The following is a 144,179-nucleotide window of genomic DNA, read 5'->3' as shown; positions in this document are numbered from 1 at the left end:
TCATGGCATCCAGCCAGGAAGAGCAATATATATATCTGGAACCATCCTAGAAATGCCATTCACTGCCTGATTAGCAACAAGTTATAATTTTCCAGCTAGTGCTACCAAGGTGAGTTGATAGAATTCTCAGAGAAGGCTTAAAATTGATCGATTTGACGTTCTTTGTTGGGTAATTAGACCACGTATCCCACGTATCATCAAAGCAGGATTAACCAAAGGCACACTAGGCAAATGTCTAGGAGGGGGCCTTCTCAGATATATAGGTCAGGACTCTTTTCTAGGCTGCACCAGTAAATGGGCTTAGCGCATCCCAAGGTTGGGCTTTCCGCGTACTAAGCTCATTTCTAGTATGGTCATAAATAGGATTTCCTGAGATATGTCACCTTATAGAATTTCATTTAGTGCCAGTGCATGTTATAACTTTTAGGCCAGTGGTTCTTAACCTGGCTTCGACCGAACCCCAGGGGTTCGGTGAGTCAGTCTTGCGGGTTCGGCGGAGGTCAAAACACACCTCCGACTCATATAGCGCTTCGGTCACGTTCAATCATCTATCAGTTATTCAGTGATTTTGATCAAGACTGATCGTGTACTCGGTTTCTTGATCTATCAATCTGTAACTAACGCCTTATATACATCAATCAATTCCTGATCAAAATTTGTGATTTAACTGATAGATGATTGAACGTGACCGAAGCGCTTATGATTCCTGATGATACGCCCCGCTTGTCCATAATTGGCTGCAGGTGATCACGCAACATCGCTTGGCCTATCTGTGCTGCGGGGGATTTGATGCGCACAGTAGTCGAATTGTAACTGTTGTGATGGTACGTCGTGTGATACCTATCTTAATATTTTAATCCCTTACTAACTATGTCGAGCAAAATACGAAAGTGGTCGGACGAATATGTACAATATGGATTCACATGTATAACGGAACGTGATGGGAGTCAGCGTCCTAATTGCATGATTTGCAATGCCAAGTTGAGTAATTCTAGTCTAGCTCTGGCAAAACTAAGGGAATAAAGAAGGGTTCGGTGAACACGCATCTGAAACTGGTGGGGTTCAGTACCTCCAACAAGGTTAAGAACCACTGTTTTAGGCAGAACCATGTAGGCCAAGGAAAACCAGGCCTAAATACCTGGGCCGAAGTTGTGCGTGGATCGGGCATTAGGAGGCTGCTTTGAACTCCTAACCCCCATTGGCTTGTAAAGCACCCATCCCTGTGAAACTCCCGAACCCCCTAATTATCCCATTTATCTGTTTGATTAGATTGTAAGCTCTACTGAGTAGGGACCGTCTCTTGAATGTTTTCGTGTACAGCGCAAATGATAAGTAGTGGCAGTAGCAGGATATCACCGTGCGTGACTTGTTTGATCGTCCAAGATCTGCCCCCTGGCCACGCCCCTTTTCAAACGCCCAAACTAGAACGGATGCGCAGCAAGTTTATTAATACTTGAAAGACTGCATATCAATTCATTCTTCTGGGCAGTTTACAATTCAAAACTTTAGATGAAAGAGCAGGACAATCAACAGTATATGGGAAGGTCGAAAGTTGGACATAATGGCTCCTTTTTACAAAGCTGTGGGGCCAAGTGCCGCGCAGAAAACGCTCCGATGCCTCTCGCCTGGCCATTTAAATCATTTTGAATATCAGGCCCTGTATCAAATAAGCAATGCCCCTTGGGCGGTATATAAGAAATAAATTATTATTATTATTAAAATAAATGGTTAGTCCCAGTGAGCACTAGCGATGCCGAGAACAGCACTGGTTACGCAGATAACGTGACTTGAATCCAGAAGTGTTTAAAATAATGCTTGAAAAAGGTCTACAACAACAAGTGGGAAACCCCAGTGAAGGTGTGAAGCTGAAATGTTTTCGTGCTTTTAAGGTGTGCCTTGAATGGGTGCATGTGTGTTTCTGTGCGCGCGCGCTGTCATTCCAAAGCTGTGTCTCTGCCCGTCTGCAGTCACGGTGACAGTGAACTGCTGTCTGGTAGGCGTGCCTGGATTCCATTCCCCAGGGCTTTGATTTCAGGTGACCGCCAATCGATAGGAAATAATGGCCCGTCCAACTCCGTCTCTTGAGATAAAGCTCTCTGAATTAATCATGGCTCCTCCAGAAGTTTCTTGGCTGTGTGTTATTATGACTCATGCGATCCTGGAGATTATGCATTGCGCACAATTAAGCTCGCCTTGCTTGGAGCCATTTCTTTATAATGTCCATTGGGCAGTATTAAAAAAGGGAGGGTAACTTTAAAAATATGAAATAATTGTTTTCTTTTTCTATCCCCAGCCACTGATATATGTATATTTTTTTCATAATTATTATAGAGAACAGACTCTTTTCCCTATGGCCAGTCAGAAGGAAGCATTTAGCACATGCAAGATACGATTAGTCACTTACTGTGAAGCTTATCTACATGAACCATAGTATCTGACTTCTGATTGGCTGGAGCAGTTTATGGACCTCAGAGCTACTATAGCAACCTATCAGGGCAGAGCAGCCACAAAGGGCACAAGAGAGGCAGGTTGTCATAATTACACCTTGCCCATTGGTTCCCTTGTTTGGCTGCAACACAGTGGGCGGGGCAGAAGCACCTGGTTGCATTTCACACAGGGCACATTTCCAACTTCCGAAGCTCCTGATTGGCATTGTGCCATATCATGAATGAGGAAGACAAGCATTTTGTATAAAAGGGAGATTTTTTTTTTTTTTTAACTTAGGGATTCTTTTATTAAGGTGCACTAATGGACTTAGCACACAATGATTAGCATGCACTAAATCTGTTAGCACGTCTTAGTAAAAGGACTCCTTAATTTATAAAACTGGCTCAAAATCAGTCCGCCCAGTCCTCTGAGGACCGGTGTTGGCGTCAAGTACTTCTTCCCAGCAGCAGCAGCATTTGTAAATCAATGCTCATGCCGATGTCGGGCCTTCCTCTCTGCTAGGTCCCACCTACTTCTTGTTTCCGTGAAGGCAAGACTCGGAAGAGAGGAAGGTCTGATGCCACCAAGAGCAGCAAATTGTGAACGCTGCACTGACAACTGCAGGGTGACAAAGGGAGGAAAGGGGAGAGAAATGCTGCACTCAATTGGGGAGAGGGAGGGAGGAAGAAGGAAGACCAGGGAAGGAAGAGGAGACGAAAGAGAGATGCCAGACCATGGGCAGGGAAAGGAAATAAGGAAAAGATGCCAGACCATGGAGGGGGAGGAAAAGATGCCAAGGGATGGGGGTGGGAAGGGAAGGAGACAGATAAGTCAGACTAGGGAAAAAGGAGGAAGGGATGGAAAGGAAAGAGGGGAGATGCCTGAGTATGGATGGTGAGGGAGAGATGGAAGGGAAGGAGAGGAGAGAGATGCCAGGGCATGGGGGAGGGAAGGTAAAGAGACTGAGATGCTAGACCATCAGGAAGGAAGGGAGGGAGGGAAAAGAAGGAAAGGCGATGCCAGAGCATGGAGTTAGAGGGAGAGATGGAAGGAGAAGAGAGATCCCAAGGCATGGGGGAAGGGAAGCAGATGCCAGATCATGGAGGTGAGTTGAGGTGGGAAGGAGGGAAGGAAAGGAGAAGGGAGAGATGCCAGAGCATAGGAGAGTGAGTGGAGACAGAAAAAGAAAAATGGAAGGGACAGAGAAAGAGGGTGGACACTGGATGGAATAGAGAGTGAAGAGAAGATAAGGAAAGCAGAAACCAGAGATGACAAAAGGTAGAAAAAGTTTTGTTGTTGTTACTTTAGAATAAAGTAGTATTGTAGCTGTATTGATAAACATTTATAAATAGAAAATGGAAATAGGTTAATCTTTTTATTGGACTAATTTTTTACTAACTTTTGGAGACCAAAATCCCTGTCCTCAGGCAGGGGGGAAGGCAGTGTGGGGGGGGGGGGAGGACAGTCTGCTTCAGTTGCAGCTCCTTGGGGGTGCTCCTCCAATCCCTTTTTATATGGGGGTGTTAAAAATGATCATCTCCAGGTGTCACATACCCTAGGTATACCACTGCACCAAACTCTACATTCCTCAAATTCTTATAGTAGACAATGCAGACCACTTATTACAGTAAGTAAGAGGGGTGCCAGGGGGGTGCCCGCCCCAGGCGCAGGCTTCTTCAGGGCACCGGCACTACTCCACCTCTCTGCCCCCCCTTCCCACTCCTCCCCCTGCCGCTTGCACACGTACCTGCGCCCCTTCCCAGTACATTTTTTAACTTTGGCGTGAGTAGCGATAAACATGTTGCCCGCGTCGTCTTTGGTGTTTTCTGTGATGTCACTTCCAGGAGGGAGGTGGGAGGGAAAAAAGGGGGGTGCGCGTTGCAGGGATGGTGGGGAAGAGAGCGGGAGAGGGCCGCCACCATCCCGGGCACCGGTCACCCTCGCAACGCCACCGAATGTTACCATGAAGATGTGATTCATAATGCCATATACCCTCTGCCAATGTAAATAGATTCGTAGATATTTTCAACCCACCCCCCTTCCCCCAGCAGATTTGCACACTCAAAAACTGCTAAAAAGCAAATGTTCGCAGACACCTTACAAATTATGGCACAAATCTTTTGTGTCTGAATTAGGCCATGGCTTGAAAACTATTGGCAGGCAAAAGTCCCTCTGTCGTAATAATGAGCAACATCTCAATTAGCTCCTTATGAACCGGTTTTATCATCCTCGGAGTGATTAACATTCCATGAAAGATCACGGGGAGGGGGGGGGGGTGATGAGATGGAGAGAGAATGAGACAACAGAATTCTCCAGTTCCAGCATCTGACCAAACGAGCCCCAGAAAGAGGTCCCTCGGTAAAAGGATCTGACTGTTTTAAACAACTGGACTTGACAATTTCTGGGCTCCTGCTTCAATCAGATTCCCCAGTGCCAAAAGCCAACCACCTCCACAGGCACAGAAAGCCCAAAATGTGAGAAACGTTGATAAATATGGAACAATGGTATCTTGAATAATCTTGGCAAGCAAACAGCGTATCCGCTTCTTTTGTTGCTTTTCTCGAATTGAGCCGTGTCTTTTCTAGCAGTACAATGAACAGAAAGAGTTTGGCTGGTCAATTCACACACACACAGCATCCTCTCCCTACAAAGGCTTGTCGAGGGCTGTAGCAAAAAAAAGGACCGGAGAAGCGTGAGCACTGTGCAAGGTTGGCAGCCAGCACATAGCAGAAAACGTTGTACACTTCTCCCTCCGTTTTCGCGGTTTCAGCAATCGCGGTTTCGATTATTCGCCGTTTTTAGCTTGCTGGCTCCTCCCCCCCAAATTGCATCAGCTTGCAAAGAGAAATGGCCGATTCCCGGCCCTTTCTTCACCGTGTTTTGCCTCTCCTTCAGGAACAGGCCAGGTCTCCCACCGTGTTATTCGCGGTTTCTCTATATTCACGATGGTTTTTAATAGAAAACAGCGAATGACATATGAAAAAGTTATTCGCGGTTTTTCTGTATTCGCCGGTCTGTTAATCCCCTATCACAGCGAATACGGAGGGAGAAGTGTAGAAAAGACTCTGCATGTCTGTGATTCCCGAGCCTGTTCTGGTCAGGCTTTTCTGGATATCCACAGCAAATGTGCAAGAGGACATATTTGCATATAATATAAGCAACACTTGTAACCGTATCTCAAGGAGAGTCATAAAAGGCCAATGATCTGAGGATCCCTGAGAGCAGGTTTGGGAGTTGCAGTCTACTGTATATCCTGAACTGTTATATGGGGGTGGGGGGGGCTTTTTTCTTTTTTATGGGGCACATATTGTGCATGTGTAACATACACAGCATCTGTGCCCATTAATTTAAAAAAATAAATAAATAAAAGGTTTCCTGCCTAGAACATCTGAGTGGCAGGAGGCTGCTTTGCGGCCTTACCCTGTCTCTCAGCTGTTCGGGCTTCCCCTGCCGGCTCTGCACTTCTGTGAAAGTCGCTCTCACAGCGATCAATCGGACGGGAGAGGTGGGCCTTCCGACTAACCTCCGTGCAAATCGTTGTCATGCAGAATTTTTAGTATATCAATAGCTCTTTTAGAATCGGCCAAAAATCGGAGCGGAGCAGACCCACGCGGTCACACCAATCCTGTGTACAGTAAGGTTACCAGATGCCTGGATTTCCCCGCGGACATGCCATTTTGAGGACATGTCCGCGGGATCTGGACGGCTTTTCATACCCCAGCACTTTGTCCGGGTTTTGAAACTACAAATAAGTACGAGCCGTGAGAATAAAGCCAGGACAGGCCCCATTTCAAGTCTGTCTTGTCTTAAATTAGATGTTAATGAATTTTAATTTGTATCTCTATAATTGTATCTCTTTTTTACTTGTGTACATCGCTTTGTAAACAGATTCAGCGATACATCAAATATTAATAAACCTTGAACCTTGAACCTTGGACTGTCCCCTTTGAACTTACTTGAACCTCAAATCTGTCTGTAAGGTACCATGGGCGTTTCTGGAGAATTTGTTTTGCCCAGGAAAGGCAGTTGCTGCTTTTATAATTGTATTTTAAGTTTTATCATGTTTTTCTCTATTTTCTATCTTAATTAGAATTTATTCTGTCATTTATTCTTTTTTGTATTTTTACTTTCCTATTGATTATGGGGTTCTTTTCTTTTTTTTGTATAGCACTGTGAAAACCACTATGATGTATCTTTAAATACTAACACTTTCACACCCTGCATGTCTCTCTCCGCCTCCCCCAAACAGGGCACTTGGGCCTTTGCTTTCTCTTCAGATCCTGCTCACTTACATTCACCCTGATGCCAGCAGACTTCGCTGCTGCAATGGAATTGCAGCCACCCTCCATCCCCTACCCAAAACACGCCAAAGGGCTGCAAGAAAGCCTCAACTACTGGTTTCTAGAAATTGCCTGAAACGTGCTGGTTTATGTAAATGTGTCTTGTGGGTATTTCTCTGAGATTGCTTTGCTTTGTGATGGAAACAGTCTGCCCCCCCTGACGGCTGGGGAGGGGGAGACGGAGAAGGGGGGTGATCAGAGACTCTTAGAAGCTGCTGCAAATGGCACACAGTCTTTCCATCTACCGCATGCTTTGTCGCATGACACTAAAAGGATAACACAGTACTGCGCGTGCCCAAGAAGACTGCAGATTCGGTTGCTGTTCCATGTAGAGCTGAGAAAACTTTTATAGGCTGAACAGAAGTTATACTGTGACCTCTAGTGGTGTAACTTTTCACTTGACTCAGTACTACCCATCTTGTCCCCAACTATATACCTGCACTTGGTCTCTCAGTTACATAATAAGCTTGTATTGTAAGAAAATCACTAACAACATATCTATGTTATTTGAATGTTAACGCATGCTTATAACGCACAGGTATTTCATTGCATCAATCCTCCACTTTTTGAGCACTTTCTGGGTGTGAGTTCAGTGATAACTTGAGCGTAGGAATGATTTTTCTTCCCTTTTCTCATTCCTTTCTTCTTCTTTTCTTTTTGTACGGAAAGAGTTGGAATAGGATAGGAAGGAGAAGAGGGAGAGAATTGGAAATGAATTAGAAAATAAAACAGGGACCGAAAAATGAAAAGAAAGAAAGGGAGGAAAAGATAAGGAAAAGGGAGAGAAAAAAATATACATAATTTTCTCTTTTTTTTTTTTCCAGGGGTTGGTTAGCTTTGTGGGATTTGAATATGTTTTAATGTTGATTCTTAGGTTTGTTGTACTTTCTTGTATGTATTATTTTTATTATTATGTATGTTCCCTTTGTCCCTCACCTAGATTTGTGGATAGGAGGGTTATAAATACTTTTAAATAAATTATGCTGACATTGTATTATATCTTTGTTGATTGTTCTTCTATGTTGTCTATTATGTATTGTTTACATTGCACAGACGGTTATCATATTTTTGTTATATAGTTTTTCTGCAGTGCTATTAAATGTTATTCATATTAGCCCCATTACTAGGTTTCAGTTTGCTATTTCCAAGGAAGGTTTGGATAGGTTCCTAAAGGATAAGGGGATTGAGGGGTACGGATAGAACTAGAGGTAGGTTATAGAAATGGTCAGAAACCACTTCACAGGTCACAGACCTGATGGGCCGCCGCAGGAGCGGACTGCTGGGCGCGATGGATCTCTGGTCTGACCCAGTGGAGGCAACTTCTTATGTTCTTATGTTCTTATGATTGCATTTATACTTATGTTTGGTTATTTTGCTGTTATTCTGTTAGCAAAATTGTACGTTTTATTTAAATCTGTACCTGCTATACACCACCTTGGGTGAATCTCTTCATAAAAGAGTCAATAAATCCCAATAAATAAATAGCATCATATAACTTACCTTTCTTTGTTTGGCATTGTGGCGAACTACCGACTGTCCTGTTTGTGGAACCTGCACAAAGTGGCAGGTGTAGGCTGCAGCTCAGGCCATCCCAAAGGGCAAATTGAATGGACTGGGCAGATCTTTATCTGCTTTGGTTTACTATATTACTGTCTACATGCGATGGTGCGCCTGCATCTGGACATGGAGATACTTTAGAGGGTTCAGAGAAGAGTGACAAAAATGATAAAAGGTATGGAAAACCTTTCATACGCAGACAGGCTAAAAAGGCTGGGGCTCTTCACCCTGGAGAAGCGGAGACTCAGAGGAGACATGATAGAAACTTACAAGATCATGAAGGGCATAGAGAAGGTGGAAAGGGACAGGTTCTTCAGCCTATTGGGAACTACAAGAACAAGGGGGCACTCAGAGAAATTGAAAGGGGACAGGTTTAGAACCAATGCTAGGAAATTTTTCTTCACTCAGAGGGTGGTAGACACCTGGAATGCGCTTCCGGAGGATGTGATAGGTCAGAGTACATTAAGGGGATTCAAAGAGGGATTGGACAAGTTCCTGAATGATACGGGGATTGAGGGATATAGATAGAGGTAGAGATAGAGATAGGATTATGGAAGGGTATAGATAGAAGAAAAATGGGGATTGAAAGGTTTTAGACAAAGGATCACTTACAGGTCATGGACCTGATGGGCCGCTGCGGGAGCGGACTGCTGGGCGCGATGGACCCCTGGTCTGACCCAGCGGAGGCAACTTCTTATGTTCTTATGTACACCAGTATTTCTCAACTCAATCCTGGAGTACCTCCTTGCCAGTCAGGTTTTCAGGATATCCACAATGAATATTCATGAAAGAAATTTGCATATAATGGAGGCAGTGTATTCCGGGACCAGTGTCCTTTCTACAGCATTAATGAGGAAGAAACATGCTTTGAGAAAATGGATAAGAAATAACAGAGCACGATGTCTGAAAAAGGAGCCCCATCTATTGGTGAACTAGTATTTCCTACAAGCGGTGCTTTCACAATGGGGTGCTGAACACTTTAGGGGTCAACACACAGCCAACATACAGTCAGCCATTTTTATGCTTCTTCCAGCTTTATGCCAGACATTTCTGGAAATTGGCATTAAATATCCGTGTATGTGCAGATGGCTAGTACTTAAAATTCAGCCCTTTACTAGTTAAGTTCAACTGACCAAAGACAGGACTGCTATGTATATGGTCCTATTTGGCCAGTTAACTTAACCGGCATTTATCTGATTGTGTACTAACTCTGTGCCAGACCACCCACACAATAACAAGTGCTGCTAAATATCCCCAGATGGCAGTTGAGCACAATTTATCAAGTTTGGAGCCTCTTCTGCCTGGTTAAATGGTTTGAATATAAGCCCCTTTATTTTCTTTTCAAAACTGGATTGGAAAGGAACTCTGATGGCTCTACAGCAGTACAGGGTCTTAGCATTCACTCCTGGTCTTCGACGGTCAGGTTTTCAGGCTATCCCTAATGAATAAGCATGGAAGAGATTTGCATGCCTATTACTTCCATTGCATTCAAATCTCATTTGTGCATATTCATTAGGAATATCCAGAACATTTCACCTGACAGCCTATGAGGTCTGGGAGTGAATACTAAAGGGTTAATAGTCAACTGCTGGAGGTCAATAATTTTTTGGCCACCAATGGAAGTGTCCCCGGATATTCAATGCCAGGGCATGTCTTGGAATGGGCATTGAATATCCAGCTATACATAGCCGGATAATTCTTATCCAGTTAAGTGCAATATTCTGAAATTAACTGGATAAGTTAAAACCAGATAAAGATAAGACTATTTTATGTGGTCCTATTTAGCCGGTTAACTGCTCAATATCGGCACTTAACCAGATATGATATGAAATAAAAACAAAAATTTGGAACAACTTGTAAGTTTCATGGTTCCACATCATTCTCTTCTTGGTTGAGCTGAAAACGTTTTAGTGCTCCCTCATATTGTGATGTCATAATGCCTCATTCCACCAATCCCTAAGAGCCAGACTCATCAGTGATGTCACAATGGCTTGGTTTCCCTACACTTGTGCCCATTTGCTAGATGTGTTTGCCTCACTGAAACAAAAAGTGTGGAATAACTTGTAAGTTTCATGGCTCCATATTATTCTCTTCTCGGTTGGGCTGAGAATATTAAACCCCTAAAGATATAGGGTCTCCTTGAACCTGCTTAATGGTTTGCCTGCAGCTGCTGAAGTGCCGTGACATTCAGTGACCATCCGAAGCTCCACAGTTATTATTTTTGTATATCACAGCTACCGACATTTCGAAATTTCACCATGCCATAACACCACCAGCTTCCAGGATCCACACAACACAGACAGCAGCGTAAACATTGCAGGGGTCCAAACACAATACAAATGACCCCCCCCCTCCCTGCACCTACAGAGCTGGCTTGGACTCTGGCATCAAGAAAGGAAAGAGGGAGCAGAGTGGTGGCAAGCGGCCTGCTTTGATCAACAGACAGCTGTGTGACAGTTGGTGGTAGTTACCTCTGGGCCCAGGGTTACCTGATTTTCCTTTGGGAAAATCCAGCCCCATGGACACTCCCCCAGGACCACCCAGTTGTGCCTCTGGAACGCCCTCTTCCGCCACACCCCCACAACCCCACCTCCAGACGGTACCTGCGCATGCGCGGAAATGACACTATGATGTTATGCTATAGGGGTGTTTCCGTATTTGTACCTGAAGGTTAGGCCTCTCTGACATCATCAAGCCTGAACCATTGTCTGCAAGAAATCTTTCCAGCATGAACTTTGCAAGAAGAGAGAAAGAAGAACACATCTTTGCTGTTTCTGCCTGATGCATTCTGGTACATACCCAGAATGCATCAGGCAGAAACAGCAAAGATGTGTTCTTCTTTCTCTCTTCTTGCAAAGTTCATGCTGGAAAGATTTCTTGCAGACAATGGTTCAGGCTTGATGATGTCAGAGAGGCCTAACCTTCAGGTGCAAATACGGAAACACCCCTACAATGCGCACATGTGCAGATACCCCTTCTGGACATGATTATATCGGGAGGCTTTTCAAAACCCGTACAAAGTGCCAGGTTATGAAAAGCCGTCCGGACCCTTCAAAAGGAGAACTTGTCCGGGGAAATCCGGATGCCTGCTAACCCTATCTGGGCCCACACCATCTGTCCAAGCTGGTAGGGTTTCAAATCGAGAACTTGCTTCTTGACTGGGCTGAAAAGTAATCTGTCAAGAAAGCGAAACAACATCCCTACAAGTAGAACGAAATCTGGATACAGCGAATGAGAAGTATCCTGGTGAGCACAATCCAACATGTTTAAAGATCATGAAAGTTCAAAACAAGTCTTTGCAAGAAACCTCTCGTTTCTGGTCTCGGCTGTTTCTAAGTTTTCGTGCTCTCTGGCAGACACAACCCTTTCATCTGAAAATTAGCGCAAAATATTAGCTCAGAGAAGTGATCCAGGCCGGGACCTCAGGGCTAACAAGAATAATTTGGTTTTATGTAACACCTTTCTCCAAAACAGGCGCCCTGCATGTTTCACAACCACTGAGGCCACGTCATTAGGAGATTTCCATCTAGTCCTGGTTTCAATCTTCCATCCCTGTCGATCCTATGTAGAACAAGCCCAGAGAAGAAATCAAACAGAAATACGAAGCCTGAAATTTCAAAGGCGCTTTCAATTTCTAGTCATTATATACTGTACGTCTCTCTATCCTAACCAATATTGTATTTCTACCCCCTAACCTATTGTCTGGTAATGTCTGTCCATTATTGAAAATGTATGTCTATTATTGTAATCGGTGTATACAACCCAGATTTTATACGTTTCTTTTTGTATGCTGCTTAGAAGTCTGATAAGTGGGATAACAAATTTTAAATAAACGTGAAACGTGAAAGAGAAAGAAAAAGATCGACAAAGCACAGCTATTGTTAACGACACTTCCAACCCTTTTATACATCTGTAAGCCGTATCCTTCAGTTGAAGCATCTGTGCGGTTTTCCCAGCATGACAGCACAAGCACAGCACGGGAATGCAAAGCGCTGACCGACACCTTCGGGAGCTATGACATCATCAAACTCAGGAGACAGACCACACATCTTCCACCAGATTCCGCTCGCGCTTCTACATAGATTTTGTGGAGAATTACCATATGGCTCCAGAAAAAGGAGGATAGGGGAGACAAGGGGACAAATTTTTCTCCGTCCCCGCGGGATCTCATTTCCCTGTCCTGGCCCCGCGAGGTCTTTTCCTATCCCTACCCAATTCCTGCAAGCTCTATCCTTCTCTGCGCAAGCCTCAAACACTTTAAAATCATAAGTAGCAACATTCTAGAGCTCAAATTGTGATGTCTTAATGCCTCATTCCACCAATGCCTAAGCTCCGTCGTCATCTGCACAAGCCTCAAACACTTTAAAATCCTAAGTAGCAACATTCTAGAGCTCAGATTGTGATGTCATAATGCCTCATTCCACCAATGCCTAAGCTCCGTCCTCATCTGCGCAAGCCTCAAACACTTTAAAATCCTAAGTAGCAATATTCTAGAGCTCAGATTGTGATGTCATAATGCCTCATTCCACCAATGCCTAAGCTCCGTCCTCATCCGCACAAGTCTCAAACACTTTAAAATCCTAAGTAGCAACATTCTAGAGCTCAGATTGTGATGTCATAATGCCTCATTCCACCAATGCCTAAGCTCCGTCCTCATCCGCACAAGCCTCAAACACTTTAAAATCCTAAGTAGCAATATTCTAGAGCTCAGATTGTGATGTCATAATGCCGCATTCCACCAATGCCTAAGCTCCGTCCTCATCCGCACAAGCCTCAAACACTTTAAAATCCTAAGTAGCAACATTCTAGAGCTCAGATTGTGATGTCATAATGCCTCATTCCACCAATGCCTAAGCTCCGTCCTCATCCGCACAAGCCTCAAACACTTTAAAATCCTAAGTAGCAATATTCTAGAGCTCAGATTGTGATGTCATAATGCCTCATTCCACCAATGCCTAAACTCCGTCCTCATCCGCACAAGCCTCAAACACTTTAAAATCCTAAGTAGCAACATTCTAGAGCTCAGATTGTGATGTCATAATGCCTCATTCCACCAATGCCTAAGCTCCGTCCTCCTCTGCACAAGCCTCAAACACTTTGAAATCATAAGAAGCTGCTGCCCTAGATGACTTCCTAGTTACATAGAAACATGATGGCAGATAAAGGCCAAATGGCCCATCCAGTCTGCCCATGCGCAGTAACCATTATCTCTTTCTCTCTCCGAGAGATCCCACTGCCTATCCCAGGCCCTTTTGAATTCAGACACAGTCTCTGTCTCCACCACCTCCTCTTCCGGGAGACTGTTCCATGTATCTACCACTCTTTCTTTAAAAAAGCATTTCCTTAGATTATTCCTGAGCCTATCACCTCTTAACTTCATCCTATGCCCTCTCATTGTAGAGTTTCCTTTCAAATGAAAGAGACTCGACTCCTGCGCATTTACATTAAGTAGGTATTTAAACGTCTCTCAAGATAAAAAAGAGTAGTGACAGTAAAACCCAAATGATTCCAAAAAAATGTTTCTCCACCTGTTTTTGAATTTCAATATTGGATCTTAGAGAGGTCGCCCACTGCTGGTGAGTGACATTTTTTGGAATCATTTGGGTTTAAATGTCTCTATCATATCTCTCCTCTCCCGCCTTTCCTCCAAAGTATACAGATTGAGATCTTTAAGTCTGTCCCCATACGCCTTATCACGAAAAGACCACACACCATTTTAGAAGCCTTCCTCTGGACCGACTCCATCCTTTTTATATCTTTTTGGAGGTGCGGCCTCCAGAATTGTACACAATATTCTGCGTAATGGTTGGGCCAGCCTTGGGAATCTCAAGTTATTTAAGTTTATATCTTTCACATGTCTTCTTAGGAACATTCTACAAGACTTCATCTGTACATCATAGGCTGCTTAAGTACCATTGAGGAAGGGAGAGAGGAAAATGTGTCATTCAATATTTAAGTTCCTCCCAGATCTTTTGCCAAGTTATAATCCAGCCTAAACCTAGACCTTAGGCCTTGGATATTCTAGAGTCTGAGATTAATATTTGTTTTTCTGATGGCCTACCAGCCCTTTCATATTATATTTGGCTACTTGGGCCTTGTCCATATTTGCTCTGGGGTTTAGCCAGCTTTCATTCTGTAATGTACAGTGCTATTTGTCAGTTGCAAATTATTTCCAACAGTAGAAAGAGATCATTGTGTTTTATTAAATTAATGGTCCTTCAAAGCTTTCAAAACTAGCTCCTCATGGAAATCTGAATAATTATTCTTTCAGAGAAACAGCCAGCTCTTGTTCCAATGTATGCAAGTATTTCTGTAAGCCAGTGCTAGTCTGCCTCTTACCAGCCCCATGTCTACCTCAGTTGAGGGTATATACGATTTGGGGGAATTTCCTTTACACCAAAAAGTCATCACAATAGTCTTCTTCCTAATATAGCTTTCAAAAGTTACAAGAAGCTTCCAATGAATGCTAAGGCAGATAGACATTTCTTTAAAATTTATGTAGCAGGCTTTGGGAAATATTTTCCACAGAGGGAACGTGAGAACCATCATCAACTCATATTGAAGACCATGTGGATCGGTGGCAGTGCCAGCACATTAGCATGACAGGATCTGGGTTGAATTTCCACATCAGAACTTTTATCCCTCCCCTTGTCATCCAGCGCTGAAGAAACAGTGTTCATATTTCGAATCACCACATATTAGCAAGAGGTAGTCATCTGAGCTCTGGCCCATAACCACTGGTTCTGAAGTCTGAACTGAATTACGATTTGGTATTCCAAAAGAAACTGGAAGCCTGCTTTCCTAATCAGACCTCTTTTAGCTAAATTTTCTTTAACTTGCGTTTGCCATCTAGTGGGATTTGTCGTCTTGGGTATTGATGTGCTGAACCGGCATCATGTGTTTGATTTTCAGTGGGTGTAGCTGGGGTTAGCTTTTGGAAATATGAATAGGTTGCGTAGGAATTAAAAAATTAAGGGTCGTGTAGGTTGTATTTTTAAGAGGGGCCAGAGAATTCCAAGAGCAGGAGCAAATATAGGGATAACAGCATTATTCGACTGCTTTTCCAATAACAATCCAATTAGGTGGATCACATATATAGCAGTCCAGACTTTAAATGGATTCACACACACTTAAGTTTAGAACTGGATCTTCCAAAATGGATAGACACTGAAAATCTGCTTAAAGATATCTACATATCTTACACTAAATTTGTAAGTGGTGCAGAACTGCTAAATATTGATCCCAAAGTGCGTCATCTTTGTGTTGCTTGGCAGCTACATCTCTTAATGAGTTCTAGGTGTCCCATAGAAGGGGCACAGCACATGGCACTGTGGTTCTCGGGCTTCATTCCTTTCCATGAAGTCTCTCAGTGCCCTCTTCCTCAGCTTGCGTGCGTGCGGGGACATTGCAGGCACAATGCAAGCAGGACTGGTCCTCGTGCGCCAGACTCAACCAGCGGACGCACAGATCATGAAGATCCAGTGCATTCATCCTTCTCCTGCATCCCAGGCATTTTCTTTGATGATTCAGGCATGTTCAAGGTGATGAATAGAAAAGTTGTAATGGAGAGCTGTAGAAATTCTGACTGATGGGAACAGGCAGAGACTAAAGACTGGGGATTAGGGGGAAGCAGGAGGAAATGGGTAGTGCTCGGGCAAGCTCAGAGAAAAAAAAAAATCTCTCTGAGCTATTAGAGAGCTTATCCTCAAATGAGAGCTGATGGGACATCACCCATATGTGGCTGACTCATTCTGCTTGTCCTAGGAGAACTTAAGTTTATAGATCAGGTTATCTCCATAAAAATGGAGCTCGACTCGGTTAACAATCTTAAGGTAGAATGACAATAGTATTAATAATGAAAGAAAAGAAGAAAAAAATCAATCAGAAGACCTAAACTGACGATAAGGAAAATTAAGCAGAACAAGTTCTTAGATACTTAGAAAACAATGATGTTTTCAGGGTTCTACAGAATAGTATAAAAACAAAGAACAGCCTTAATGGGTCAGACCAATGGTCCATCTAGCCCAGTATCCCATCTTCACAGTGGCCAATACAAGTCTCAAGTACTTGGCAAAAACCCAAATAGTAGCAACATTCCATGCTACTGGTCCTAGGGCAATAGGGGCTTCTCCCATGTCTGTCTCAATAGCAGACTATGGACTTTTCCTTGTCCAAACCTATTTAAAAACCAGCTTTGTTAACCACTCTTACCAAACAAAACCTAACACTTTGCTTTCAATTTATTTACTTTTTTTAAGTTCAATATTCTTTATTTAGTTTTATAACTTACAAAGGTGCAACCAACGATTTACTTGTAGGGGGCCTGGTGTATATCTTATCTCTACAGTGCTACATCACAAGCACTGATGTTTTTCATTACACGTTGCTTATCAGATACAATATCCCATTTCTGCAGGGAAAATAGGGCACTTTAATTTGCTTGAGCTGCTTTGTGTTTTCAGGAATCTTCTTGAAATGATACAGCTCTAGTGCCCCCTAGTGTATATGTTTCATATGTCATATTTCGTAGCTTTGATTCAGTGATTCTCAAAGGGCTTAAACATCTCCCAAAATAGCTCACTTTTCCATTCAAAAATTAGACAAGCTTGAATGTGGCAGAATGACCAACTGATACCCAAGATTCAGGATTGCTCAACTTCAATATACTCGTGAGTGTAGGGAGTGGGGACAAGAAAAGGCATTATCCCCCCTCCCCCCACCATCCAGCTTTCTTAGTCTCTTGTAGCTCTCTATTACTGCTACTATTTCCTCCACTTGAGCATTCTAGAATGAAGTCTACTAAATCCTGATTGGAGTAGAACGGGTACAAGTAGATCGATTTTTCACTCCATCAAAAATTATAAAGTCTAGGGGACTCTCGATGAAGTTACAGGGAAATACTTTTAAAACCAATAGGAGGAAATATTTTTTCACTCGGAGAATAGTTAAGCTCTGGAACGCGTTGCCAGAGGATGTGGTAAGAGCGGATAGCGTAGCTGGTTTTAAGAAAGGTTTGGACAAGTTCCTGGAGGAAAAGTCCATAGTCTGTTATTGAGAAAGACATGGGGGAAGCCACTGCTTGCCCTGGATTGCTAGCATGGAATATTGCTACATCTTGGGTTTTGGCTAGGTACTAGTGACCTGGATTGGCCACCGTGAGAACGGGCTACTGGGCTTGATGGACCTTTGGTCTGACCCAGTATGGCTATTCTTAGATTCTTAGGTTCTATCCTACTTTATATATGTCAATTCTCATCGGCTTCACTCTCCCTGTTACTACTTGCTCCATAGCAAGCTCGGTTGGGTAATGTAAAAAATTACTTTGTCCCCACCCCCTTGGAGAAATTCCTCCCTATATCCATGAAATATTGGGAGAAAGGGATAAGAGGTGGAAGTTTGAAAGGCTCTGCGTTGTTTCACGGTCACTGCCTTCACTTGCCACCAAATGTTCTTATTTTAGGCAGATGATCTTTTTCAATATAGCAAAGCCATATGTGCTGTTTTCCTGTGTTTGGTTTATGCAAGTTAGCAACTGTTTTGTTTAGCAGTAGAAAAACTGCAAGCTTTAAGGCAGGGGTGTCCAACCTGGGGCCCGAGGGCCAAATGCGACAATGAAGCCGACGGCACAGTGCGCAGCGGCCGCTAAGAAGGCGAATAGAATGCTAGGCATAATCAAGAAGGGTATTACAACCAGAACAAAAGAAGTCATCCTGCCGTTGTATCGGGCGATGGTGCATCCTCATCTGGAGTACTGTGTCCAATATTGGTCGCCGTACCTTAAGAAAGATATGGCGTTACTCGAGAGGGTTCAGAGAAGAGCGACACGTCTAATAAAAGGGATAGAAAACCTTTCATACGCTGAGAGATTAGAAAAACTGGGACTCTTTTCCCTGGAGAAGAGGAGACTTAGAGGGGATATGATAGAGACTAACAAGATCATGAAGGGCATAGAGAGAGTAGAGAGGGACAGAAAGAGAGAGAGAAAGGGAGACAGAGAGATTGAAAGAAAGAGAGAGAGAAAGGGAGAGAGACAGAAATAGAGAGAGATAGAAAGAAAGAGAGAAAGGGAGAGAGACAGAAATAGAGAGAGATAGAAAGAAAGAGAGAAAGGGAGAGAGACAGAAATAGAGAGAGATAGATAGAGAAAGATTGGAGAAACTGGGACTCTTTTCCCTGGAGAAGAGGAGACTTAGAGGGGATATGATAGAGACTAACAAGATCATGAAGGGCATAGAGAGAGTAGAGAGGGACAGAAAGAGAGAGAGAAAGGGAGACAGAGAGATTGAAAGAAAGAGAGAGAGAAAGGGAGAGAGACAGAAATAGAGAGAGATAGAAAGAAAGAGAGAAAGGGAGAGAGACAGAAATAGAGAGAGATAGAAAGAAAGAGAGAAAGGGAGAGAGACAGAAATAGAGAGAGATAGATAGAGAAAGATTGGAGAAACTGGGACTCTTTTCCCTGGAGAAGAGGAGACTTAGAGGGGATATGATAGAGACTAACAAGATCATGAAGGGCATAGAGAGAGTAGAGAGGGACAGAAAGAGAGAGAGAAAGGGAGACAGAGAGATTGAAAGAAAGAGAGAGAGAAAGGGAGAGAGACAGAAATAGAGAGAGATAGAAAGAAAGAGAGAAAGGGAGAGAGACAGAAATAGAGAGAGATAGAAAGAAAGAGAGAAAGGGAGAGAGACAGAAATAGAGAGAGATAGATAGAGAAAGATTGGAGAAACTGGGACTCTTTTCCCTGGAGAAGAGGAGACTTAGAGGGGATATGATAGAGACTTACAAGATCATGAAGGGCATAGAGAGAGTAGAGAGGGACAGATTCTTCAAACTTTCGAAAAATAAAAGAACAAGAGGGCACTCGGAAAAGTTGAAAGGGGACAGATTCAGAACGAATGCTAGGAAGTTCTTCTTTACCCAACGTGTGGTGGACACCTGGAATGCGCTTCCAGAGGACGTAATAGGGCAGAGTATGGTACTGGGGTTCAAGAAAGGATTGGACAATTTCCTGTTGGAAAAGGGGATAGAGGGGTATAGATAGAGGATTACAGTTCAGGTCCTGGACCTGATGGGCCACCGCGTGTGCGGACTGCTGGGCACGATGGACCTCTGGTCTGACCCAGCGGAGGCACTGCTTATGTTCTTATGTTCTTATGTTCTTATGTGAAGTATTTTGTGCGGCCCCGGTCGAAGCCGATGCAGTGTTTTCCTCTGCTGCCCCCAGGTGTTTACCGTCTTGCCAGCTCCCTCCTGTGTCTTGCTGCAGTGTTTGCGCATTTGTGCGGCCCCAGAAACATTTTTTTTCGGCCAATGCGGCCCAGCGAAGCCAAAAGGTTGGACACCCCTGCTTTAAAGTAAACTGAGATCACTGACAGCACAGGGAAAACTCTTGCAATGTTGCAGTCTGGAGATGTGTGTGTGGGGGGGGGGGATTATTTTTGCCCTAGGGCAGGAAGAGAGAATCTCTGTCATCCACAGCTTCAGTTGCTCCTAGAAAGCTAGGATAAACTTCCTCGGATTCTATATTTAGTGCATGAAATTGTGCATGCATATAGATGGCACATGCCGAATTTACACAGAAGCATGATGACAGAAAAAGGCCAAATGGCGCATCCAGTCTGCAGCATCCACTATCTCCTCCTCTACCTAAGAGATCCCACATGCCTGTCCCAGGCTTTCTTGAATTCAGACACAGTCTCTTGGTAGAGGTGGTGGAGACAAAACTATTTTACTAGGGAAACTTGATGAAGCTACAGAGAAATACTTTTAAAACCAATAGGAGGAAATAATTTTCACTCGGAGAATAATTAAGCTCTGGAATGTATTGCCAGAGAATATGGTAAGAGTGGTTAACACAGCTGGTTTTTAAATAGGTTTGGACAAGTTCCTGGAGGAAAAGTCCATAGTCTACTATTAAGACAGACATAGGAGAACCCCTACTTTCCCTAGGACCAGTAGCATGGCTTGTTGCTACTATTTGGGGTTTTGCCAAGTATTTGAGACCAAGTATTGGCCACTCTGAAGATGGAATACTGGGCTGGATAGACTCTTGGTCTGACCCATACGGTTATTCTTAAGTTTTTATACCACCCTTTCTGTAAAAAAGTACTTTCTTAGATTACTCCTGAGCCTAACACCTCTTAACTTCATCCTAAACCCTCTCATTTCAAAGCTTCCTTTCAAATGAAAGAGATTTGCCTCATGCACATTTATGCCACATAGGTATTTAAACATCCCCTCTCCCCTCTTTCGTTTGAAAGGAAACTCTGCAATGAGAGGGCATAGGAGGAAGTTAAGAGGTGATAGGCTCTGGAGTTATCTGAGGAAATACTTATTTACGGTAACGGTGGTAGATGTGTGGAATAGTCTCCTGGAAGAGGTGGTGGAGACAGAGACTGTGTCTGAATTCAAGAGGGCCTGGGATAGGCACGTGGGATCTCTGAGAGAGACAAAGAGATAATGGTTACTGTGGATGGGCAGACTAGATGGGCCATCATGTTTCTATGTTTCCTGCCCTTCCTCCACACATGCTTTATGATGCAGACCACCAACCATTTTAGTAGCCTTCCTCTGGACTGACTCCATCCTGTGTAAAACACGTTCTCATTTTAGTACTTGGGATCTTGCTAGTGACCTGGATTGGTCACTGTTGGAAACAGGATACTGGTCTTGATGGAACTTCCGTTTGTCTCAATACGGCAATTCTTATGTTTGTTTGTTTTTTTAAAAATCATCTTTATTAAGGAGTCAACGGAGAACAGAAACAGCAATACAACAGAATGCTCTAACACAGGGGTAGGCAATTCCGGTCCGCGAGAGCCGGAGCCAGGTCAGGTTTTCAGGATATCCACAATGAATATGTATGAGATGATTTGCACGCACTGCCTCCTTGAGATGCAAATCTATCTCATGCATATTTATTGTGGATATCATGAAAACCTGACCTGGCTCTGGCTCTCAAGGACCGGAATTGCCTACCCTGCTCTAACACAACAGTTACAAAAATGCAAACAGCATATAACATAATATCATCATCCAGAGCTCCTGAATGAGAGCCATCTGACTAGCAAAAACACAGCCACACAAGTGAGAAAACAATTGCACAGGAGCGTAGTAGCTTATGTATAGAACAGGGGTAGGGAACTCCGGTCCTCGAGAGCCGTATTCCAGTCGGGTTTTCAGGATTTCCCCAATGAATATGCATGAGATCTATTTGCATGCACTGCTTTCAATGCATATTCATTGGGGAAATCCTGAAAACCCGACTGGAATGTGGCTCTCGAGGTCCGGAGTTCCCTACCCCTGGTATAGAAATTGGTGTGTAGTTACAGGATACGCCTGGTCTCACTTGGTGTACATCCTCATGCCTGAAAGTCATGCGCGGATCCCGACACTCTAAACGGCGCCCAACTCAGAGCACCATTTACAGAACAGCGCTTATTGCTCCATTTTGTTCCGTGCCGATTTTTTCGGCGCCTTATATAGAAGTTGGTCCTTACTAGGTGCGACGCCAGGGCTTTGGGAAGAGGGGACGGTTTGGTTGTTTTGCTTCGGTTCCATTTTATTGACAAAGCCATCACAAGACGGGCCAAATGGCACGGGAATGTTGGAAGGGAGTCAGAAGCCTCGCGAGACTGACTTGACAACCCATTATCCTGAAAACTCTAGGCACAGCCAAGCGCATCCTTCTGTGAAAGAAAAAAAAAACAAAAAACTAGTTACTCAATTCTGGTCACGCTATTTATCGCATGGCTTGCTTTGAACCCTTGGAATGATATTAGGTTACCAAAAAGTTGGCCTAGCTCCTTAGGGAAGAAGCTGAGCCACTCAGTGCTTTGACCCATTGCCTGTAGGGACCTGAGGTTCCCATTTCCCTAAAGAAGAGCAGAATTACAGGTCAACTATGCCATGGGACATGGGCTTATAACCAGAACTGCCTCCATCTCTCCCTGATAGCCTGGACTCCCAGGAGCCATCTAGTAGCCTCTCCGATTACACCAGTGGTTGCTGTACCCCACCTTTATTTAACAGCTGGAATCCTTTTAATAGGAGAAGAGAGTGGTTTAATTTCTATCGTACATATGGCTTTAATCTTTCAACAATGACATCATTTCCCATCCTGGCTCAATTTAAAAGGTGCTTGACAGTAAAGAGGACTTGGCAGGTTCTCATCATCAAAGGCGAAGGGAGATTTTTTTTTTTTCCCCCTACAGAGCAAGTACCAACCATGCTCAGAGCGAGAGCTCAATAAAAGAGTTAAATTTATTTAGCCTGTAAAAGTGGGGAGAGCTGAGGGCTACCTTGTTAGCAGCTTTCAGACACATATACTGGAATTATAAATCAATTACTGAGCAACTGTTACCCATCTCCGCTAAAGATAGACTTAAACTTGGATGCCTATAGAAAGACAAGACAGGGAGGTTCAAATCCCCCCCTATGAATTTTAATAAATAATTGGGTTTATAACTATTTCTATGATTTGCTTTTTTCAGCATATTTCTTTTTGTTGCATCACTACTGCCCCCTCTTGAAATTTTTTATGCTGGCACCTCTGGGATGGGAGAATTGGGTATGACAGTGGGTTGACCATGAGCTCAGAGCCTATCGTCATCGATCCCATACTTTGTTTCATTTGCTTCAATATATAATATATTCATATCTTCTCAAACTTCATTTTAATAGCTATAGGCTATAGTGAGTTAAGTTTTCACCTTGAGGTGAGGAGTGGCAGAGCTGCTGCCTCATGAGGTTGTGGGATCGAATCCCAGCACTGCTCCTTGTGACCCTGGACAAGTCACTTAATCCTCCATCGCCCCAGGTACATTAGATAGATTGTGAGCCCCCCCCCCCCCCCCCCCCGGGACAGATAGGGAAAATGCTTGAAGTACCTGATTGTAAACCACTTAGATCAGTGGTTCCCAACCCTGTCCTGGAGGACCACCAGGCCATTCGGGTTTTCAAGCTAGCCCTAATGAATATGCATGAGAGAGATTTGCCTATAATGGAAGTGACAGGCATGCAAATCTTCTCCACGCATATTCATTAGGGCTAGCCTGAAAACCCGATTGGCCTGTTGGGCCGCCAGGACAGGGTTGGCAACCACTGACTTAGATAACTTTGGTAGGTGGTCTAAAAAGAAATACATTAATATAAATATTCACAATATATACCATGTACAAATTTTGGGGTCTTTTTACTAAGGCGCTCTAGCCGTTTTAGTGCAAAACCCCTTTAGTCGTATTCATTGTGGGTATTCTGAAAACTTGGCTTCATGTGTACGTAGGACCGAGTTGGAAACCACCTTCTCCAATAGGATTATGGTGTCAGAAGCCACTGGCTAGACCAGGGGTGTCCAACCTTTTGGCTTCCCTGGACCGCATTGGCCGAAAAAAATGTTTCTGGGGGGCCACGCCAACGCTGCAGCAAGACAGAGGAGGAAGCCGGCAAGACGGTAAACACCCGGGGACAGCAGAGGAAAACACTGCATCGGCCTCGACCGGGGCCGCACAAAATACTTCACGGGGCCGCATGCAGCCCTCGGGCCACAGGTTGGACACCCCTGGGCTAGACTAAGGCACAGAGAAATCGGCTGTATATGATATAAATCTCTCTGGTTATTATCAAGGATTAGCCCTGCGACTCCCCAGGTAAGAGTAAAGCCAACCGACGGATTTGGTTACCTTGAGGTGAGGGGTGGTAGAGCTGCTGTCTCAGCACCCTAAACTAAACTAAACCTTAGGTTTGTATACCGCACCATCTCCGCAAACACAGAGCTCGGCATGGTTTACAGAGGTTGAGAGGAAAGGAACTACAAAGAAGGGATATAGGAGAGGGACTGAGAAGATAGAGAGAGGACAGGGTACTAGAGAACGGGAGGTGATTAGATTTTTGAAAAGAGCCAAGTTTTCAAGTGTTTGCGGAAGGATTGGAAGGAGCTAGAATTTCTGAGTGGGGATGAGAGGTTGTTCCAGAGTTCTGTGGTTCTAAAGGGGAGGGATGTTCCAAGTTTTCCTGCGCGGGATATGCCTTTTATAGAGGGGAAAGATAGTTTCAGTTTTTGGGAGGGTCCAGTGGAGAGTGGGTTTGAGGAATTCCAAAAGAGTGGGATAACGGGAGGGAGGACGCCATGTAGAACCCTGAGGTTGTGGGATCGAATCCCAGCACTGCTCCTTGTGACCCTGGGCAAGCCGCTGAGGGGCAAATTCTATAAGAAGCGTCTAAAAATTAGGCGCCGAAATAGGCGCCGCTCAGCGCGATTCAAGTAAAAACGTGGTGCTGTTTAGTGAATCGCGCTGAGCGGCGCCTATTCTGAAGGCGCCCGATAAACAGGCCAGCTCTAGGCACCACTAAAAGCTAGGCGGGCCAGGCGAATGCGTAAGCGCGCTCAAGGGCGGCGATTCTGTAATGAGGCGCCTAACACGAAGCCCCGCCCATGCCTAACCTGCACCGCGTCTATTTTCTCGAAGGCCGCCTACATTTTTAGAGGCGCCTCGTTGCAGAACCGCTCTTTCCTGATTGGCGCCTAAGTTTCAATTATTGCCAATTAAAAAGCTTAATTGAACTTGTTATTCAGTTTAGATAGGCGCTTATCTAATTGGGCGCCTCTGAAATAGGCGCCAGTTACAGAATTTGGGCCTTAAACCTCCATTGGCCTGGGTACAAAATAGGTACCTGTATATATGTAAACCACTTTGAATGTGTAATCGCAAAAGGGCATTATGCAAATCCCAGTCCCTTTCGCCCCCTAAAGGTGTTTGTGCTCATACATTTGCATTTTTAGATGCATGCCTGCGGTTTTACGCCAGATCAGTCGTCTGCAGAAACAGCAGTTGCAAAGCTGAGCTCATCTCTCTCCTGTATCTTGCAACACCGAGGACGGGTTCAAAATTGCCCTCGTGAAGAATACAGAGTGTCAGGCGTTTCCTTACTCTTGTTTGACAGACCCTGCTCAGGGCAAGCTAACTAGCGCCCCCTGACGAGAGGACTGGCCATTGCACCTCTCCGCCCCAGCGATATCTCTGCATGGAAGACGAACTGCCAGGGAGGGAAATGAACTGTGCACATGGCCTGAGAAGAAATCCCAAGAAAAATCAAAAGAGGTTGATGCAGGATATTAATCTTCTTCAAAAACAATAAACACAGGGTTCCAATTACATTTCGTCCAGAATGAAGGCATTTGGCTTATTAGAAGATGGATTTTTCGCAAAAAGGCTTGTGTGTTTTTTGTTATTCAGACGATTAAAGTTGGTCTCCAGCTGTACATGGAGGAAAGGAAAGATCAGAAACACATAACTAAAGCCATTAATAATCCACAATAAAATGACTTTGAAATGATTGTAAAGTTAATGCGACCTACATGTGCATTGCCGGGATGTCAGCTTTCTGGATTTTGAGTGCCGTGACATTCTCCAGTCTCACCCAGTATGTTTTAAAGTTACCTATATGCATGAATTGCAGATGCAGGGTCCAAAATCTGCTGCAATTTGGACTGTAAAACATCAGTAACAAGGAACCTCCTCTTACCCTTGTTTCAAATTAAGAGAAGGGTGATAGAAAATGGCAAAGGGTCCGAAAGAGCCCCCATAGAAAGAAAGGCTGAACCGATTAAGGATGTTCATTCGTTGGAAACAACGTTCACCATTTTGTGCCTGAATATTTTTTTAAGTTTTTCCTTGTATTGTAAATACTGTATGTACAATCTTCCGAAGGATTGCACACCATTTGTTTTCCAACTCTCCATGTCCACATCTCCCCATGCTTTCCTACTCCATCAGTGTCAAACATCTCCCCTGTCGTCCTATTCCCCCAATACATATCCAACATTTCTGCTGTCACTATCGTCACCCCCCCCATGTCTAGCATTTCCCTGTCACTCTACTCATGCCCCCTTACTTTCACTATCCCTGCTTAGTGCCCTTAGTCTTCCTTTCTCCATCCCCAAACTAGCATATTCCCTCTGTCACCCTACTCCTCCCAAGTGTCCAATTCTACCTAAAACCGCCATAATCCCCCTTCTTTATCCCTTCCCCAATCCAGTATCTCCTCATCCCCCCAATCTCCCCAGTCCAGCATTTCTAGGGTTCCCCCCTCCAGCATCTCCTGTGCTTCCATGCCTCCTCCTGGTCTAGCATCTCTTGATTTTTTTCCCATTTCCTTTCCTTCCATTGGGTCCAGCATCTCCTGATTTCCTTCTCCCAGTCCGGTATTTTCTGGCTCCCCTCCAAGATCCAGCATCTCCTAGCTTTCCCCATTGTCCCCAGGTCCAGCATCTCCTGGATTTCCCCACCCCTCGTTTCATTCAGCATCTCCTAGCTCCCATCTATGCCTTATGCCGTTTTCATAGCTATTGCTTCCCAAGATCCGTGGCAGTGGCAAAGACCAGAAAAGGCATGGGGGACACTGACCTTCTGCTCTATCTCCTGGTCCTGCCTCTCCAAAAGAGGAAGTCTTTTGGGGGTGTTTCTTTTGCCACTCCCACAAGTTACATAAAAACATAGTAGATGATGGCAGATAAAGACCTGCATGCATGTAAGGGGGGGGGGTGAGGGGGCGGTCTCTCATGGGCGCCACCCCCTGCCTCTTCCTGTTCCTCCCTTCCATGTGTGCGCCCCCTTCCTTTCCCCATACCTCTAACTGCACTTGTTGTTTGCAACCCCGTCGGCTCTCCCGCCGACGTCGCTTCCGGGCGTGGCGCATAGGAAGTGGCATCAGAGGGAGAGCCAGCGGAGTCATTGTTGATCTCCACTAGCGGTACGGAAGAAGGGAAGGGAAGGGGGGGCACGCATGGCAGGCGGGATCAGGGAAGGAGCGCCTCTCATCCTCGCTATGCCACTGCCTGCATGGTCCATCCAGTCTGCCCAGCAGTCACATTCATCGACTAAAAGTATTATTACAACATTTTGTTTGCTAAGTTCTACCATGCAATGCCACCCCCCCCTCCCACTGAGATATGCACAATTCGCACTCATGCAATATGAATGCGATATAAACAGGGCCGGATTTAGATGAAAAGAGGCCCTAGGCTATTCCACTTATGAGGCCCTTTCACCTCCCATTTTTAAGTTTGTAAATTACATGAGAGATAATAAAATACATCATTACTGTGATATATATCAATATGTTAAATGAAACATGTTGTTATTGGTACTAACCTTTATACAAAATGTGACACGGATAATAAATAAAAAAAAGTCGAGAACACTTATTTGGACATTTATTCTCAGCACCATATAAAGTACTTATAACAATAACTAATCAAACATAACACACAACATTGCCCCTTCCTATGTCCATAGTGCCCCCAGTGCGTCCTTCCTCACCTCACCCCCCCTCCGATGCCCGCCTGCCTCCCATCCCCCTTCCATTGAACACCCCCCAATGCCATCCTGCCTGCCTGCCTTCCATTAAACCCCCCCACCCCACCCCCCTCTGATGCCAGTCTGGGCCGCCCTGTCCTGACGGATCCACGTTTTGCCTCTCTCCCCGCGGGGCTGGGCTTTGCCCAGCTGTTTTCGGACTGACGTCTTTCCCTCCCCGATCTTCCTCCCAGGGCGAGAAAAAGAAAGGGAGAAGCCGAGTCGGCGCCCCATTGCAGCCAGAGCCGGTTCCGATCCCGAAGCGTAGAATTTCTCCTTATTTTTGGTTCAGTGTTTTAGTGTTCACTGTTTTTAGAATAGTGTAATTTTAATTTTGCTAATAATTTGAATGTAGGCCCCTCTTGATCTTGAGGCCCTAGGCTGAAGCCTAGTTAGTCTATAGGAAAATCCGGCCCTGGATATAAAATAAGCATTTCTGCTCTTGATCTGTCCTTGTAATTTTCAGGGTACAGACTGCAAAAAAACATTTGCCCTGCACCCGACCTACTTCCTAGCTACTGAGAGTTGCCCATCCTGATCTGTCATGCTAGATGTCCGGATTTCCCCGCACATGTCCTCCTGGGTGGACCTGGGGGGGCAGGTCTAGGGGGGGGTCCGGATTTTCCAAACGGAAAATCTGCTAACCCTACATACAGAGCATAGAAGTGAGTCCGGCGTCAGCCTCACTTTCTCATCGCTGGAGTCGCCGTCGAAGCCCACTCCAGCGCATCCACTAAAACTTAAGTGGGGAAGATTTCATGGTGACACCAGGAAATACTTCTTCACCGAACGGGTGATTGATTGATGGAATGACGCCAGGTCGTCGAGGCCAGGAGCGTTCTCGACTTCAAGAGTCAATGGGACAAACAGGTGGGAGTACTACAGAGTTATGCTCAATCGATAGATACTCCAGGGAGGGAGGGTTCTCAAGTGGGCAGACTTGTTGGGCCATCGGCCCTTTTCTGCCGTCACATTCTATGTTTCTATGACCTGACCACAAAAGTCCATCCAGCGTTGGCTTCACTTTCCCATCGCTAGAGCTGCCTTAAGCACGAATTTCTAAATGTGGATGTGCTTCGCTTCTTTCGATTTCGGGATCTCTTATGTCTATCCCACATGTGTTCGAATTCTGTCCCCATTTTTGTCTCCATTGCCAGCACCCCTCTTCCTCTCCACCCTCCGCCTCTTCCCATTCCTCCCCTCCATGCGTGCGCCCCCTTCCCTTCCTCCGTACCTCTAGTTGAAGGCATTACAGGCATCCACCACCGTCTTTCTGAAAAATGATTTCCTGACGTTCTTCCTAGGTCTACCACCTGCAGCCTCAAATTATGCCCTTTAGTTTTACTGCTTCTCCATCTCTGGAACAGATTTGTTTGTAGATTAATACCATTCAAGTATTTAAACATCTGTATAATATCTCCTCTATCCCTTTTTTTCTTTAGTTCCAGAAAGTGGCAGCAGCAAATGTGGCTGCAAGGGGGGGGGGGGGGAAGAAAACTGCTGCACTGTGGAGCTGGGGCACTTTTGCCTCGGCTCTGGATCAAAGTGTGGAGCGTGTGGTGAAGTGGTTAGAGCTATAGCCTCAGCGCCCTGAGGTTGTGGGCTCAAATCTCTCGCTGCCCTTGTGACCTGGGGCAGGTAATTTAATCCCCCCATTGCCCTAGGTACACTAGATAGAGTTGAGCCCACCGGGACAGACAGGAAAATATGATAAAGTACCTGAATGTAAAAGCACTTAGGATATAAGCGGTATATGAAATAAATAAATAAAGTGTCAGGCAGTATTGCCGCTTACTTTGGTTCTGCTGCTGGCCAGGTTGACTTGGAGTTGTGGTTGGGACTAGAGAATGACACGGGGACAAATTTTCCCGTCCCATCCTCACGAGTTTTGTCGCTGTCCCTGTTCCTGCCCCATTCCTGTAAGCTCTGTCTGAACCGCATACCTCGAACACTTAGGATTTTAAAGGGTTTGAGGCTTGTGCAGATGAGGACGGAGCTTAGGCATTGGTGGAATGAGGCATTATGACATCACAGTCTGAGCTCTAGAATGTTGCTACTTAGGATATGAACGTGTCTCAAGCTTGTGCAGATGAGTTTATAGTTTATAGTTTATAGTTTATTCAATTTTTGATTAAACGCTTTTTCGTTTCTTCAAAGCGTTGTACAGAATATAAAATAACTTTACAGTAAAAAAGAAAATAAAACATTTAGAACAAACTTTCTATGATCGACATAACTGACGACAGAACGTCCCACGTAATTATGGGCAGGCATGCAATAAACACAAATGGTAAAGGGGGTAAGAAATACAATTGATAAAGTAAATGTAAGAAACATTTAAGGTAAACACAAAAGGAATTAGGGAAATGGGTGTGAATTAAAAACAAATATTATTTATTTAATCTCTAAAATGAGCCTCTTTTTTTTTTTTTCAGTTAAAAGCGTCGTTAAAAAGGAAACATTTTAAGTTGCTTTTAAATTTTTTAAAGTTTTTTTCCATTTTTAAATATAGTGGAAGAGCGTTCCAGATTGTAGGGGCTGTAACTGAAAAAATTGAGGTACGGCGTGTGCCAATATTTTTTAGGGAAGGAATGTTGAGGTTAAATTGAGATATGGACCTTAGGGATCTTGGTGGGTCGTATGGAATCAGTAATCTATCTATGAAGGCTGGGGCATTTGACTGCAGAGGACGGAGCTTAGGCATTGGTGGAATGAGGCATTATGACATCGCAATCTGAGCTCTAGAACAGTGTTTTACAACCTTTTTACACCTATGGACTGGCAGAAATAAAAAAATTATTCTGTTGACGGGCATCAGTCTGTGGACTGGCGGTTGAAGAACACTGGGCTAAGTCATGGGCCAGACCCCGCCCATCTCTACCCAATCTCCACCCCAGACCCCGCCCACATAATAGTACTAATTGCACCTTGCACGTCCCGTGCCTCATCTGGAAGCCTTCCCTCTGTCATTGCAAAGTCAGAGATAGGCTTCCGATTCAGGCGCAGGATATCCGTAGGAGCCACTGCCCTTGGCTTTGTACACTGAATCAGTTAGGAAGAGGGAGCTGGCTCGAAGATAGCGCTGCATCGATCGCACCGTGGACCGGTAGTTGAAGAACACTGTTTTGGGCCTGATGCACGTGCTGGCCCTGTGGACCAGCAGGAAATTTCTGTGGACCGGCAATGGTCCATGGACCGGTGATTGAAGAACACTGCTCTAGAATGTTGCTACTTATGATATTGAAGTATTTGAGGCTTGTGCAGATGAGGATGGAGCTTAGGCATTGGTGGAATGAGGCATTATGACATCACAATCTGAGCTCTAGAATGTTGCTACTTAGGATTTTAAAGTGTCTGAGGCTTGTGCAGATGCGGACGGAGCTTAGGCATTGGTGGAATGAGGCATTATGACATCACAATCTGAGCTCTAGAATGTTGCTACTTAGGATTTTAAAGTGTTTGAGGCTTGTGCAGATGAGGACGGAGCTTAGGCATTGGTGGAATGAGGCATTATGACATCACAATCTGAGCTCTAGAATGTTACTACTTAGGATTTTCAAGTGTCTGAGGCTTGTGCAGACGAGGACGGAGCTTGCAGGAATGGGGCAGGGACAGGAAAATGAGTTCCCGCGGGGACGGGGAAAAATACCCCTGTCATTCTCTAGTTGGGCCTGGGATGGCTTAGCCTCTGCAAGTGTCTTGCACATTGTGCTTGCGACAGGGGCCTGAACTACTGGATTCTCTGAGCGTCGGGAGCAGTGCGCAGAATTCAGCGCTAAAAAACACTATCACAGTTTAGTAAAGTGGGGGATATTGCCTAACTTTCAGCGCCATTTATAGAATAGCACTTAGTGTTTTTTAGTCAATGCCAGTTTTGGGGCACTATTTATAGCATTCAGTCTATAAGGGCTGGTATTCGGAGCATTTACAGGGGCAGGTGGTGTGTAATTGCAAGCGTCCAGTTACCGAATTGCTCATCACGGGAACCATAGAGAGTGGAAGGGAGAAGAAAACGCAGCAGCGCTGGGCCTGCGAGACACACAGTCATAGCAACGTGAAAGAATGAAACGCTTATCCGCATTATTCTAGAATGCTGAGTGCATTTTTTTTATTTTATTTTATTTTGATTCAATTATACATATGTTACAAGTACAGTGGTGCCTCACACAACGAACTTAATTGGTTCCAGGAGCAAGTTTGTTATGCGAAAAGTTAACAATACATGTAAAAAAAAATAATTCGTTCTGTAGCATAAAATATGCTAAGATGACATAAAAAAAGATAAATTTTTTGTTATTATTTTTATTTAGATACATCTAAAAACATAATTGTTTTTTAAAACAACAGATTAAAAACCTTTTACCTCGGCAGCACTTTCAGCGTGTCACCAGCGTTTCAGATTTCCTCAGCACGTCACTTATTGGACCCCTGATGAAGATTATACGAAACACGGACCGTGTTGGGTCCCTTGCCTGGTAAAAGGTTTTTAATCTAATGTTTTATTCGTTATAAATAAAGTCTGCCTGCATCGTGTACAAAGTCTGCAGTTTTTTGTTTTGTTTGCTCTGGATTGTTTTTTACTGCAGACAGTTGGACCATTGTTTCTTTACTTCGGTTGGGCTTTTTAAAACAACACACATTTTTTAAATTTAAAGACAGACTAAGTAGAGTCTAATTTTACAGTGAGAGAGGGCAGAGTCTCAGCGGCAAAAACTGGGACTTAACTGTTCATTTTTTTTTTTTTTCTAGCATCGGGGAAGCGGCGAGAGTAGCTTCGCCCCCCCCAACGCATCAGCAGTAGGCGCCGGGCCCCTGCGAGCCGACGGTCCGCCACTGCACAGGGAGCCAGGCGGAGAGAGGGCAGTTAAGCGCAGTGCCTGCGCGGAAGGATGCAGCTCGGGCGACTTCGTTGTGTGAAACGAAGTTCGTTGTAGGAAGCAAGACATGAAGTTCGTTGTGCGCAGCGTTCGCTGTGCGAGGCGTTCGTTATGCGAGGCACCACTGTACAACTATTTGTTAACGCGACATAGAATCATATCTAACATGAAACATATTCAAAAAGAGAAGACAACAGTAATAGCTTAGATTCTTCCTTAGACCCCCAAAATATAGAGGGGTGGAGGGGCATAATCAAAAAGAAACGTCTAAGTCCGTTTTGGCCTAACTCACAAGTCGTCCAAAGTCAGACACGAGAAAAGGTGACGGCAAGAGCTAGAAGAATGCTAGGTTGCATAGGGAAAGGTATGGCCAGTAGGTAAAAGGAGGTATCGATGCCTCTGTATAAAACTCTGGTGAGACCTCATTTAGAATATTGTGTACAATTCTGGAGGCCACACCTTCAAAAAAGATATAAACAGAATGGAGTCAGTCCAGAGGAAGGCTACTAAAATGGTGTGTGGTCTTCGTGATAAGGCATATGGGGACAGACTTAAATAGCTCTATCTGTATGCTTTGGAGGAAAGGCGGGAGAGGGGAGATATGATAGAGACGTTTAAATACCTACGTGACGTAAATGCGCATGAGTCGAGTCTCTTTCATTTGAAAGGAAACTCTGCAATGAGAGGGCATAGGATGAAGTTAAGAGGTGATAGGCTCCGGAATAACCTAAGGAAATGCTTTTTTACAGAAAGGGTGGCAGATGCGTGGAACAGTCTCCCGGAAGAGGTGGTGGAGACAGAGACTGTGTCTGAATTCAAGAAAGCCTGGGATAGGCACGTGAGATCTTTTAGAGAGAGGAAGAGATAATGGTTACTGTGGATGGGCAGCTCTATGACCTCACAATGCAGGTGTAAAGGGCCTTAGCCTATAGGAAGAGCAGATGCAAATGTTAAGAGCTTTAGTCAATAGGGAGAGGAGGAGATAGTGGATGCTGCAGATAGGCAGACTGGATGGGCCATTTGGCCTTTATCTGTCATCATGTTTCTATGTGTCTCTGTGCCATCATGATTATAAATATTTCAGAGAAGATGCCAGTAATAGACTATTCAGCAATATTACTATGCTGTTAAATTAAATATTTCTAGAAATTCTGAGATGAATGTATCCTTAAATCAAATTTCATCATTTGCCCTCTAGTGCTACCACTTCCTTCACTCAGTCGTGACCATCTAGTAGACCTGTTGCATTTTTGTGTGTGATGATGTATGGTGGGCAGCAGAGGGAGCTAACAGCACACACAAGTCTGCACCGCTGACCTCCAAGACGAGAGTTTATTTCACCGATAACTCTAGTGGTCCTGGAAGGGGGGAACCAAGGCATACATGCTTGTGTGCTTCCCCATGTGTACAACTCCACATATATTCCATCAGAATCCTCTAACCACTACACCACACTTTCCTTCTGAAGTACCTACATAAAATAAATATAAACCTCTTTGGTTGTATCACGGAAAAGCAGCATAGGAAACTGGTCCTTGGTATCCCTGCAAAATCAATATTCCCATAATCTATGAATGATGCCAGTAAAGGGTGGATCAAAGAAAGGCACCCAACCTCCATGAAATGAAACATCCTCTTTGCACGGTTGCAGTCACCTGATTAACAGAAGTAGGATTGGAGTCGACAGTCACACCGATCCACTCTAGGAAACGAAACACCTAAAAATGTCAGGGGAAAGGTTGGGCACCCAGTAAACCAGCATTCATTGTCTTGGACATGTTCAGGACCAGGTTAGTTCACCAACAAAAAGAAGTAAGACCCAAGGAGAGTCCTGCGTTGCTGTCATCCGCATAAGCAAATCCACTAGCATCACACCCCTGGATCAATGTTGACAATGTGTTCAGGAGAGCATTAAAAAGAATAGAGAGATGTTGCCAGTCAGATGCTGAATTCTGTATCCAACAGACAACTTCCAATAAGATATTAGCCTTAGATTAGATAACAACATTAAGGGCTTGATTGAATGGGAGAATAGCCTTAGCCAATCAGGCCTTAAGATGAACTCTCTGATGTCACCATTTATTGAGTTGTCTCCCTCTCCCTTCCATATAAATCTTTATTGAGTCTCCTTGATTTCCTGGCAATGTGCACACAGAACCTCCAGCCTCACATTATTATGAACGTCTTCCTGAGAAATGGTAGTGACTGCCAAACCACTGCAATCTGAACACGGTCGACTGGTAGAAATTCTGAAAGGAATGAGAGAGAAATTAGTGCCGTGGTCTGCCAATCACGTACCAGTCTGCCTGTCAGGCCAGCCTAAGATCGCAGGGCACCAGAAGGAGCCTGGGACAGTACAGACCCCCACCTGAGACCATCTGAACATAAGAAGCCTCCTTCCCTTCTCCTGTTCTGAACAGGAGACCCTAACTTGGGACCATCTGAACATAAGAAGCCCCACTCCCTTCTCCCATACTGAACAGGAGACCCTAACTTGGGACCATCTGAATATAAGAAGCCCTACTCCCTTCTCCCATACTGAACAGGAGATCCTAACTTGGGACCATCTGAACATAAGAAGCCTCCTTCCCTTCTCCCGTTCTGAACAGGAGACCCTAACTTGGGACCATCAGAACATATGAAGCCCCACTCCCTTGGCCTTCTCCCATTCTGAACAGGAGACAACACACACACACACACCCTCGGGCCTACTACCACCAGTGGCATTCGCTCCTGCCCATGATGGGTCCAATCTCAAATGACTGCTGCAACCCCCACAACAGTCTCGCAAGATGCTCTGGAGGCTGCAGAAACCATTTTGACAGGTGTGATGGCCTTGGACAGGAGCAACTGGAGATCACTCCAGACGTCCAGATTTCCCCAGATGGCTTTTCAAAACCTGGAAGTTGAAAAGCTTCCCCCCAAATTGTGTCGGGCAGGAAGGCACAGATATCCTCTTGCCCGACCAGCGCAAGCAGCGGGGCTAGGGCGAGATTAGGGGCAGGACTGGGGTATAACAGGGCGGGGACAGGCAGGTCTAGGGGTCTGGATTTTACGAATGTAAAATCTGGCAACCCTACTCCTGCCTCAACTAGTCACTAGACCACCAGCGGTTGTATGGTAAGCCTGAGGGGGGAAGGGCTATAGGAATATCCCGCTGAATATCTGGCTTGACAGATTGGACGGTAACCAGCTGTGTCACACGACATGGCCAGTCACCACCAGTGTTCAGCAGCTGGCTGGCTGTGGCTGGTAGCTAGGTAGACCCACCTAAAAAGAAGGTTTTACTTTGGCCGTTGGCTTTGACCGGCCAACTGATGAGCATTAGCTTGGCCTGCTAAGTCCGCGGGAGTGAACTTTGACCTGGATGTTCAATGCTGGAGGCTGGATACAGCCCCAGCGTTGATCACCGCTGACCGTGGGACGTAGCTGGGCTGCCTTCCGTGGTCTCAATATTGGCCGCAGCCCACATGGATTTATCTCAGTGCTTCTCATGCACACAAGATCCCAAAGCACATGGAGGGCTCTATAATGGCATGCCTGTATTTAGATGCCTATTTCTTGTTTAGAGTATTAGTGTAACAGGTGAAATAGGTGCCTAGTTAGGTTTTCCAGACTCTGTTCCTTTCATCTAGCTGCCCCATATACCTGGAATGAACTACCTGAGCTTGTCTGCCATGCCCCTTCCCTTCCCCTTTAAAAGTAGACTTAAAAGCCACCTTTTAAAACACTACTGCCCACCAACCCAGCCAGCAGATTAACCGTTCCCCTTAACTGTATCCATGACATCCTGTTTGTTTAGATTGTAAGCTCAATTGAGCAGGGACTGGCTCCTTTGTGACTCTGTACAGCGTCCGGTAGCACTATAGAAATAAATAATAGTAGGAGGAGTGTGTGGCGCAGTGGTGGAGGAGTGTGTGGCGCAGTGGTTGGATCTACAGCCTCAGCTCCCTGTGGTTGTGGGTTCAAACCCCGTGCTGCTCCTTGTGTCCCTGGGCAAGTCACTCAGTCCTCCATAGCCCCAGGTACGTTAGATAGATTGTGAACCCACCGGGACAGATAGGGAAAATGCTTGAGTACCTGATTGTAAAAACCGCTTAGATAACCTTGATAAGCGGTATATCAAATCCTAATAAACTTGAAAAAAAGTAGTAGTAGTAAGATCCAGAAAGGAGCTATGTGTGGATTGCAAGAGTGTATTTGAAGTGTGATGTGGGCAGGGATTTTGCAGGACTAAAATTGACATGTGTAGTCCCTATTTCAGTAAGAGATACATGTGTAAGGGGGGGAATCAGCATATCAGGATTTACAACCTATTTTTTTATTTTTTACACAGGTATTTCAAAAGTGCTCATTGCAGCCAACTCTTTACAGGAGGGTTTAAAGGAGGTAACCTCCAGGGGGCAGTGTTTAGCTTGTGGCAGTCAATGAATTTAGTGCCAGCAGAAATATGCTCAGATATTCAGTGCTGGGCCATGTCTAAGTACTGGCATTGAATATCTGGGTATGTGCGGCCAGCCGGCATTTAATTGGTTAAGTGCTGATATTCAGCTCCTAACTGGTTTAGTTAAACTGGACAAAAATAGGACTACTGGCTTTGCCTTCCTGTTTGGCTAGTTTGCTTAACAAGTTAAGGACTGAATATGAGATCTAAATAGGAAAAGTGCCAGCTCCCTACCAGACCGCCCACAAAATAACCAGTTTCCATTTTCATGGCTAGAGGGAATATTAAGGTTTGCTAAATATCCCTGGATGGCTAGCTGAGCACCATGTAAACAGATATGAGCCTCTCCCGCCCAATTAAATGGCTTGAACGTCAGCCTCCCATTGTTTGTTTCTCCTCCAAATTACAATTAAATGATGATTGCAGAGTCTGTGTCTAATTACCATCAGGTTTGCAAGCTTGCGGACATATATGAGCTAGTTGGTATTTCACAGTTTGCATATGTATCATAAAAACATAAGAATAGCCTTACTGGGTCAGACATAGGGTCCATCAAGCCCAGAAGCCCATTCTCACGGTGGCCAATCCAGGTCCCTAGTACCTGGCCAAAATCCAAAGAGTAGCGACATTCCATTTAGAATCCTACAGAATAGCAAGATTCCAGAATCCCAGAGTAACAAGATTCTAGAACCCCAAAGAGTAGCAACATTCCGTGCTACTGATCCAGGGCAAGCAGTGGCTTCCCCCATGTCTTTCTCAATAACAGACTATGGACTTTTCGTCCAGGAACTTATCCAAACCTTCCTTAAAACCAGATACGCTATCCGCTCTTACCACAACCTCTGGCAATGTATTCCAGAGCTTAACTATTCTCCGAGTGAAAAAAAATATTTCCTCCTATTGGTTTTTAAAGTATTTCCCTGTAGCTTCATCAAGTGTTCCCCTAGTCTTTGTAATTTTTGACGGAGTGAAAAATGGATCCACTCAGGATTTTGTAGACTTCAGTCATATCTCCCCTCAGCCGTCTCTTTTCCAAGCTGAAGAGCCTTAACCATTTTAGTCTTTCCTCTACGAGAGGAGTTCCATCTCCTTTATCATCTTGGTCACTCTTCTGTTAACCTTTTCTAGCATATAAGTTGCTGAGTTTCTGTTGTTCATGTTTACATTTTCAATGGGGAAGCAGATTCTTAAGGTGATCCAGTGTGGTTATGCTCATTGCGGTTCTGTTAATCTCCTATCACAGCAAATACAGAGGGAGAAGTGTACTCCGATCTCAAAATCAACATCTTCTCGTTGTACTGTCACCACAACAGATAATACAGGACACCATGCGTTCATCCATATTCTCCACTATAGACCCTCCATTATGGAACTCAATGCCTAATCACCTTCGGGAAGAATCCAACCTCGGACGATTTAAATCAAATCTAAAGTCTTTTCTATTCAAAGATGAATTTGACCGGTTTCCATCCTCTACCACAGACGATAATTCCCCCTCCTACTTGTATTACCCTTCCACGTCTTCCTATCCTATTCAAAAATGTATTTCTCCTCTCCTACCTCCTGTAATTATTGTCGGTCCGTAATGTCCATGTAAATGCATACATTGTTTTGTTTAATGACAAATGTTTGTATATCCCCCTTTAAAAAAATTATTGTAAAACCGCTTAGAAATCTGATAAGCAGGATAACAAATTTTAAGGAAACTTGGAGTTGTTCGTTACCAGAGCGCTCCCTATCTCCTCTACAACCGACTTCTCCTCAGTCTGTTAAGAAACTTCTGGACAGGAAGGCATCTGCTTCTCAGGTGACTCTGATCTCTCCAGAGGTTATGAGTGAAAATGCTACTTTGGTTCTTGTGGAGGGCTAGTACCTCTCTTAGGGCCCCGATCCCCCCATCTTTGGCAGATCCATGACATTGGTCAACTCTACCTCTTTGTAAGCCCAAACTGCCAACCTCCTTTGTAAATCCTCTGTTAACCTCCTTTGCCAAGTTATGTTGGTCACTTTTATCTCTTTTGTAAACCGCATAGAACTGAAAGGCTTATGCAATATATAAATAAAAATGTATATTGTGTTATTAATATTCATACTTTCTCATAGAATAATTTTGATCCTTCCTCTCATGAAAGACAAGCTACTATATGCAGAATGTTAGGCAAGCTGTTTCTCATATATAGAGAATGTTACAAAGCACTACATTTGTACTTTATAAATTTATAGAATATTGCTGTAAAGTTGTCAGATCATGAGAAAAGTTTAATAAATTGAGTGGAGTGGGACACGTAGATGTGAATCACTTGTTTACTCTTTCCAAAAACTATAGGACTAGGGGGCATGCAATGAAGCTAAGTAGCAAATTTAAAACAAATCAGAGAAAATAGTTCTTCACTCGGTGTGCGATTAAGTTCTGGAGTTCATTGCCAGAGGATGTGGTGAAAGCAGTTAGCTTAGCAGGATTAAAAAAAAAAAAAGGTTTGGATAACTTCCTCAAAAGAAAAGTCTATTAGCCATTATCAAGACGGATTTGGGAAAACCCACTGCTTATTTCTAGTCAAGCAACATAAAATCTGATTTACTTTTTTGGGATCTTGTTGGGTACGTGTGACCTGGGTTGCCCACTTTTGGAAACAAGATACTGGACTTGATGGACCTTCCGTCTGTCCCAGTATGGTAATGCTTATATTCCTATAAACTTGATGCACCTGTAACTAAGGTTGAATCTTCGAGCACTAATTTGGAATTAGCAGTTGCATTTGGAGTAATCTCAGGCTATTGGATTTTTCACTTTTGCCCATTCTTTGGCTCCAATGGAACTTTTTAAATTGTACCTGAAGGATGTTCTTCAATATCCTCAAGGTGATACTTTTTCTTTGGCTAATGTTTTCTGCCTAAGGGGACTCAAATGGTTGGTGCAGAAGGATCAGATTTCTAACCTAGATAGGCTTGATATTAGAGAATGACACGGTGACAAAATTCATCACCGTTCCCGTCCCCGCGGATAACCACGGGAAATAATCCCATGTAATTTTCTAGTGTCTATTTCATCCTCGGTCCTTCTACACCAGCATTCTTCAAAGCAAAGCTTGCGGGTCAGTGGTTGTGGCCATTCATACTCTGATTCTTATGGGAGCCAAAGATAATGAAGCCATTGTGACATCACTGATGTGATTGGCTCTTAGGCACTGGTGGAATGAGGCATTATGACATCACCATCTCTGCTCTGGATACCAGAGACTGTCATTCTGTAGTGTCTGTTTCAACCTCGGTCCTTCTACACCAGCATTCTTCAAAGCAAAGCTTGTGGCCATTCATACTCTGATTCTTATGGGAGCCAAGGATAATGAAGCCATTGTGACATCACTGATGTGATTGGCTCTTAGGCACTGGTGGAATGAGGCATTATGACATCACAATATCTGCTCTGGATACCAGAGACTGTCATTCTGTAGTGTCTGTTTCAACCTCAGTCCTTCTACACCAGCATTCTTCAAAGCAAAGCTTGCGGGTCAGTGGTTGTGGCCATTCATACTCTGATTCTTCCCTCTCTCCTTAAAGAATGACATGAAGAGGGTTTCCCGCAGTTATCCGCGGGGACGGGAACGGTGATGAATTTTGTCACCGTGTCATTCTCTACTTGATATTTCTTCATAAATTTCTCTCTCTCTCTACGCAAGCTACTTTGTTAGTCAGAGGTGGGAAAGAAAAATATTTTGAAATTATATTTGTCTAAGAAACATTTTTCATTCTGTGGTTAACCTATAGCAATTTTTCCTGCTGTAACCAGGCAGACACAGCAAAGACACTTGGGAGCCAACTTTTCAAAACGATTGCGGGTGCTAAACCCAACAGAAATTACCCCTCCCTGGACATAGTCAAGGAGTTTGTTCAATATTGGGAGACTCAAGCACCCACAGAGCTAGCTCCCATGCAAAGATAGACGACGTCGGTTTCCTCTTGTTTTCTCAAATTTCCTTTCAAATGTTTGCTCACATGTGGAAATAATACGTTTGTGTTTTTGGACCATTGTCTTTGGAAAATTGCCATAAGGATAAATCTGTAATTTCCAGAAAATATTTAGCAAATTTTAATATTGAGGAATCTAGGAGTTACATATATCGACTTTCTTTTTGCTTTCTCTTTCCGGTCATATTAATTTTCGGAAGTGTCTGAGTTAAGATGTGGTCTACAAAAACATTCACTAGTGTAAACAGATAATTTTCAAGTTTCAAGTTTATTATTTCTCTTGATTAATCGCTTAATCAAAATTCTAAGCGATGAACATTTTAAAATACATTCAATGAGAGACAAACAATACAAACTTAAGTAATAACATCGGGTAATTAATTAATACATGTTCTCATTACATAAGGTAAGATAGGGTTTAGAAATACAATTGATTAGAGAAAAGCAAAACAAAGGAAAAACACAATAGGGAAACATATAACACTAAAACATAGAATAATAAAATCACTGGCCTTAAAATTATTGAATTAAATATTAAAAGCATCGTTAAAAAGAAATGTTTTTAGATTACTTTTGAATTTCTTCTTACAAGTATTGTTCTCTCTTTGACGAACGCACAGCATGGGTTTTAGCGCTGACAGTGGCAGTAACTGCACCGACGCTCATAGGAATGCGACGAGCGTCGGAGCAGTTACTGCCGCTGCCGGAGCTAAAACCCATGCTGTGCATTCGTAAAAGAGGGGTAAATTAATGTCTTACTGTAAAGTTCTTACAATTTGCAAAATAATTTATAAAATATATTTTAAAAACAGGACCTGAATGGATTGTTCTAGGACACAGACTAAAATGAATGACAAACTGTCAGCTCCTGTCCTCCCTCACTGCCAGTCCTTCACTTCACATGCCCCTGTTTTCTTGAGCATATAAAATCTACGAGTGACAGCCCCTGGTTTGGGCTGAATTACTTTACTGGGGATACTGGCAGACATTATAAAGCAGGGGTGTCAAAGTCCCTCCTCGAGGGCCGCAATCCTGTCAGGTTTTCAGGATTTCCCCATTGAATATGCATGAGATCTATTTGCATGCACTGCTTTCAGTGCATATTCATTGGGGAAATCCTGAAAACCCCACTGGATTATGGCTCTCGAGGACCGGAGTTCCCTACCCCTGCTCTAGATAATATGGAAGTCACTTTAGTGCAGGGATCTCAAAGTCCCTCCTCGAGGGCCGCAATCCGGTCGGGTTTTCAGGATTTCCCCAATGAATATGCATGAGATCTATTAGCATACAATGAAAGCAGTGCATGCAAATAGATCTCATGCATAGTCATTGGGGAAATCCTGAAAGCCCGACTGGATTGCGGCCCTCGAGGAGGGACTTTGACACCCCTGCTCTTGATAATTTGGAAGTCACTTTAGTGCAGGGATCTCAAAGTCCCTCCTCGAGGGCCACAATCCGGTCGGGTTTTCAGGATTTCCCCAATGAATATGCATGAGATCTATTAGCATACAATGAAAGCAGTGCATGCAAATAGATCTCATGCATATTCATTGGGGAAATCCTGAAAACCCAACTGGATTGGGGCCCTTGAGGAGGGATTTTGACACCCCTGCTCTAAAGCAAAAAAAAAAACCAGAAGATGGCTAGCCTCGGGATAAAACCGAATTACAGACAAAGAGGCACGAGAGATGTCTGAACCAGCCAGAAGTTACATATACATTTATTAATTCAATAATAGAAGTCCAACAAGTCCTTGATTAACACATAAAAGATGGCCATGTCCCGGATCCAAGTTTCGGCGCATTTGTTCGCAGAGACACCAACGCACTGCCTTTTAAAAGATTTGTTTGCATCACCAAGTCCTATATAGTCCCCTGAGGACGGCGACACAGTCGCCGAAACTTGGATCCTTGTCGGGACCACCTTTTATGTGGTAATCAAGGACTTAGGGCTCCTTTTACTGAGGGACGCTAGCGTTTTTAAGCGCACGCACGAAATTACCGTGCGCTATACCACGCGGTATGCTTCGTATTAAGGCCCTAACGCACCGTAGTAAAAGGAGCCCTTATTATAGAATGAATAAATGTATATGTACCTGCTGGCTGGTTCCGACATCTCTCGTGCCTCTTTGTCAGACATTGTAAAACAGCAATAACCACCCAGACCACAGAAAGGGTCAGGCAGTCTGTGCAGAACTGGAAAAACCCTTTCAGGCTACCACCTGAAACACAGAGGCAATAAAAACACCCCCCGTTTCGTATCCCCCTGCTCCACCTTGTGTTCCCTGGCTGCATCCCACAAGGCCTCCACATTCTGTAGACTCGGTCTATGGCGCCCCAGTGAGCTCCCTCGGGGCTCCTTGTTGACAAGCGGAGCTTGAGCTGAGCCTGCTTCTTCAAATGGAACAGCTGGGATGCTCTGTTGAAGGGAGTAGCCACCGGGTATCAGTAACAGAGCTCCTTCACCTGCCACCCAGTGCCTCTGAATGAACACTCTGATGCCCTCCCCCTCTTTGGCTAGGCTTCCACTCAGCTGCCAAGAAGCACAGTAAATGGAAGATGATATTTTCTTTCTCAAGGAACCCTCGGCCACAAGAGGGCACCCGCTCAAACTCAGGGGCGGAAAATTTCATGGCGACACCAGAAAGTATTTCTTCACAGAGAGAGTGGTTGATCATTGGAACAAGCTTCCAGTGCAGGTGATCGAGGCAGACAGCGTGCCAGACTTTAAGAATAAATGGGATACCCATGTGGGATCCCTACGAGGGTCAAGATAAGGAAATTGGGTCATTAGGGCATAGACAGGGGGTGGGTAAGCAGAGTGGGCAGACTTGATGGGCTGTAGCCCTTTTCTGCCGTCATCTTCTATGTTTCTAAATGTGCGCGGACACTTCTTTCTAATTTGGGTTTATTTCTGAGGCTTGAAATGAAAACTATATCTATTTATTTATTCAAAAAAAATTGCTTATATACCAAAGATCTGGGTTTCTTTTCTCATTAGTTGCCAAGTATCTGATTAGTTTAACTTTCAACATTTTACATTCCTGGTTTGGTTATCTGATCATAAGGTCGTTGATACAATGGCCCTGGCACCGAGAAATGCCACAGAAGTGTCACCTTGGTTGGCTTTGTTGGGGGCCTTTTTTCTCACCGCCAACAGCGGAAATCCTCGATATTCAAAGATGGGACCTGTGTGGGCTTCAGCTTTGAATAACCAGTTATTTGTTAAGCCAGCTAACACATAGCCACTTAAGTTGATATTCATCACTTAAGCGGCCATGAGTTACCTCGTAAAAATAGGACAAATATTTCCCAGTCGCCATGTATGCACTAACCTTGACTACTTAAGTGCTGAATATCGTCACTTAAGTGGTCAAGTGCTGACTCCGCCCCCCCCCCCCCCCCCAGAACGCTCCCAAGATAGGTAGCTTTGAGTTTGGTGCTAACCATAATGTTCGATGGCATTTAGACAGTTAAGTGTCACTGAATATTAGCAACGAGCCCCAACCAAATGATCGTTTTGCATATTGGGCCTGTGCTGTTTGATTCTTGGGTTTGTGATTTCCACATGCTCCTTCCTGTTGGTGCAAATACGGGTTTGTGTTAGCAGATATAGATCGTGTATTTGATATACCATCTTTCTGTGATACAGCCAAAGAAACTTACATATTATACGCAGTTAACCTTTTCTGTCCCTGCTGGGCTCACAATCATTGTATCTGGGGCTTGCTCATAAGAACATAAGAATTGTCATACTGGGAGAGGCCAAAGGTCCATCAAGCCCAGTACCCTGATTCCAACAGTAGCCAACCCAGGTCCCAAGTACCTGTCAGAAACCCAAAGAGTAGCAACATTCCAGAGCTGAGATTATGATGTCACAAAGCCTCATTCCACCAATGCTTAAGAGCCAACCTCATCAGTGATGTCACAATGGCTTGACTGTCTCACATACGAACATAAGAATTGCCATACTGGGACAGACCGAAAGTCCATCAAGCCCAATATCCTAATTCCAACAGGCTGCAAGGTTCCCCTGCGCTAATCAGTGGGCAATTCCTCCACTCCAGACCAAAGCTGCTACGTTTTCTGTTTTGACAGGACACTAAACTGGTACCAGCCTTGGCCGGCTGGTGCTATTTGCAGGTGTGATCAGGGATATGCTTACATGTATCTACATCATTTTCATGATCTCAGGGGATACTTTGAGAACCTGCCTGGCAGGGAAGTCCCAAGTGCATGTTTGGAAAACACTCCATTAATAGTTTAGAAAATACATTGCATTATGAGTCCAATATTTAACTGCAGCACTCGGTGCTTAAGGAAAGCTCTGGCCCCTGTGGTTATAATGGAAGCAGATATGCAGTGCTGGCACCTGGATATTGGCTGGGGCTGGCTGTCCGGTTTCAGCACTGACCAATTGGCAGTGAAATTCAGACCCCTATCTTTTTCTTTGTCGTCTGCTTAGCAGTCAAATACAGCCATTAACCAGACAACCTCCAGCTGCCCAGGCTCTGCCCAGGTACTGTTTCCTTCCCCCTACTGAATATTAGGGCCCACTGTTTGTTTTTTTGTTTGTTTGTTTTTTATTATATTTTTATTATTTTCAACTTAAATTTCAAGTATTACACTTGTACAGAAAGCAAGAATAGAATGGATATCAAATACAATAGTAATATAATTCCTAAGTTAACAAATATACTATTTATGCTCAAGTCCACAAATTAAGATCCAAGAATTAAAGAAACTTGGCGAATAAAAAAAAAAAAGAACAGTAATAATAACAGAAAACTGAGAGCTATAGCATTGAGATAAGGGTCACAATATCTAAATTATAGGGCTCAAAGATTGTTAACATTCAGACGAGACATAGCCACGAAGTTGGTCAGTTGTGATGGTTCAAAAAACACATATTTAAACGTACGATAATATACAATACACTTACACGGATGTCTCAAATAAAAAGTTGCCCCCAAGGATAAAACCCCAGGTTTCAAAAGAAGAAATTCACGGCGGCGCCTTTGCGTCTCCCGTGCCAGATCTGGGAACATTAATATTTTATAACCAAGAAAGCTTTTTTGTCTATTTTTTAAAGTAAAGTTTTAACAACCATGTTTTGTCAATCGGCAAAGCTAAAGTGATAATCATAGTGGCTGGTGATGCGAAATCCTTCTCAGATGTTTCTAAAACCTGTGAAATATTTAAAGGTTCTTGATCTGAAGATTTTACTTTTGATTGTTGATTTTGTTCTTTATCAGGCAAGTAATAAACCCTTGAAAATGGTGGTAATGAATCCTCGGATATCTCTAAATTTCCCATTAGATATCTCTTAAGCATATCTCTAGGTGTTACTAACTCGAGTCTTGGAAAATTAATTAACCAGGGCCCACTGTTTTTTTAATGTGTTTGACTCTCCGCTTATATGTTTTCAAGCGTCTATTGTAAGGGCTTCTTTTACGAAGGAGCGTTAGCGTTTTCAGCGCATGCAGGATTTTAGTGTGCGCTAAACCCGCGCTACACTTCTAGAAATAATGGCAGCTCAATGCTGGCGTTAAGGTCTAGCGCGTGCAGCAATTTAGCGCACGCTATTCCGCTCGTTAAGGCCCTAACGCATCTTTTAAAAGGAGCCCTGAGAGAACGTTTATTCCGGCTGTGTAGTATATACAGTTCTTCATAAATAAATGAATATTTTCCCTCTCAATGCAAAATGGTAGAGACCCTTTTTTTGTACATTTGGCTCTTTAATGGCATAAAGGTATGCATTTTGTATGTTTAATATAGGGTTTTGAATTCTTTTTTTATTCTGAGGGCACATGATTAATTTGAGAGTTATTTAGATAGTATCAAGGCAGATTTATTTTATTCAATTTTCTATCCCGTTCTCCCAGGGGAACTCAGAACGGTTTACATGAATTTGTTCAGGTACTCAAGCAGTTTTTCCTGTCTGTCCCGAAGAGCTCACAATCTACCTAATGCCCAGGGTCACACGGAGCAGTATGGGTTTGAACCCTCAACCTTAGGGTATTGTGGCTGTAGCTCTAACCCCCTGCTCCGTCCACACTCTCAGATGTAGTATGGTAGAAGATAGCATGGCAAAACAGTTAAAGCATGGTAACATAATATGACAAATATGGTATGGTGAGACATGGCATGGCGAGCAGAGTATGGCCCCAAAAAATAGCATGGCAAACATAGTATAACACGACGTGGCAAAAATGGTAAGGCAAGCGTACATGATGAAACCTAGCATGGAAGACATGGAACAGCGGAATACAGTACAGAAAAAGGGATCCAAATACACCAGACGGTCAGTAAGACCCACAAAGAAGTGTACACGCCAACAGAACTGGCACAAATAATTCTTTATTGGAAAAGGCCTGTGTTTCGGCTCTGGGACTGCCTCAGGGGTCTACAATAATTTACAAAAAAAAGCATGAATTCAACCGTACATATTCAAATAACCATAAAACATCAAAGCTAAAAACAAAGTTAAAACTATGCCAACACATTTCTCATATCCTCTTCATATATATATGAAAATATCTGTATGTGATTTATTTATATAACACTTATATTCTAAGTGGTTTACATTCAGGTACTTTATCAGACTTCCCTATCTGTCCCGTTGGGCTCAAACTCTATCTAGGGGCAATGAGGGGATTAAGTGATTTGCCCAGGGTCACAAGGAGCAGCGAGGGATTTGAACCCATAACCTCAGGGTGCTAAAGCTGTAGTTCTAACACTCTCTGACATTCAGTCATGTCAGATTTTCATATTGTGTTCAAATAAAAAGATAATACAATGAGAAAATCGAAAATACTACTAAAAACTATATTAACATATTTCATTCTATCAAATTTCTCTCATGTCTTCTCTATATTGCATCTCTATCTAACTTACCCTCCGGTCTCCCATCCAGTCCTCCCAACCCTGCACTCAGCACAATCCCTTACCATGAATGCCAAGTGTATTCAAACTTCTGGCAATACTCTGCAGGTCTTACTGTCTCCCTCTTGGATACCCCATAAGACTCAGGCCTCTACTCTCCCAGCCACATAAACAATAATAGATTTGTTGCCTCCCAATGATTATTGATGTTTTGAGTTACTGGGTACAAACTTTCCCGGTCTTCAAGGAAGACTAATGTAGCCAGTGGCGTAGTGAGGGTGAGACGTGCCCCTCCCCCGCCCATGTCTCCACCCCACCTCTCATGCCCGGTTTCCTTCCTGCCGCACATGCGCCCCTTCCCCGTACCTCATCGTTCACCTCCGCAAGCGACAAGAACTTCAACGTGCTCCTCGCGACCCCATCGGCTCTCCCTCTGACATCACTTCCTGTGCGTGGCACCCGGAAGTGACATCAGCGAGAGAGACAACGTGGTCACGAGGAGCACATTAAAGTTGTTGCTCGCGGTGGTGAACGACTAGAGGTACAGGGAAGGGAAGGGGGCACGTGCGTGGCGAGGGGAGGAGTGGGAGGAGGCGGGGGAGCGGAGAGAAGGAGGGATGCTGGTACTCGGGGTGGACCACCCCCTCCCTTACTACGCCACTGAATGTAGTCACACCAGTGGTGTCTGGGTTGTAAAATGTGCTGCCTGCAGGTTGCACCAGTCTCTTATGAAGCCTGAGCAATTCATATGGTTACTGTTTATCTGCCATCATGTTACAATGTTGCTGTAACTATAAATTCTATGACATCATAATGCAGGTGTAAAGAGCCTTAGCCTATAGGAAGAGGAGATGCAAATGTTAAGAGCCTTAGCCAATAGGGAGAGGAGGAGATAGTGGATGCTGCGGATGGGACATTTGGCCTTTATCTGCCATCATGTTTCTCTAACCATAAAGCTCTATGACCTCACCATGCAGGTGTAAAGAGCCTTAGCCTATAGGAAGAGGTTTTTAGGATTTCCCCAATGAATATGCATTGAAAGCAGTGCATGTACATAGATCTCATGCATATTCACTGGGGAAATCCTGAAAACCCGATTGGATTGCGGCCCTCGAGGAGGGACTTTGAGACCCCTGTTCTAGATGGAGGTGCCAGAAGCAGGTATGAGTGGGCAAAGGTTCTGTCTCTTTTAAGAAACACTTTGAGCTAGATCAGGGATCTCAAAGTCCCTCCTTGAGGGCCACAATCCAGTCGGGTTTTCAGGATTTCCCCATATGCATTGAAAGCAGTGTATGCACATAGATCTCATGCATATTCATTGAGGAAATCCTGAAAACCCGACTGGATTGCGGCCCTCGAGGACGGATTTTGACACCCCTGCTGTACCTCCTCCACCACTTCAGGTACACATTTGGACAGGGACAAACATAAATGTAACCCAGGGATCTCAAAGTCCCTCCTTGAGGGCCGCAGTCCAGTCGGGTTTTCAGGATTTCCCCAATGAATATGCATGAAAGAAGTGCATGCACATAGATCTCATTCATATTCATTGGGGAAATTCTGAAAACCCGACTGGATTGCGGCCCTCAAGGAGGGACTTTGAGACCTCTGAGCTAGATGCACTGAAAACTGAAGAAGGGGATATAATAGTGTGACCATATGGCTCCAGAAAAAAGGGGACGGATTGAGACATCCGGGTTTTACTTCCACTGAAAGCAACCAAGATGTCTCAATCTGTTCTCCTTACTTCCATTGCTTTCAATGGAAGTAAAACCCGGATGTCTCAATCCGTCCCCTTTTTTCTGGAGCCCTATGGTCACACTACTTGCACTTTTCAATGAGTTCAAGCAAAAGTCTTTTCACTTCCAATGCACGGGCTTCTTCTCTGCACTTTAGGGAGAGAGCAGGAATCCTGCCATGAGCAGAAGAGGAAGGAGCTGGGTTTGGACTCTTTTTCTTGCATGTGGGTCCAGAGCAGACCTGGGTTGCAGCTCTGGTTCCAGCACAGGGTGGCCCGGCTCTGGCAGGCAGGCAGGCAGTCCCCGGAGAGGGGATGAGGGCTGGGTCGCACCTCGTGCACGTGATGCACATCTGGAGTGGAGAGAGAGAGAGCAGCCGCCGCTCAGCCTGGCAGACAGAGGCTGGACGAACTCGTAGCACCGCTGACAGCTGGCTCGGGCTCGGTTGGGGGTTTTAATCGCATGGACTCAGCTCTCAGCTGTCCTCGTAGGCACGTTTGTCCCTTGACCGATTGAGTGCCCCTGTTGATTTGGGGGTGTGGGGGGGGTGGAGGGTTAAAGTCAGCTGCACCCCGTTTTGTTTATTTTGGGAGAGTAAAAGACCTTCTCTTATTGGTCGGTGGTAGAGATGGGGCGAGTCAGCGGGGCCATGAAATGCATCAAGTACCTGCTCTTCGCCTTTAACCTCATCTTCTGGGTAAGTGAGATCAGCTCCGTCCGCCCTCCGGAGGGAGGGATGCCCGGGTCCAGCCTCATAGCTTGCAACGCAGCTGCCGGTGCCTCTGGGTGATGGGAGGGGGGGTATTTGCCGTCCCCTTCATCAAATCCTTGCTAGCATTACTTGGGGCGGTGTCCTTCTCTCAATAAGTGGATGGTGCAAGGGTTGAACAGAGATTTTTTTTTTTTTTTTTTTGGGGGGGGGCTCAGCTGGATGCGAGTCTGCCCAGCCCTCCCGATTACCAGCTTTGCATGCATGGCAGGGCGGCACTCCCCCCTCTGGGTTGAAGGTAGATCCATTACAGAGCAGTCTTGGGGGGGGGGGTAGAGAAAGGGGAGTTGTTTAAAGAGCTGTAGCCGGGAGAGAGACTTGCATTTCCAGTTTATTGGCAGGATTCCCAGTAGGACCAGTTCCTAGTAAATCCGTCCTGTACTTACTACAGAGGTTGTCCCCAAACTATGATGGTCTTTCCATGTAATAATAATAATAATAATAACAGCTTATATATGTACAGTATGATTTTAATTTATGTATATTGTGGCTTCCATATGTTTATACTTATGATGGCCTTTTAATGTATTCTTTTATGAATATTTGCATATCATTCAAATTAAGGCTTTTTTTGGTATGCGCATGCTTTTAATTGACATGTTTTAAATTTTGGATTCATTTTTAATTACGTTTCTCTTTTAATTATGTCATGATTTGACATAATTGTGTTTATATTTGCAAATGGCCCATCCGCAGCATCCACTATCTCCTCCTCTCCCTATTGGCTAAGGCTCTTAACATTTGCATCTCCTCTTCCTATAGGCTAAGGCTCTTTACACCTGCATTGTGAGGTCATAGGGCTTTATGGTTATAGAAACATGATGGCAGATAAAGGCCAAATGGTGTTTATATTTGCATTTTTCATGTTTTTATTAGTGTTCCCTGATGTAGGCGTTTTGGTCACGCCGAAACTTGGATCCTAGTTGGGACTATAATTAGGAATAAAGACCTTTTTTTATGAATAAAGATCTTCTCATTGGTTGAATAGACGCCTACCTTGCCTTTTATCAGATTGCTCCTTTAATATATGGCCGTGTCCCGCAAACTTTCTCAAGCTGCGGCACACTAGACGTATGGGCCGCGGCTCGAGGCATCTGGAAGTGCGCGGGTGTCACGGCGATGATGTCATGTGCATGCGTGACATCATCACACCCACGTCCGCAGACGCGCGAAGGCCCTCCAGAGGGGTTCTGAGATACCAGTGAGGGGTGACAGCAGGGAAGCGGGTCAGAGAGGTGCCGGCTGATTGCCGCGAGAGACATGACCTGTAGTCAGTCAGCCGGCACCTCTCCTCTTTCTCAGTGTGCCACGGCACACCTGAAATCTCAGGAGGCCCACTAGTTTGAGATACACTGATATATTACATTACATTACATTAGCGATTTCTATTCCGCCATTACCTTGCTGTTGTCATGAAGTTACATAAGAATTGTCGTGAAATTAGGTAATACCTGTTGGGTAATTTGAACATTTTAGATTTGATAAGGAGTAGACAGTGTGGTAGGCGGAGCTTGGGATGGATCTGGCCATGTTAAATAGGTTTTATGTATTTTTTGAAGAGTAGGGTTTTTGCTTCTTTTTTGAAGGTTTTGTAATCTGTGATGGAAGACAGCAGATTGGTGAGTTGTCTGTCTAGTTTTGCTGCTCTGGTGGCCATTAGGTTGTCAAGTCAAGTCAGAATGCTATATATACAGTCAGAATTCTATATACAGGTTGTCAAGTCAAGAAAGAATGCTATAGTGGCTTGTCTGCGGTGTTCTTTGCTCACATGTTTAAAGACAATAGACTGTTTTCAGTCCAATTCTGTGTATGTGAGGTTGCAAACCATTGGACCCCTGAGGAAGGCGTGTTCGTCGAAACACGGACCCGTGTAGGGTCCAGTTGGATTTTTACCACTGTATTTTTTATCATTGTACTTTTTAAATTGAATTTTCATGTTTTTATATGTCAGTGTTTAATAAATTATCTCCAGAACATCTGTACCCACAGTTTTTTGTTTGGATTGTTTTCACTGTGGATCATCGGGTCTCCTCATTTTTCTTTGTTGGGCAGACTAGATGAGCCATTTGGCCTTTATCTGCCATCATGTTACAATGTTTCTATAACCATAAAGCTCTATGACCACACAATGCAGGTGTAAAGAGCCTTAGCCTATAGGAAGAGGAGATGCAAATGTTAAGAGCCTTAGCCAATAAGGAGAGAGATAATGGTTACTGCAGATGGGCATTTTTTTGCTACTTCAGCTTGACTGCGGTGTTCTTTGCTCACACATTTAAAGACAATAGACTGTTTTCAGTCCAATTCTTTATATGTGAGTTTGCAAACCATTGGACCCCTGAGGAAGGCGTGTTCGCCGAAACACGGACCATGTAGGGTCCGGTTGGATTTTTATCACAGTATTTTTAATCATTTGTACTTTTTTCATTGAATTTTCATGGTTTTATGTGCCAGTGTTTAATAAATTATCTCCAGAACATCTGTATCCACAGTTTTTTGTTTTTTTGTTTTCATCGGTGGATTGTTTTCATTGTGGATCATTGGGTCTCCCCATTTTTCTTTGTTGTTAACAGGTGTGACAGGGCAGAGGTCGGGTGGGGGCCAACATATTATAAAACACATTTACTGTATAATATGTTAATATATAGGTAGAAAACTAATAACAAAGGTTATTTTATTGGACTAATTCGGTGCAATTTATGATGAGCTTTGGAAGGTAACTCTTCTTCTTCAGATCAGAAAAAAAACAAAGGTTGACAAATACCAGTATATATAAGTAAATATCAGTATATATATTTCAGGGATAGTTTCACAGGAAGAGGTAGAGGTGGGTAGTTAAGGAGAAGACAGAGGCGACAAAAGCAGTTTTCAATTTCTTTGTAGTGTGAAAGAAAGTCCAGATCTTTGTCAAGTCCTTTCTGGTAGGTGTCAAGATATTTCGTCATTTTAATTTCAAAGGTCTTTCGTTCTTGCATTGCCTCAAAATTTCCTTTTGGCATTTATTTAGTCAAACTCCACTTTCACCTACGCTATGGGCTCCTTTTACTAAGGTGCGCTAGCGTTTTTAGCGCACGCAGGAAATTACCGCGCGCTATGCTTCTAGAACTGACGCCAGCTCAATGCTGGCATTAAGGTCTAGCGTGCGCTATTCCATGCGTAAAAAGCCCTAGCGCACCTTAGTAAAATGAGCTCTATATCTTTTAGTAGTCTCACCATAAAACCATGGGCGCAGTGGTCAGTTTTTCCAAAGTGTTGTTCCGACAGAGGTGACATCCTGGTTGGTATTGCCATTTTTAATATGATATCTATGTAGGTTGATTCTGTTTTTTAACATCTGGCCTGTTATAATATGTTGTAATTATGTCATGTGGGTTGTTTTTCTCCCATGTTGCAGAATGGTGCGATATTAGACAAGAAATGTCATGTCAAAAGCAGTGTGGAGGTAGAGAGGGCTTATTGTACTCTCCTATATCTATGGTGTCTTGGCCTGTGGGGAGAGAGACTTAAGGGTCCTTTCACCAAGGCGCGCTATTGGATTTAGCATCTGCTAGTTTCTGGGCAGCCCATTTAATAACTATGGGGGACTGGGTAAAATGAGGATCCCATGGGCTTCACAGGCCTCGCGGATCTGTACTGCGTATCCTGAAAAATCTGCGGGATCCGTAAGGTCCGTGGAAGTTAAAATGAGGATCCCTGCGGACATCATGCCATGGCCACTTTCTTTTTAAGGCCATGCACTTTAGCTCCGCAGGATCCGTGGAGCCCCCAGGTAGAAGGATTTTGGGGGCACTCAGGTGCAGAAAAGCTGGGCACAACAATGACAGCATTGAAATGAGTCCTCCGGTGGAGCCATTTTCTAAAAACAGCATCAGCTTTTAGCTACAAAAATAAGCGACTGGTCCAGGGGTGTTGGTACAGTGACTGCACTATTTTAAACCCGTGCATGGCAGTGTCAGAGACTGCTATAAAGCCGTGTTGTGATGCAGTGGGAAAAATACTCATTCTCTCCCCTTGCATCATAACACCTCTCCCCAGCAGCGGTGGCGACCCCCCCCCCCCCCCCCAATTGCAGCGGGAGACATGCCAGTTCTCTCCCGCTGCCAACCAACAACCCCCCTCCTGCAGTGGAAGAGATACCCAATCTCTCTCGCCACAAACAACCCCCCCTGCAGCGGCAGTGACCCCCCCCCCTTTGCAGTGGAAGAGATGCCGATTCTCTCCCACTGCAAACAACACCAACCCCCGCAACAGGAGAGTGCCCACTCTCCCCCACTACCATACCCCCCCCCCTCCAACATCCCCCTAACCTCCATGTAGATACGTGACTAGAGGGACATAGATTCCCTCCACCCATCTGGCCCGCATCTTCCAAAATGGCCCTTCCCCTCCCCGGTACATCTTGGGATGCACCAGGGCCTGAGGTTCTGATTGGCCCAAGTTGTTTAAGGCCCCTCCCATAGCCCATGGGCTGTTGTCCGCCAACTTCATTAGCATGCGTGATTTTTTGAGAATGTCTTTTTTTTTTTTTTAATTCGCTATCAAAACGGCCATGATAGCAGACCGTCGCTTTTTAATGTGGTTTTTTTTGAAAATCTTGGCCTAAGATCTTTGCAAGTTATTCCATCAGTATCCAGAACAAAATGGGAATCGACACGTAATAAAGCTTTTTTCTATCTAGCCCCTAGTCAGTGGAATCAACTTCCACAAGAGATTCATACAGCATTAAATCATAAGACGTTCAAAAGATTATTGAAAACATATTTTTTTCAAGAGGCTTTTTGCATTGATTCTATTCCAAATGAGCATATTCATTAATCTGAAGTGTGAATAGGCAACTGGCCTGTAGTATGTTGCTTTTGGGGGGTGGGGGGAGTATGAGAGAGTATGATTGTATGAGTATGGTAGAAAGCTGGAACACCCTTCCAGAGGCTGTTATAGGGGAAAACACCCTCCAAGTTTCTGTTGAATCAGAACGTGCGCTGGTAGGGCTAGTCTCAGTTAGGGTGCTGGTCTTCGACCAGAGGGCCGCCACGTGAGCGGACTGCTGGGCATGATGGACCACAATTCTTATGTTCTTATGTGTGAGTTTAGCTCTTTTCTATATACAGTATAATGGAGTTCTTTTATATTTTATATGCATCTGAGTTATTTCAAGGTGTAATTTGTATTTTATGCGATCCGCTGAGAGATTTAGTGGAATATCACATTTTAATAAACATATCTGCATATTTCAGTTTATTTGGAGTTTGGATTCAATTATACACCTTTTTTTTTTCCATTTTCCCATGCTCGAGTGATCCCCAGGGCCAAGCAGGGGATTGTCGCCACTACAGGGAAATCCACCCTTTCGTGGTCATCTCGGTTACTCCCCAGGAAGTCACAGCTTGAGCCTTTTGTATCCGAGCAATTATTCAGACTCTCCGTGCTGCTGCCTTCAACAGGAAATCTCTCCAAGAGCAAGCGCTTCACGAGAGAGCCTTTGGGCTGGTTGAGAGGTCTTTAGAGCAGGCACTTTCTCTGTTTGCTTATCCATTATCTGCCATGTCAAATGACAGGTACCAGCTCCAACTATAAAGCAAACACTGCCCTGTATTGTAATTGCCACTCTGTTTACATAAGTAATGGTTCACTAATAAGAACATAAGAACATAAGCAGTGCCTCCGCCGGGTCAGACCATAGGTCCATCCTGCCCAGCAGTCCGCTCCCGCGGCGGCCCAAACAGGTCACGACCTGTCTAAATCACCAGAAGGGGCCCCCATGCCGCCTTGGTTTCCCTTCCTAGCCCTCCGGTCTTGCACATGCACGACCTGGGTTTCTATACTTATTTTCTGGTTAGCTTTCTCAATATCCCATGATCCCTTTATCCTTCAGGAATCGGTCCAGTCTCTGTTTGAATCCTTGTACCGTACTCTGCCTGATCACTTCCTCCGGTAGCGCATTCCAAGTGTCCACGACCCTTTGAAGACAGCGTGCAAATAACTTGAAGAATACTACATTCTCCCATCTCCCCCAACTAATGTACTCTATGGAATGACAAGAACAATGAAAGCCATGGATGGTTTTGTACGCCCCAGCTATCGTCTTGCTTATCTTCTCATGCCCATCTTCCGCTGTCACGCACACTTCAAAGTTCACGAGTTGGCCTCAACAAGATCCTACACCACACAAGGCCCCTACTATCAAAGACTCCATTGGCTGCCCTTAGAGGCGCGAATCCTGTTTAAGTTCGCTTGTCTATGTTATAAATCAATATTTGGTCTGGCCCCCACTTATCTGGTTTCCCACTTCAATCTGGCTAGTTATCTTAGGCCCACACGAAGAATTCATCTGTTCACCTATCCAACAATAAAAGCCTGCCACTACGAAAGATTCTTGGACAGAACTCTTGCCTTCCAGGAAGGCAAATGGAATGACTGGCCTACTTCAATTTTAGAAAACTATTAAAAACAAGTCTGTTCAATCGATTTGTTAACTAAGAATCTACTCAGCACTGCTTATTCAATCCTGCAACTCTATGAACTTTTTAACTTTCATATTCTTTATTATGTAAGATTATATTGCTGACTTTGATTGTAACCTCTTCGCTGATTGTCCAGCACCTCTTGCTGTAAACCGCCTCGAACTTATATGGCTTTGGCGGTATATAAGAATAAAATTATTATTATTATTATTATTATTATTATTATTCTCAAGCAGTGAGCCAACTAAAAGATGTCCAGCGGTCTACTTCTCACCAGAATCGGCTTTCAGAGCTGGCTCTCTCCATTCCGCCCTGCCAACGTTCAGGGCACAGTTCTTTATTGTCAAGCCCACTCCCTCCCTGCCTCTCCCAATAATGCTTTCTCTTCCTACCTTCTCCGGAGGTTTGCAACTGGTGTTGCTTCCAGAGCTGCTGTTCTCTTTGTTTCTGGCATTGCATGGTGTAAGGTTTAGCCCCCCCAAATGTAAGGTTTGGAGGGGCATCAACATTCCAGAGTCAGATTGATATAATGTCCCATAGGCCTTTGCTGATGTTGGTTAGGCCAACCGAAAATGCTGACTGCTAGCAATGCTAGGCTGACCCATGGGTCTCTCAGAGAGCCTGAACTCCCAGGCTATCCTGAAGGTCAAAGTTGAAAGGATCTTCAAGTCCAGATGTGTATGTTCTGTTCTCTCTTCTTTCTTGGGCTCAAATGAGGTAGGGATTAGTTTCCTATCTTCATTAGCAATGCTGTTCACACTTGGTGAATGAGTCCTACTGTCCCAGTAAGGCTGTTGTCTCCATGTACAACAGAATTTGCTGTCGGTAACAAGGCACAGAAAGATCCCCGAAGTATGTTGTACATTTCACTCTCTTCTCCCAGGCTTCTGTTTATGGAAGTAACATTATAGAGCAGAATGTTTATCTTTCCAGGGTCAAGGTACCAAAAACGGTGGGAGTCTGCCAAGCAGACTCTAGGGGCTATTTTTGTATAGCTCTGTGTATGAATTAATCCTTCCTCTCTCTCCCCCCCCCCCCAAAAAAAATCTATGACTCAACAAATTATGGTATATTCTGCATCAAGGCAACACCTGAAGAGAGACAAAGGGAATAGTTCTATGAAGTAGATTTTTACCTGTGTATGCATAAACACATTTACTTATGTGTGCATAAACGCGGGATCTTGCCAGGTAGTTGGAACCTGGGTTGGTCACTGTTGGAAACAGGATACTGGCCCAGTATGGCAACTCTTATGTTCTTATGTGAGCCAAGTATAGGATAATCAAGCCATTGTGACATCACTGATGGCTGTGAAGGGGGGAGGGGGGTTGGGAATGACCTCATCAGTAACTGGTGAGATGCTCAATGGAATTTGAAACAATCACCTTTAGATCCTTTCATTTTGCTGGCAAAGTATGTGCAAAATCATTGCTGGTTCTGTTGTGGGGATTACAGTAGACCAGGGGTGTCAAAGTCCCTCTTCGAGGGCCGCAATCCAGTCGGGTTTTCAGGATTTCCCCAATGACTATGCATGTGATCTATTAGCATACAATGAGAGCTGTGCGTGCAAATAGATCTCGCGCATAGTCATTGGGGAAATCCTGAAAACCCGACTGGATTGCGGCCCTCGAGAAGGGACTTTGACACCCCTGCAGTAGACCATCCAGGATTTTGGACCTTTGTTTGAATTTGCAGCCTGTTCAGTGCATTGACATATTCCACCCGATATCCAGAGCATTTTAAGCAGCTGAGAGAGGCTTCTGCCCACTTAAATTACTTGTGGCTTCTTAACTGCCGATATCAGCCACACTTAACTAGTCAATGCCACCGGCTATCACACCAAACAACCATGTCAAAAGTAAGCAGGTCAGGGGGAGGAGCCAGCAGTTATGCCAACAGCTTCCTATCTGTCCTAAATTCGCCCGGGTAGCTATGCAGATGCCAACACTGAATTTTGGCTGACACCTGCATAGCTGCTGTTTCCTGGCCTAAGTGTGTTAATCCTCCCTCCCTTCCTCTGAACCCTCAAGCACACTACAACCTCCCACCCTCAAAGCTCATCATGACCCCCCCAACTCCCACCCTTGTCCATCCTCCCAGCCCTACCTTTTAATCATTGATGGTGGTCCTATGGGCATTCACTCCTCAAGCAGCAGACCTCACAGCAGGGGTAACTAGATGGTGGTAGACAGGTAGCAGTTTGGTAGGGTTACCAGATTATGCGCCCAAAAATCCTGGACACATGGCCATGCCCCATTCTGCCCTAGCCCCGCCTTGTTCTGCCTCCAGCCCCACCCCATTCCACATCTAATCCCGCCCCCCAACAAGCCTCTTCTTTTAATCCCTGATATCCAGGCCGCGTCTGAGGTTCCTCGAAGCATGTGTGGATGCATGTGATATCATCCGAGCATGCTCATAGGCCTTCCAGGCGTGACCAGAGCTTTTCAAAACCCAGACAAACTGCCAGGATTTGGAAAGTCTTTCAGGACACCCAGACAGTCCTCTAAAAAGAGGATGTGTCCAGGTTTTAACCGGACGTTTGGCAACCCTAGTCTTTTTTCTCTTGGGTTTGTGTCCTCTTGGTAGATGGGGAGGGTATAGTTTCCTCTTTCCACAAACTACTGGAATGTATGAGGATCTTTGGTTTACTGATCTTACTCTTGGCTTTTAAGACTGATGAAGGATCTTTTACTGTGTAAACATCTCAGAGGACAATCCATTTGTTCTCAGCAGTTTACTGGGTTGATATGACATGACTTTTTATGAGATTCACTAAGGACACTTTGCGATCCGATTTCCTCTGACCCGATTCAATAACCTCGTGGCCGATCATCCTCCGATCTGATCCGCACATGCAAATGAGGAGAAAAGGCATGTAAAGTAGGCAGGTAGTGATTCACTAACAAAAAACTGGAACAGTGACTGGGCTGGCCGATCAAGAAACGAGCGACTGCTGGGGACCAGTCACACATGTCCTTTCCGACTGCATCTGCTGCTCTCTGCCCTGACTCTCCTGCTCTCTGCCCCGACTCTCCTGCTCTCCTGCCCGCATTGCCGCCCTGCTTCAGCCCCGACTCTCCTTTCCTTCCCCGCAGTGCGAGCCCATGGTTTTATCCCGTGGGTTTAAAACCGGGTTAAAACCACGGGCTTGCCAACTATAAGTAAAAAAAAGTTTTATAAAAGGCCGCTGCTCTGTAAGCATGCGCAAACCATCTACAAAATGGTCTGCGCGTGCGTCGAGATCGCTATTCAGCGATCCATGCAGTTGGTTGGGAGCATCGTGAATCAGCCCTCCCCCCCCCCCGGCCATGGATCGGATCAGTAGGGGAGTTTAGTAAATCTGGCCCAAAGTTCTCTAGCATATATGCAGTATTAAAAAAATCCAGTTTGCCTTTCGGCAGCAATTAAGGGTAGAGTGTTAATTATGCAAACGGTACTTGCTGAGAGTCAGAGTCTCTCTCAAGTGCTTCTTCCTGGAAGGTTCAATTCTCCAGGGGTATGAGCAGTCAGTCCGCCCTGCAGAATTGGTTATTTGTCCACAATAGAGGAATATCTACATTATTCTCTGGGGGGGAGGGGGTTAAATCTTGAGGACTGCTTTCAATGCATATTCATTGGGGAAATCCTGAAAACCTGACTGGATTGAGGCCCTTGAGGACCGGAGTTGCCCATCTCTGGTCTAGAATTACCCTCCATATGTATAATGCAGGGATCTCAAAGTCCCTCCTTGAGGGCCACAATCCAGTCGGGTTTTCAGGATTTCCCCAATGAATCTGCATGAGATCTCTTTGCATGCACTGCTTTCAATGCATATTCATTGGGGAAATCCTGAAAACCTGACTGGATTGAGGCCCTTGAGGACCGGAGTTGCCCATCTCTGGTCTAGAATTACCCTCCATATGTATAATGCAGGGATCTCAAAGTCCCTCCTTGAGGGCCACAATCCAGTCGGGTTTTCAGGATTTCCCCCAATGAATCTGCATGAGATCTGTTTGCATGCACTGCTTTCAATGCATATTCATTGGGGAAATCCTGAAAACCCGACTGGACTGCGGCCCTCGAGGACCGACATTGGACACCCCTGCCCTAAGAGATCCCACGTGCCTGTCCCCCGCTATCTTGAATTCATCTCCACCAGGAGACTATTGCACACATGTGTGGACATGGCCCTTGCTTGCCTGCTCGTACAAGAAGGACAGGACTGGATTGACAGGCCTTCTATGAGAATGGGACCTATTGCACCAAAGCTGGGTCTGACTGCTATTAGCATTAGACAAAGCTGCTATTTGTTCTTTATCATCACTGGCCCATTATTATTATTATTATTTTTAAGTTCTGTATTTCTTAGGCCTAGAGTTAAGCCTAAGAACATCTGAACAGCCATATCATTGGCCCATCTAGCCCAGTATCCTGTCACAAATATCTGGCAGAAACCCGATAGTAGCAAGGTTCCATGCTACAAATCCCAGGACCAACAGTGGCTTCCGCCATGTCTATCTCAGTTAAAAAAAAAAAAAAAAGCAGGCTTAATCCTAATTTGACATTTGTAATGTTATCATACCTACACTGGGGTTCAATAGTAATTTGTAATTTATGTCATTTATTTCTTATATACCGCTAAATTCTGTTAGGATTCTAAGCGGTTTACAGAAAATAGACATTAGGGTGCATTAAAATTATAAGTAAGATAGGTTCTTAGAAATTCCCTTACTGTCCCGAAGGCTCACAATCTAACTAAAGTACCAGGGAAAATGACAATTAGTAGAGTAATGAAGAAATAAAAATAGAGATAGATGAGAAAAAAGAAAATAAACATTCTAATAAGACTACAATGATCTAAAGGACTTTGAAAGGTTGAAAAGAGGGGAGATAGGAAATAGAAGCAGAAGGGAGAACCATTGAAACTATAGAATTCTGGGGCAATTTAAATGAAATTTAAATAATAAAATAAAAACAAGTGGCAAAACAATGAATGAGATTTAAAAAATATATCATAAACTAAAAAGAAAGTGAAAAAAAAAAAAAAAAAAAACAGTCAAGACTGAAGTCCAGCTTGAAATGACTTAGGATGTTAACCTCCCATGACCCCCATATTATACAGGTTTTCAATCTTCACCAAAAGGCCACGAAGAAGCTGCCTTCTGCTCAAGTCTCATATCTTCATGACAAGACCAAGAAGCAAATATTAACAGCAAAAAATACCCAGCAAGCATTCTATTTCCATTTCTTCAATCCAGGGAAGAAGACTCGGGAGCAATGTTAGGAAATTCTTTTTCACGGAGAGGGTGGTAGATGCCTGGAATGCCCTCTCAAGGGAAGTGGTGGAGAAGAAAACGGTGATGGAATTAAAAAAAAAAAAAAGGTGGGATAAACATAGAGGATCTCTAATTAGAAAACGAAGGATGTAAATTAAAGAACAAAGGCTGGTACTGGACAGACTTGCACGGTCTGTGTCCCATATGTGGTGATTTGGTGTAGGATGAGCTGGGGAAAGCATCAATGGGAACTCCAGGAACTTGGAACATCAGGATGATACTGGCCAGACTTTATGGTAGATATCCTGCAAACAGGATGGTTGGATAGGCTGGAGTGAGCTTAGATGACAACATCACCAGCTGGAACCTAGGACAATACCAGGTGGACTTTACAGTCTATGACCCAGAAATACCAAAGAAGAGACAAGTTAATTTAATCATGTATTTTTTAAATGGGTATAACTTATGGGCCAACTGGATGGACCGTTCAGGTCTTTATCTGCTGTATTTTATTATGTTACTATGTTACCTGGTAGAAACCCAGAGCTGAGATTGTGATGTCATAATGCCTCATTCCACCAATGCCCATGAGCCAACCTCAGCAGTGATGTCACAATGGCTTGATTAGATGGCAACTTCAGCATTTGGAACCTAAGACAATACCAGGTGGACTTTAGTCTACGACCCAGAAATATCAAAGAAGAGACAAGTTAATTTAATCATGTATTTGTAATGGGTATAATTAATGGGCAGACTGGATGGACCGTTCAGGTTTTTATCTGCCGTCATTTACTAAGTTACTATGTTACTTTCTCCACGACTCTACAGATGGGCTGTTTATAAGAAGTGCTGTTGATAGATTTGGATCGCATGAACCTCTCCAGCAAGTCACTTTTCGTTTTCATTTTTCCCTTTAGTCTTCCCCGTGACACATTCTGTAGGAGATCTGGACGGAAAAAAAAATGTACAAAAGTCACTGGAAAATTACATACAATCCATTCTGCCTGAAGACTCCAGTGAGTGGAAAAGTAAATGATCTGAAAAGCTTTAGAACATTAGCTCTCTCTCTCTCTCTAAGAAAAGGCAAGGAAGGACCAGTAGAGAAAGGTCCCGTTTACTCCTGATATTCTTTCATTAGCAGACTGTAGGAAAAAAGCAGCACAAATGGCCCTAGTTGAGAAATAATGACTTGATAAATGTTAAGCTCAGTGCCACGTTTCAGACATCTGTTCTATATTCCTTCGACCGAGAAGTCGGCCATGAGGGAACTGCAAAGAGATTCTAATTCTGTCCCGCTCAAGACAGTCTGAGGCAAAACAGAGAAAGCAATTCATGGGCACATGATTAACTGACCTAGTGTATGTGGGGGGAGGGGGGAAGGTCAACAAAGCCAGTTGCATCCTAAAAGCCCCCCCCAAGAATTGCCGTTGTGTTTTGCACGAGATCCCTACACATGCCCGGGACCCTATTTTTCAAAAGTCAGACAAGCAAGCGTCTAAGGCAGGGGTAGGGAACTCCGGTCCTCGAGAGCCATATTCCAGTTGGGTTTTTCAGGATTTCCCCAATGAATATGCATTGAAATCAGTGCATGCAAATAGATCTCATGCATGTTCATTGGGGAAATCCTGAAAACCCGACTGGAATACGGCTCTCGAGGACCGGAGTTCCCTACCCCTAGTCTAAGACATGGATCAGGTTGCCTAAGCATGGCGGACATTCACAAACTTATTTTTTTAAATTTATTTTGCTAACTGTGACTTCTGAATTTAGGTAAGGCATGCTGTTCTAGGTCAGACCGAGGGCCCATTGCACCAAGCCAGTTCACAAGTACCTGAAAGGATCACAAAGCACAGATTTCATTAAATTAGCTGGTGGCCATGCCAAACCTGCACGGCTAAACCCTTTTCAAATCCAGCTCCAATAACTGCCTCATCCTCAATCTTTCATCTAGTAAAGTAGAATCTGGATATGAATGAAATCTTGTTATATATGTCTCATAACTTCAAAGACGCCTCAGCCCCACCACTCCACCGCTGTAATATTTTGCTACTGCGGGAAGCATACTGTGGTGCTTCATCATTGGCTGTCCGTTGTTATTATCATTTTTAACTTCTTTTTATATATATATATGTAAAACTTTTTAACTGTTCAATATATAAAACATTCTTAAATATCTTTAATATTTGAAATTTTAAAGTGTAATTTGTACTTATCTCAGCCAAACCTGGGAATCAGACCCGAGATGTTTCGCACAAAAGAAGTGCTTTATCAAGGGTCTCCCGAGGTTGCCGCCGTCATCCGACTCCAACTGTAATGTGAGAAAAGAGTGGTGGGGCTGAGGCATCTTTGAAGTTACGAGACATATATAACAAGATTTCATTCATATCCAGATTCTACTTTACTAGATGAAAGATTGAAATTCTAGACTGGATTAAAGATTTTTCTCTTACAAGTACTTGCCAATTTTACTAGATCATCCTCAATCTTTGGCATCAGTTCAGTTGGTTATTGGGTGGAAAAATTACTTTCTCCGATTTCTTGTAAACATTCAACCTATATCTGTTCATTTTATGGAGTGTCCCCTAGTCTTAGTGAAAATGCGCCTTGTTCCTCCCTACCCCTCCCCTCCCCAATCACTCCTTTTGATCACTTTTGAAAAAGGAAACTCTTGCCCCATGTCAAGGGATGAGGCTACAAACGTTAGCAGGAGTGAAGTTTTGAGAGGATTTACCCCTTATTCAGAAGGTGGATGGGCCTCCAGGCCAGGGGATGTCCTGAACGGCTAGAGTCAGGAAGGCTCCACCTAGAGGTGGATCTGCAGCATTTGAACCCTAACACCCTGGTTGCCTTCATGGAAACTGGCCCTCAACATGCCTCCCTTCCCTCTCCCCCTGTTCTGTAAGTGTTTTCTCCCTCCTTCGATAATCTTTGAACCCTTCATCCAGTTTCATTCACTTTTGGCCCTAGTTAGTAAAGCATCCTCTCATCCCTGATTCCCAGTTTGCATGTGCATTTGATGTCCCTGACATTTCTAATCCATATTTCCATTCTCTTTCCTAAAGGAAATCGGCTAGTTCGATTCAGCTGGGGGGGGGGTCTCAGGTAGATCTGAGCATATTGGGACGTCACCGAGCATTTCAAAAATCTGATCTGCTATTGGTTCTAGTCCGTAACCAAACAAGAAAACTAGGTATCACGAAATATGGCCTAGTGAAAAATGAGGGCGGAGGAGCAATTCCAAAGACGACTGGGCTGCATCTACCACTCAGCTCTAACATCACGACTGACCTCTGATTTGGACCCAAAGAGTTGCAACTTTATATCCTTAGATCTCCACTGGTAAAAATATGCTGTAGCCACCAAAGACTTATTCCATATGGTGGGATCTTTAAAGGAACCCTGTACAAAAGGTAGGCGAGGCATTGTAAGGAATGGCATTCCCTGTTTAGCAAGAAGGTATGTAACCAGGCGCTGATCTGACGGGAAAGCATCTTAATGGAGATAACAGTCTCGTTCTGTCACATTCCCTGACAGCTGTTGTTCTGCTTTGGCAAGTGGAGCGCTTATTTTGGAACTAAACGTCATCGTTGCAAGCTCAGATCCCAAGATCTTCAGTTGGAAAATGAGGCTGTGGAATGCTGCTTCAGTCTTTACCCTTGAGATTGCTTTAGTTGCCCTGTTGGGTGACCTCAGACTTTGGTCTCATTAACGCGGGTCCCCCATTCATCTCTGCAAAGGAATTTGTATTTCTGGAATTTTCTCAGACCAATGAGCCTGTCCGGGCTGCATCGTTCCAACCATCTGCTGAGAGGCTTCGAGCTGCTGTGCAATGGGGAGAGCTGATTTCCTGATGTACTGTGTACTCCAATATCCCAGGTGGTTTCTGTCCTGAAACACTTGGCTCACAGAACCTCTCTTTTTCCATTTGTTATGTGATGAATGTTGAGAGGTACTTCTTCACCTGTGAAATGTATATCAGCAAGAAATCCAAGCTAACCCTGAGAATTAGTGAACTAATCAGAATTATGGTGTGGAATCTTCCACAGATGATTCATCTTCCATGCACACTTTAAGACCTAAAATCTCCTTCTGACAATTATGGGCCTGATTTACTAAACGCTTCTCTCCCATTCTGTATCTATGAGAAAAACACTCAGGAAGGCAGGTGCTGCCTAATTAGGTCTTTCAACGAAGTGAGAAAAAGATAACAAGACATCGGTGTCGGGAGCATAAGCTAAGGCTGCAGGTCACTATAGTCTCTAAGGCCCATATTCACTAAGCAAACCGGTCTTCGGGAGCAGGAGGAAAGTCCTCCCGCTCCTGCTCCTCCATCCGGCCGCCGCCCAATAGCGGCCTTAGGCCCCGCCCCAGCGCATTATCTGATGCACGGGGAGGGGCCTAAGGCACTGATTGGCTGAGGCGCCTGAAAGCTACAATGAATGCATGGGCCCGAGGACCAGGGTAATGCAATGAGGATTTTCTGTCAGGTCACACATGCTACAGCTGGAGAGGAAGGTGTAGTCCACAGCTGGCTCCAACCTGATGACCATTTTTATAGATTAACACTGGGTTAAAGAACAGTATAAGCCCATGCGCTGTAACGGTGCTTTATTGAAGTTATACTCATTCAAGAAAAGATATAATAAGCTATGATTAATCCACAATGCTGGGTGACCATATATTGTGCCCATTACTTTAGAAACATGTCCTATGATTGAGATTGCTCCACATTTCTCCAGAGCAGATTTATATTATCTATATCTGGGGTTAATCATGTGCTGTGAGCTCTTATCTTATCAACTGCTGCATAGACTGACTAGACTTTAGATCAGCGCTTTATCTTGGCAGTGAGGGGGCTGTGTTTTGTAGGGTGAGAAACAGAATGGACACCACTTTCTAATCTCGTGCTGAAAGTAAGTCATATTGTGGTGACATTCTCCTTCCTGTTTTCTGAGCTAATGTTTCAGAAGCAGCGGTTTATTGCGCTGTAAACTTCCCTGCTCACTTTGCAAGAGTAGCAATTCATTAGGTTCACCTTAGTAACTTTGATATAGTGTAGTAATGACAACTTGATTGATTCAGGGACACTGTCCCTGGCCCATTCCTGTAAGCTCTGCCTTAACCGCACAAGCCTTGAACACTTATGATTTGAAAGCATTTGAGGCTTGTGCAGATGAGGACGGAGCTTAGGCATTGGTGGAATGAGGCATTATGACATCAAAATCAGCTCTAGAATGTTGCTACTTAGGATTTTAAAGTGTTTGAAGCTTGTGCAGATGCGGTCGGAGCTTAGGCATTGGTGGACTGAGGCATTATGACATCACAGTCTGAGCTCTAGAATGTTGCTACTTAGGATTTGAAAGTGTTTGAGGGTCGTGCCGATAAGGATGGAGCTTAGGCATTGGTGGAATGAGGCATTATGACATCACAATCTGAGCTCTAGAACATTGCTACTTAGGATTTTAAAGTGTTTGAGGCTTGTGCAGAGGAGAACGGGGCTCAGGCATTGGTGGAATGAGGCATTATGACATCACAATCTGAGCTCTAGAATGTTGCTACTTAGGATTTTAAAGTGTTTGAGGCTTGTACAGATGAAGACGGAGCTTGCAGGAATGGGGCAAGGACAGGGAAAGAGCTTGCAGGGACGGGATGGGGATAGAAAGATCCCGTGAAGACAGGGAAAATTTGTCCCCATGTCATTCTCGAGTATGCATATCTTTTATAGAATCGTGCTAAGCACTTGGCTAGAAGGCACCAATATTTTGGGCACCATATATAAAATGTGGCCCTTAATTGATAAGTGTAATCTGACAGTGACACGGCAGAGGGAAGGCCCCTGCGGAGAAGGCCGCAAAGCAGTCCGGTCAGAGCGCTGCTACAACTGCTGTTTTTGGAGGCCTCAGAGGTACAGTATGTCAGTCTCACGGTGGGTGGGTCATTGGGGTTCTGCTGCACAGGGAGATAGATGGAGGGATAGAAAGATGCTGCACAAGGGGATGGGTGAGAGGGGAGGAAAGATGCTGCACATGGGAAACTCTGAAAATTGCCCAACCTTTTACCCGTTTAAAAGTATGCATGGGGATCAATAATCCAGGCCTGGAGGATGGGTTATCATGACAGTACACAAGAATATACCCTGCAGTTTTTCATAATCTACAACAAAATGTATTAATAAAGCTGTGGACTGGAGGTGAGAGGCTGATGTGACCGGACCAGGAAAGGGGCCCACAGGGTGACAGTGTCTGAAGATCTCAAGGTGGTGAACAATGTGACAGAAAGATGCTTGGCTGCATAGTGTCACAGGGCTGCCCCTGTGCCTAGTGAGAAAGCCTTGCCAAAAGAGGAAGGTAAAGTTAAAAACATTAAAAGTAGACCTAAGCCTGATAGTATAACTCCCAAAGCAGCACCTAGAAATATTCAAAAGCCAAGCCTTCCCATAGTTAAACCTCCTCAAACCATGCCTAAGGCATCCAGCATTGGTTTAGCTTTCCCCAGGCCAGCAGTAAGGAAACAGCCAAGAAGACTACATGTCCCAGCAGCCATAGGGCCAGGGAATGGAAAGAGCAGGAATGGATTATTGGTCACACCCAAACAAGCTCAAACTGGTTTAGGCCAGCTGAGAAGTTCTCTGAGGGCAAGCTACCCTAACACACCTGCAGGGAGGACTAATCAGGGTCTAGTTTTCAGACAGAGACAGTTCCGGGGCCAGCATCACAGTGCCCACCTGCTCCAGACCCAGCAAGAGCCACACTGCAAAAAGAAAGCAGCCGACTCCAGCCACAGAGAACCAGGAAGCAACAGTCCACCTCATGGCAACAAACTCAGGCAGAGGTTTGTGATGAAGAGACCAATGATAAAGTTGATTCTGGGTTGGTGCAGGATAGTGAAATGGTGGATAATGACGTTACCTATGATACGGAAATAGAATGTTCTGATTTGCCCAGCTCTGAAGGGATGGACATAGGCTGAGAGCCATTGCTAATAAGGGAGCTGGAGGGAAAAGTAAAGTCTGCCCAAGTTTATTGGAAATATTGAAGTTTTGTTTTGAACTTTAAATACAAGCCACAGGCAGCCATTTTGTTGGGCTCTGGGGAAAGGATCTTTCCAAGCTGATCCTTAGAGGGAAAATTATTTGGAGAGGATCCCACCCTTGGGGCATTAAGCCTAACCCCAAGGGAGTTTTGCCTGGCAGAAGAAAAGCTTTTATTTTGTTGGAATAAGGCTTTTATATTCTGGCATATTTTTGGACATCAATTGTTTTGATTTGTGAATGCTGGACTCAAGCACAAGGTGATACAAACCTGAGAATTTATTTGACACTTGTTTATGCTGGTGAAACAATAAACAGTACCCAAGAAAATTGCACCCAAAGTTTTGAACTCTTATTTTGAGGCTTACCAAGCTACCGAAACAACCTCGCAAACCGCTCGGCCGAGGTTTGTGTGCAGTGGGTTAGGCCACTTGCTGAGCACAGCTTGGCCACGCTGGGTCACAATGGAGAGAGGCATAACCAGCAGAAAGAAGGGGGTGTTTATGTAGGGTTGCCAGATTTCCTCTTTGAAAACAAAAAGAGCATGCCTGGCCCCGCCCCATTCTGCCTCTGGCTCCACCCCATTCCTCCACAGCCCCGCCCCCACACAAACCTCAAAGGCCGCATTTGGAAACCTTCACGCATATGTGGATGTTGTAGCAATGATGTCACACATTTGCATATGATGTCATCATGATGACGTTCACTGCAGTGCCCCACTGCTCTGCTGAGATGTCTGTGTGGCCAATCTACTACAAATGCTGGCCCCTCCTACAACCCAATGGCTTGTTTTGTGTGTTTTTCTTTTGGACATGGTTTATGGTTCATGGTTCAAAAAGATAGGCCAGTAAACAACGTGGAGTCAGTTACGGAAAAATCAAAATGGCGATTATTAGCTACTATCACTGAAATTTTACGATAATGGAAAATAATGAAACTAATAAAATAAATTTACAGGGTTTTTGGCCTCTGACGTGAGCAGCAGCCAGTGAATTTTTTCACGATTGAAACCCAAATTGGGTAAACTGCTCCACATTCTGAGGCTTTTTCACCCTGATAAAAATGGCAGTCGAATAGTCAAGCTTTACAAACATCATGGTTGAACACCAGTAGGTTGAGTGCAGGCATTAGCATCTAGTGTGCTCTATTCCGCTTATTAATGCCCTAACGCGGCTTAGTAAAAGGAGCCCCGAGACTCAAGTTCTGCTGTTTTATTGGTACAATTTGCTTTTGACTCAGATAGGGAACGGATGCTTAAATTGTTTTTCAAATATAGTAAAACTGTGAGTGGTGGAGAGTAAAACTGTGACTGAGTTCAAAGAAGTGTGGGATGAACACAGAGGATCTAGAATCAGAAAATAATATTAAATATTGAACTATGGCCAGTACTGGGCAGACTTGCACGGTCTGTGTCTGTATATGGCCGTTTGATGGAGGATGGGCTGGGGAAGGCTTCAATGGCTGGGAGGGTGTAGATGGGATGGGACGGAGATTTCAGCAGTAGGAACCCAAGCACAGTACCGGGTAGAGCTTTGGATTCTTGCCCAGAAATAGCTAAGAAAAAAAATTAAAAAATTAAAATTGAATCGGGTTGGGCAGACTGGATGGACCATTCGGGTCTTTATCTGCCGTCATCTACTATGTTACTATGCTCTAGCAAATAAAATAAGACTGTAGCCAGACGTATCTCGTCCTACCCAGAAGAGAAGGAAGCAGTTTCTTATTTTGAGACCTCAGGCTGTGAAGTTAGGGGCGACCTTTTGTCCTGAGACACCCCTGTAAGTGTATTTTGTTATATAAAGAGAACGAATATGTTTTCCATGAGCCGCAGCAGTTATCTAAATTCATTTCGTCTAAGGATGACAAGTAATAAGAACATAAGAATTTGCCTCCGCTGGGTCAGCCCATAGGTCCATCCCGCCCAGCGGTCCGCTCCCGCGGCGGCCCCTCAGGCCTATTACCTGTGCAGTGGTCCCTGACTATTCCTATAACCTAGCTCAACTCCTATTTGTACCCCTCAATCCCTTCATCCTCTAGGAACCTATCTAAACCTTCTTTGAAGCCCTGTAACGTGCTCTGTCCTATCACGGCCTCCGGAAGCGCGTTCCTTGATTCCAGCCTCTTTTAATCCACTCAGAGGAATAGCTTGACGGCACTCAAACCTCATCTATAAGTTTTCCTGTTACTTCTTTGATGGTAAATTTTGGCAAATTTTCAGCTCCGTCTCCATGTAGATTGTGGACTAACCATACTTTTCCTGTTTTTTTGACTGATGAGAATGTCAAAATTAATAAATAAAGAATTTTTTTTTTTTTTAAAGAAGTTTCTTGGTCATGCATCTCTAATAAATAAATTGCCTTCTTAGCAATGATTGATAGTTTGGATGTCCAATCATATATGCGAGGGTCATTTCATAAATAATGCACAGGTTGGCAACATTGCGGAGTGGATGATGCGATTGCAGTAAACCTTGTTTCACTTTCACTTCAGTGCTTGAAGCAGCAGGACGTGTGCTTAGGAGCTCTGTAGTGTATATGGTGTGGCAGTGACAAGTGTGGGAAATGGAGGCCGCAGGTGTCTCAGGTCCTGGGTCTGTTGACGATCAAAGGTTGTATATTGAGAGTGAAACTCTACATGGCAAAAACCTGACAGAAGTTTGCAGTGCATTACGTGAAGTTTGTGGTGAGTTAACAGTGGACCGTAGTACTGTTTCTCAGTGGGAAACTCGTTTTCAGAATGGTCGTGTGATGAGCGATGTGTGAAACTCGTGGCTGATGCTCTTGAACAGACAAAAGTTCCATGTGGAAGAAGTGTCACAGCAGTGTATTATTGTGATGATTTTTTTTTTTTTTTGCAAAAAATGTACAAAACCCGACCTCGGTTGCTCTTGGCTGGGCCACTCATTCTTCACGACAACACTTGCACGCACATAAGGAATGTCGTCATTGGAAAAACTACCCAAATACGGCTGGGAGGTATTACCTCATGCTCCCTACACTACAGACATGAGTCCACCAGACGACCTTTTTCCAAAGAGCTTTCTTCCGCTGTTACCCGAGCCATTCAGCAACTGAACAAAAACGGTGTCTTGGATGGAATAATGAAGCTTCCCGGACATTGGGACTTGGTCTTTGCAAAGCCGGGAGACTATATTGAAGGATTGTAAAGAAATACTTCAAAAAAATAGCCATGTAAATTAAAAAAAAAAAAAATTGTGTGCATTATTTATGAAATGATCTTTGTAATATGGAAAGAAATGAATGTTTAAAAATGTCAGATGCTAGCCCAGGGGTGGGCAACTCTGATCCTCAAGGGCCAGAATCCAGTCGGGTTTTTAGGATTTCTGCAATGAATATGCATGAGATCTATTTGCATGCACTGCTTTCAATGCATATTCATTGGAGAAATCCTGAAAACTCGACTGGATTCTGGCCCTCGGGGACCGAAATTGCTCACCCCTGGGCTAGACAGTTGGAGTTAGAGGATGTTTATTGATGTGTTTGGAATATATAGGAGATTCTTAGCTATCTGGCACCCATGGGGATTGGTGGATGTAGTTTCTGGTTGCTTGAGAGTTACTTTAAAAACAGGGTTGTTACCCCCCTCCTCACCACTTGTAGGTCCAGCATTTATCCTTCCCTTCTTTCTGGGTCACTTTCTCTCCCCCCTTCTCTCCTACTTTCTCTTCCCCCTTCTCCCCCACTTTCTCTTCCCCCTCTTCAGCCTTGCTGTCCCGGGAAGATCTGAAACCACCTCAGCATCCCCAGGTACAGGTTCCCTAAAACGCACTCCCGCACACGCACCTCCACACATGCACGCACCTCCACGCACACACACACATATCTCTCCTCCCCCATCACCCGCTATACGAAGAAAAACTTGTTTCAGCTTCTGGCTTCACAGAAGAGAAACTTTCTGCAGAACTTGCTGAAAAACAAACCATCTTATGACAGTTGCTGCCTTCTGTAAACCGTCAAGAGTGTTTGCAGTTTGCTCTTGGCACAGGCTCTGGTATTGTTCCTGGTCATTCTCATACTAGGATGTGGTGAGCGAGACGATGTTTTCTCTCCTTTTAGAGGCAGAGAATTCTTCTGCCCTTTTACAGGAGAATCTCACAATCCACTTTGAAGGTCCAGAAGGGCTGTTTCTAGTTCACCCACAAAATAGGGCATTTTCCATGTTGGTTTTTTTTATTTGCAGCTTGAGCGCTATTCCAGTTATTAGTATGTGATAATATGGAAGCACTTACTGCCTCTTATCAAAAAATAATAACGCACTTGTATTCCACCTTATCTGCAAATTCTAAGAGGATAACATGACATAATTCTTAACCCTAGACAAAAATAGACAAGAGTAGACTCTCGGTTAACCAGCACTCAGTTAACTGGCACTCCCAACCAACCAGACTTGTCAGCAATTGTCTCCCACGCTCCTCCGACAACATCCAAAGTCATGCTCCTGACCCAACACCCCCCTCCCTCCAGCTCCAGAGGCATCAGCAGCAGCAGAGGAAAGGCCCTGCCGGGGATGGCAGAAGCCTTCCTCTGCTTGCCGGCTGCCACTACTGCTTCAGGAGGAAGAGTGGGGGGTTGTCAGGAGCAGCTCTGCTGCTTCGGGAATGGAGGGAGGGAGAGAGGCAGGAGGTTGTCAGGACTGGTTCTAGTGCTTTAGGAACGGAGGGAAAGAGGGGGTTGTCAGGACTGACAGTGCTGCTTTGGGTAAGGGGGGAGGAAGGGAGTGGAGGGAGAAGGGGGAAGAGAAAGTGGGGGAGAAGGGGGAAGAGAAAGTGGGGGAGAAGGAGGAAGAGAAAGTGGGGGAGAAGGGGGAAGAGAAAGTGGGGGAGAAGGGGGAAGAGAAAGTGGGGGAGAAGGGGGAAGAGAAAGTGGGGGAGAAGGGGGAAGAGAAAGTAGGAGAGAAGGGGGGAGAGAAAGTGACCCAGAAAGAAGGGAAGGACAAATGCTGGACCTACAAGTGGTGGGGAGGGGGTAATAACCCTGTTTTTACAGTAACTCTCAAGCAACCAGAAACTACATCCATCAATCCCCATGGGTGCCGGATAGCTAAGAGTCTCCTGTATATTGCAAACAAAATTGATATTGCACATCAAAATATATATTACTATATTTCCATCATCCCATCCTCAACGTATGTTATCATCTCACCTGTCTTAGGCTGCTGAGAACTCCCACATTAACTCCGCATTATTCAGTTTGTATGTGTTAATGTGAGCACATTACCTAAATTGTGCTTCCATGGACATTCTCTGACCCTGATGCATCCCCTTCAAAATATAAGTTTTAAAAATGCAAAAGGGAAAAATTATTGCAAAACGCTGTAACGTGCAAATGATTTGCATGGAGGTTCGCCATAATCCTTTCTCACCCGAGACACCATTCCCTGCAGTCTGCCCCCTTCGAGCCTCACAAAGTCACCTTTGGGCTGGAATGGGACCTATATTAATTAAAATTAGATGGGTCAATTGTACAAACTGGCACCTCAGCTTAGGCAACCCAATGCCGTGTCTTAGTATGCCAAGATTCCATTACAGGATACTAGTGTAGTTTGGCATTGGGGTGCCCGTGTTTGGGTGTGCTCTCTTATGCCATGTCAATGGCAGGCAATAAGTTGGCATGCCTAAGGGCTCCTTTTACAAAGCCGCGCAAGGGCCTTAACGAGCACTAAATCACCACGCGTTCTAGCCGCTGCCGTCTCCTTTTGAGCAGGCGGTAGATTTTCAGCTAGCACGCGCTAATCCGGTGCATGCACTAAAACCGCTAGCCCTAAGTCTGCTAAGTGTATTAAATGTGGGAAACAAAGCTTCAAATTGGCACCATTTATAGAATATTGGGTGTAGCATCATGATCCCATGTCCTGTCCTGAAAACGTTTTATATAAGTAATGGGAGGGTGGGCGAGCCAGAAACAGAAGAAGAGGGGCTGTGGTCATTCTCTACTGTGCTCCAGGATCACCCCTTCTCCTCGTCTTCTCTGCAGGCTTCCTGGTCCACAGCACTGCTCTAACAGCTGAAAGCCCAGCTAAAAAGAAGCATTTTTGGACTACTTCTGCTGGTCAAATATAAGATGCTACAGTTTCTCCACGACCAATTCCAGAGCAAAATTTGTGCTCTATATGAAGATTGGCCATGGATGCCAGAATTGATTGTAGCTCTCCGGGACCCAATTGGTCTTCCTTCACCTAATAAGAGACCATCCATATATTTACAACACTTAAAGGTGCAAAGATCCTATAGCTGTGACTCCATCTATCCTGAGACAAGATAACTTTCTTGAATGTGTGCCAATTGAACCATCCTGGAGGTCCATTATGCAAATGCATCATTTCCATATCCTTCCTCACTTGTTTCCTCCTAACACAGAGAATTTTGTAACTTCTCTTTAGTAAGGATCCACCTTTCACATCTACTATGAGGTATTGATATGCAAAAGAAAGCAAATTGTGCCATTAGGTCTTTGTTTACAACTTGCATGTTGCTCATTAAGCCCCACGTTACTTGTCATTTATCCTGGGATATTTTTTTCCCTTAAGTAACTGTCCACTGGGATGCCTAGGATTACCAGAGAGACGGTGGCATCCACAGCGAGTCCTGTTAGCGATAGCACTCTGCACGATCATCGAAACCACCAGTCCGTTTGTTAGCACAACTCAAAAGGCACCGGTCAACTCGAGAACTGGCTCCCAAGCTGCAAAGCTGCCTGAATCCCTGCACTGAAATATAACATTTTAACTGACTATGGAAGGAATGATGTGTTGATGCTGGCATAAAGTGAAATCCCTATAGGTTGTGCAATAACATTTTATTGAACCAACAAAAGAGGTGTTTGCATTCTTAGGCTTGTATAGCACTTTCTCCTAGGACAAGCAGGATGAGTCAGCCACATATGGGTGTTGTCCCAACAGCTCCCAATAAATAACATTTTATTGAACCAACAAAAGAGGTGTTTGCATTCTTAGGCTTGTATAGCACTTTATTTTTCCCCAAGGAGGCCTCTTCTCCCTTGAAAAGAGGAGATTGAGAGGGGACATGATCGAGACATCCAAGATAATGAAAGGAATAGACTCAGTAGATAAGGACAGGTTGTTCACCCTCTCCAAGGTAGGGAGAACGAGAGGGCACTCTCTAAATCTAAAAGGGGATAGATTCCGTACAAACGTAAGGAAATTCTTCTTCACCCAGAGAGTGGTGGAAAACTGGAACGCTCTTCCGGAGTCTGTCATAGGGGAAAACACCCTCCAGGGATTCAAGATGAAGTAGATAAAGACAGGTTGTTCACCCTCTCCAAGGTAGGGAGAACGAGGGTTGTTCACTGGTCGCTGTACAGCACTGGTCGCTGTACATGAAGAAGGACATGGTACTACTCGAAAGGGTCCAGAGAAGAGCGACAAAAATGGTTGAGGGGCTGGAGGAGTTGTCGTACAGTGAGAGATTAGAGAAACTGGGCCTCTTCTCCCTTGAAAAGAGGAGATTGAGAGGGGACATGATCGAAACATGGACAAAATGGAGCAGGGAAAGCAGTTATTTACAATGTCCAATGTGACACGGACAAGAGGACATAGACTGAAGCTGAGGGGGGACAGGTCCAGGACGAATATCAGGAAGTTCTGTTTCACGCAGCGAGTGGTGGACACCTGGAATGCTCTCCCAGAGGAAGTAATTGCAGAATCCACCGTTCTAGGATTTAAGGGTAAACTAGATGAACATCTCCTTAAGAGTGATATGGGTAAGGGTAAATTAGATGCACATCTCCCTTGAGAAGCATATAGTGATATGGGGACTAAAACTATGCCAGGGTAGACTTGGCGGGGCCTCCACTTGTGCAGATCACCGGACTTGATGGACTCAGGGTCTGATCCGGAGATGGCAATTCTTATATTCTTATGAAACATTCAAGATACTGAAGGGAATACACTTAGTAGATAAAGACAGGTTGTTCACCCTCTCCAAGGTAGGGACAACGAGAGGGCACTCTCTAAAGTTGAAAGGGGATAGATTCCGTACATACGAAAGGAAGTTCTTCTTCACCCAGAGAGTGGTGGAGAACTGGAACACTCTTCCAGAGGCTGTTATAGGGGAAAACACCCTCCAGGGATTCAAGACAAAGTTAAACAAGTTCCTGCTGAACCAGAATGTACGTAGGTAAAGCTAGACTCAATTAGGGCACTGGTCTTTGACCTAAGGGCCGCTGCGTGAGTAGACTGCGGGGCATGATGGACCACTGGTCTGACCCAGCAGTGGCAATTCTTATGTTCTTATACCTAGGTTAATTTACTCTTCCATGACATTCTCCTTCACCCCTTGACCATCTGTATGCTTAGTAGGATTTGGAGTTATAAGTTGGCCACTACTCTATTTGTGAATTTCTGTTTAGATGGTAAGACTGAATAAAGAAGGTTAGAATTGTAGTGTATAGTTGGGACAAGTCTATGGGTCCATTGGGGTTTCCCCAATTTTATGCTCTCCTTTCCTTGACACAACCAAGCATGAGCTGTCGAATTAAACAAAAGTTGAACCGTTTCTATTAATGTCAAGCTAAAGCTCAACCCTGCAATTTGGCAAGGAAGGACAAGACAGCTTGCAAGTCTTTTGACTGCAATCCCAGTTTAAGACATCGGGAGACCTCGACACTCTCTGGAGTTCATTAATTTTTGAAGCTGGGTTCCTGCCCAATACTGTGAGAAAAATGTGCTTTTGGACTAGGCTAGTTTGGATGATATAGTGAGGGATATTAGGGGGTTATACGGTGCAATAGGCTGAATCGTCAACAACTTATTTAGCAACTTAGAATATCTATATTTTTTTCCATGGGGGAAGAGGATGAAACTTAATGACAGTTCTCTCTTTTTCTCCCTATAGATAAAAAGAAAGTTGTGTTTTCTTAGTCCAAGAGATTAATGCCCTATGTTGCTTTCCTTCAAAGCCCAAAATACTAAAGAATCTATTTCCATCCACAAACTTCTTATCCCGCCTAGAACACTAAGATCCACTACCCAGTATCTTCTTCATATACCCTCTGTAAAGATAATTACCGTGTTTCCCCGAAAATAAAACAGTGTCATATTAATTTGGGGTCCAAAAAAACGCTCTAGAGCTTACTTTCGGGGATGTCTTATTTTTTTCATTTACAATAATCATCTCTCCCTTCCTTTCCTCCACCCCAATTCTTCCTCTTTCCTTTCTCCCCCCCCCACCCCCATGTACAGCATCTTTCTTTCCCTCCCTCCCTCCCATAACCCTGTGCAGAAGAACCCCACCGACCCTCCCACTGTGAGACTGACATACCTCCGCACCGAGTCCTCTTAAAGCAGCAGGGGTGGGGATTGCTGAATCAATGAGTCCGATTTTTTTCAACAAATCAGCCAGCACTAGTGTCAAGGATGGAGTCGGGGAGTGTTGGGGACATTCGGGAGGGGTGCTTCAGGGGTCAATCTTAACTAGGGCTTATTTTTGGGGTAGGGCTTATATTAGGAGCATCTTTAAAAATCAGGATAGGTCTTATTTTCGGGGAAACAGGGTATCAGTACTCGCCGGGACCCGTCTTTTGCCATTACTGCTCCTTCAATCTGGAATTCTCTTCCAACCCAAATAAGGGCAAAAAGCAATCTAGATTAATTCAAGGAAAGTTTAAAATGCTTCCTCTTCAAAGACGCCTCTGAAAGCCGATCCAGTTCCCTGATTACGGAAGCTGTTCCTGTCCTCTGATTGCTCTTCTCTATTCAGATTTCTGTTCTTTCCCCTTCTTCCTTCCTCCTGTCATTTTTACTTTATTTGTTTACTTTTCTTTAAATATTGTAGTTCTCCCTACTCTCCCCTTGTTTTCACCATACGTTATGTCTATACGTATTGTTTTTATTGTAAGTTATGTCTGTATTGTTCTTAATTATCCTCTTGATTGTTTCCCCATTTAATTTTATTGTACAACGCTTATCTGAATTTTTGATTGGCGTTTTATCAAAATTTTAATATAGTTGGAAACTTGGATTTTTAATAGAATGAAACCGAACTTTCTGGTTTGTTTATACATCCTGGATCTATTTATTTATTTGTTTAAAAATGTATATACCACCTAGAACGAAGCGGTTTCCAAGAAACACGCATATCATTAAAACAGAAACCATTACATCAAACAAGAACGTCCTTTTTCTTGGCGCCTTCATAACTGTCTGACAGCGATGATCGGCAGAGGAGAAGGTCAAGACAAGGGAATCTGATGTAAATAACACATTGATCGGAATTTGCTTATAGAAACATAGAAAATGACGGCAGAAAAGGGCCAAGGCCCATCAAGTCTGCCCACTCTAATGACCCACCCCCTAACTTCCTCCATGAAGAGATCCCACATGCCTATCCCATTTTTTTTCTTAAAATCTGGCACACTTCTGGCCTCAATTACCTGTAGTGGAAGATCATTCCAGTGATCAGCCACCCTTTCGGTGAAGAAGTACTTCCTGGTGTCGCCATGAAATTTCCCATCATTGATTTTCAACGGATGCCCTCTTGTTGCCGTGGGTCCTATAAGAGAAAAGATATCTTCTTCCACCTCGATATGGCCTGTGACATATTTGAACGTCTCAATCGTGTCTCCTCTCTCTCTGCGTTCCACAGTGACACTAGGAAGTTCTTCTTCACCGAAAGGGTGGTTGATCGCTGGAATAGTCTTCCACTTCAGGTTATTGAGGCCAGCAGTGTGCCGGATTTTAAGGCCAGATGGGATAGACATATGGGATCTATCCGTAAAGATAGATAGGGAGGGTCACTGGAGTGGGCAGACTTGATGGGCCGTGGCCCTTATCTGCCGTCTATTTCTATGTTTCTATGAGTAGAGCTGCAACTTACCCAGTCGTTCCTCATATGGAAGATCCTTTGAGTCCTGAAGTTGTAATGGAGAGCTGTAGAAAAATCCGACCAATGGGAAAGGGCGGAAACTAAAGACTGGGGATTAGGGGGAAGCAGGGGGAAATGGGTAGGGCTCGGGCATGCCCAGTGGGGCCCGGGCACTGCACGTGCTCAGAGAAAAAAAAAAAAAAAAAATCTCTCTGAGCTATTGGAGAGCTTATCCGCAAATTGGGAGGTGTTGGGACAACACCCATATGTGGCTGACTATCCTGCTGTCCACGGAGAACCTACGTTACAGGTAAGTAACTACACTTTTAAGGCCAGATGGGATAGACATGTGGGATCTATCCGCAAAGATAGATAGGGAGGGTCACTGGAGTGGGCAGACTTGATGGGCCGTGGCCCTTATCTGCCGTCTATTTCTATGTTTCTATGAGTAGAGCTGCAATTTACCCAGTCGTTCCTCATATGGAAGATCCTTTGAGTCCTGAGACCATCCTGGTGGCCATTCGCTGAATGTGTGGTTCGCTCAATTTTCATTCACTTTGCCTAAGTATATCGTGAGAAAAGTAGATTTGGATGCTTAGAGCCACTCAGCCACGTAACGTTTACCACGTAACATTTACTTCAATTATTACTATTTATTTATTCATTCATTAATTCATTCAATTTTCTATACTGTTCTCCCAGGAGAGCTCGAAACGGTTTACGTGAGTTTATTCAGGTACTCAAGCATTTTTTCCTGTCTGTCCTGGTGGGCTCACAATCTATCTAATGTACCTGGGGCAAGGGGGGGGGATTAAGTGACTTGCCCAGGGTCACAAAGAGCAGCGTGGGATTTGAACCCACAACCTCAGGGTGCTGAGGCTGTAGCTTTAACCCCTGCGCCACACTCTCCCCCCCCTCACATCTGTCGGGCTTATGTTTTTGAGGAGAAAAGATGGGGGACTAGAAGAGAGAAAAGTTGATATCGCACTCCTTACTAAAGGATATTTTACATGTGGTAATAATTTATAAACCCAAACTGTGCAAATTCTGACTTGTGGTGAGCTACTGAAGCTATGGAAGATAAATGGCTCGGAAAAAAATCAGAGGCAAAACATGAAACTTTCCACAAGAACAATGGAGTCCTCGCGCTCAGTTACAGAAATGTAAACTTTTATTTTTTTAAACCTCTGGTCCTCTATAGTTACATTCAATGAATGTCAACTAAATCAGACTGCAAAATCCCAAAATGTCTGGCAACTGCTTTGTACTTCATTGGTTTGGACTGAGGTATGGGTAATTGGTGGGGGGGGGGGGGGCAGAGTTGTGCTTCCTGCTCAAGTGTAAATAGCTTCCATTTGGGTTATAGCATAGGGTTACCATAGGGCTCCAGAAAAAGGAGGACGGATTGAGACATCCGGGTTTTACTTCCACAGAAAGCAATGGAAGTAAGGAGATCATCTGGGCTGTACTTCCATTGAAAGTAATGGAAGTAAAAACCCAGATGTCTTAATCCGTCCTCCTTTTTCTGGAGCCCTATGTTAACCCTACTACAGCACCTTGAGCCTACATTTGAAACCACCTGTGGGGGTTTCCTTATTTTATATCCCCCTCCTCACTTAAATCAATATCAGGATAAAAATCCTCAGCCCCCAGCCACAAATTGCATCTCGTTCCAGGGCCCAGCTAAGGTGGATGCAACCACTGCAAGCGTTTTTGCACCACGGTTTGGACACCAAAACCTACCTTTTTGAATCACCGTCTGTGACTTTGAACTCAGTTATTTCAATATAAGACCCCTGAGGCAGGCCTTAGGGCCGAAACACGTACGTGTCGGGTCTTGAACGTGAATAAAAGATTGAGCACCACAGGTCGCCTCTTTTGTTTTTCCTGCAGCTGAGCAATAACCATGACTGCCTCCTGCCAGGAGCTGGGCTTCCTATCTCCAGGATATGCCCAGCCCTGGCCAAAAAGGGAGCAGAAAGCAGGACTGGGAACCGAAGTCCCATCTTCTTTATGGCATATCATTGAACCCCTGGGCCAGCACGCCTGAAGCATGTTAAAACATTAAACAACAAGGTACAGCATATGCACGCCAATATTTGCATGCTACTGCTAATGTTCTTGTGCAAATATTGGACTTTAGTGCATAGCATACAGTATTCTAGAACCTAAGAGTGGGACCTGCCAATGGAGTAATAATAATAATAATAATAATAGCTTATATACAGCAATACCGTGAAGTTCTATGCGGTTTACAGAAGTACTGGGGATGGGGGGGGGGGGGAAATTAGCAGTTGCGTGCAAATATTGGCGTGCACATGCTGTATTCTATAATGGAATTTGGGTTCCCAGATGCTGCACTATCATTTGTGCTAAGCAGCCTGCATTTTAGTGCTCAAATTTGGGCAGCCTTCTGTGTCCTCTCTCCTCAGTAGGGCGTGTTGCACACCAGGGACCTTGTGTATATCACCTTCACCGCTGCACCCAGATCTCCACCAGTCCTACCGAGCAGGAGATCAGAACTAGAAGGGTGGTGGGATTTGGGGGGGGGGGGGTTTGCCAGACAGCTATAGAACCAGACCCCAAGGATGGCTCCCGTCCGTTTGCATTTAGCCAGGATATGTGATCCGGCTGATAGAGAAACTCATTTCCAATGAGGCTCAAGGGATAGAAAAGAGACAACAGGAGCAGCTATCAGATGTCATGTGAAGTGTAAAGGCATCTTGAGTGGACATGGTTTATGTTGACAGACAGACATTTAATAGAGCCATCAAAGAAAAGATCCAAGCAATAAACGAGAAGACTTAATGAGAGCACATTGATAAAGCATTGTGGCGTTCCAAAACAATCTTTTAAAAACCTCTCAGACCTATAACCAATGCTGTGTAATGGGGGGTGGGGGGGTGGGTAAGTTAATACGAGTGTTTAACGGTAAATTATTTCTGCATTAAGCTAATCACATATATACTCGGGGTACATTTATCTACAGGCAGAGTGGACTGTGCTGTGAGAATCACAAATTTGACACCATTTAGTGCATACAACTTAAAACGGGATTTGTTATCCCAGAAGCCAAAGCTGTGTACAGTATTTCCCTGCTGCAGGATCCCAGTTGGCTGTTCTTGGTGTCGCCGATAAGAGTCAGAGTCTGGCACAACCTCTTTCTGTACACTGGAGAATTCTGTGTAGGTCAGCCAAAGTTAGGCACTGAATTTTGCGCAAGGACTGAAGATCCACAAACAGAGGGGTCCTTTTACAAAGGCGCGGTGGTGGTTTGACGCGCGGAATACCGCGCGTTAAACCGCCTGCCGCGCTAGTACCTAACGCCTCCATTGACGAGGCGTTAAGATTTTAGGGGTTAGCGCGTGATGAAATGTCCAACGCGCTAACCCCCGTAGCGCGCCTTGATAAAAGGCGCTCATAGTAATTGGTTTAATTAGTGTAAACTGGCATTAACCCTTTCAGGACCATAAGGATCGTAAGCCAATTTTTGTGGTTTTGACGACATTTTTATGGTAAAAAGGGCTTGCAGATGCCAAAAAATTGATTTTTTTTTTGTGAAATATCATTATTTTTTTTAAAAAAAAAATCACACTTCTGGCTTATGGACAGTGTGGCAAGTGAATCTTCTCGTCAATCTGGCAACGACGCTAATGAATGAATGTCGGAACCAGTTTGTTTACATAAAGGCAGTATCCTATGGAATCCGTACATATCAAATTTAGAACTGTAGACGATCCCAATCAAAATTTATAGGATTTTAAAGTTATGGGACAAATATGTCCCTTGGTCCTGTATGCAGAAATGGATAGGGAGCCAATGAAGTGACTTAAGAAGCACTTAATTAGCTGTTATTAGGAGTGTACGGATCTGAAGCGAAGCCTAGTGGTTAGTGCAGCAGACTGAGATTCTATGGCACTGGGTTCAAGTCCCACCGTGGCTCCTTGTCAGTGGCGTAGCAAGGGTGAGAGGCGCCTGGGGCAGTGGCACCCATCCCCCCCCCTTGTCTCCGCCTCCCCGCCCCTTCCCTGATCCCGTCTGCCACGCGCACCCAGACGTGGCGTCGCTGGGAGAGCCGACGGGGCCGTGAAGAGTGCGTTGAGGACCGCCACGAACAACAACTTCAACTAGAGGTGCGGGGCAAGTGGAGGGGAGGAATGGGAAGAGGCAGAAAGGAAGAGGGGTGCCGGCACCCCCACCAACATGGCGCCCTCGCTCCCCCTTACTACGCCTGTGATCCAGGGCGAGTGATTAACCGTCCATTGCCTGAGGTACAAAAACAGATTGTGAGCCCACTAGGGACAGAGAAAGTACAGAACATCTAGTTGCGATATAGAAATGAGTAGGACCATGTTCCCCCCCAAAATAAGACCAGGTCTTATATTAATTTTGGCTCCAAAAAACGCTTTAGGGCTTATTTTCGGGGACGTCTTATTTTTTTTTTTTTTCATGTACAACAATCGTCTCTCCCTTCCCGTCCTCCATCCCGATTCTTCCTCTTTCCTTTCTCCCCTCCTCCCCCTCCCCCCATATGCAGCAGCTTTCCTCCCCTCTCACCCATCCCTTTGTGCAGCATCTTTCCATCCCTCCCTCTCATCCCCCTGTGCCGGGGATATTACACATGCAAAATATCTGTCCCATAGAAAAAAATCTAAAAATCTCCCACCGGCGGCCCTCCCCCAACGACACCCCACCCCTCCCAACATGTGGTGACTCATAAATGGCATGAGGGATGCCCACTCCCTCCTGCCACCCCCCCCCCCCCCGGTACCTTTAAGTCAGGAAAAGGAGGGGTGCTCAGTCAGACCCTCCTGCTCCTCCAGCCACTGTCTGCGCAATGCGGGTGAGGCCCCTCCTCTGTGCAAATCATTTGCACGCAAACTTGATAGTGAATCAATCGCTGTTTGAAAATTGGCCAACAGCGATTGAGTCGCTATCTTTAGTGAATCTGGGCCATGGTTCTTATGTAGCTGGACGCTGCCAGGTTGGGTGCAGGCCTCTCTCTCAAGCCCCTGCTGCTGTTGCTCTTTGAATTCTGTGGATATGCAAAGGATTTGAGTTTTAGTTATATCAATCATCGTGGTCTGGGAACTTACCTTCTCACGGACTTGGTGCCAAGGCTCTGGGTAGTCCCCGTGGCCCAGCATGTTCCCAGCCTTCTCGCCTGTCCGGTCCAATGGCCCGTTAGCTTCCATGAAACTGAAAAAACTGCCGGCCTCGGCAGTGATTCAGCTACGTCGCCCGTGGCACCCCTTCCTGCTTTCCGTGTCTGCCTCTGCCGCAATCCACCCGGGCGGAAACAGGAAGTTGTGTCATTGGTAGACGCGGAAAGCAGGAAGGGGAGGCACGGGCGACGTAGCTGAAACACTGCCGAGGCCGGCAGTATTTTCAGCTTCACGGAAGGTAAAGGGCCATTGGACCGGAGAGGCGAGAAGGCTGGGAACATGCTGGGCCACTGGAACTACCCAGAGCCTTGGGACCGGGCCGTGAGAAGGGAAGTTCCTGGACCATGACTCCAAGGCCGGGAATACCCCCATCATGGCTTGCACCCGGGGCGGACTGCCCCTCCCCCCCCCTTTGGTACGCCACTGTGCCCAAGTGAGTTTATGCTAGTATTCTATAATGTCTCAGGTGCACCTATTTGCAATTATACAATTTTTACCCATCACATCCCATTGGGGTGCTTAATTCAATGTTCCAAGTTATAGAATTAGCACTACTATTTTCAACGGAGGTTATGCCCTAAATGCAATACAGTAACAGCTTCTCGTTTGCTTTCACAGCTGGCTGGATCTGCAGTCACGGCCTTGGGTCTCTGGCTTCGGTTTGGTGGAGAGATTGCTGAGATATTGGCAGATGGAGAAGAGGTCCCGGCTTCCTTCTACACAGGTAGGCCAAGCAGTAGAAGGCGGTCCCCGTGCTTACAGCGAGGGTCGATTAGTGCTAAATCTATTAGCCTTGAGCACGGAGGACCCTCTTTTCAGGAAACCAGAACAATGGGCAGCGAAGTGTCTGACATTAATGGCACCAGTTGACCTTGATTTTTCTTGGGGTTCAATTTGCCAAGGTCGCACGGGCTGCCCGTGTAGAATGTGTGTTTGAAGGAAGATGTGATGTTTCCATAGCTACTGCATAAATAAGACAATGGCATGCACCAGCCTGTACGCCCACATGGTGAATAACGAATGGGCACCAGGGCAGACATTATTGGGCCAGATAATGATAAAAAGTGCACTCGGGGAAAATATGTAAACATTGCTCTCAAAGTGCGATACGAAAACTCAAGAAAGAGGTACAGGAATTCACATGGCTTATTTCCAAAGGCACGCGTTCAGAGTTTCTCTGGTTGGATTTTACGAGCTTATTAATGTGTTATTGTACTATCAAATGCATGGCAGAGAGTTTCAAGTGGCTGTGGTTATAAATGCAATTTAAAGAAGAGTTATCCTTCCCATTTTTCCAAAGGAAATTGGACTGGCCCAGTTTAGTTTAAAGTGCCCATGTCTGCTTTGAGTTAAAACTTCATGCCTGCATCCTGGTGCTATTATCTCGCTTCCGTGATACCCACATGGATGAGAGAAAGCATCAGAGCCAAATGCGATGCAGCTGTCTCTCCCTGAAGCTGCAGATGGTAGGTGCTTTACACAGGACAGAAGTACAGAGAGTTCACGGCTAAAAGGTTCTAAAAGACAGCTCCATTCCAGGCCCCCCATTAATGCCTCTCCTCCTTACTCACAGTGGCTCAGGTTTCACAAGAGAGGTTGGACATAGTACTGTTGTCCTAGCACGGGCAGAGGTTCTTCTTGAACTCAGATGGCAGGGCTGTAGTGAGCTATGTGAGGGCAGTGCGGGCACACGGGGCAAAAGGGAGACAAGGGGTTCCAAAGCTGAGTCCTGTCAGGCAGGAGGGATGCCCACTCCCTCCTGCCGCCACCTCTCCTGACGGGTACATGTGGATCGATTTTTCTTTCCGTCAAAAATTGCAAAGACTAGGTGCCACTCGATGCAGTTACAGGGAAATACTTTTAAAACCAATAGGAGGAAATATTTTTTTTCACTGAGAAAACAGTTAAGCTCTGGAACGCGTTGCCAGAGGTTGTGGTAAGAGCAGATAGCGTAGCTGGTTTTAAGAAAGGTTTGGACAAGTTCCTGGAGGAAAAGTCCATAGTCTGTTATTGAGAAAGACATGGGGGAAGCCACTGCTTGCCCTGGATCGGTAGCATGGAATATTGCTACTCCTTGGGTTTTGACTAGGTACTAGAGACCTGGATTGGCCACTGTAAGAATGGGCTACTGGGCATGATGGACCATTGGTCTGACCCAGTAAGGCTAATCTTATATTTTTATGCTCTTAAGTTCCCAATCCCTCCTCCCCCATCTGCACTGGGAAGGAGGCCTAAGACTCTGATTGGCCCATGTGCCTAAGGCCCCTCCTATGAGAGGGGCCTTAGACATCTGAGCCAATCTGGGCCTTAGGCCCCTCCCCAGTACATCCCAGAATGCACTGGGAAGGGTAAGGCCCGCCATTTTGGAGTGGCGGGCCTGCCAGCCGGAGGTTGTAAGCGTCCCTCCGGCTGGACTTTCTAATACAGAGGTATGGGAGGTGGGGGGTTTCAGGGATACATAGAGGTGCCAGGGGGCCCATAGGTTTGGAGGAGTATGAAGGGGCTGGGGAAGTCTGGAAGGGGGGTGTTGCTGGTTGGAGGGGGTTGGGAACTTCTGGAGGTGGTGGCAGGAGGGAGTGATTATCCCTCCTGCTGGGGGACTTGGGTGGGGTCATCAGTTCCAGCAGGGGGGGGGGGGCCATAGCTGTCTCTCGCCTCTTCAATCTGTTCAAAATGCTGCTGCACGACTCATATTCCTTGAGAGCCCCTATTCTCACATTAACCCTCTCCTCAAGTCGCTTCTTTGGCTCCCCGTCCATTTCCGAATACAGTTTAAATTCCTCTTGCTGACTTACAAGTGCATTCGCTCTGAAGCCCCCTGATATCTCTTCTTGTTATCCTCCCCCCACCCCCCCGCTCATCGGGCAAGCCCCTCTTATCTGTACCCTTCTCTTCCATTGCCAACTCCAGACTCCGTCTCTTCTTTCTTGCGGTGCCCAATGCCTGGAACAGGCTTCCTGAATCAATACGTTGTGCTCCGTCCACGGCAGTGTTCAAGTCCATGCTACAGGCCCACTTTTTTGAAACTGCTTTCAACTCTTAACTCCCTCTCACTGCTGTCAGATACCTAGACCCACTATAATCTCCCCAACCCTGAAATGTCCTGTCTAAATTAGATTGTAAGCTCTTCCGAGCAGGGACTGTCTATTGTGCGTACGCCTTTCAGCGCTATAGAAATAATAAATAGTAGTAGTAGATTTCTCTGCCACAATCGGCTCAGCAGCCACGTCTATTCGAATTGTAAGCCAGAATTTTGCTTGCCTACATTTCAGGCATCTGTCGTGGCCCTAGGGAGATGCCAAGGACACTTCCTGGTGAAGCCACACCCAGCCTTGGGTGAGCTTAAGTGTCCTGATGCATCGTCCTCAACTGCGACAAACACCTACGAGCGTCCTGCCTCAGGTTTTGGGGTTTTATGGGGGTTTTTACGAACGTCCCGATTGGCTGCCAGACAGCAGTAAGACCCCCCCCCATCGCTGCCTACAATCATGACGCCCGTTTATAGAATCATCCCCAAAATGTATATATTGGAAGAATATTTGGGGGTCATGGACATAAGATAGGTGTATGTTCTACTTCTGTATTTTAATTTTCAGGTGTATGTTTACTGTAATAAATGGAGATGTCTAGTATCTTCGCTAGTGGGTAGCGACACTGAGACTTTTCTCCACTTCTATACACTTCTCCCTCCGTATTCGCTGTGATAGGGGATTAACAGAACCGCAAATACAGAAAAACCGCAAATAACTTTTTCATACGTTATTCGCTGTTTTCTATTAAAAACCATCGTGAATATAGTGAAACCGCGAATAACATGGTGGGAGACCTGGCCTGTTCCTGAAGGAGGCAAAACACAGTGAAGAAAGTGCTGGAAATCGGCGATTTTCTCTGTAAACGGCTTGGAATCAGTGATTTCTCTACGCAAGCTGATGTAATTTGGGGGGAGGAGCAAACAAACTAAAAACCGCAAATAATCGAAACCGCGAATACGGAGGGAGAAGTGTATTTCTATAGTGCTACTAGATGTACACAGCGCTGTACAGAGTCACAAAGAAGACAGTCCCTGCTCCAAAGAGCTTACAATCTAAACAGACAAGATAGGCAAACAGGATCTCATGGATACAGTTAAGGGGAACGGTTAATCTGTTACAATCAAGCCATTGTGACATCACTGATGAGGTTGGCTCTTATTGGTGGAATGAGGCATTGTGACATCACAATCTCAGCTCTGCTTCCCAAAGACTGAAACTCTTCACACTATTATGATGAATGACACTTCTCCCTCCGTATTCGCTGTGATAGGGGATTAACAGAACCGCAAATACAGAAAAACCGCGAATAACTTTTTCATACGTTATTCGCTGTTTTCTATTAAAAACCATCGTGAATATAGTGAAACCGCGAATAACACGGTGGGAGACCTGGCCTGTTCCTGAAGGAGAGGCAAAACACGGTGAAGAAAGTGCTGGGAATCGGCGATTTTCTCTGTAAACGGCTTGGAATCAGTGATTTCTCTATGCAAGCTGATGTAATTTGGGGGGAGGAGCAAACAAACTAAAAACCGCAAATAATCGAAACCGCGAATACGGAGGGAGAAGTGTATTTCTATAGTGCTACTAGATGTACACAGCGCTGTACAGAGTCACAAAGAAGACAGTCCCTGCTCCAAAGAGCTTACAATCTAAACAGACAAGATAGGCAAACAGGATCTCATGGATACAGTTAAGGGGAACGGTTAATCTGTTACAATCAAGCCATTGTGACATCACTGATGAGGTTGGCTCTTATTGGTGGAATGAGGCATTGTGACATCACAATCTCAGCTCTGCTTCCCAAAGACTGAAACTCTTCACACTATTATGATGAATGACACTTCTCCCTCCGTATTCGCTGTGATAGGGGATTAACAGAACCGCAAATACAGAAAAACCGCGAATAACTTTTTCATACGTTATTCGCTGTTTTCTATTAAAAACCATCGTGAATATAGTGAAACCGCGAATAACACGGTGGGAGACCTGGCCTGTTCCTGAAGGAGAGGCAAAACACGGTGAAGAAAGTGCCGGGAATCGGCGATTTTTCTCTGTAAACGCTTGGAATTGGCGATTTCTCTACGCAAGCTGACGGAATTTGGGGGGAGGAGCCAGCAAGCTAAATACCATGAATAATCGAAACCGCAAATGCTGAAACCGCAAATACGGAGGGAGAAGTGTAGTGAGTCTTTTTTTTTTGGGGGGGGGGGGGTGTTTTCTCTTTTTCTCTTCCTTTCTTGTGAATAACAAGTAGAATTGAGTGAGTGGATTTTGGTGGGTGTTTAAACACTTCGCCACTGTCTGGATCAAGACGTCCGAAGCTGCCAACAGTCCTCCTGGATAAAGCTTAACAAAAGTTCAGGAAGCAGTTAACAAAAGCTGAAATGGCCCAAAATAGTCACTATGGAAATATTGCCTTGCAGTTGAGGTTGGCCTTCACTGGGCCCAAAACCACAAAAGACTTCAAGTTCATAACAATCTTATAAGCAGGCAGTTTACAGTTTTTCCGCTCGCAGTGACATTCTAGACCTGGGGTTCCTTACTTTTGATCTATTCTTTATATTATTTCCAGTTATAAAGTGCAGAGGTCTATGGATTTAGGTTAAACTCAATGCAGTTAGATTCAGGAAGAGTAGGTATTTCCCTGTTGCCACAGAGGTCACAATCTCATTTCATACCAGAGGTAATAGAGGGTTAAGTGACCCTCCCAAGGTCACAAAAAGCGGTTCATAGACAACTCGGCGAAAGACAAAGGCGTGCGCCGACAATTGAGCGCAAGACGGAGGTGCGCGCCGAAGAAAATTACAGTTTTTAGGGGCTCCGACGGGGGGTTGTGTTCGGGAGCCCCCCAGTTTACTTAATAGATATCGCCCCGGCGTTGTGGGGGGTTTGGGGGCTTGTAACCCTCCACATTTTACTGTAAACTTAACTTTTTCCCTAAAAACAGGGAAAAAGTGAAGTTTTCAGTAAAATGTGGGGGGTTACAACCCCCCCCCCACCCCCCACAACACTCCCACAATGCGGCGCGATCTCTATTAAGTAAAGTGGGGGGATTCCCCCCTACGCCCCCCCCCGTCGGAGCCGTAAAAACAGTAATTTTCTGTGGCGCACACCTCCGCGCTGCGCTCAAATATTTTTAGGAATCCCAAAAAGTTTTTTTAAAAAGGTGTTTATTGAAAGCAGCATTTCTGCCTGCTACTGGAAGCACCTAGGGTTGGAGGGGTTTGGGAACTTCAGGGGACTTTCTACTACAGAGGTATGGCAGGTGGAGGGTTTCAGGGGGACTTAAGGGTGTCGGGGAGCCCTTAGGTTTGGGGGAGTGTGAAGGGGCTGGGGAAGTCTGGAAGGGGGTTTCATGATTAAATTCTATATTCACAATGACTCCCAAACCCTTACCAGAAAAATCCTGAAGAAAATGGACATCTTGATTTGTTCGCCTAACAGTTAAGCTAGCCTTGCTTTCTCTTCCGTAAGTTTTACTCAATTGCCTCAGTCTTGCGAAAAAAGAAAAACATATCGGGTTTCGTGAACGTTCCCTACCTTTTTATTTTCTTGTTTGAGTCCTGCTTGCCTGCAGACTTCAGGCCGCCGGCAGCATCAGTCAGTAGTAGACGCTGCTTTCGGTAGCTCCAGACGCTTTTCCTCTCTGCTTTAGCTTCCTGTCCCCGCAGATGCATGATGTTGCAGAGAGAAAGCTTCCGGGCCGCCGACTGCAGTGTCTTCAGTTGATTGACAGTGCCAGCGGCTCGGTCTGCAGGCTGGCGCTGACGGCCGAAGCGTTGGGCAACTTAAGAGATCAGAGGAGCACCTCCCTAGGAGCTGCACCCTGTGCCATAGTAAAGAGGGTACGGGTCCACCCCGGGCGCGGTCTTGGTAGAGGCATTGGCACCCATCCTCCTCTTCCCCCCCCGTTCCTTTCTGACCGCCCCCTTCTCATATGCGTGCGCCCCTTCCTTTTCCTCGCACCTCTTTGATTTTCCTTGCGTGAGCAGCATTGCGAACTCACTGCACGCATCGGGTGTCGCTTCTATCTGACGTCACTTCCGGGCCCTGCTCCTACCGTGTTTCCCCAAAAATAAGACACTATCCTATTAATTTTGGGCCCAAAAAAGGCACTAGGTCTTATTTTTTTTTCATGTACAGTGATTATCTCTCCCTTCCTCTCCTCTACCCCAATTCATCCTATTTCCTTTCTCTCCTGATGAGGTGATCTTTTTGTAGCAGTCAATATGAGGCTATTATATCGTTTTAGAGATTGTTTTTCTATTGTATTTTCATTTTTTATTATTATTGTCATTATTTACTGAATCAAGCGCTTTGGTCATATTTTTAACACTGGTATTTATGCCAAACTGCAAATTGCCATCAGCCACTTTGAGCAATCTTTTTTGACCTGAACGGTGGATTGTAAAACCAAATGCAAATAAAAATAGAAACCTCATATTGTTTTTCAAAATGCATGAGGTTACTTGCACAGGAGCCAGAAACCACAGTAAGAAGTGCTCCAGGGAAACAGCGAGCCGCCCCCGAGCACACACGACAAAGCTGTGGGGATTTCCTCGTCTCCTGGAGACAACAGGCTTAGAGGTTTCTGTGAAGGATGATCTCAGCTCTCTTTAAGGATGCTGCCTTCCCCCTGCTTGCATGGTGTGTCTCGTGTAGAGGACAAATGGAAGGTCATGTTTTTGTAGCATGCACATGTTCTTCTAGCTGGCACTATGGCAGTGTTAGTGTGTGATGTGAACAGGTAACACCGGAACGTAGACTGCAGCTCGGTTTATCCCAGGTTCAGTCAAATAATTCTACAGACGGTCCCTCAATAACGTGGATTTCAATTATTCCTAAAGGAAAATGCTACTAGGACAAACTTGCCTGTCTGTTGGAGATTCAGGGAATAATCTAAACATGAGGTGATGCGAGTGTGGATAAAGGTTTTGGTAGTGTGCTCGGAAAGGAGAGGGCACATTTTGGTAATATTATAGAGGAAGAAGTGACAGGCTTTAGTGGTTTGTTGGATCTAAACAGAGAAGGAGAGAGAGAAGTCAAAGATGACCCTGAGGTTGCAAGCAGATAAGACAGGGAGGGCAAGAGTGTTGTCCACAGAAATAGAGAACAGGAGACGGTTCATAGACAAGTCGGCGAAAGACAAAGGCGCGCGCCGACAACTGAGCGCAAGACGGAGGCGCGCGCCGAAGAAAATTACAGTTTTTAGGGGCTCCGACGGGGGGTTTTGTTGGGGAGCCCCCCCAGTTTACTTAATAGAGATCGCGCCGGCGTTGGGGGGGGGGCTTGGGGGGTTGTAACGCCTCCGCGCTGCGCTCAGTTGTCTGCGCGCGCCTTTGTCCCGGCGCGCTTTTGACCTGACACCCAGGAGACGGGAGAAGTGATAAGAGGCTGGAAAGATAAGAGGCTCAAACTAGTATTGTTTGATTTCTACCTTATTGCTGTGCAACTGCCACATAGCTCAAGATGTGAATTACAAGACATTTGTATACCGCAAACATCTCGCAGTTCTATGCAGTTAACATAAAGAGAACTGTGCATTCGCAGAGAATTAAAAAATAACAATGGAAACATACATTACATCCACATAATCCCCCCCCCAAAAAAAAAATTGCTTAAATAAGTTTTTGACATTTTCCTATAATGATCATAAGATACAGATGCTCGTCTTATAGGGTTTAGATTTCTCTCCCAACTTGCCTGAAAAGCCAACATCTTTTCCACATACAGTCAAACCTCAGTTTGCGAGTAACGTGGTTGACTCAATTTGTGAGTCCCCTCGCCCACGAACCGGCATCGCCTCCCCTTGCGAACGCCCGCCCAATCTAAAGCCTTACCCCCATCTGGCACCGGCACGCAGCATCAACCCACAGGAGGCAGACAGCGTGCCAGACTTTAAGAATAAATGGGATACCCATGTGGGATCCCTACGAGGGTCAAGATAAGGAAATTGGGTCATTAGGGCATAGACAGGGGGTGGGTAAGCAGAGTGGGCAGACTTGATGGGCTGTAGCCCTTTTCTGCCGTCATCTTCTATGTTTCTATGAGGTGCCCGAAGATCATGCTGCTTGCCGGCTAGACCTTGAGCATCTGCACATGCTCAGGACCTTCTGGCTTTCGTTCTCGTTCTCACAACACTGTGTTGATCTAGTAGTGCTATGGAAAGGATAAGTAGTAGTAATGGGAATAGTAAAGTAGGAATTGTAATGGGAATAGAAGTGGAAATAGAAACAGAAGTAATGGGAGTGGGAATGGGAATAGAATAGGAGTAGTAAAGTTCTAGTAGTACAGTTGTAGAAGTAGTAGAGGTATAGGAGTAATGGGAGTAAGAGTAAGAAGAGTAACAAGAGTAGTAATGGGAGCAGAAGTGGAAATAGAAACAGGAGTAATGGAATAGTAGGGGTAATGAGAGCTTGAGTGGGAATAGTAACAGGAGACAGAAAGTACGAGTAATACAGCTGTAGAAGTAGTAGAGGTATAGAAGTAATGGGTGTAAGAGTTAGAATAATAACAAGAGTAGTAATGGGAGCAGAAGTGGAAATAGAAACGGGAGTAATGGAATAGTAGGAGTAATGAGAGCTTGAGTGGGAATAGTAAAAGGAGACATAAAGTACAAGTAATACAGTTGTAGAAGTAGGAGAGGTATAGGAGTAATGGGAGTAAGAGTTAGAATAGTAACAAGAGTAGTAATGGGAACAGAAGTGGAAATAGAAACAGGAGTAGTGGTATAGTAGGGGTAATGAGAGCTTGAGTGGGAATAGTAACAGGAGAGAAAGTACGAGTAATACAGCTGTAGAAGTAGTAGAGGTATAGGAGTAATGGGTGTAAGAGTTAGAATAATAACAAGAGTAGTAATGGGAGCAGAAGTGGAAATATAAACAGGAGTAATGAGAGCTTGAGTGGGAATAGTAACAGGAGACATAAAGTATGAGTACTACAGTTGTAGAAGTAGTAGTACTGTCTCTACACCACATGTAATAGGTGCAAAGGAAATTGTCCCTTCTTGACGTCCTCTCCATTGCGATTCTGTTACAACCCCATTCTATGCAAAATTTTTCTCTGTAATGGTGTTTCTGGAAGCTCATTTGCAGCTCATAACTATGCCACCTTATCTGCTCTTTTCATCAAGGTCACATACTGCTTCCTTGCTCCTAAAGGATTCCTTTCTGAATCGCTTTCTTTCCTACCCAAATTTTTCTAATCTCCTGTCCAAGAACTCCAGGAACCACATTTTTATCACCTCTATCCCTTTTGTTTCCCCTAACTTGTGCTCTCAGATCTAACACACTTCATCAGTGTTAAACAAGAATTCTCAATTGACTAAAGCCCTGTTGTATTAGTTTGGCAGCACCCAATACATCATTTGCAAACACCCAATACATCATTTGCTTGCTTTTGCAGTTCCATCTTCTTCAGCTCTTAAGATTAATAATTAAAGGTGCGGTAAATTAATGGCCTCTCTCTAGCTTGAAAGAGTTCCATTATCTCTAACTTACATCTTCTCTTCTACCGATTTTTCTGGTCTGCTGTGCCAACTTTCCACTTATTTTGTGGCTGTGTACTTCTGACAGCTTCCAGATATTGTGAGAGCTTCAGTGAGCTGTGCATCAAATGCTCCCGCTTCCTCTTCCAGAGATGTTGGTCTTCCTAGCTCCATCAACTCCATGGTCTATATCGGGGGTCTCCAAAGTACTGCCTGTGATATGATTTTATCTGGCCCGCGGAAGAATTGTGCGGAAATGCGCCAATTGGACTCATTTTCCAATGAGAATCCGCAAAAAAACAAAACAAAACACGGGGTGTTGATAGATTTCAAATGCATTAATTAACATTGTGTTCAAAATATATTAATATTCCATGTTAATATTAATATTACTAGTATTTTAGCCCGTTACATTAACAGGTGCTAGAATATATGTCTGTCTGTCTTTCTTTCTGTGTCTCTTTCCCTCCCGCTGTCTTTCTTTCTGTCTGTCTCTCTTCCTGGCCCCCTTTGTCTGTCTTTCTGTGTCTCTCTCTGCCCCTATGCCTTTCTTCTTTTCTTTCTGTCTCCCTTCCTCTCACTGTCTAGCTTTCTTTCTATCTATCTATCTGTCTCTCCCCCCCCCCCCCACTTCCCTGTACAGCAGCCACAGCAGCATTCCCTCCCCCTCCATGTCCCTGTGCAGCAGCATTCCCTCCCTCTCCACTACTTTCCTGAACAGCAGCATTTAGATCCCCCCTTCCCTGTGCAGCAGCCACAGAAGCAGCAGCAGCATTCCCTCCCACCCCACACCACTTCCCTGTGCAGCAGCAGCGTTTCCCCTACCCCCTTTCCCTTCCCTCGGTCTTGCCTGCTCCCTTAGTCCCTTGCCGCCCCCACCCTTCCCTTTCCGCGGTCCGACAAATCTGCCGATTCCAGCAGCGTGTGCAGCACTCTACACACGCTGCTTCGGGGTCTTTTACTGCCCTGATTTACTTTGGCACGTCCCTGATGACATCATCAGAGACGCAGCAGAGCAAATCAGGGGAGTAAAAGGCCCCGAAGCAGCGTGTGTAGAGTGCTGCACACGCTGCTGGAATCAGCTGGTTTGGAGTTGGGACCAGGGCATCCCTTCGCGGCTGGAGTGTTTTGGGCTTCCCTTCCCGCGAGGTGTCACCGCGGCTCCTCTCGATCCCGCCAGCGTCGGAAGCCTTCTCCGACGCTGGTGCGGCTGGTGAGAGGAGTCCTTTAAATTTACTTAGTGATTTTTCTTCCTTAATAAACGATGGTAAGGAATTCCATATTCTGGGCACTGTAACTGCAAAGATCGTATCTTCTGTTTTTGGACGTATCATAGTACATAATGTTCGCCATTAAGGGCACCTTTTACTAAGGTGCCCTAGAGTTTTTAGTATGCGCTGTCGCCCGCGCTTAGTATAAAGGAGCCCTTAGCTTAAATCCCTTCATGTTCATAGAAGTGGATCCTTTCTTGGATATGATCCTGGGCCTTTCAGTGCCTGGTATTTTCATCTCTCTTTCTTGCAGACAACCGGGATTCTGGAGTTTTTCATCCTATCCTCTTTTCCTGTTTCTTCCATAATCAGATGCTTTATTCTAGTTAAAAATTGCCTGTTTTGGCAAAGCTGATGAACTGTTCACGATTATTCTTATTATGGTTTTAGTTTTTAATAATGTTTTAATACAGTGGTCTCCAACTCAAACCCTTTGCAGGGCCACATTTTGGATTTGTCGGTACTTGGAGGGCCTCAGAAAAAAATAGTTAATGTCTTATTAAAGAAATGACACTTTTGCATGAGGTAAAACTCTGTATAGCTTATAAATCTTTCCTTTTGGCTAAGTCTTAATAATATTGTCATTTATCGCTAAAGAGACATACGATCAAGAAACTGTTTTATTTTACTTTTGTGATTATGATAAACATACCGAGGGCCTCAAAATAGTACCTGGCGGGCCGCGTGTGGCCCCCGGGCCGCGACTTTGAGACCACTGTTTTGTTTTGTTTTTTTATTAGAAGTTCAATAATTAACAATATCAAATGATACCAAAGAAAAAAGATACTCTCACAAAGTTACAAATTTATACAAAAACATAAATAATCTTTTTCAAGCCCACAATTTTGGGGAGTCATACTACTTAACAACCACATTTAATAAAGGAAAACATGACTTTTTAGGATTAGTTGTATGTAATGGTGATTTTGTTTTTAAATTATGTATGTAGCTCTGTAACCGTTTAATTATAAACGGTATAGAAATTTTTAAAATCAATAACTTCTTCCAACAATAACTGCAACTCCCGTTGTGAAACCCGTGCTCAAGTGAACTGGCAAAAAGCAAAGCTAGTATAACTTCTTAGACTTAAGGATTAGAGTTAAACCAGTTACTGTAAAACTTGATTGGGCGGTAGGACAAATTTATCTTTCGGTTTTCAGTGCTGAGAAAATAGGCAACTAGTGGCATCAATTTTCCTTCCATTGGAGCTGAGCTAGGGACTGGATATGCCTACCTCCTATCCTTCATTCAACGCTCGTGTCCTCGGTTCATAATCTTGTTGTAAACCGCATTGAATCCTAGCTGAAATTTGCGGTATAGAAGGCAAATGTATGGTGTGGTATGGTAATAGGCATTCTGGGTGGCAGCATTCCAGTCCAAAGTAGGCCTGAAACGTTTGCTTAATTCATGTGAGCGCCATCGGGTAAAGTCTTGCATTCTGACTCCGCACCCTTCTTTCCTGCCGGGTCAGGATATAAGACCTGATATTTCAAAATGAACCAATCCCTCAATTCTGAACTCACTGCTGTTAAACTGAGGTCCGGTGTCTTTTTTTCCCAAGATGCTCAAACATACTTATATGAGATGTACCAGTCATTAGAGCCAAAAATGCTTTGGCATCTTTCACTCGGACATCGACAGGAAGCCCTGTATGCTTTCACTTTGCTTGAGTAGCTACAAACTTAAGGGAATTACAGGGCTAACACTTCCATTCACTATTACACTTCATTTTTCATCACAAATCGGTGCAAGCCGGCTCCAGTATACCACTAGATGCACTCTGTATTGTGGTATCACTCCTCTTAACCCTCCTCCCCCATAATCAAAAGGATTGCTATTCTGTTTGAGGCTCCTGTGATGCAGGCCATGAAAATACTCAAACCTCTGGCAGGACAGTGGCTGAAAATGCTGTTGCAGGGCATACAGCGTGGGGCCCATTTAAAATTTTTAGCAATAAAAAAAACCTTTAACCTATTATCTAGCGCACATGATTTTGAAGCATTGCCGAGATATTTGGTGGATATGAAGTCACAATTTTAGAAGAGATTCACAGATTTTGATGAGTGTAAATCATGTTTCAAATATATATATATATATATCTATCTAATATAATAAAACCCTAAGCCGCACATGCGCACTCTTACCTGCATGCTCCCGTTTTCCATGCGCTGTAGGTCCCCGTAAGTAGGAGTGTGCATGCGCGGCTTAGGGTTTTGTCGGCTTCAGGCAGCGCGGAGGCTGTCGGCCGCGGCGGCTCATGGCGTCTGCAGGCCGCGGCGGCTGTCGGCGGCTGTCGGCGGAAGGCACATGCGAGGTAAGGGATGCTGCTGGACAGGGGAAGAGACGGGGGGGGAGAAAAAGGAAGGGAGGCCTGCTGGACGGGGGAGCAGGAAAGAGGTGCTAGGGGGGAAGAAAAAGGAAGGGAGGCCTACTGCTGGATGGGGGAGCAGGAAAGAGGTGCTGATGGACAGGGGAAGAGGCGGGAGGGGGGAGAAAAAGGAAGGGAGGCCTACTGCTGGACAGGGGGACAGGAAAGAGGTGCTGCTGGACAGGGGGGAGATAAAAAAAGGCAGAAGGGCTGCTGCTGGATAAGAGGAGCAGTGAAGGGGTGGTGGTGGACACAGGGAAGGTAAAAGGAAGGGAGAATGGGTGGACAGCCAAGGAAAAAGAAAGACATCAATACAGAAAGTGGCTAAGGAGAGAGAGAGAGAAAGAAATAAAGACAGACACACACACACATATATTCTAGCATCCGTTAATGTAACGGGCTATAAGACTAGTATATATATATATATATTCATATGGTTCATAGGCACATGGACTTCTGATCAAGCAGTTTATTAGAAAATGTTCATACAGCCCACTCACGTGGATTTTTGTATCTCTGGCAAAATGCTGAGGGTGTAGAGAAGTGCCTCTCAACCCTTTCCTGAAGGCACACCAAGTCAGCCTAGATTTCAGATATATCTCAATGAATATGCATGATATAGATTTGCTTACACTTGATCTCCAATATATGCAAATCTGTCTCATGTTTATTCATTATGGCCATCCTAAAAAACCTAATTGGCTAGGGGTGCCTTCAGGAGAGGCCCTGGTTTAGAGGATACAGGATGGATGAGAAGCTTATTAAGAGCTGTTTGCACGTAAAAGCAAAGACTTCCTATGAGGTTTAATTATACACTGAAGTTTTAGCCCAAGAGGATTTCCAAGTTCTCCTTGGTGACCGTATCATCACAACTGTTACAGATTGGTTGCCCTGCAGTCTGCGGCCTTGCTTGCAGTGTTAAGTAAAGCAAGATCATGAAGGGCATAGAAAAAATAGACAGGGACAGATTTTTCAAATTAAGGGGATCAATAAGTACAAGGGGGCACTCAGAGAAATTGAAAGGGGAGAGGTTTAGAACAAACGCCAGGAAGTTCTTTTTCACACAGAGGGTGGTGGATACATGGAACGCGCTACCGGAGGATGTGATAAACAGGAGCACGCTACAGGGGTTCAAAGAAGCTTTGGATAGGTACTTGGAAGACAAAGGGATTGAGGGGTACAGATAAGAGTAAAGATAGATTATAGGGATGGGATTAGAGGTAAGTTACAAAATTAGTCTGGGACCACTGTTCAGGCACTAGGCCTGATGGGCCGCCGTGGGAGCGGACCGCTGAGCAGGATGGACCTCTGGTCTGACTCAGCGGGGGCAACTTCTTATGTTTTTATGTTCTTATTAATGGGTTTAGCAATTCAGCAAATTTTGACTTGCTGGAAAAATAGTTCTAAACTTTCAGATTATGCCTGGTGGAAGGAACGATGTTTGTTTGATGCGGAAGTATGAGGAAGCAGCTGCTGGAAATCAGAGGTGAATGCCATGGGGTTTGTTGGATTCTTATTGTATAAATTTATGAAACCTGTGGGGATGTTCTATTATTTGTGATTTAAAAGTCAATGAAACATTATTGAACTTGAGTCAATGCATCAACTTGAATCAACACTTTTTTTGTTGGGGGGGGTCCAAGAGCTCCGCCCCAGATACCACCATAGCTCTTCCCCCCAGACCCCGCCCCCATAATAATAGTACTAATTGTAAAGCCATTTTTCCATTCGTTTTTCATATAGTCATACAATATGATCTGATTAACAATACATAATAGTTAACCACAAAATTAAAACTACACTGTATGCTTCTTAGCATTCATTTCTAGCAGAACACCTGGCCTTGGTCACACATGCAGAACACAGATAACCCCTATGCAAATACAGGACCACAAACTAAAAGTACAAATGTACACGAATGAAACCCTAAGATGCCAGACTCTACATGCAGTACAATGCCAGAGAAATAGAAAGAAAATAATTTCTTCCCACATTTTCTTGAATTCAGACACAGGGCTCTTTTTACTAAGGTGCGCTGGCATTTTTAGCGCACGCAGGAAATTACCGCACGCTACGCTTTTAGAATTAACACCAGCTCAATGCTGGCATTAAGGTCTAGCGCGCGGGACAACGTAGCATGCGCTATTCTGCGCTTTAAAGCCCTAACGCGGCTTAGTAAAAGGAGCCCACAGTCTTTCTGCAAAATATAAACAGCAGATATAAATTCTCAGAACTAACACATTTCAATCAATAAATTGAAAATAAAATCATTTCCCCTACCTTTGTTGTCTGGTGATTTTTATTTTTCTAATCATCTTTTCCCAGACTCTAGTTGTACTTCCTTCTGTCTGTACTCTTAACAGTGTTTCCAGGACCTTCTTATCCATTTGCTGTTTTTCTCTCCTCCTACATCCATCTTATCCAAAATCACAGGGGATTTAAGTCCAAACAATTCGCTTGGGGTAGAGGAGGAAATCAGTACAGAACAAATGCAGAATCCCTTACCCGTCAAAAAATCTTAAATCATCCAATTCAGAAAATGCTGCACAACTGACTTTTTTTTATTGATTGTTTAAATTTAAATGCGCTTATATAAAATACTTCAGCAGGGTGCCAAACAGTGATACGAGGTCGCTGACACAGTGCGTGGGTTCATAATCACAGCACATTACATTAAGCGCTACAACTTCTGTTGTATATATAGCTCGACAAGATTTAAAAGTTTGAACTCTTATCTGGAATAGTGTCTCTCAGCTCCAACACAGTCTGCTTCCATAAGAAGCATTTCTTCTATCTCTCTTCCCTTCTACACCCATCACTGTGCACGATCTCCTCCCTCACTTTCCACTTCCCTTCCATACTTGTATACCATCTCCTCCCTCTTGCTCCCTCTCTCGTGGTCTGACATTTCTGTCTTTCCTCTTCCCCCCCCCCCTTCCTATGGTCTGGCATCTTTCTCCTCTCCTTCCCACAGCCTGGCATCTCTTTCCTCTCCCATGGTTCGGCATCTCGCTCTCCTTCCCTTCCCCTTTCCATACTCCAATATCTTTCTCCTTCCCTCCCCCCCCCCCCCCTGGTCTGGTATCTCTCTCCTCTCCTTTCCGCAGTCTGACATCTCTCTCCTTTCCTTCCCGCAATCTGGCATATATCTCTCCCCTCCATTCCTTACATTACCTAGTCTGGCATCTCTCTCTCCTTCCTCTTCCAGTGGTCTGACATCTCTCTCTCCCTCCTTCCATCACACTTCTCCGGAATCTCATTCCCGTGTAACATTTCTCCCTCCCTTCCTCCTTTCTGCCCGCTACAGTTCAACATCTCCACTTCCTTCCTTTTTTCTGGTCCCCTCCCAATCCAACATTTCTCCCTCCACCAGTCCAACATTTCTTTTTTTCTGCCTCCTATATGCTTCCTTTCCTCCATTCCCTCCTTCATTCAACAATTCTCCCTTTCCCTCTCCCTCCATGAGTCTAACTTTTCACTCTCTGCCCTCTCCCCCTTCTCCTAAGTGTGACATTTCTCCTTCCCTCTTTTCTGCCCTCCCCATCCATCTCTCCCTCTCTCCATGAGTCAAACACTTTCTCTCTCACTCCTCACCCCCTTCCCTCAAGTGTGATATTTCTCCCTCCTTCCTGCCCCAGTCTATCTCTCCCTCTCTGTCCCCTAGTGTCTTCTTGTGTGCTCTCTCTGCCCTGGCTCTTCTCTACCCCACTCCACAATCTACCTTCATTTGCAGCTGAAAAGATGTTGCTGGCAGCATCCAATCACATAAGCTACCCTGCCACTCGCACTTGTGTCTCTTCTGTACTGCGGGCCTGCTTCTGGTGAAAAGGAAGTTACATCAGAGAGGGCAGGCCGCAGTAGTAAAAATATGCTGGTGCCGGCAGCAGGGCAGCATATGTGCTTGGCTGCTACCAGTGACGTTCTTTGGGCTGCAAATGAAGGTAGGACTGTCCCTACTCTGGACAATAATCAGGGCAATTTTTTTTGGGGGGGACACGGTCCCCCCCCATTCTGACGCCTATAAATGAATGTCTTAAAGAAGGCAGCACTTAGCCCTTGAAGACTATGTAAGGGCCTTATGGATTTTCCCTCTTTAAGCTGTCCAACTGTAACGGAGATGCCGAATAAAGACTCCATTCATGCAGTGCACCACACAAAATGTTCTCCTTTCACATTTGTTTTCATTTTACTGTTTCGAGTCATGTTTTCCATTCCCATCTCTTAGGTGCGTGTTGAGGTAGGCAAAAGAAAAATTAAAATATTTTCCGAGAAAACATTTGGAAATGAGCTGTTGGTGTCGGCAGTCAAGTAAGCAGAGCTGGTCCTTGTACGAAAGCACCACATTCAATACCAATGGAGGCAGGTGATAAATAGGTGGGGGGGGGGGGGGAAGCCATGTTTGTTGGTTTATTGGGATTTATTAACCACTTTATGAAGAGATTCACCCATGGTAGGTGTATAAACAGCTACAGCTTGACATAAACTTACAATTTTGTTAATAGCACAACAGTTGTAATGGCACACCGTCAGTAGCACGAAGGACAATTGTGCCCTGACAATTCCGCTCCGTCAAATGCACACACCAACATGTTCGTGCATGAAGAAAGCGGGATTTTCGGGGCGCAATTGCAAATGTTGTGGAGGGGGATTGCGGCAATGTTAAAACTGAGTCCGTGTCGGCATCCCCCGAACGAGAGCGCGATTGTAGTGGGGGGGGGGTCCCCCCCCCTCAGAGCAGAAGAGCCGGGCTTAGGGAGGAGAGCGCGAGTTTTTAAGTGTCCTTGGAGGGTTCCCCCAGACCCCCCCACTCAATGTGAGCGTTAAGAGTTGTAAGTGAATCCCCCCCATACAACCCCCTCAGAGCACAAACGGGAAGGCCTGATAGCGGTCAGAGCGGGGACGCACATTTGTCCTGCGCACCAATGTCGGGGAGTGATTGTCGGGTGCCAATGTCTGGCGCGCTTTTAACGGGTCACCGTTGTAACGGACCAAATATCAGCAAGAATTCCATCGATTTTGCTTGTGAGGACCATGACAAATCAGCCCCAATCCCGCGCAAGGCTCTGAGGGCCACCAAAAGATTTCAAGCTTACACATACTACTAGTCCGTTGTGTAGTAAGGGGAGTGGAGGCGGACCACCCCGGGCTCTGTCTTGGTGGGGGTGCCAGCACGTCTCCTCCTTTCCATGCCCCCCCCACTCCTTCCCACTCCTACCCCATTAAATGCACGCCTTCGCTTCTCCCCCACCATACATCTAGGTCAGGGCTGCCCAAGTCCGGTCCTCGAGATCTACTGGCAGGCCAGGTTTTCAGGATATCCACAATGAATATGCACATGAGAGAGATTTGCATACCAAGAAGGGAGTGCAAGTAAATCTCTCTCATGTATATTCATTGTGGATATCCTGAAAATCTGGCCTGCCAGTAGATCTCAAGGACCGGACTTGGGCAGCCCTGATCTAGGTGCTTGTGCCGGCCTTGGTGGTCCCCTCTGATGTCACTTCCGGGTCCCACGACTAAGAAGTGACATCAGAGGGAGAGCCGACACAGTGCGGGCAGCAAATTGGAGATGCTGCTCGCACCGGGGAAGGAGCGGTGGGGCAGGGAAGAGGGCGAGGGGGGTGCCACTGTCTCTCGCTACACCACTACGACTAATTTTGGAAACTGCCTTGACCTCTTGTTCAGACTGGGGCATTAAACATTAAAAATTAAAATTAATATTGATTCTGAAACACTTCAAGGATATATTTTAGTTCAAATCATTTTTATTTATGACAGAAAACCACCAAAGCCACACTACAGGGAATACACAACAGGTGCAGCACTTTAAACAGCAAAATACAGCATAGAACCAGTCATCAAAAGTTTTCAAAGAGTTATTACTCCCCACTCATTTCCCCCCCCACCTCCTTCCCCTCAATCATTTGGATAATACCGCTATGTATAGATCCCTTAAGCCCTCTCCCCCCGTTACAATCAAAGCGGGTAGGGCACTTGGTTTTGTAGCAACAGCCAAAAAAGCAGCAGTCAACAACCCCCACCTAACACAACATACAAAATTAAGTAAGTACCCCCCAACAATCCCCCATCCCTTAACCCCCCAAATAGTAAGGAAACGTAGCATATACATACATCAGAGAGCTGAACTCTAATACTCTCCGACAGGTCAAATATGTAGAAAATACCTTCCCCTCCCAAATTACTCCATCTCCCCTACTCCCCCCCCCCTCCCATAGATCCATGCACACCCACAGCCACACACCTCCACACATACCACATCCACACACCAACCAACCAACAGACCATGGTGAGTACCAGAAATCAAATAAGAAAAACCAAATTAGAACGACTTTAGAACTAAACTCCTTGCCCTAGGGGACAAAAACAGAATATGCGCATCCCAGATCTGCAGAATCAAGGATATATTTTTAAAACACACTTTATTTTACAGTAGCAAATTCCATAAATGAGACACCTGAGTAAGAAAGTTAAGAGATTGTTTGCAGTCACTATATCAAGTGGGCAAGATTTGAAAATTAACGCATTTATAGAATTTGAAGAGTATTTCAGACAACTGTTTGAGGGCCGCAATGGAGGACATCGGAGGCCACAATAGCCCCGGGGCAGCACATTGGAGACCACTGGCTTAGCATATGCTAATGGAATTAGCATGCGCTAACTACCAAAAAGTCCATAGGTATAAAATGGGCATCTTAGCATTTAGGCCCAGATTGTAAAAATCTCACTATAAGTTGGGCAACAGTAGGTGCCCTTTTGCCACCTAATTTAATTGCTTTAATTGACTGCCATTAAAATAAAAAAGTAGGCACCAGCAAGCAACTACCTTGATAGACATCAGAATCACAGCTACGCCATGACACCTAGGGTCAATATGGCCAGAAATTACCTTAGGTGCCATTAGGCATTATTCTCAGTCAAATGTAGGCAACAGTCATGTAGGCCTACATTAATGGCGCCTACGTTTAACATAAGCTGCAATTCTCGTAATGGCGCACATATGGAAGTGTTGACCAATGTAGGTGCCGTTTCCAGAATCTAGGCCTTAGCGCATGCTAAGCTTTAGTAAAAAGGCCCCTTTGTCCCACTCTATTTGCTGAATCCAAGAGAAGTCATCTAACAGCTGTGGCAATATAAGTCCCTGTCCAGATCATCTTTAATGCCCTTATTGAGGAATTAAGGTAGACAAGTCGACCAAGCTGAAAGTGAAGGATAGCCCAGTGCCCTATAAGTTCCCGTTAATACCTCTGGCTTCCTCTTCTCCAGACTCTTCTTGATAACTGATGAGTACAATCTTCTGCAATTCTCTGGCAAAAAGCAAGGGGGGAACATAGAGCTTGGGGGGAAGGGGATGGGGTGAGTCAACCTTCTAAGCTGCTTTGTTCTTCTAATAAATGGGAGCTTTAGTAACTGTCCTTGAGAGCTATAACGTCTTGCTAAGTGGTCAGTATATTTTCACTGCTTAGTACTTACCTTGATTGAGATAGCAACTAGAGAATGACATGATGACAAAATTCATCACCGTTCCCATCCATCTTCATGTCATTCTTTAAGGAGAGAAGGAAGAATCAGAGTATAATTGGGCACAACCACTGATCCGCAAGCTTTGCTTTGAAGAATGCTGGTGTAGAAGGACTGAGGTTGAAATAGACACTAGAAAATGACATGGGATTATTTCCCGTGGTTAACCGCGGGGACGGGAACGGTGATGAATTTTGTCACCGTGTCATTCTCTAATAGCAACTTACACTTGCGGGAAGTAGGAGAAAAATGAGAACTATGTGTACTTGTGTGGCATATCAAGTGTACTTAAATACAATACATAAACAAGATGTGAAAATGATGTCAAGACAAACCAGCATGGAATGACCTAAGTCATTTCTGCAAAGGACTTAACATGATCATGCAAGCACTAGAAATAAGCAGGGTGTGTGGGGAAATAAGAACATAAGAATAGCCTTACTGGGTCAGACCAGTGATCCATCAAGCCCGGTAGCCTGTTCTCATGGTGGCCAATCCAGGTTCCTAATCCCAAAACCCAAATATTAGCAACATTCCATACAGAATCTCAAAGAATAGCAAGATTCCGGAATCCCAGAGAGTAACAAGATTCTAGAAGCCCAAAGAGTAGCAAAATTCCATGCTACCGATCCAGGGCAAGCCTCCATGTCTTTCTCAATAACAGACTATAGACTTTTCCTCCAGAAAACTGTCCAAATCGTTCTTAAAACCAGCTATGCTGTCCGCTCTTACCACTTCCTCTCGCAACGCGTTCCAGATCTTAACTATTCTCTGAGTGGAAAAAAAAATCCCCCTATTGGTTTTAAAAGTATTTCCCTGTAGCTTCATCGAGTGTCCCCTAGTCTTTGCAATTTTTGATGGAGTGAAAAATCGATTCTACTAGTGAGTGACGAGCATCATGGACTCAGGGTTTAGAAATTCTTTCATGAAAGCAATGGCAGTTTTGCGATGGGTTGGAGGATAAAGACAAGGGAGCCTTGGTAAACAGAGAGGATGGTGATCGCTAGAACCAGGTGTAGTCAAGGAATTACTTGGGTTGCGATATGTCTGATTTAGAGTTTATCCCACAATACAAAGGTAAACACATAACCCCACGTGTGAAAATGTAAACCAAAAAGGAAGTGGGGAAGGGACACAGTCGACCAACTTAAAGGCCAATTAATTTATTACAACTATATAAATAACTGATAAGGCCATGTGTATTAAAACGAATGAATGTTAAATATTCAGTAGACCAGTGATGAATATACCAAAGAAGTAAAGCCGGATGTCTCAATCCGTCCTCCTTTTCCTGGAGTCATATGGTAATCCTACTTCTACACCTAATTCTCTTTTCATCAAACTCTCCACCTATGGCTTCAAGAGACTATGGAACAGCTAATATTGGGGGTTTTTACCCAGAGGGTGTTGGACACATGGAACGCGCTTCTGGAGGCTGTGATAAGCCAGAGGACGCTACAGGGCTTCAAAGAAGGTTTGGATAGGTTCCTAGAGGATAAGGGGATTGAGGGGTACAGATAGGAGTAGAGGTAGGTTATAGGAATAGTCAGGGACCACTGCACAGGTGATAGGCCTGATGGGCCGCCGCGGGAGCGGACCGCTGGGCGGGATGGACCTCTGGTCTGACCCAGCGGAGGCAACTTCTTATGTTCTTTCTGCCCTCACTTGTTATTTATTCTGTTTAATCGAGCCGTAATATCACCCCTGACAGACGTGCTTTGGCCCTGCTTAATGCTTTTTATGGTCTTCGCCTCTTTTCAGCTCAAGTTTGATATTTAGGAAGAGTTTGATGAGCGGCACAATTAATGTTAAAAAAACCTTTCTTTGGGAAGTCGCTTTGAAAGCATCAGAAGTCCCTGTGTGAATTCCAGCTGAAGCCTGGGCCAGGCTTTCCAGGCTGAGAAAAGTAGCATCTGCGCTGCCAGGCCTATTTCTGACGCCAAATCAGTCTTCAGTTTTTCTCTTATCTGCTTTACTGTAAATTCAATTCATCGTGACCTTTGCAAGGCTGGCAGAGCGCTCGTGTGTGTGTGTGTTTTAGAATCTAACAGAGCTGCGTCTGTGAAAGCTGTTCTAAAGCACTTGTACGCTGGTGCTCGATATAGCTAACAGATGTTATGTGTGCAGCAGGGGGGCGCTCTGCTTGTGTGGAACGTTCAGGTTCTATGCTAGACATACTCGTTTCTTATCTCTCTGGTGGTTCAGCTTCCAGGGGTTATAACGTTAAGCGTCTGGTAGCACTATAGAAATAAAACAAAGAGAAAAGGGAGGTCCCAACCTAAACTGCAGTAAAAAACCAACCGAGAGCGACGGTTCATTGCAGTTGGTGAATCTCGACGTCGCTAACACTTTGCTGCTACTCTACAATTTTTTGTGACTTTTTTTTTTTTTTTTGTTATCCTTTTTTACCATGGACCCCTGACGAAGGTTTGTCCGAAACACAGACCGTGTCGGGTCCCTTGATTGGTTAAAAGGGTTTGCATATAATTATTTTGTCACAATAAATTTTGCCTACGTCTTGTACAGATCTGCAGTTTTGTTTTGTTAGCACTATAGAAATGAAAGGCAGTAGTAAAAAAAAAAAAAAAAATAACAATAAAAACGACTGACTTCATCTAATATTCCACACCAGATATTAATTAACCCCCTCTTTTACAAAGATGCGTTAGCTGTTTTAGCGTATGCTAAACTTTTGTGCGCGCTAAACGCTAACATGTGCGAATGCGTCCATAGGATATAATGGACGCGTTAGCACGCATTAGCATTTAGCGCGCACTAAAACAGCTAACGCACCTTTGTAAAAGAGGGGGTTAATTTTGCGTGCTCCCTCCTGGTTATATAATAATGAATATGCCTTGCATAATCAAAAACGTCTAAGTCCCGTTTTGACGCGCAAAGGAGGCAGCAGGGAAATGTCCATTTTTGAAAACAAACCATCCAAAATGTGTTGGGGTTTTTGCGAAAATGGCCTACTTGTACGTTCAGCAGTTTAATTGCCCAGACCGCCACTACGTGTATGTTTAGAACACATTCCCAACCCAAAAATCACCCAAGTCTCAAATACCCAAAACAAGACCTTCTAGGCGAAGGAGGGGCCCAGTCCTTCGCCTAAAAGCACGATTCTCTAACTGGTGTCTGTCATAAACAACATCGGATAGAGAATCGTGGAACAGTCTCCCTCCCCCCTGCAACCATCGACGCAGGAGAGATGCCCAATCTCTCCTGCTGCCACCCATTGCAACCCCCTCCCCCCCGACACATCGCGGCAAGAGAGATGCTCAATCTCTCCTGCCGGAACCCCCTGAATCCAGGCAATCTTCACCAGCAGGGGGGATGTCCAATCCCTCCTGCTGGACACACCCCCCCACCCCCCTGGCAGACTGACTTCATCGGTAATGTCACAATGGCTTTGTTTCCCTATACTTGTGCCCATTTGCTAGATGCATTTGCCTCATTAAAACGAAAAGTGTCAAGAAAAGTGTGGAATAACTTGTACGTTTCATGGCTCCACATCATTCTCGTCTTGATTGGGCTGAAATCTTTTCAGTGGTCCTTCGTATGTTAATAGCCAAAAAAACACCCTCAAAAGCACAGGTCTACACATCAAGTTATGTTAAAACATCAAGTTGTACCTAGGATTATCTCCCCCAACTTGTTAAATATTTATTATATACTGAATATATTTAAATAAAGGTTAGAGAATCGGGGCCTTTATGTCTTCAAAAATCCAAAAGAACAGTTCTAGAAGATGGAATATCTAGTAAAAATGTATTTGCTGAGCGCTGGGTACAGTATATTCCTGATTGCCTGATGCACATTGTGGGGTGTGCCAGTATAAGACTGAGCAAAAACTGTAATTACATAAACGGAGCGGATGGCTTGAAAGCTGCTCTCAAACCTGGTTTGTTTTGACTTTACCTAATAACAGAAAGGAAGCTGAGCTAACTTCCTCCCTTTGCTTTCACTGAAAATCACATAAGGAGCAGACAGAAGCCCTGTAATGATTGAGGCTATGGTGCAAGACGTTCACACGAAAAGCTTCTGGTATAGGACTAGCATGCTGGCTGGCCATGTGGAGAGACCTGGGTTCAATACCCAGCTCTGGAATAGCCTCCGCACTCTGGAATGACTCCCTGGAAGGCTTCGCTTAACACAAGACTACTTCAGGAAGCAGGTGAAAATTTGGCTCTTCAACCAAGCCTTTAATGGAAGAAGTAACTAACTTGCTAGTCACACACACTCAAGAAGTGACACCAGCTGCACACACATGCATGTTTATCCACTCCAGCCTTAGCTGACAAGACAAAATTCTTTTTTTTTTTTTTGCCTCTTCTCGACTATTAAAATATTGGGTGTTACCCTTGATCAAAATTTAAATATGAAAAATCAAGTCGATGCTGTGGTCCACAAGGGTTTTTTTATGTTGTGGAAACTGCGTATCCTCCAGCATTTAAATCCCTGGTTCTGTCTTTGGTCCTGAGCCAGCTGGACTATTGTAATGTTGTACATCTTGTAGGTATCAAGAAAAACATCTTAAGATTATGTATTATTCAGAACACCGCAATTAAAACTTATATACAACCAGAAGAAGTTTGATCATGCCAACTGGCCCAGCATACAGTACTTGATAGACTTATTTGGTTTTACATCTCAGAGGAACCCCAGAAAAACTCATGCTTTTTTTTTTTTGCTTTTCCATCAGCTATTGGTTCATAAATTTTAAAAAAAATGCCATGAGCATTTGCTCTCTTTTCAAACTGCTACACATGATAAGGATTTTAGGTAGGGTTGCCAGATTTTCCAATCGGAAAGTCCGGACCACTAGACCTCCCCCTAGGCCCGCCCAGTTCCACCCATCCCTGCCCTATAATGCCCTAACCCTGCCCTCAGTCCCGCCCTAGCCCACCACCCCACCCCCGCTGCCTGCCCGACACGATTTGAGGAGACTTTTCAAAACCCAGACAAAATGCTGGGTTTTGGAAAGCCATCCGGACATCTGGTAACCCTAATTTTAGGCATTTGTTCTCCACGTCTCATTCCTATCTTCATTATAGAAGGCAATTAAAAACTCATCTTTTCAATAAGTTCATAGGTAACTAGCATTTAGCACCATAAACAGGCTACTTCCAGCCAGCCCCAGCAGGACCTTTCCACTGCCCTGACACTTCCGATGCAGCAGAAGAAAGGCCCTGCCGGAGATGGCTACAAGCAACCTGTTTATGGCGTTTCTTCTGTTCACCAGCTGCCGCTATTCCTTTGGTAAAGGGGGGGTGTCAGGATCAGCTGACACTGCTGCTTTGGGATTGACTGACAATGCTGCTTTGGGGCCAAGGGAGGTGGGGTTGTCAGAAATGGCTGCCAATGCTGCCTTGGACCCGGAGAGAGAGAGGGAAGGGGGATTGTCAAGACTGGCTCTGCTGCTTCGGGAGCTGGAGGGAGGGAGGGAAGGAGGGATGGTGTCGGGAACGGCTGCCACAGTATTTTTTTACACTAACTCTCAATCAACCAGAAGCTACAGTTATCTGGCATCCACCAATCCCTGTGAATCGGAGAGCTGGGAATCTACTGTATTCACATTGTAATGTAGCTCTATATTACTATTTGAATAGTTTTACTGATATAATTTTCTATTGCCTATGTTTGTCTTATTCTTGCTGTCTACCTCCTTGAATGATTTTTTTAAAATGTAGAAAATAAATACAATAAATCAAATTACACACTTAAGACTGAATTCTACATATTGTACCTAGACCTCATGCCTAAAGTTTGGCGTGGATGCCACTTATTCTATAATCTATGTAATACACAAAGTCTAATGTCAAAAAATGACCCAGTAATACAAACAAATCGGCTGTTGATTTATGTTTAACTTATTATCTTAGTCGGAAAAGACTTCAAGTGCTCTTAGAAATGGGATTTTAGACCATTCTGACCCTGTTTCCAATTTTAGAGCTATCATTAGTCAGAAAACCCTCCATTGTTATTCAATGTTGAAATATCAATATTTTAGATGCATATCATGTGCCTAAATTTAAATAATAAACAATTAATGCTAATAGTTACTTGTTAAAAAGCTAATTGGCTTATTATTCAGTTAAGTTGTGTGCGTAAATTTTTATGTGCAGCTCAAAGTGTCATTTATTGATTTGGGGGGATAATTAGCAAAAGGAGCCTTGATTTGGGGGGGTAATTAGCAAAAGGAGTCTTGAGTCTATCTTGTGATGACCTGTAGAGAATTACCCTGTGTGTCTAGAACAGAGGTTCTTAACCTGGGCTCAACCGAACCCCAGGGGTTCGGTGAGTCAGACTCGCGGGTTCGGCGGAGGTCAAAACACACCTCCGACTCATATAGCGCTTCGGCCACGATCAATCATCTATCAGTTATTCAGTGATTTTGATCAAGACTGATCGTGTACTCGGTTTCTTGATCTATCAATCTGTAACTAACGCCTTATATACATCAATCAATTCCTGATCAAAATTTGTGATTTAACTGATAGATGATTGAACGTGACCGAAGCGCTTATGATTCGTGATGATACGCCCCGCTTGTCCATAATTGGCTGCAGGTGATCACGCAACATCGCTTGGCCTATCTGTGCTGCAGGGGATTTGATGCGCACAGTAGTCGAATTGTAACTGTTGTGATGGTACGTCGTGTGATACCTATCTTAATATTTTAATCCCTTACTATGTCGAGCAAAATACGAAAGTGGTCGGAACGTGATGGGAGTCAGCGTCCTAATTGCATTATTATTCGAAATATAGGAGAACGTTTTTGTTTTCAAAATTGATATTATTTTTTCCCTCACTGTATACCTATGTTTTGAATTTGTAAAAATCATATTTTATTTTTCCAATAAAGAAGGGTTCGGTGAACACGCATATGAAACTGGTGGGGTTCAGTACCTCCAACAAGGTTAAGAACCACTGGTCTAGAATATGTGTGTGCATTTCTCGGTATGAATTGAGGATCTGGAATATTCTGATGCCCTCTGGTGGTTCTATACAATTTGTCTTGCAGTAGAGTTTTAAAGGTCTTATTGTGTTCCCAACGTCACTTAACCTTAGGAAGGATATGAATGTACTATTTAAAAAGTCACTTTGGGCTCCTTTTACGAAGGTGCGCTAGCGTTTTTAGTGCACGCACCGGATTAGCGCGCACTATCTGAAAAACTACCGCCTGCTCAACAGGAGGCGGTAGCAGCTCGCCTTTGTAAAAGGAGCCCTTTAACTATTAAAACTACTGTATAACTATGTACTTATTTGTAAAAAAAAAAATGGTTTGTTTTGACCACAGTAAAAAAATAAATTGGTCAGTTTTAAAAATGCTGATGCAAGCATTTACTTTATTAATTTATATACTGCTTATCTATTTTAAAACTTATTTATTTAAAAACCTGCTCACTATTCCTCCAATCAGAGAACTCTTTTACGACACTACACGCAAATCCATCTTTTCTGTCACAGCTCCCACATTGTGGAATGCTCTTCCCACTGATCTTCGTCTAGAAAACTCTTTAGATAAATTCAAATCCAAACTTAAAACGTTCCTCTTTAAAGACGCCTTTACCTTGTAAATGCCGTGTCCTTTGAAATTCGATTGTCCTTTACAGAAATCTTAAGGCAACCAAAATGCTTTTTTTAGAAGCGACCTCCCCAGCCCAATTGTACCTCTCTGTCCCATTTCCTTCTTTTATTTTTATCTCGATGTATTTATTAATCTTTCCTTCCCATCCTTTCCTAATGTATCACGTATGTTCATGTGTAAATGTCTCCCCCCCCCTTTTTTTTTTTAGTTTAGATAAGTTTTTATTCTTTTAATTTTTACTACATATTATTGTAAACCATTTAGATATGATAAACGGTATATCAAAAATAGAAAAACTTGATAAGAAATATACAAATATCACTCTTTCTAAACAACCTGGAATGACCTACCAGAAACCATCAGGAAAGAAACAAACTACACTACTTTGAGAAAAAAACCTGAAGACTCACCTCTTTGACAATTAACTGTCTTCAATTCTATATAGCACCCCCTACTTCTTGGTCCCTCCTCTTTCTTCTCCATGCCCCCTTTCCCCTCTACTTTCTCCTTCCTCTTTGATCTGTCGCCTTGAGCCTGTATAGATTAGAACAGTGTTTTTCAAACTTTTTACACCTATGGACTGGCAGAAATAAAAGAATTATTCTGTGGACCAGCATCGGTCCGGGACCGGTGGTTGAAGAACACTGGGCTGTCGTGGGCCAGACCCCGCCCATCTCTACCCAATCTCCACCCCAGACCCCACCCCATAATAGTACTAATTGCACCTTGCACGTCCCGTGCCTCATCTGGAAGCCTTCCCTCTGACGTTGCAACGTCAGAGAGAAGGCTTCCGGTTCAGGCGCAGGATGCCCGTAGGAGCCACTGCCCGTGGCTTTGTGCACTGAATCAGTGAGGAAGAGGGAGCTGGCTCAAAGATAACGCCGCATCGATCGAACCGTGGACCGGAGGTTGAAGAACACTGTTTTGGGCCTGATGCACATGCTGGCCCTGTGGACCGGCAGGAAATTTCTGTGGACCGGCACTGGTCCATGGACCGGTGGTTGAAGAACACTGGATTAGAACGTAGCTTGTATAGATTAGAACGTAGCAAATGGCTCCCCCGTATCTAAACAGCGCTATGTCACGCATGGGAACAAGGTTACCAGATACCACAAATCTACATCACCGCTACCCAGACAGTTATCCGGATCTTGATACTGCATATCGCTGGTATTTGGATAAATTCCAGCTCTGCCAGGGCGGTGTATAGGGATCTTTCTTTTTAAAGTTGCATTCGAGCAATGAATGACATCCTCATCCCTGAAACACTGCCTTTGTTTGGTCCGATTCTTTAAACTTTCCAACCTATTGCTCTCATTTTTTTCCCTCTCCACATTTACTTTTCTGTTTTTATTGTAGTACTAACGTATTCCTTGTGTGTCTGTGATTCCGTCATTGTCCATGTCGTATGCTTTGAAATAAGTAGGGGGGGGGAGTTAGATTATAACTTGCATCCTCACTGTTTTGTACAATGCTTAGAATCTATGATAGGCGTTCAATCAAAATTTTAATAAACTTAAAACTCGATCTTCAGTGGCATTATCTGGAAAATGCCGCTGAAAATCCAGGGAATTGACTTAGTAGAGACAGAGAGATTGTTCACCCTCTCCAAGGTGAAGAGACCGAGAGGGCACTTGCTAAAGGAAAAGATTCCATACAAAACGTAAGGAAGTTCTTCTTCACCCAGAGAGTGGTGGAGGTCTGGAACGCTCTCCCAGAGGCTGTTATAGGGGAAAGCACCCTTCAGGGTTTCAAGACAAGGTTGGATAAGTTCCTACTGGAACAAAAACATACGCAAGTAAGGCTAGACTCAAATAGGGCACTGGTCTTTGACCTAAGGGCCGCCGCGTGAGCGGGGCACAATGGACCACTGGTCTGACCCAGCAGCAGCAAATCTTATGTTCTTATGTGCATAACACAAGCAGCTCTCTAGATCAGTGGTTCCCAACCCTGTCCTGGAGGACCACCAGCCAGTCAGGTTTTCAGGACAGCTATAAGAACATAAGAAATGCCTTCACCGAATCAGACCCTTGGTCCATCCAGTCCGGTGACCTGCACACGTGGAGGCCCAACTAGGTACTTCCTAATGAAGACCTAGGTGTTCCCAGATGAGACCTTGTTTACCTATATCCCTCAATGTGATTTGCAAGGAGGCATGCATCCAACTTGCCCTTGAATCCTATAATGGAGGTCTCCATCACATTCTCCTCCGGGAGAGCGTTCCAAGCGTCCACCACTCGCCCTAATGAATACGCATGGAGCACATTTGCAGGCCCGCCTCCTCCATTATATGCAAATCTCTCTCATGCATATTCATTAGGGCTATCCCAAAAACCTGACTGGCTGGTGGTCCTTCAGGACAGGGTCGGGAACCACTGATCTAGATGATTGCTGCTGAACATCAGACTGAGTTGCGCCTGGATTGCAGCTACACTAAAATTACCATTACCAAAATTACGTTCTGGTGATCCTGCAGAGCTCTACATTCCTCTGGTTAAATGCCTGAGGTTGGTGAGCTCTAGAACTAGCTTAGGTCCTCGGGAATGGAATCGAATACCACTGTATAAACAACAGTGGGGAAATTTGCGCAATTTCAAGACATTGCTGAAGAGACATTTGTTTTGCAGTATGAAATATAGAAACATAGAAAATGACGGCAGAAAAGGGCCACGGCCCAACAAGTCTGCCCACTCTAATGACCCACCCCCCTAATTTCTTCCTTGAAGTGATCCATCATGCTTATCCCATTTTTTCTTAAAATCTAGCATGCTGCTGGCTTCAATTACCTGCAGTGGAAGATGATTCCAACGATCAACGACTCTTTCGGTGAAGAAATACTTCCTGGTGTCGCTCTGAAATCTCCCTCCCCTGATTTTCAACGGATACCCTCTTGTCGCCGCAGGTCCTTTAAGGAAAAAGATATTTTCTTCTACCTCGATACGGCCCGTGACATATTTGAACGTCTCAATCATGTCTCCCCTCTCTCTGAGTTTGAGTGATGATGTTAGCGCTGGCCGCTGAATTGCTGACGTAGTTTTGTATAAATGTATGTCGATGTCTTTAACTATTGTGAGTGTTTTATTGGGAGCCGCTCTGTTAAAAGCGGGTTATAAATGAGTAAAACAAACTAGCAGCCTAATTCTACACAGGGTGCTAAAAATTGCAAGCAAAAATACGGGCACATGCCCGATTTCTGTGCACAATTTAACTGAATAGCCAGCCAATTAGTTCCAATAATCAATTAGTGTTAATAATCAATTACCGGCATTTCTAGGCCTGGTTCCAAAAGAGGGCAGGGCCAGAGGAGGGTCATGAGCGGACCTGGGGCATTTCCACAATTTATGTGCGTGTGCGCTGTTACAGAATAAGGGGGATCCATGCCTAATTTAGGCACGAGCATTTACACCAGGGTTTAGTTGGTGTAAATCCTTGCATCTAAAGTTAGGCAGAGATCCCAGCTCTAAGCTCTAGTCTAGAAGTGGAGCTTAACTTTGAGCACTGTTTCTAGAATAGAGTTCTAGTGCATTTTTTGTCGGCACTGACTCTTTAGAACCACAAGAGGGCATCCACTCAAACTCAGGGGCGGGAAATTTCATGGCGACACCAGGAAATATTTCTTCACCGAGAGAGTGGTTGATCCTTGGAACGAGCTCCCGGTGCAGGTGATCGAGGCAAACAGCGTGCAAGAATTTAAGAGCAAATGGGATGCCCATGTGGGATCCCTTAGAGGGTTAAGCCAAGGGAACCTGTCACCAGGAGTGGGATCCCTAGGATAGTAGACTTGGGGGTGGGTTAGTAGAGTGGGCAGACCTGATGGGCTATGGCCCTTATCTGCCATCATCTTCTATGTTTCTATGTTTTATAGACATGGGGGGAGGGGGGAAAGGTTGATATTCAAAGCAATTTAACGGGAAAAGAGAGGCTCCTGCCTGGGTCAAAATTGTGCCGACTAGGCCAATCCCGGATAGTCATTGGCCCACACCTGGATAGTGCTACAGATTATTCAGAAAGCCTGTCACAGCACTATCCAGTTAGTATTAGATTGATCCAGCAACGTAGTCAGGGCCAAAAGGTTCTGATGTCTAGAGGAGCAGCTCTTTTGGACCGGATTCTAAAAGCAACGCCATTAGGAAGGCGCCGGTGTGCGCTCTACCAGCGCCTAAGTTCATTGTTTTAATTGGCTATTAATGGTATGGTAATTTGATCGCACCATTAAAACCAATTAAAAACAAATTAAAAGAAAAAAAAAAAAAGTAGGTACCACAACGTACTCCTTGCGACCCCGTCGGCTCTCCCTCTGACGCCACTTCCTATGTGCGGCACCCGGAAGTGGCATCAGCGGGAGAGATGACGGGGGTCGCGTAGAGCACGTTGCCGACCGCCGCAAAGAGCTATGGGGAAGGGAAGGGGGCATGCACTTGGAGGGGAGGAATGGGAAGCAGGGCAGAGAGGAGGAGAGGTGCCGGCACACCCCCACCAACATGGCACCGAGAGCGGACCGCCCCCCTCATTCCTTACTACGTCATTGAATGAGAATCCTACCAGTATATCTAACACTGGGCTCATTCAACAGTGCAATGTCGCACTAGAAAATTGAGGATCAGATATTGCTAACCATTGATATTATAAGACAGGACGATCAGGGGGTCTTGTTTCTCAAAGCTGAAATTTGTAACCAGGCTGTGTACACCATCCTTAAGGTGCCTTATTGTGGGCTAGGCTAGGGGAAGTGAATTGAGGCCGAGTTCCTGTTGTAGGAAGCCCTGCAGCTGCTTGTAACTCTTGCATGATTTGGGACATAATTCATGGCTCTGGCATTTTGGCATCTCTGAGCCGTGTTCCTCTCCAGGACAGCTGAACAGAGCAGCTCCTCACAGTAATTCTATTCGGAGTTATTTCCACAGGCTGACCCACAGGCTAAAAATAGCTGTCTCTCGGTCTTCATTGACACGTTTGCAAAAACAACATCTGTCGTGAAAGGGGACTCAAAAAAGTGTAAGGTCCCTGCCTCGTTTCATGCAAATGCCTGCCTCCACTCAGTTTCAATGACTTCTTTAAGCTTCTTGGTACGAGAACTGACTTCACCGCCTTTTCTCAAGGTGGTTAACAGGCTACAAAGTTAGCAAAAGTAGTTTGGTCCAGAATTCCAAAATTAAGATAGGAACAGACAGGGGCAGAGCTATCTGTCATGCACAGCCCTGGTATTGAAAGGAGACACCCAAATGCAGAGTCAAAAGGAAATGTGCTTTTAAGGTCATCTCAATTCTCTTAAAAACGGTTGCGATGAGAGCGAGAGGGAGAATGGGTGAGTGGTTCCATATTCTAGGGAGCCGGTGTGGACTGGAAGTGGTGCAGTGGCAGTTCAGTTGTGATTTTCTGCCAGGGGGTGCACTGCTCACCCAGGAATTCTTGAAGCTTGCTCTCTCTTCTCACCTTTTTTTTTTAACTTTTGAGAAAATTACTAATAGTAACATAGTAGATGACGGCAGATAAAAACCCGAATGGTCCATCCAGTCTGCCCAACCTGATTCAATTTAATTTATTTTTTTTTCTTCTTAGCTATTCTGGGCAAGAATCCAAAGCTCTACCCGGTACCGTGCATGGGTTTCAACTGCTGAAGTCTCCATCAAAGCTCACTCCAGTCCATCTACACCCTCCCAGCCATTGAAGCCCTCCCCAGCCCATCCTCCACCAAACGGCCATATACAGACACAGACCATGCAAGTCTGTCCAGTACTGGCCTTAATGCTTCAATATTTACTATTATTTTCTGATTCTAGATCCTCTGTGTTCATCCCATGCTTTTTTGAACTCCGTCACCGTTTTTGTCTCCACCACCTCTCTCGGGAGCGCATTCCAGGCATCCACCACCCTCTCCGTAAAAAAGAACTTCCTTACATTGCTCTTGAGTCTCCCACCCCTCAGCCTCAAATTATGCCTTCTGGTTTTACCATTTTCCTTTCTCTGGAAAAGATTTTGTTCTATGTTAATACCTTTCAAGTACTTAAATGTCTGAATCATATCTCCCCTGTCCTTCCTTTCCTCTAGGTGTCTTCAAAGTCCCTCCTTGAGGGTCGCAATCCAGTCGGGTTTTCAGGATTTCCCCAATGAATATGCATGAGATCTTGTGCACGCACTGCTTTCAATGCATATTCATTAGGGAAATCCTGAAAACCCGACTGGATTGCGGCCCTCAAGGAGGGACTTTGAGATCTCTGCTCTAGGGTATACATATCCAGGGCTTCCAGTCTTTTCTCATAGGTCTTTTGACGCAAACCTCCTATCATTTTCATCGCCCTCCTCTGGACCGCTTCAAGTCTTCTTATGTCCTTTGCCAGATACGGTCTCCAAAACTGAACACAATACTCCAAGTGGGGCCTCACAGTCTGTGCACCCCAATGCATTCACTGAATAAAAGGGATCAGTAAGCTTCGGGCCAACTTGGTTCCTTTGCTATAAATACCGTCTCTTAACTATTAGCGCTATAGAAATGTTAAATAGTAGTGTGTCTGTATAGATATGCAGTAAAACCTTGGTTTGCGAGTATAATTTGTTCCGAAAGCATGCTAGTAATCTAAAGCAATCGTATATCAAAGCGAATTTCCCCATGGGAAATAACGGAAACTCTGACACTTTGTTCTACAACCCAAAAACTTTAATACAAAATACTGCACTGTGCGTATTTTGTGCGCACTTGTACTGCGGGTAAACTGTGCATACGCTGTGCCAGCTTGTATTGCGGGCGGAATCTGTGTGCTTGTATTGCACTTAATTGTGCTCAGATGTGATGCTTGTGCTGCGTTCACCTGCGCTCAGCGATGTGCGTATGTTGCGCGTACTTGTATTGTGCTCAGCTGTGATGGCGTGACGCGCGTATACGCACTCGTATTGCAAGGCAACGCTCATTGATCAAGTTAAAATTTTATAAAACATTTTGCTCGTCTTGCAAAACACTCGCACGCCAAGTTATTCGCAATCCAAGGTTTTACTGTATATGATTTTTTAGCCCGTTACATTAATGGGTGCTAGCCGCCCTTCTCCCTTCCTTTTACCTCCCCCCTGTCCAGCAGCAGCCCTTCCCTGCTCCCTGTCCAGCATTAGCCCTTCTCCCTTCCTTTTACCTCCCTCCTGTGCAGCAGCACCCCTTCCCTGCTCCCCTTTTACCGCCCTCCTGTCCAGCAGCACCCCTTCCCTGCTCCCCTTTTACCTCCCCCTGTCCAGCAGCACCCCTTCTATGCTCCCTGTCCAGCAGTAGCCCTTCTCCCTTCCTTTTACCTCTCCCCAGTCCAGCAGCACCCCTTCCATGCTCCCCGTCCAGCAGTAGCCCTTCTTCTTTTTACCTCCCCCTGTCCAGCAGCACCCCTTCCATGCTCCCTGTCCAGCAGTAGCCCTTCTCCCTTCCTATTACCTCCCTCCTGTCCAGCAGCACCCCTTCCCTGCTCCCCTTTTACCTCCCCCCTGTCCAGTAGTACCCCGTCTCCCTTACCTGCTCCCCCTGTCCAGCATCCGCTAGCCCGGGCACCCTCGGGGTTTTTGCTAGGCCGGCCCGCCTCGCATTAACGAAGTGGGCCAGCCTAGCGAATGGCTGCTTGATGAAACCACAGCTGCTTGCGTTGCTGGTCCGGCCTCGGGCTGGGGAAACGCTGCTAGTCCCTGTCTGTGCGCCGTTTGTCGAGGCGCAGGCTGGCTGGGGTGTGGGAGGGGGGAAGCCATTGGCGTGTTTGCGCATGCGAACGGAGGCCGATAGAGAAACCGCCGCAGGGTCCTCCTGCACATGCGGTGCCATGGAAGCATGGATCACGGAGGCAGGGATCACAGCGTTTGAAGTGCGCATGTGCGTTTCGGGTTTTATGATGATAGAGAGAGAGATATGCCACTGAAAAGTTCTCAGCCCAACAAAGTTGGAGCAGCCTCCATTGAGAGCTATACTTAGTTCAGCAATTTTCTACTTTTTCATTCTGTATATTTCCAATGGAATATACATTCTAGATTACGACATGATAGGACAATACATGGGGGAGCATGGCAGTCAGTGGTAGAGTATGGGGGGAGCAAGGGGGGCACCATGTTGGTGGGGGCGTCGGCACCCCTCCTCCTCTCCCCCCTGCCTCTTCCCATTCCTCCCCTCCACACGTACACCCCTTCCCTTCCCTCATCTCTAGTTGAAGTTGTTGCTTGTGGTGGTCAACAAGTCAACAATGTGTTCTTCACAACCCCATCGGCTTTCCCACTGATGTCACTTCCGTGCCTAGAAAGTGACCTTCAGAGGGAGAGCCGACCGGGTCGCAAAGAGCACATTGTTGACCACCACCAGCAACAACTTCAACTAGAGGTACGGAGGAAGGGAAGGGAGGCTCGTCCAGCAGGCGGAATTAGGGAAGGAGCGGGGGTTGGGGGGTGCACAGCAGGCGGGATTGAGGAAGGAGAAGAGGGCGGGAGAGGGGCATCAGCATCCCAGCTGCCTCTCACCCTCGCTATGCCGCTGATGGTAGTATTGAAAAAGCATGGCAGTACTTAATAGGTTATGAGAGGACAAGACCTCATACAGTGGTGGTGATGTTATGAATTTGGTACGACAAAAAAAACCTAATGCTGCCAAAATCTTAAATATAAACCAAACAGGATCGGCAAAAATATGGAAAGAGGAGGACACCTCTTACCATACACTCGGGAGAGAGGGAATGAATGAAAAAAATCTGTTAATAACCCTATTCCACTCAATAATCCTATAAGGGAAAAAGACTTCAGTATCAGGGAATTTTAATGCGTTTGCGAAACCTTAGTCAGTATCCCCCGGCCTGACAGTTCTAGTGAGGACTATTTAAAGCACGAGTGAGTTCGCCCGATACATCACAATGACTCTACTTTTAAATAATAAGGTGGAGTCAAAATCAAAACCAAAAACAGTGAAGAAATATGTGAGTAACATTCATTCATCTCCCTCTTTCACAAATAAGTCCGCAAAATTCAGTGACATACATCCGGTAAAAATGTCCCAGCACAATGTAAAAATCTATATAACGAGGCTATATGTATGAAAGTTCAACACATGAAAAAGTCAAACTTATCTGTGTTGAAAGAAAAGTTCCTTAGTTTATCCAAGGAAAGTCCGTGGTTTGCCCGCTTAGAATTTTTCATGTAAGAACACAGACGGTGTCGGGTCATCAACTGGGTCATTTCAATTTTAAGGCCATTACATCTGTACACCTGCAAAATTGGACTTTATATCCATGTTCTTTGATATGTATTTTAATTTGAGTCTATTGTTTGTTTCAAGGTTGATATGTTCTATCCCACTCCCCGCTTGTTTTCTTGCATGATAATACATGACATACATTGCAGCAATTATCCTCATCCAGGGACGTGCATCAAGTCTTCTTCCAGGATCCTGTAATCATGGATCCTAAAATCAGTCTACTAAGGCCCAGATTCACTAAACTTACCGATCCTGTAACGATCGTGTAAGTTTTTATACCTTAATTTCGATCCCACCTCCCCCTGAGGCTGGACAGATTGGAAAGCAGACATTTTCAAGTTTCAAGTTTATTAGTTTGCTTGTTGAATCGCTTAATCGGATTTCTAAGCGATGTACAATAAAATATACATGCAAGGAAACGAAAACATTACATACAGTTAATTAATTATAATGTAAACAAAAGGTAAGAGGGGGTGAAATACATTTTTTATAGTAAAGAAAGAACATACAGGGAAAATACATAAGGAAATTAAAAAAAACAAAAGATAGAAAAATAATTCGCTAGAATAACACTTTATAATAAAATTTAATTAATTTGCAAATGCGTCTTTGAACAAAAAGGTTTTTAATTCGCTTTTAAATTTCCCAAACACCTTCTCCTCCCGTAAAAACATGGGAAGCGCATTCCAGATCTGGGGAGCTGTACATGAGAAGATAAATTGTCTTCTTGTGCTAATAACTTTTAACGAAGGAATTGATAAAAGGTTCCGTTCACTAGATCTTGTATATATGGAAAAGCTTTCTTTGTTACTAGAGAAGTAGGAACTCTGTTGCCATCCCTGCTCCATCGCCCATTTGAATCCACAGCTGATTTTCTAGGGTGGTCACTGCATTAGTCTGTTTGAATGTGCAGAAATAAAGGTCAGTAAACCGAAAACAAGGTGGTACCTACTTTATTCAACTAACTTAAGGAAATCTGCAAACATCCTGTGAGGCTTGCAATCCTGCAAGGATATTTAACCCATTGGCCTACAAGCTCATTTTCAAAAATCAATCCCCTGCAGAGCTTCCTTTCGAAAATAAAAGGTGACACAGACTATAGCAGGGCTAGTCTTAGAATGAAGAATATCAGTAGTGGTTGGAAATTTTTTGAGGGGACAAAGCTGGATTTGTGACCCTGTGAACAGAAAACAGCCGATGTGCACTTTTACGTTTGCAATCAAGTCTTGAGTAATGCAGCAGACGACGGCAGAGAGAGATCAATGGATCCTTCCAGTCTGTCTAGTTATTCCTGCCTTTGCCGTTATGGATACATCCCATCTGCCAGAGTACTGATGGTGCCAGCACAAGGCATATCAAAGTCTTCTCTTCGCTCTCATTTTAGAGGTCTTTAAACTGGGGGAGCTTAGGGTTAAAAGTGGTAAACTTGCAATCTGTGCAAAACTGGCGTAACTTATCTTCTACTAACCTCGCTACACTCATGTCACCCCTCTCCTTAAGTCACTTCACTGGCTCCCTATCTGCCATTTTATACAGTTCAAGATCTTATTCCTGACCTACAAGTGTGTTCATTCTGCTGCCCCTCAATATCTCTCCTTGCTTCTCTCACCTTATACACCTCCCAGAGAACTCCATTCCTCGGATAAGTCACTCTTAGCATAACCCTTCTCCTCTACTGCCAATTCCAGACTTTGTTCCTTTCATCTAGCTGCCCCCTATGCCTGGAATAAATTACCCGAGTTTCTCCGTCAAGCCCCTTCCCTTCCCTTGTTTAAAAGCAGACTGAAAACTCACCTTTTTGATATAGCTTTCGATCCTTAACCCCACTCCTCTGCCCTCCAACCCAGCCAGCTGATTAACTGTTCCCCTTAACTGTATCCATGACATCCTGTGGGTTTTGGGAAGCAGAGCTGAGATTGTGATGTCATAATGCCTCATTCCACCAGTAAGAGCCAACCTCATCAGTGATGTCACAATGGCTTGACTGTCCTGTCCTCCCCTCTGCCCTCCAACCCAGCCAGAGGATTAACCGTTCCCCTTAACTGTATCCATGACATCCTGTATGCCTTTGGGAAGCAGAGCTGAGATTGTGATGTCATAATGCCTCATTCCACCAATAAGAGCCAACCTCTTCAGTGATGTCACAATGGCTTGATTGTCCTGTTCTCCCCTCTGCCCTCCAACCCAGCCAGAGGATTAACCGTTCCCCTTAACTGTATCCATGACATCCTGTGTGTCTTTGGGAAGCAGAGCTGAGATTGTGATGTCATAATGCCTCATTCCACCAATAAGAGCCAACCTCATCAGTGATGTCACAATGGCACAATTGTCCTGTTCTCCCCTCTGCCCTCCAACCCAGCCAGAGGATTAACCGTTCCCCTTAACTGTATCCATGACATCCTGTGTGTCTTTGGGAAGCAGAGCTGAGATTGTGATGTCATAATGCCTCATTCCACCAATAAGAGCCAACCTCATCAGTGATGTCACAATGGCACGATTGTCCTGTTCTCCCCTCTGCCCTCCAACCCAGCCAGAGGATTAACCGTTCCCCTTAACTGTATCCATGACATCCTGTGTGTCTTTGGGAAGCAGAGCTGAGATTGTGATGTCATAATGCCTCATTCCACCAATAAGAGCCAACCTCTTCAGTGATGTCACAATGGCACGATTGTCCTGTTCTCCCCTCTGCCCTCCAACCCAGCCAGAGGATTAACCGTTCCCCTTAACTGTATCCATGACATCCTGTGTGTCTTTGGGAAGCAGAGCTGAGATTGTGATGTCATAATGCCTCATTCCACCAATAAGAGCCAACCTCATCAGTGGATGTCACAATGGCACGATTGTCCTGTTCTCCCCTCTGCCCTCCAACCCAGCCAGATGATTAACCGTTCCCCTTAACTGTATCCATGACATCCTGTGTGTCTTTGGGAAGCAGAGCTGAGATTGTGATGTCATAATGCCTCATTCCACCAATAAGAGCCAACCTCTTCAGTGATGTCACAATGGCTTGATTGTCCTGTTCTCCCCTCTGCCCTCCAACCCAGCCAGAGGATTAACCGTTCCCCTTAACTGTATCCATGACATCCTGTGTGTCTTTGGGAAGCAGAGCTGAGATTGTGATGTCATAATGCCTCATTCCACCAATAAGAGCCAACCTCATCAGTGGATGTCACAATGGCACGATTGTCCTGTTCTCCCCTCTGCCCTCCAACCCAGCCAGAGGATTAACCGTTCCCCTTAACTGTATCCATGACATCCTGTTTGTCTGTCTCGCCTGTTTAGATTGTAAGCTCTTTCGAGCAGGGACTGTCTCCATCGTGACTCTGTACAGCGCTGCAGATGTCGGGTAGCGCTATAGAAATAATCAATAGTAGTAGTAAACTGATGCCCTGTTCTGTTTTCATCCTGTAGGATTATATGTCCTGATAGGAGCTGGAGCACTGATGATGCTGATTGGGTTCTTTGGATGCTGTGGAGCAGCTCGGGAGTCTCAGTGCTTGCTCGGATCAGTAAGTAACTCATTCCAACAATCTCTTTTCCCCTTGTTTTTTTTTTTCTAGCTCTTGTCATTGCCTTCCCTAGTCTTCCAAGTTTGCACCTTTAAACACCCATTAGCCTGAGGGATATATCATCATCATTAGATGCTACATTATTGGTTCTCACTTTATCTTATCGACGTTGTCAGTGATGCATTAACAATTTTATATGGGTAAAATCCAAGTATGGACAGCATCAGGTAAATAAAATGAATGTACATTATTTATAAATGAATCATAAAGGGTCTGTCAGGGGAAAGGAGAGCAGAAGGGCACTTAATCTCAGAGCATCGTTTTAAAATGTTTTCTTTGCAAAGCAAGCACTTAAAACCGCACAAGGAAAAATCTGACTTTTAGCAGGTATAAAGGATAGCACAGCAACCTGTGGCTCCCAAAATAACCCAGAATATTGCAGAAGGCCAGAAACAGTTCAGGTGGTGGTTGTTCAGATAGTTCTCCCTCCCTCCACCCACACCACCAACTGAACTCAAGTATATTTCCTTGGAAATGATGACTAGAGCGAAGAGCAACAAGAGAACCTAATTTCAAAGAGGAAACTAACTACACAAGACGGCACTAACCAGATCTACTGTTAGCAGACATTCACAATGACATTAGAAACACTATGGGCTAGATTCACTAAGCAAACCGATCATGTACCTATTTGTTTGCGACCCGATTTCCCTCCGACCCGATTAACTGCGACTAAAGTTAAGCCGTGCTTTAAGTTCATAGAATAGCACTTCTGCCCGAGAACTGAGACTAAAGTTAAGTTAAGCCGTGCTTTAAGTTCATAAAATAGCACTTCTGCCCGAGAACTGAGACTAAAGTTAAGTTAAGCCGTGCTTTAAGTTCATAAAATAGCACTTCTGCCCGAGAACTGAGACTAAAGTTAAGTTAAGCCGTGCTTTAAGTTCATAAAATAGCACTTCTGCCCGAGAACTGAGACTAAAGTTAAGTTAAGCCGTGCTTTAAGTTCATAGAATAGCACTTCTGCCCGAGAACTGTGACTAAAGTTAAGTTAAGCCGTGCTTTAAGTTCATAAAATAGCACTTCTGCCCGAGAACTGAGACTAAAGTTAAGTCGTGCTTTAAGTTCATAGAATAGCACTTCTGCCCGAGAACTGTGACTAAAGTTAAGTTAAGCCGTGCTTTAAGTTCATAAAATAGCACTTCTGCCCGAGAACTGAGACTAAAGTTAAGTTAAGCCGTGCTTTAAGTTCATAGAATAGCACTTCTGCCCGAGAACTGAGACTAAAGTTAAATTAAGCCGTGCTTTAAGTTCACAGAATAGCACTTCTGCCTGAGAACTGCGACTAAATTTAGGCATGAGCATTTGCAGCAATGAAAATATAGTGCAAATGTCCGCACCTAAATTTGGGTACAGATGCCCTTATTCTAGAATTACTAATTTCCAGATACAGTACTATCCCTCGGCCTACACTATACCCAACCAGCTCTTTAGTTATTTTTAGGATCTCAGCGATGCGTCTCTGCAGCTAGTTTATATTCGTTGCCGTCATAGAGATCATGCATCACATCTTCACTGATCCATTACACTTTGGCTCATAATTTGCTATAATTTCTTTAATTAACTTTGGGGGTCCATTTATTAAGGCGCGCTAACCGATTTAGCGTGCACTAATCTTAGTCACAATAAGATCTCTTAGTTCATAACTTCCAAAGCGTATGACCAGCTGGTTAGTGTGTTCTTTCATTGACAGAGCTTGATCTAAGGTAATCCCTAGGATCTTGATTATTGGGCACAGTGGATATGAAATTCCACCTACCAGTACACTTTCCTCAACTATCTTTATACAAGGGGCAGCAAAAAAATTAAAAAAAAAAATGTTTTTGTCTTGTCCTTATTAAGTTTTAATCAAAATTCCTGCATCCAATGTTCTGTAACCGATAGCACTGTTGATATTAGCTAAGTAACTTGTGGTAATGTAAGTGCCACAGGGATTAAACACAGTTATATAATCAGCATAGCCGTAATAATAAACATTCAGATCAGACAGTCTGAAACCAGGAGAGCTCAGACATTAAAGAAAGCAATGGGGAGAGAGGGAGAACCCTGTGGAACTCCGCTTCTGTTACTCCATTTTCCAGAGAAAATCGTGCCAATTAAGCAAATAAAAAAAAAATTAAACTCCATGCGGAATTCAGCTACATGCAGCTGATCTAGGTCACTGTTCTTCAACCGCCGGTCCACGGTGCGATTGATGCGATGCCAGCTCCCTCTTCCTCACTGATTCAGTGCACAAAGCCATGGGCAGTGGCTCCTACGGGCATCCTGCGCCTGAACCGGAAGCCTTCTCTCTGATGTTGCAACGTCAGAGGGAAGGCTTCCAGATGAGGCACGGGACGTGCAAGGTGCAATTAGTACTATTATGGGGGCGGGGTCTGGGGTGGAGATTGGGTAGAGATGGGCGGGGTCTGGCCCACGACTTAGCCCAGTGTTCTTCAACCACCGATGCCCGTCCACAGAATAATTCTTTTATTTCTGCTGGTCCATAGGTGGAAAAAGGTTGAGAAACACTGATCTAGGTGATATTTATACAACCAGGCCTTTAATGCACACTAGAGGTCTGCACGGGAACGGGGATTGCGGGAATCCCGCGAGTCCCGCGGGAATCCCCCCTAACCCATGGGACTCCCACGGGGACCCCCCTCTAGGCAACGGGTCTCCCACGGGGATGGAAGGCTTTGGAAGCAGGGTTCATCCATATAATATAATGGACACGTCAGCCTTAGTAAAAGAGGGGGTTTATAAGTTAATTACCTGAACAGAAAACAAAAAAAGGGTTCCACCAAAGAGATTCCACAAGGAAAACAGCAGCGCAAACACAAAAGAAACTGTGGAATTGATGATCCTGTCAGAAATAATTGCTGCTCTTTATGGGGACAAGCGGGGATGGAGGTAATTCCTTGTGGGGATGGGTGGGGACGGAGAGGATCCTAACAGGGATGGGTGGGGATGGAGAGGATCCTGACGGGGACGGGTGGGGACGGAGAGGATCGTGACGGGGACGGGTGGGGACGGAGAGGATCCTGATGGGGACGGGTGGGGACGGAGAGGATCGTGACGGGGACAGGTGGGGACGGAGAAGATCCTGACGGGGACGGGCGGGTATGGGTGGGATTTTTGTGCCCGCGCAACTCTCTAATGCACACTCTGTAAGAAGAAGGCTCACTGTTAATGACATTTGCTGGAAAATTAAAAAATTCCAAATGAAAATGACTAGGCTTCCCAGATTTTCCATCTGGAAAATCCAGACTCCCTAGACCAGCCCACAGGCCAAGCCAGTCCTACCCATCCCCGCCCCCCCCCCCCCCCCCCCGCTGCCTGTTCTCATCAGGCAGCACATCTGCGCATGCGATGCAATGATGTCATGCAAGCGTGCATGACATCATTGCATCTTATCGGCGCATGCACGGATGCCCTCCTGCACGAAGGAAAGCTTTTCAAAACCCAGACAAAGTGCCGGGTTTTGAAAAGCCGTCCGGACTCCTGGACGTGTCCTCAAAAGTAGAACAAGTCCGGGGAAATCCGGAGAAATGCGGAAATCCAGGGAAATCTGAGGACATGAGGAAATCCGGAGAAATGCGGAAATCCGGAGAAATGCGGAAATCCAGGGAAATCTGAGGACATGAGGAAATCCGGGGAAATGGGGAAATCAAGGGAAATCCGGGGAAATCCGAGGACATGTTCGGGGAAATCCGGCCGTCTGTTAACCCTACAAATGGCACAAAAGGTTTCTGCGTGCCCATCTCTATTTCCCATGCCAGCAAGGCTTTTATTCTGAATTCCTCAGTCTGCCATCCTGTTTCAGTAACGCACATGTCTCTCCTCTCAGTTCTTCATCTGCCTGCTGGTGATCTTTGCCGCCGAGGTGACTGCTGGAGTCTTCGTGTTCATAGGCAAGAATATGGTAAGAGCTAGCTTACTCTTGAAGTATGTGTGGAAGACCCCAAGCTCAATTTTACCACACATCCAATGGCGTAGCGGGGGGAAGGGGCGTTCCTAAGGGCAGGGCACCCCTACTCCTCTCCGCGCCACAGCGAGCGTGCCCCATACCTTCCCCTGTGCCTTTTTTACGTCCCCAGCGCAGGGTTGCTGCCCACGTCGGCATCAGCGCGCTCTCCGATGTCGATTCCGGGATCTGCGCCTAGGAAGCGATGTTAAAGGGCGAGCCGATGCCGAGATGGACATGCTGCTCACGCCGGAGAAGTTGAAAAAGTACTGGGAAAGGGAAGGGGGCAGGAGAGGGGTTCCACCATCCCGGGCGCTGCTCACCCCTACTACACCACTGTACACACCCTTCCCCCTTCCCATCCCCAGTTCAATTTGTGGTACAGGAGCCTGATGATCTAGCCAATTGGAGTCAAGCATACTTAAACATACGAACCTGTGACTTGCTAAACTGGGTCACACCAGACAGCATTCAAGCTCCAGTAGCAAGCATTAGCCACATATGCACATGTCAGAGATAGGGGATAAGAACATAAGAATAGCCTTACTGGGTCAGACCAAAGGTCCATCAAGCCCAGTAGCCCGTTCTCACGGTGGCCAATCCAGGTCCCTAGTACCTGGACAAAAACCCAAAGAGTAGCAACATTCCAGCATCTCAAAGGATAGGAAGATTCCGGAACCCCAATGAGAGCAACATTCCAGAGCTGAGATTGTGATGTCATAATGCCTCATTCCACAGTGCCTCAGAGCCAACCTCATCGGTGATGTTACAATGGCTTAATTGTCCTATACTTGGCTCACGTAAGAACATAAGAAGAGCCTTACTGGGTCAGACCAATGGTCCATCAAGCCCAGTAGCCCGTTCTCACGGTGGCCAATCCAGGTCGCTAGTACCTGGACAAAAACCCAAAGAGTAGCAACATTCCAGCATCTCAAAGGATAGGAAGATTCCGGAACCCCAATGAGAGCAACATTCCAGAGCTGAGATTGTGATGTCATAATGCCTCATTCCACAGTGCCTCAGAGCCAACCTTATCAGTAATGCTACAATGGTTTGATTGTCCTATACTTGGCTCATATACGAACAGCCTTACTGGGTCAGACCAATGGTCCGTCTAGCCCAATAGTCCATTCTCACGGTGGCCAATCCAGGTCCCTAGTACCTGGACAAAAACCCAAAGAGTAGCAACATTCCAGCATCTCAAAGGATAGGAAGATTCCGGAACCCCAATGAGAGCAACATTCCAGAGCTGAGATTGTGATGTCATAATGCCTCATTCCACAGTGCCTCAGAGCCAACCTCATCAGTGATGTTACAGTGGCTTAATTGTCCTATACTTGGCTCACGTAAAAACATAAGAATAGCCATATTGGGTCAGACCAATGGTCCGTCTAGCCCAATAGTCCATTTTCACGGTGGCCAATCCAAGTCACTAGTACCTTGCCAGCACGGCTTCAGCAAAGGAAGATCTTGCTTTGACGAACTTGCTGCACTTCTTCAAGGAGTAAACAGGAAGATAGACAAGGGTGACCCGGTCGACATTGTATATCTGGATTTTCAGAAGGCGTTCAGCATGAACGACTACTTTGAAAAATTGCGAGCCATGGAATCGAGAGTGAAATACTCATGTGGATTAAAAACTGGTTGGCGGATAGGAAACAGAGAATTGGGGTAAATGGACAATACTCGGACTGAAAAAGCGTCACGTGTGGAGTGCCGCAGAGTTCGGTGCTTGGACCCATGCTCTTCAACATATTTATAAATGACCTGGAAATTGGTACAATGAGCAAGGTGATTAAACTTGGAGACGATACGAGATTATTCAAAGTAGTGAAGACACAGAAGGATTGTGAAGACCTGCAACGTGACATAAACACGCTCGAGAAATGGGCCGCGACATGGCAAATGAGGTTTAACGTGGATAAGTGTAAGGTGATGCATGTCTGTAACAAAAATCTTATACACGAATACAGGATGTCTGATGCAGTACTCGGAGAGACCCCCCCAGGAAAGAGACTTAGGAGTACTGGTTGATAAGTCAATGAAACCGTCCGCACAATGTGCGGCGGCAGCAAAAAGGGTGGACAGAATGCTAGGAATGATTAAGAAGGGGATCACGAACAGATCAGAGGTCATCATGCCACCGTACCGGGCCATGGTACGCCCCCACCTGGAATACTGCGTCCAGCACTGGTCACCGTACATGAAGAAAGACACAGTACTACTCGAAAGGGTCCTGAGAAGAGCGACTAAAATGGTCAAGGGGCTAGAGGAGTTGTTGTACAGTGAGAGATTAGAGAAACTGGGCCTCTTCTCCCTTGAAAAGAGGAGACTGAGAGGGGACATGATCGAAACATTCAAGATAATGAAGGGAATAGACTTGGTAGTTAAAGACAGGTTGTTCACCCTCTCCAAGGTAGAGAGAACAAGAGGGCACTCTCTAAAGTTGAAAGGGGATATATTCCGTACAAACGTAAGGAAGTTCTTCTTCACCCAGAGAGAGGTAGAAAACTGGAATGCTCTTTCGGAGGCTGTTATAAGGGAAAACACCCTCTAGGGATTCAAGACAAAGTTAGACAAGTTCCTGCTGAATTGGAACGTACGCAGGTAGGGTTGATCTCAGTTAGGGCACTGGTCTTTGACCTAAGGGCCACCGCGTGAGCGGACTGCTGGGCCCGATAGACCACTGGTCTGACCCAGCAGCGGCAATTCTTATGTTCACTTCAGTTTTATAGAATCAAAACACAAATACTCCTTAAAGGGCAAGAGCAGAAATGATCGAGTCCCTTTAAAATGCAGATAGTCAGAATCATATTGCAGTATCACAACAAGACCAGGCTAGGGTCAGATTATCTAGGTTTGCTCCTCAGATATATTAACAAGTTCAACAGATGAGGGCTGTGTGGCTAAGGAGATCCATAGACACTCTCAAATTGCTGGGAATCAAATGCCTTTCCAGAGATTCCCTATTTTCAAGGCCTAGGTCCCAGTTGTTCTTAATGGCCATTGATCCCTGCTTTATCATGGTCCCGAGAGGAAGAATAGAGGTTCCACGCTCCACTCTCCCAACCCAGGAACCATTAGTCCAAGACTCACACTGACAGGAAATCTAACTCTGTGGCGACAACTACTGGTATGTTTCTGAAGGGCATCTCGGTTTGCCTCCCCCAGTCAAAGAAATGAAATCGACAAAGTATTATCCAGTAGAGAATATTAAGAGGTAACCATAAGTGACCGTCTAAACAACCTTACCTTGTAGTGCAAGAATTTGCTCTAAGCATGTTTTTCTTTCCTTTGGAAATAAATCAGTCTTTTTCCTCCTCTTTCTTGTTCCAGGCTGTAGAAGAGGTTCAGAATATGTACAGCAAATATTATGATGAGTACGTAAACGATGAAGGGAACGAAAACAAAACTCTTCTTGCCTTTCACAAAGTGGTAAGTACCATGAGTGGTTTCAAACAGCTTTAACTAAGCCGGAGAGGATTGGGCTGTTTGTATAACTCTAGCCCAGGGGTGGGCAACTCCGGTCCTCAAGGACCGGAATCCAGTCGTGTTTTCAGGATATCCCCGATGAATATGCATTGAAAGCAGTGCATGCAAATAGATCGGGGAAATCCTGAAAACCCGACTGGATTCCGGACATTGAGGACCGGAGTTGCCCACCCCTGCTCTAGCCACTAGCATACCTTCAGCAACTTGAGTCAATGTATAAGGCTATGCGCTGTATTACAGCCGGAGCCTTGAAGTTGCGTCGTGTTGCCTGCTGGAAAAATCTCCTCTGACGCAACTTCCTGTTTCCGGTTGCATCGGAGGAGACTTTTCTAGCAGGCAACCCGACGCGACTTCAAGGCTTCGGCTGTAATACAGCGCATAGCCTTATACAAATTGCCAGTTTCGCCACAAGAGAAGGTAAGAGGGAGGGAGGGAGAGAAATGCACGGCTGGCCGGTGGGAGGGAGCTGCTGGACCGCGTGAAGGGTGCTGGGGTGGGGGGGATGGAGAAGAGAAGACGCTGAAGACGAGGACGGGGCGGTGAAAGGGAGAGCTGAGACGGTGACAGGGCGATGAAGGGGACGGGGCGGTGAAGAGGATGGTGGTCCGGGGATGGGGCAGTGACGGGGACAGAATTTTTGCCATTTTCATTCTCTAGCATCTATGTATGCGTGATTTGAGGCGGGGCTGGGGGGTGGGATCAGGGGTGGGGCGGGGCAGAACCGGGGCATGAGGGGACGGGGATGGGTGGGACTGGGGGGGCGGGTCTAGGGGGACCAGATTTTCCGGATGGAAAATCTGTTAACCCTATTCCTGGCACCTCGTTCAAACGGCACAGAGCAATTTTTAGAGTGTGGATACTTTATGAAAATAGCAATTCCATTTACAACAGGGATCTCAAAGTCCCTCCTTGAGGGCCTCAATCCAGTCGGGTTTTCTGGATTTCCCCAATGAATATGCATGAGATCTATGTGCATGCAGTGCTTTCAATGCATATTCATTGGGGAAATCCTGAAAACCTGACTGGATTGAGGCCCTTGAGGACCGGAGTTGCCCATCTCTGGTCTAGAATTACCCTCCATATGTATAATGCAGGGATCTCAAAGTCCCTCCTTGAGGGCCACAATCCAGTCGGGTTTTCTGGATTTCCCCAATGAATATGCATGAGATCTATGTGCATGCAGTGCTTTCAATGCATATTCATTGGGGAAATCCTGAAAACCTGACTGGATTGAGGCCCTTGAGGACCGGAGTTGCCCATCTCTGGTCTAGAATTACCCTCCATATGTATAATGCAGGGATCTCAAAGTCCCTCCTTGAGGGCCACAATCCAGTCGGGTTTTCAGGATTTCCCCAATGAATATGCATGAGATCTATGTGCATGCAGTGCTTTCAATGCATATTCATTGGGGAAATCCTGAAAACCTGACTGGATTGAGGCCCTTGAGGACCGGAGTTGCCCATCTCTGGTCTAGAATTACCCTCCATATGTATAATGCAGGGATCTCAAAGTCCCTCCTTGAGGGCCACAATCCAGTCGGGTTTTCTGGATTTCCCCAATGAATATGCATGAGATCTATGTGCATGCAGTGCTTTCAATGCATATTCATTGGGGAAATCCTGAAAACCTGACTGGATTGAGGCCCTTGAGGACCGGAGTTGCCCATCTCTGGTCTAGAATTACCCTCCATATGTATAATGCAGGGATCTCAAAGTCCCTCCTTGAGGGCCACAATCCAGTCGGGTTTTCAGGATTTCCCCAATGAATATGCATGAGATCTATGTGCATGCACTGCTTTCAATGCATATTCATTGGGGAAATCCTGAAAACCCGACTGGATTGCGGCCCTCAAGGAAGGACTTTGAGATCCCTGATTTAGAACTAGATGTACTAAAGAGCTTTGCCTATGTTCCTCGATACATCCAACTCTTAAGTTTTTCTTGTGTGAAGAATATTATTTATGGAAGAAGTTATCAATGTGAGTTATTGTTAAGATGAGTTATTTTGCCAAAAGTCAAGGTATTTTAGCACAGGGTCCCATTATATGTGACTTGTGATCAAATAATTTGTCTTAATAGTAGCCAACCTTGATAACTACGCCCCCCCCCCCCGACATATTTTCTCCAAGAGAGATTGTTTCCTTTTTCTTTTGCAGAGACCTTTTCTTGCTGTCAGCCTTGTTAGAAGGGTTTTCTCTCATCTGCCTGAAGCATTCTTTTATTCATTGTGGATATCCTGCTAAGATTTTCTGTTTACAGTGACAACAAAATAGTGAGGCCATGACTTTTTCCTGTCTGCTCAATCTAGCTGGACTGCTGTGGAAAAGACAGCGCTGAAAACGCTGCAAAATCTGAGAATGCCGCAAAAGTGGAAGCCCTTTGCCCCCCACAAGAAAAAGAGCACCGAGTAAGTGTATATTTTTCAGGAGAAGCAATCGGAATCCATGTGGTGTTCATTAGAATATGGAAGATGGGAACTGAAGGATTTAGCTAAGCTGTAGCTCAGTGAATATATTCTTCTGCCTGGCTTTCAGGTGGCACCATAAGAGCAGAAGATGCTTTTATTGCTCAGGTCTAGCCTCTTCCTAGCAGGTTTGTCAAAAAGAAAGCTAAAGCCCCAATATACCATTGGTCAAGGCAGCTAGGATTATAACAGAGGCTCCTTGCATTAGGGGAAGAAGGGTTTCCATTGCTCTTAGAAAAAAATTACTTCCTGCACTGCCACTTAAGAGATTTGTTTATTGACTGCTTCCCCAGAATGACACAAACTACCCAAAGCCATATACAAAGCCACACCAGCAGCCTAATACTATTAAAAATACATAACATGCCTTCTGTGGAATCTCTGAGAAGTGCCCCCAAATTAGGGTTACCAGATTATCCAGGACATAATTTACAAATTATTCCACACTTTTTTTATTTCAATGATATGAAATGAAACGAAAAGTGTCAAGAAAAGTGTGGAATAACTTGTAAGTTTCATGGCTCCACATCATTCTCTTCTTGATTGGGCTGAGAACTTTTCAGCGGCCCCTCGTATACAGAACAAATAAAAGAGAATTTTAGTTGCAAAGTTATTTCAGCCTAGCATGGACCGGTCACCCAGCTCACACACCCTGCCAGGTCTAAAAATAAATGCAGCTCATTTTTGACCAATAATGTCCATGAAAAGTTTCTCCTAAAAATTGGGTAAGAAGATTCCACCCATACAGAATCAGGAAGATGGTTCCAGAACAAGGGACCCTGCACACTTAAAATAGAATTCCAGTGACCTAATAAATTTGCCTAAACGAGGGTATTAAGAGAAAAATTTGTTCAGTTGATCTAAGAGATCTAGAAGAATAGTATGGCATTAACAGGTGAAAAGAAAAGATGGAAATCCAGTATTATGAATTTTGTCAACTAAGATCCTCGCTCCTTTTGACCCTGGGCAGGAAGAGAATGTGGCATATTGGTTAAAACTATAGCCTCAACACCCTGAGGTTGTGGGTAGAGAATGACATGGGGCCAAATTTTTCCCCGTCCCTGCGGGAACTCATTTTCCTGTCCCTGCCCCTGCCCCATTCTTGCAAGCTCTGTCCTCATCTGCACAAGCCTCAAACACTTTCGAATCCTAAGTAGCAACATTCTAGAGCTCCGATTGTGATGTCATAATGCCTCATTCCACCAATGCCTAAGCTCCGTCCTCATCTGCACAAGCCTCAAACACTTTCAGATCGTAAGTAGCAACATTCTAGAGCTCAGATTGTGATGTCATAATGCCTCATTCCACCAATGCCTAAGCTCCAACCTCATCTGCACAAGCCTCGAACACTTTAAATCCTAAGTAGCAACATTCTAGAGCTCAGATTGTGATGTCACAATGCCTCATTCCACCAATGCCTAAGCTCCGTTGTCCTCATCTGCACAAGCCTCAAACACTTTAACATCATAAGTAGCGACATTCTAGAGCTCAGATTGTGATGTCATAATGCCTCATTCCACCAATGCCTAAGCTCCGTTGTCCTCATCTGCACAAGCCTCAAACACTTTAACATCATAAGTAGCGACATTCTAGAGCTCAGATTGTGATGTCATAATGCCTCATTCCACCAATGCCTAAGCTCCGTCCTCATCTGCACAAGCCTCAAACACTTTCGAATCCTAAGTAGCAACATTCTAGAGCTCTGATTGTGATGTCATAATGCCTCATTCCACCAATGCCTAAGCTCCGTCCGCATCTGCACAAGCCTCAAACACTTTCAAATCATAAGTGTTCGAGGCTTATACAGTTACGGCAGAGCTTACCGGAATGGAACAGGGACAGCGACATAACTCGCAGGGACGGGACAGGGAAGTTGAGTTCCTGCGGGGTCGGGGGAAAATTTGTCCCCGTGTCATTCTCTAGTTCTGTGTTCAAACCCTGCGCTGCTCCTTGTGACCCTGGACAAGTCACTTAAGCCTCTACTGCCCCAGGCACATTAGAAAGATTGTGAGCACACTGGGACAGGGAAAATGTTTGAAGTACCTGGATGTAAACTGCTTTGAGTGTGGTTGAAAAACTGCAAAAAGGTGGTATACAAGTCCCAACCCTCTTCCTAATTCTGTGTGATCATCCCTCTCTCCAATCCCCCTGCACCTACAACCACCTCTAGACTACCAAATCTAATTCATTCCAAAAAGCACTGAGCAAGTCCTAGTATTACCCTCTTTCACATCTCACTTTGGTGGAAGGACTAGAATATTGTTCTTGAGTTAGAGCGCAAAGATTATTTTGAAATGCCTGAAAACCTGCAATTCTTTCTGTAGAACTGTATAGAAGAGATTCGGAAACTGATTAACTCCAAACTGCAGATAGTCGGCATAGCAGGGATCACGGTTGCTGGAATTACGGTGAGTACATCCTTCTGTGATGTGAGATCAAGTCGGGGGATACTGGACCTTTGGGACTTTTTTGCTATAATCTCTGGAGAGCTTTTCTTTCTCTGCAACACTTTAGTCGGGTCAGTCTCTTAAAAGTTACTATGACATTTATCCCTGTGACATTCACAAAATCTCCCTAGTAGTGACTCAGCAGATAGTGACTCATACTAGCAGTGAGTCAGGAATAATTGCTACATATGGAAAGGCAATCTTGTTATACTGATCTGATTTGCACAAAGCATAGAAGGCCTGTTTAAAGGCCTGTTTGTTCCATTGGCATACCTTGGCAAACCCATTATTTCCTGTTGCTTTCAGTAACCATTAAGACTGGAAATTGTAAATCCCTTTCTGTTAAAATCAGAAAAGTGGTCTGGAAAAACAAATTACTGATACTATAGTATCTCTGTTAGTTCTTAGTTACCTGATGATTTCTCCAGTGCTGTATATATGTACTCTGAAATATATGTAGGTATATGTATTCTACCAAAATGCTATAGGGAAGGTGTGGGGATACAGGTAAAAACATACAAGGGAGTGCTGAAAGGTTCTCAGCCCAACCAAGAAGAGAATGACGTGGATATGGTACAATCGATGATCTGAACCATGTCAAAACATAGAATTTCATTTCTGCAAATTGGCACTTAACGAAATAAGAAAACACTCTCTTCGGCTACAGTGGCAGAATAACGCTCAGAATTTAGGAAGTTGGTTGGTTGAGCTGAAAACTTTTCAGCACTCGTAGTGAAGTGGCATAATTGACTACGAGAGGGAACAACCTTTTGGATCAGAATAGGGAGTTGTCAATGCAGCTTCACATACTTGAGAGAGCCTATAGCAAAGAAATGTACCCTAGAATCTTTGGTTCCTAGGAGCAATTTTCATGTGTGCTATTTCCCCCAAATTGAAAATTAAATGAAAAGATCTGCATGACAGCTAGACCCATGTGGGTTGGGATTCTACCATTTGTCAGTTAGCACCATTGATCCCACCCGTCTTGATACACCTCACATCTTCTTCCTGCTTCTTCTGGTACTAAGAAATGTCTTTTTAATCAGATTGAGAAATCCAAAGTAGAGCACCACTGTCAAGGAATGGGACAGTGGGTGTCAAGTCCACTGGAGCTAACATGTGTCCAAGAGCTTGCAACATCATTAGGACTGATGCAGGTAGCTTGTCAGCTTTCCTTCATCCATTAAAAATGGGGTGCAAAAATGTATTTTAAACATGAATAACTAAATGTCAAACTTTTTGCTGTCCACACTGATGCTTCTTTGCCTCAATTTAAATGCTACACCATGCATTCTAAGATATTGCCACTAGGTGTTAGTACAACACAGCAGGAAATTTTATTTTTGTTCTGGACAAACAAATCATCTTGGACTCCCTCTCCCAACAAACCAAAGGTGTTAGATTCAACTGGATCCAGGTTCACCTAATAGGATTGATTCAATCTTGGACTCATTGCATGCAGGGACTTGTAGTCTTGCTTGTCTTAGAGAAAACAAAGGGGGAAGCAAAGTCCCAGCATGCAAAGGGGTAAACCCAAGAATGGATCAACCCTGTTGGGCGAATCTGGATTCAATTAACAGCCTTATGCTATAGACCAGTGGTTCCCAACCCTGTCCTGGAGGACAACCAGGCTAACCCTAATGAATATGCATGAGATAGATTTGCATATAATGGAAGTGAGAGGCATGCAAATCCGCTCCATGCATATTCATTAGGGCTAGCCTAAAATCCCGATTGGTCTGGTGGTCCTCCAGGACAGGGTTGGGAACCACTGCTATAGACAACTCAAACCCAAGGGAGTTTTAAAAATATATATTTGGTACATACATTTTACTCAACCATTTTGGAGCTAAGCCTAACTCATTTCTAAGTTATATTTTTGATTCTGCATTCCACACTGGGACATGGGTGATTTGGGACTTGAGTGGGATGGTCACTGGACTACTTACTGCCAAAATTAAGTTAGATTTATAAAATCTGGGTGAAACCAACAACTGAATATGAGTTGGTTTATAATGGTCCAACCCACAGACTGTGCAAGCCTCAAAACAATATGGCCACCAGCAGCCCTGTCTACAGACTTCTGTTAGTGCTGAATGAACTGTTTCTTCTCTTCCAGATCTTTGGGATGATATTCAGCATGGTTCTATGTTGTGCAATCCGCAATACCAGGGACATGTTATAAGCAACACCTCCACCCCAATCCCATACTCCTAGACCTCTGAAGAAACCCCAACAAACAAGTCCTCTCTCCAGTCCTGATAAATAACTGTAAAATTTCCATGTGCAAGGATCATATTCTCATCCAAGTTATGTCAAGAAAGATGTGTTGTTTGACAGCATTGTATTTTTAAATTAGGATTATTATTTTAATTCAGTAAGGGAAACTGAAAAAAAAAAAAAAAGATAAAATAGATAGGATATGCATTGAAAGATATGTTTTTCAAGTGAAGAAGGTATATTGTTTTAAAGTTATTTTTTATCTGAATATATGTTTCTTAGCTGCGCTTTTTACCAATGTGGATCCAATGGTGTATGTATTTAAATATACAGATCAAATGCTGTGGGTTTTTTTTAATTTCAATTTTATAAGCTTTGTTATGTCCTTAAGTGCCTTTTGGAAACCAAAAAAGACTGGCTGCCAGTTTTTTGTACACTGAATCCTCTCTAAGATTGTCCTAGCTGCTAGACTGCTTAATCTTCATTTCTATCAGCATCTCTTCTGTTCTTCCCTTTCACTATGGAATTGTATTCAGAGGGATCCCCATTAAGCACAAAATATGTTGGGGGGGGGGGGAGAGAGTGGAAGAGAGGAAGACCCAGACAAGGAGGTGGTGGTTAATTGCTCTCTTCAGCCAGCTGCGTTGGATTCTGTACTCACTTGCTGCACCTCTGGTGTGTCACAGCTGGAAGCTCTGCACACCTTTGGAGGCAGAGCATCTTGTCCAGCGGTCCATAGGACAGCAATAGTGGAAGTTCACCCCTGAAACCTAGTAGGCTGTAGCATTGTTTCTCCTAGAGTTAGACACCTGGGAGGAAAATCTCGGGGAGTATGCATGGTGATTGGTTTGATAAGCAGGGTATTATTAAAACTCCCATTGTGTAGCACTTTGAGCTGCTGCAGCTTTTGCTGGTTAGATGAGACTGGACAAGTTCCCAGTTCAGCCCGGAATAGCTTAAATCATTTTGTGCTTGTGATCCCATGACTGCAGCCAAATAAAATTGTGTAACCCCCCACTGGAGGTGCAGAATAATAATAATGTACATAAGGAGAGCCCACCTAGGTTGTGACCCCCATTTGGGGTCCTGATCCACAATTTGGGAAAAATCTGGCTTAGACGATTCTACAGGGGACGATTCTACAGTTCTTGTTGATAAGAACTGCTGGGGAAGATGTGAAGTGGGGTCAGAAAACCTTTTGGCTGCAGCATCCTTTCATTTTTTTACTTCCCACACGTAGCCTTACAATGGGGGTGTAATGTCCTGATTTTAAGTTACTAAATATAAACTTTTTTTTATAATGTGCATGGCATTGAATTGCACAGTTTTGTACTGTAATCTTGTTTTGCTGTATTCAACCTTGATTTTTCAGCAGCAAAAGCATGGGACCTTATAAGGGAACATACCAGGAATGAGTAGCCTAAACTTCAAGCAGTGAAACCCATTGTGCTTTCTAAATGTGCTCATTTCCTTGGCTCATGGCTTCCTTTTGCCCTTAGATGACCTTTAATACGTAGAGAGAAGCCCATGCAGAAACTTACCGTGGTTAACAGGTAGTCTACGCAATCAATATGGGCTGTGAGATGCTGAAAGGGGTTTAGTGACAAAATTAACTAATGTAGACATCAGTGCATGGCATATTAAAATGCATTTAAATATATGGTAAACAGGCTATTTGCAAATCTGCAGCAATGCAGAGAAACTAGCCTGTGTGCTAAATGCAATGCGAGATATTTACCCCGAGGACTGAAGCGGCCTAGAATGGTTAGGGGGAGCCCTAGACCCACATCCCCTGCCCCCACTAGCTTTCGATATTGTTTCCTGGTAGTCTGGTGATCCCTCTCTCTCTACCCCAAAACTGATTCAACTCCTTCTTCCCCTATCCCAACACAATCAAAAAGATCCAGTATTCTAGTGGCCCCACCCTGTTCCCCAACTTTACACATGCCTGGTAGAATAGAGGCCCTTTTCTTTCCTCCTGACCTGACCCCTGTCCCTGATTTAGAAAATAAATAATAAGTCACTGTTGTCTTAACAACATCTTGACCCCTCCACGAGCCCCTCTAGACCTGTACCTCACCAGGGATTTCTAAAGCAGGGACAAAGGTTGAGCTGGGAGAAGGGAAGGGGCCACTAGACTACCAGAGCTTTTGCATATATGTAGGGGAAGTGGTGTTGGTTCAGCGAAGAGATCGAGGCCATGTGCCGAACACTTTATTTTTATGTCACTTCAGGCACTGACAGGATGGGTGAAATTGAACTGTATATTATTGCCAGCGCATTTCTAATGTGGCAGTAATTTGCATGCTCATTGTATATAGCACAACAGGGGGATTTTTTTTTGGAGTTAATTTTGCAGGAGAACCAGAGCACTGATCCAGCTCTACCGCATTCTCTCTGCATGGGCCCCAGACACACAGTATTTATGAGAGAGAGAAATGCAGTTTTCGCCATTGCC

The 144,179-nt window shown here is 44.7% G+C and overlaps 1 protein-coding gene across 1 annotated transcript; it reads left to right on the top strand.

The window, feature by feature from the left end:
• Positions 1-49,838: 49,838 nt before the first annotated feature.
• TSPAN2 (tetraspanin 2) lies at positions 49,839-142,065 on the top strand. The gene is made up of 8 exons (XM_033917296.1): positions 49,839-50,284; positions 85,723-85,828; positions 126,999-127,096; positions 130,983-131,057; positions 134,436-134,534; positions 136,899-136,997; positions 139,379-139,462; positions 141,621-142,065. The coding sequence occupies exons 1-8, from the start codon at positions 50,216-50,218 to the stop codon at positions 141,684-141,686; spliced, it is 696 nt and encodes a 231-aa protein (XP_033773187.1). The 5' UTR covers positions 49,839-50,215; the 3' UTR covers positions 141,687-142,065.
• Positions 142,066-144,179: the final 2,114 nt, after the last annotated feature.

Source organism: Geotrypetes seraphini, chromosome 13 (assembly GCF_902459505.1).
Source record: "Geotrypetes seraphini chromosome 13, aGeoSer1.1, whole genome shotgun sequence".
Classification (NCBI taxonomy): Eukaryota; Metazoa; Chordata; class Amphibia; order Gymnophiona; family Dermophiidae; genus Geotrypetes; species Geotrypetes seraphini.
This window is presented reverse-complemented; position numbering and strand designations above follow the sequence as displayed.

Excerpts from the sequence above, each read along its gene's own strand:
- TSPAN2 (XM_033917296.1), top strand. The coding sequence starts at position 50,216 with ATGGGGCGAGTCAGCGGGGCCATGAAATGCATCAAGTACCTGCTCTTC. Across the intron at positions 136,998-139,378 it reads CACAAGAAAAAGAGCACCGA|AACTGTATAGAAGAGATTCG; the intron begins GTAAGTGTATAT and ends TTCTTTCTGTAG. Across the intron at positions 139,463-141,620 it reads TCACGGTTGCTGGAATTACG|ATCTTTGGGATGATATTCAG; the intron begins GTGAGTACATCC and ends CTTCTCTTCCAG.